General features: G+C 41.7%; 2 protein-coding genes and 1 long non-coding RNA gene across 4 annotated transcripts; 1 reads left to right on the top strand and 2 right to left on the bottom strand.

Annotated features, from left to right (window-relative positions):
- Positions 1 to 23359: 23359 nt before the first annotated feature.
- On the top strand, positions 23360 to 26032 carry LOC129326191 (uncharacterized). Its single transcript, XM_054974357.1, has 2 exons — positions 23360 to 23941; positions 25237 to 26032. The coding sequence occupies exons 1-2, from the start codon at positions 23360 to 23362 to the stop codon at positions 25948 to 25950; spliced, it is 1296 nt and encodes a 431-aa protein (XP_054830332.1). The 3' UTR covers positions 25951 to 26032.
- Positions 26033 to 50808: 24776 nt separating this feature from the next.
- LOC129325741 (uncharacterized) lies at positions 50809 to 60222 on the bottom strand. Its single transcript, XR_008596669.1, has 3 exons — positions 59919 to 60222; positions 59374 to 59602; positions 50809 to 52216 (listed from the first exon to the last, which is right to left on the bottom strand). It is a non-coding gene; the product is annotated as an uncharacterized LOC129325741 (long non-coding RNA).
- Positions 60223 to 61270: 1048 nt separating this feature from the next.
- RBM26 (RNA binding motif protein 26) lies at positions 61271 to 119002 on the bottom strand. Of its 2 annotated transcripts, XM_054973605.1 has the most exons (22): positions 118711 to 119002; positions 104426 to 104544; positions 103572 to 103708; positions 102673 to 102761; positions 102086 to 102303; positions 101643 to 101903; positions 98334 to 98573; positions 95188 to 95325; positions 94499 to 94639; positions 91648 to 91756; positions 89731 to 89890; positions 88474 to 88638; positions 86909 to 87040; positions 85286 to 85357; positions 80178 to 80306; positions 73077 to 73151; positions 71510 to 71683; positions 70916 to 71020; positions 68461 to 68670; positions 67191 to 67277; positions 64441 to 64554; positions 61271 to 62079 (listed from the first exon to the last, which is right to left on the bottom strand). In XM_054973605.1, the coding sequence occupies exons 1-22, from the start codon at positions 118779 to 118781 to the stop codon at positions 61990 to 61992; spliced, it is 3036 nt and encodes a 1011-aa protein (XP_054829580.1). In that variant the 5' UTR covers positions 118782 to 119002; the 3' UTR covers positions 61271 to 61989. The 2 variants fall into 2 exon arrangements, with proteins under 2 accessions (XP_054829580.1, XP_054829581.1); XM_054973606.1 differs by lacking the exon at positions 80178 to 80306.
- Positions 119003 to 144179: the final 25177 nt, after the last annotated feature.

The raw sequence follows: 144179 nt of genomic DNA, 5'->3' as shown, positions 1-144179 counted from the left end.
CTTTTCCTCCGCTCCTTTTCAGTTTGTGAGGCGACAGGCAGGAGATGGGGGGAATGCTTGGCATGCGTGCATCCTCCCAGCCCTCCCGCTCAGTTGCTCTGTGGCATGCGCACCCACCCCCAGCGGCTCATCCAGCGCCTCTGCACCCAAGGCAGTTGCCAGACCTGCCTCCATTGATGCACCGGCACTGACGGGATCCTATCATTCATATGGCTGAACAGTAGGGGGCTAAAAGACAACCCTATTTAACAACTTGCACAAGCAGAATATGGCCAGAGAGCCATCCTTCTGAACTACAGGAAATCTGTGCAGTTGGGTTCTCATATAGTTTATAAATTAACCAAATAATTCTTTTGTCTATCGATGTCTTAGTCAATTTTGGCCAAAGGGACTGAATCAAATACTGCATGGAGTCCATAAATGCTGCATAGAAACAACCGTGGGGGGGGGGAGAAGAATATTTATCTGCGAAATGATACAATACAAGACACTGGCCAAGGACTGGTACACCCCTTCTAAACCCTGCTTGTTGAGGACATAATATAGAATCCATTGCTATCCAGTTTAGAAGCTTATTATAGAGAAAAGCAGCATATGTCTTTCCTCTTGTTGAGAGCAAGCTCGTGGGCTGATAATTTGCAAGATGAGCCTCAGCCTCCTTTTGTATAAAGGGACTATGACTGCAAGCCTCAAGATTGGCAGAGTCATTCCTGAAATGCTGATTTGTGAAAAGAGGGGAGCCAGCAACTTGCTGTACCATGGCAGGATAACCTTCAGAAGGTCTATAGGAATTAAGCCTAGCCCAGATGCCTTACCTGAACTCACTTGTTTGATTAGGAGACCGACTAACTCCAAAGAAACCATGGGACAGGAGATGAAGTCTCCTACCTAGACATTGTAAAGGAGAGGGAATGAAACAAGGTTGTTGCTTCTGGCAGCAGCTGCACGTGCTGGGTAAACATGACAGATGATGTCAGTAGGCCTCTTCCTAAAGTACAGTAAGAACGGTTACTGCTCTGGGATTCTACAGAACACAGATACCTGCTTTTTTATTACCTTCTTTAGCAACTGCCAAATGGAGGAAACACAGATGCTGGTTTATTCTTTGCATTATGCACCCCCCCCCCCTTAATGTTATAAACAGCAGAGCCATATCTCTCTGCTTTCGTCGTGTGGCTTTCCCTTGTCACCGTTTCATCGCTCGTTTCTGTGTGACAGCCCTTCTCGACATCAACTGTGTAAGGTGAATAAAGGGAGACGCAAGTTTCCCCCCATTAGTGGCTCACTGCTGATAGTCGACTGCCATTTGAATTAATCAGCGCATGCTTGGCTGCAGCAAGAAGCAGAGGGGAGACACAAATGTGCAGGTTCGTGCTCCTCATGTAAAATTGTCCTCTCTGCAAGGGATTTCAAATCAGAACCAGACATCTGCAAGGCCACAAAGCTTGAACCAGAGACTTTTGTTCAGAACCCAGACAGGAGAGCAAATCAGCTTTATGTCTTGTCTTTTTAAAACGATTCTCATTCCATCCTTCAGTCCCCTGCAAGCTTTTAAAGTGATATACATCTAAAGCTATGATTGTATGGTTGGTGCAGATTTTTTTAAGAAACAAGTCTTTAACGGTTCTTGCTAACTAGAGGACATGTTCTAGCATATTTTGAAGACCACTCGATAGGGTTGCCAAGTCCAGCTTGAGACATTCCCGGAAATTTAGGGGTGGATCCAGGAAGGGAGGGACCCCAGAGGGGTATAATGATATAGAGTTTATCCTCCAAAGCATATGGAGGTTGACCACCCTACCAATAAGAACCATGTGGAGTCATGATTTGAATCATTGTTGTGGAATAGATGGCTTGGAGAAGTGGTTTAAATCTTCCTCCACATCCAGTTTCCCCAGGCTGTTGTTATTAGCCCTGGAAAGTGCATGGAGCACCTTATTTTGGGCTGTCTTTTCTCGGTTAGTACTGATGGGTTAGTTTCCATGGATGAAGTCACGTGGGGATGGAACGGTTACAGCCCTCTTTTCCTGCATGCTATTTGAAACGGGGCTCTTCCTCTAATGGGATAACTACTTAATTCTGAGGAAGGTTGGAGGAAGGCTCCCAACCTGATCCAAATGTAAAGGCTGGGTTTAAATATTTTAAGTAATAAATAAACTTTGCTCAGTGGAATGGTAAGACAGGGATAGGGTCTACTGCAGGGGTAAGGGGGAGAAAGACTGCCATGATCTCTGCAGCAGGTAGAGGTAATTTGGTGGCATTTACCCTGCATCTTCCATTAGCAGAAAATTTAGTCTGGATCCAACCCTATCTCTGCACTAGGTCTACAGCTCTTTGACATCCCCACGCAGATCCACACAAGGGCAAAATGTGCCAGATATCTTTGGAACCCGGGCAGGTGGAGTGGATTACTACTTCAGTGTTACCACCTAAAAATTGAACACTTTTGCAGTTGATAACACACCTGTACATTTGTCTTATTCCTCCCCAATTCTCAAGAGACTGGTAAAGTTGTCCAACAGGCTAATAAAGTACAAGAAACAGCATGCCAACATCCAAATCGGGGTTAGTTGGAATCCAAATTAGAAGTTACGCTGCAAAAGATGACAACACCTAAAACAGACAGCATCAACTGGTACAAATACTGAAGCAGTAGATCTTAACTAACGGCTGCTGTAAATTTTTTCTGGAGCCAAGTCTTAGTATTCATAGGAAGCACATTTAACGCTGCAAATTGTTTCTCTGAAATGGGCAGGGGGGCGGGGGGGGGACCGTTCGTTTTTAAATGGGAAAGCACATTTTTGTATCTCCCACTGAGACTCTGTTCATACCCCATGCCTTCAAGTTTGGCTTTTATGCAAAGCGTCTTTTGATCTGCAGCTGCTGACACATCCCAAGAAATGATGATCTGGCTTTTTATATCTTCTGCTTCAAATGAGGAACATTCCTGAGCATTAAAGTGAACGGAGCAGCCTCTGGCCACACTGCAAGCTCTCTGCACAGGCTGAAGACCTGTGGAGCTTTGGGTTGCGGCCATTATGTCTAAGGCTGATTGATTTCCAAAGGATAAGCACTTCTGCCAGTGTGAACACCATTCAGGCTGATGCCTAGCTTTCAAACAGCTATATTTTCAGTCCCGCCACTGATTGCTAAGTATTGTCAGAAATAGATAAAATGTGGACAGCGTTTTATCCTACATTTGAATATATGTTGTAGTTTTATGTAGAGTCAGACCTCAGATCTACTGAACATAGTACTGTCTAGTCTTACTGACAGTGGCCCACTGGGGTCTCAGGCAGAGATGCTTCAACAGGAGATTCCAAGGATTGAATTTGGGAGGTGGGGATGGTTCAGTGGGAGAGTCTCTGCTTTGCATGCGGGAAGTCCCAGGTTCGATCCCTGGTATTTTTTTTTTAAAGGACCAGGCAGTAGGTGATGTGAAAGACCTCTACTTGAGATCCTGCCGGTCTGTGTAGACTGTACTGACCTTGATGGACCAATGGCCTAATTCCATATAATCCAAATTCATGTGTGTAAGTTCATGTGTATGAGAATGTGAATGTGGGACCTTCTGCATGCTCCTGCTCTCCAACATGATATGCAGTAAACATCTTCATACTTCTTGGTAGGAGGGTACAAAGGGTAATTTAACCACACAACTACACCTGACACATGGTAAAATTCTTACCACTTCAGCAGAAATATAAAAATAACCAAAGTGTCCAAGAGGAGATTGATTTCTCACTCTACTGGCTTACTGATCTTGGTATGTCAAAGTCAATGGCTGGAGGTACACCAGCCTCTATACAAGAAGAGGCTTCAGGTGGTTACGTGCACATGGAGAAGATCTAATCTTTGGTCATCTGGGTATGACCTCAAACACATGTATAGGGTCTGAGCTGATGAAAATACAAATAGGACACAAAGAGTTACTGGGGTAAATCCTAGCCCTATCCTACCATTCCAAGGCAGTTTATTATTTATTAAAAAATAATTATACCACATCGTCTCCTTTGGCTCAAGTTGGAAGCCTTCCTCCAGTCTACAGAGTCTTCCACCCACTTCCATTAGGAGGGTCACTTAAGCTGAAGGAAGGCTTCCTAGGCTGGAGGAAGGTGACTTTGGAGGGTGGTCGGATCCACCTTGTTATTTCTCCATTGCAAAGTTATCTTGGCACATCTCCCCATCATTGCATGTATCTGATGATCTACATCAGGACTCTAACATGTAACTACAACTAGGTTCGCTGGATGTTGCAGAGTAGGTTTTATATCCCTTAGAAGACCCAGGAAAAGATCATAGAAAGATCTGCTTTTATTTCATAAGCTTTCTCTCTGTGCTCCCTAGCCAACAGCTCCATTTCTGGTGTTCCTCCTAGTCCATGTTCTAAGACAGAACAAAACTTGGTAGGATCCAGCTAAGACATTTTGTTATGTGAACAGAGTTTAAAACCACAGAGAAGTCTTTAGGTATTCAGTTTTACATTACACATGCTTAATTCTTGATCTTTCCACCGAAACTATAGTCTATGCATATTCTTTTTCCCCTATTTCTCTGTGATTTTGGCACAACAAAGCAGGATAAACAAGCTACTATTGGTTGATAAGCTTAGGTTCAGTGAATTTTTCAGATGGTTCTCTGGAAGATGGTTTTTTTTTTCCCTACAGAGGATTCTTTTTAAAAAATCCTCAGTATTCTAATTGTTGATTTTATTGAATCCTTATTCACAATGCTGCAGCTATCTGGATGTGTTATTCATGCTGCAAAACTTAATTAGATACTAAGTAAATGGGTCATTTAGGCCGTTTTCACACTGCTTACCGGCCACGGAACATCACGCCAAGCTCCCAGAATGGCAGCGTCTTCCTGGCATGATTTCGCACGAGAACTGCCTTTCTCGCGTGAAATCACACCAGGAAGACGCTGTCGTTCCGGGAGCTCGGTGCGATGTTCCGTGGCCGTTAAGTAGTGTGAAAACGCCTTAAAAAAATCTTATTCTGATTATTCAGGGAAATGCCAGGCATAAACATGGTCTTTAGAAATATGGCTTCTTTGAGGAAGAAGGAGTACATCAGTTCAGTCTGGATTGGTGCAAAGATGTCTAGTTTACAGAATGGCATTCATGAGAGGCAAAAATATGATAACACTCAAATTGCCGTTTGGCAGATCATCCTATTGAGATGAGCTAAGCTATAGCCCAAGCATGAGATAATATTTTGAGAAAGCTAAGTTCAATTTAGGAGAGAGTCCAAGTGTTTCCACCATAATTATATTCAGACAATACAATAGCTGGAGATGGATAATACCCCATCGTTGGGCAATAGCTCCCAAAAAATATGAGCTGGGAGCAGCAGCAGTAGCAGCCACAGCAACACAAAATACATTGTGAGCCTAACACTATGGCTGTATCCACTAACAAGAGGCTTTTTAATTATACATGGGCTTCCACAAACAAGTTAGTTCAGAGAGCGTTCAATTCACCAAGGCCTCTTTCCCTACACTCAGGGCTCCCGGTTCTAAACAGTTTTGCTGCTATTGAAACAGCTGTGCAATTTCTGATTTAGTCATGGATAGTTTTAATGGCGGCATAAAATGAAAGAAAAAGAAGGGAGGGAGTATTACCCTGCCAGCTTCAAATGGTACAAGCCAGCCAAGCTCGGCGTCTGTAGAGCGCCCGATAGAGTCCACTCCGACTGGCACCTGACAGTTACTGTTATGGATATGGGCAATAACTTCACATCTCGACTCAGGGCCAAGCTACAAGTGACAAATGACACTTGAATGGCAAGTGTATTTCTCCCTGTTCACTTGCCCTCCACCCAATCCACTTGCCGTTCAAGTGTCATTCATCACTTGTAGCTTGGCCCTCAGGTGCACATTCCTTCTTCCCTCCAACGGAGTAACTTAGGGCCAAGCTACAAGTGATGAATGACACTTGAACAGCAAGTGTATTTCTCCCTGTTCACTTGCCCTCCACTCAATCCACTTGCCAGGCAAGTGTCTTTCATCATGTGTAGCTTGGCCCTCAGGGACAGGAAGACAAAGTCACAGTATAGATTGGTAGAGAAGGAACAGATAGGTAGGGACAGATAGGCAGGAGAAAGGGAAAATGTGTGTGATGGGTGGGCAGGATACATAGGCAGTCTCTTGTCTTGAAATCCCCAGCAAGGGTCACCATAGATGAGCTATGACTAGATGGCACTTTCCCCCACCACAAGTGGTTAGAAGTTCAGATTCTTGCTTAGCCCTGAAGCTTTCTAGATGACCTTACTTTTTATTCTATCCTACTTCACAGGCTAGTTGTGACAATACGATCAAGGAGAGGACTATGGTACGTTGTCCTGAACTCCTTGGAAGAAAGGGTCAGAGGGGAATTTAATATATAAATTGGAACAAGATTACAGCAAGAATGGTCAGTGTTCTTGGGAATGTTTGAGAAAAGGGCCACATCATGGACAGAGCAAAGGACAAAACAATGGTTAGTCAAATACACTGCCCCTACACATTTTGCTGATGCTACTTCAGGTGGATCTATAAGAATATCAATAGAAAATATACTATTAAAACAGAGTTAAAACACATTAAAAGACAGTAACTGATCATGTGCAGAGTGTATAAATATATTGTGAACCACAAAACCATGGAAATTTCAAATATGACACAGGAACAATGAAAAGACGGAGACATGGATCTTAAAACAATAGAGCATACAACATTCAAGAACTTTAACAAGTTAGGCACATAAATGCATAACTAACCTGTATAATAGTATCAGGACATTCACACAGCAACAGTTTTTCAGAGAGTGAAGTTCTTTCATTTCATCTGTGAGTTGTCAATTTAAGAATCCACTCAGCCTCTTTTTTAAAAAATAGCACTTTATTACTGTGGCATTCAGATTTGAAAACAGCCCTGCATATAAAATCTGTTGAACCAGGGTTGTGTTCTAAAAAGCGTTGAACCAGGAGGGCACCTGATTGTTTGAGATGGATATTACTTTTGTATTCTGCAATTCTTATTCTCTGTTTCCTCTGGGTTTGTTTGTTTTTAATAGCGTAATTATTTTCTATTGATATTCTTATAGATCCCCTGAACAAGTGTCAGTGAAATACGTAGGGGAAGCATATTTGAATAAAACACTCCTCTTTTCACTGCTCCATCATTTTTGTTCTGTGTTTTTGGGGACTACTCTAGCCCCCACTCAGTGGTCTGGGAGGTAGCATGTGACTCTGCTACCAATGTCACCAATGGACTGAGGTGAGCAGAATTTGCCATGCGACTTGCAAGAGGAGTGTTTGCAGGAGGGAGGACTAGAAACTCTCAGGCTAGATGCTGCCCTCTTGGATACCCAGACCCAACCATTGAAATGTTTGCTTTAAAGTTTTGTGGCTTGTTTTCTAACTGGCCTGGGAATACTGAACTGAGGAGCCTCTCCATTCACACAGGAACTCACTTGCTGATTGCTTCTCCATTTTGTGGGGAAGCATGCAAAATACTTGGAGCAGAAAGCGCAGGACATGCTCTCTCTGGGGGCAATAGCTCCTTCAAAAAGTTCCGGGGCCATTCCAAAACCAGATGGCTCAATTCATTTAGGTCTGGATTACTGCTGCCTGAGGGCCATCACTATGCTTGGCACTTTCCCAATGCCTCAGGTAGATGACCCCTTCAAGAAGCTATCATCATCATCATCATCATCATCATCATCATCATCATCATCTCCTCTAATCTGCCCTCCCCGTGAACGGGCTCAGGGCGGGTTACATCTGAATATAAATACAATTAAAATCACAATAAAAACCATACAATCATAAAACACAGTGAATTTACAGCTTCCAAGATGGCGATCTATATCATCCACCCCTGCCAATGCTGTGGGGGGGGGGGCGAGGGAAGGAGGGAACAACCATTTCAGACATGTTGACCCATATGGAGGAGGGCCAAGATGACTATACAGCCCTCTCCTAACAGGAGACCAGTTCAGAGGCTCACCAGATGGACACAAGACTGGCCTCAACCATATGCCTGGTGGAACATCTCTGTCTTACAGGCCTGCCAAAAGGATAAAAGATCTTGGCAGGACCGGGTATATACAGACAAAGAGTTCCACCACTTTGGGGGTCAGGACTGAGAAGGCCCTGGCTCTGGTTGAGGCCAGTAAAGCCTCCCTGGGGCCAGGAACCGCCAATAGGTGTTTAACAACTGATCTGAGTACTCTTTGGGGTACATACAGCAAGAGGCAGTCCCACAGGTATGCTGGCCCCAGTCCGCTAAGGGCTTTATAGATCAAAACCAGAACCTTGAATCTGATCTGGAATTCCATATGAAGCCAGTATAACTGCTGCAAGTTGGGGGTAATATGTCTCCTATATGGAGTACCAGCTAGGATACACGCAGCAGCATTCTGGACCTGTTGTAGCTTCTGGATCAGGCCCAAGGGAAGCCCTGCATAGAGCAAGTTAAAGTAGTCTAACCTGAAGGTGACCATTGCATGGATCACTGTCATCAGGTCATGGGTCAAAAGGTAGGGGGCAAGCTGCCTGACCTGCCGAAGATGGAAAAAAGCAGACTGGCCAACTGCCGTGACCTGGGCCTCCATTGGCAACGAGGTGTCCAGCATCACCCCTAGGCTCCTGACTGGTAGAACAGGCACAGGTGGTGCCCCATCAAAGGTCAGGAGCTGAATCCCCAACCCCAGTGACCCATGACCCAAGTACAGGACCTCCTTCTTCATGGAATTCAACTTCAGTTGACTCTGCTTCACCCATCAGGATATGGCCTCCAAAGCTCTAACCAGTACCTCCTGGGTCGAGTCAGGCTGGCCATCCATCAGCAGATACAACTGGAGGTGCTTACCTACATTATCACCTTGGATCTTGTCAAAGGTTATTGGCAAATACTTTGGGCTGATGAGGCCAGGACCAAATCTACTTGTAACTTTTTGAGTTCTCTGTACTCCCGCTTGGACTTCAGAACACCCCAGAGAACTTCTAGGGGTTAATCAACCAGGTCCTCAATGGAATAAGCTCTTTTGCCTCCACCTACCAAAATGACATCACCATCTACAGTTTATCTTGGGAACTACACCTAAAACATGTGAATCCTGTTTTGCAATGCCTTCATAAGACTGGGCTCACTGTCAGAGCCCAAAAGTGCCAGTTTGGACTGGAGGAGGTGGCTTATTTGGAATAAAGAATTGGGAGAGGCCAGATTAAACCTGACTTTCCCAATGTAGGAGCTATTGCACAATGGAATTATGTGGAGATTATCTTGCAGGGTTCCACAGAGTGCAATCTTATCTCCCATGTTATTCAACTTTTTTGTAAAGCCTGTAGGAGAAATCAATCATAACTATGGAATTGGATATCACCGATATGTGGATGATACCCAGCTCTATATCTCACTATCCAAATGCCCAGGTGATACAATAGAAGTCCTGAGTTGCTGCCTGTCAGCTGTGGTCAAATGGCTGAAAGCAAACAAATTGAAACTGAACCCAGGCAAGACGGAAGTGATGCTGGTTGGGAAAGAGGAGATCTTGAAGGACATTGTACTTCAGTTTCAGTGGGGTTCAGATGACCCAGGCTGACTTGATAAAGAGTCTAGGGGTTATACTGGACCCAGCACTGCTGCTAGAGAAGCAAGTTAATGCAGCTGCAAAAACAGCCTTCTCCTAACTCTAGCTTGGAAGATGGCCCCTACCTTAACACCGCTGATCTGGCTGCCTGGATCACACTATGGTAACACTGAGACTAGACTACTGTAATGTACTCTACATAGGTATCCCCTCAAAGACAACTTGGAGACTCCAGTTGGTGCATAACATCACAACTCATTTGCTATCAGGAGCTAGGCAGAGCATGCATATTACTCCTGTTAATTAATTATATAATGCAACAGAAGTCTCACATAGAGTTGCTAACCTCCAGGTGCGGCATGGAGGTCTCCTGGAATTACAAATGATCTCAAGACTGCAGAGATAAGTTCCCCAAGAGGAAAAGACAGCTTTTGAGAGTGAACTCTATGGTGTTATATCCTGCTGAGGGTACTCTCCTCTCCAAACCCATTTACTCTCCTCTCCTCAGGCTCCACCTCCAAAAATTCAGGAATTTCCCAACCCAAAGTTGGCAACCCTAGTCTTACAGTAAATTATGACTAAGCAATATCACCTTGCTGAACTATAATGTTATTTTGACTTATGGGCAAAGTATTTGGCTTTAGTTTAGTTTCACTGTCCACACTGGTTCTTATGAGTTTTCTGTCCACAAAAAATCCAGGAAAGGTTTTTCTTTGTTCCTAATAAAGTTCTCCATCATTTTTGTGCTGGGTATTTGTGGAAATATTACAAAACACTTTTAAAATGTTCTGGGTTTGGTTTCTGTAACTCAATACTGAATGTATGAATCCCAAGACTTGGCCTTTGAACCATGCTAAGAATTCTGCCTCTGTTAATAAAATTGGAACTGGTGCCTGGTTTGCTTCATGGCAAGTGAGGCTCATTTGGAGAAAGCAGTCAGATCCAATTAAGAAGATAGTGAGTTACAAAATATAATGTGACTTCTGCCTTCTCTGTTTATTATGTACAGAATGTGCAAAAGTCACTTCTGGGCAATCTTTCCTTTTCACAACATAGTGAAACAGGTTTATTTAAAACCATGACAACCGCCTTTTCCTTTTGTTTTTAGGGAGATTGAAACTGGCCCCACGAAACAATGGGGTGGACCAGAAAACATAGATTTGGGGGTAAGAAGCCCTCCAAAGGAATGTGGAGCCATCCGGCAGGAAATTGCAGGGGAGCTCCAGTGGTAGAAATAAACCAACCAAATTTGCAAAGGAAATCTGCAGTGGCTCTTTTTAATATCTTTCCTTGGCCCCACTTCCTCCGCATAACCCTACCGAGCGAGCTAGGAAGCACTTTCAACAGTCAAGCAAGGCTGTCGCAGCAGTCTCCTGTGTGCATTGTTTCAGTGGCACTCGACGAGCACTGCTTTTAAATGTTTATATTTTATTCAGAAAGCTTAATTGGGAGGTTTTTACAGCTCCTGATTACACTGTGTATAACAAAAGAAAAAAAAGTTTAAAAACTGCTGGCAAATTGCTTACTGGCAAATGATACTCAAACAGCCAGCCAGCCCAGTAGAAAAAGTTCAAAGAGAGGGAATAATAAAGTTTTAATATTCATTGCATTTTTCAGTGACATATAACTTCCGCTTTCTGTTACTTATTCACTAAAGTACTTCCAATGAGTTGCCCTTCTCCAAAATGGTATCGTGGTCACACACACACACATGCACACAAAAGGAGCAAAATGTACGGTTGATACAATTAAGCACAAAAATCCTAAATACGGGTAAAAGCAGTAAAAAGAAAGCAGCAGCTTTTTAAAAGCCCCACCCCACCAACCACAAGATCGTTCCACAGAAGAAAACGATTTTTTCAACTGAAAACGTTCCTGCGGTTGGAATTGCAGATGGACCATGAAGAGCCCTGATAAAGTCAGCTAGAAAATTCCCTCGTGAGCACCACCACAAAACAACAACAACAACAACAACAACAACAAAAACCCTCTACTTGAAAGAACCAGCAAATCTAATCCCTGCAAACTGGAACCATTACAGAGAATGAATGGCTGTTATTGAAAGGAACTGCCCTACATGGCCATTCCCTCCCCTCTCTTCCTAAAACAACACTTGATGTAATGTCATCATTTTGAGAGCATCCCTTTCTTACCATTTACTGCAACTTGAAAGGATAAGCAAACCTGGCCCAGTCTACAGCCCAGTCTGCGTAGCTTTCATGTTGATCTGAAAACCACTCTCGATCAATTGCAGATACTACTACATGGTACAAAATGAAGGCCAAACATCACGTGATTAAATTGGCATGTTGAGTGGATGCATGAATGATGTGTCAGTGATGTGGTTGGTTGTCTGATCATGTACACAAAGACAACCTGGAGAATCGCACCATGCTTATGCGGGGTTGTGTAACGTTTCAGATTTCAGAAGGAAAAATATCTAAATAAAAAATTAATTATGCTGCAGTTTGGGAACTGAACCAATAAAATTGGCCCATGGAGAAGGGATTTGTTTCTAGCTTTGCCAGATAGGCTAGTTTTTCATGCATAGTAGTAGTAGTAGTAGATTTAATTGTATATGGCCAAAGACCGTCACAATACAGAGTTAAGAACAGTAAAAAAAGAAATTTATCATACAAGGACCCGAAAGATGGTGAACTATGCATGGGCAGGGCGAAGCCAGAGGAAACTCTGGTGGAGGTCTGTAGTGGTCCTGACATGCAAATCGGTCATCCAACCTGGGTATAGGGGAGAAAGACTAATCGAACCATCTAGTAGTTGGTTCCTTCCGAAGTTTCACTCGTGGCGCTCGTGACAGCGAGAGACAGTCCCGCAGTTTTATCTGGTAAAGCGATGTCACTGGACTAGTGGTCTTGGGGCCGAAATGATCTCAACCTATTCTCAAACTTTAAATGGGCATAGTGAGAAGGGGCTAGGTATAGGGGGAGCAGCACTCAAACAATCAATCTGAACCACCTACACCTGTCTAAGTAAACTACATCATGTCACACTTCTGATCATAAGACGATCCCAACTATGTGCTTCATCTCAGCAAGTTTGCAGCACGGCAAATTGGAGGTGTGGGGTGGGGAGCTGTCACTGGGTGCCTGGCAAAGCAAGCCTTGCCTGTTTCCCCACATGACAATCTGTTCACAGCTCTAATCCTCCCATATCATGAACATCCCAATGGGCTCACATGAATGGGCTCTAACACATAAGGAAAGTAGTCTGTGGAAGAGAGCCCTCCCCTCATGACCTAACAGGCCAGTGTTTTTCTACTCAATAACGATCACTCTGCAGTTTTATACCATTTCTAGTAAACATTACAGATGGCTGCTTAAGAGGCTTTTAACCTAAGTTTTATGCATCACAAATGAGCTCTAAACACAATGCAATCTCACAAAAGCCGAGTGATAATTAGTAGATAATGCCACTAATGAACTCTGGGTCTTTTGCATAATGCTTTATATTGGCTATACCCCTCTGTCCAACACCACATAAACCAAACTTTTGTTTCTATTATCCCCAGTCCTTATAACCAGAGCAGCCCTAATCATTTCAGCACACACTGAGCTTTGGAGTCATGTCTGTGGACCCTGAGTCTTCAACCCCCAGAACACTATAAACCACCCCAGATAAAATACCAATAATATCACACTGCTCCTTCTCCACCCACCCACCCCCTTGCACCTTTGTACATAAATTTTGTGCAGGAGGTGGAATTTGGGACAAGTATCCACTATTTAGAATATTGGGTATATTGTCCAATATTCAAATAATACTCTGCATAGTTGTACTTCAGTTCCTCTCAAACTTTCATTGGTTATTCTGCTAAATTTCTAACTCACTTTTTATCCCAATCTTGCACTGGAGTGCCATCACTTTGTCAAAAGATCCTTAAAACAGAATGTGGTGGTATGTTCAGGGTTTGGGGGATATTACCTTCTAGAATAGAAGTCAGCAGCTTCCACTGGGACAGGACATGAGAGTCCATTTTCAGAAGCTTAGGACTGCAGGATACATGTCTAGCTGACACCTGTACAGATCATATACAAACCCTGCTCACGTTACAGTGAATGCGGGTACATTCTGCATGTACCAATATACAATGACCAATATACAGTATGACCAATATACGATGGCCAATATACAATGTGAATACACATTGGCTGTATACGAACCAATGTGTATTCACTTTCCAAATGAAACTGAGAACCAGCACCTAGATCAATGCAGGTTTTAAATTAAACTTTCAGCTGAATGTAATGTGAGAATTACTCAACTCATGTATAAAGAAAAAAAATCAAATGTACACTGTACATGTACACTTGTACAGGGATTATAAGACAACAGTGCTTCCTTTTGAAAAGCAGGATGTTTAAGCATTGAAAAACTGCACTAGGGAGTTGTGATAGTAATGTCACTGGATCCAGACAGTTAGTACAGTGCACAACAGGCTTTTGCTATAAACATGAGAACCAGTTTCCCTTGAGTACAACCCAGAAATGAACCCTGTACACTTGAACAAAATGTGGTGCGTATACTCCACGGCATGCCCGCTGCTCCAATTATGTACATCTCTGTTCCCCTCACTTAGGCTGTAAATTATCTATACAAAAGTTCCAATATTAGTTGCATGAGTATGCCAGCCATGATTTGGACATAAAGATGCCATTTGTCTGTATTAAAGGATCAGGACTTAAAATCCCACTAAATTCAGTCAGCCTTGATTTTCCACACATGCTGCTATGACTTGCTGCTGAAATATGGATGGGTTTAAACTAATTACTTTCCAGGAAATAAAGCACAATTTATACCTTCTCAAAAGTTTAGGAATAAACGAGAGCGAAACATTCCCTGTGTACTGACATATTACAATACATGCTTACTGGAGGTAATTGTTTCTTGAGATGATAAAGTGAAGTATTTTGGGAGGAAGCTTAAAATAAAACTCTTTAATTAGTAATCATTATCTCCCAAATAAAAGATTCATTAGAACTAAGTCTTTAAATCAAACTAAAGAATGCTTTTGATCTCTGCTGGGTCTCCAAATGTAAAGTTTAAAATGGAAATTAATGTACTTTGTTCATCCATGAGAATCCGCCTTCCGTTTGTTGCTAATTTAGATGGTGTTCTAAATGATCTGGTGTTTATTTCTAGTATAACTGTTGCAGGTGTTATTTCATTCTGGTGTGTTTTCTTTGCACAGTTTATTAATTTGATTTTTAACAAGTCAAAGCCCATGTGGTAACTGTATACTTTGCTTGCATAGGGAAGGCTTGTGCTGAAAGAGAAGCTCCCAAATTATACAAGAGAGAGTTCTCAAATCTTGCCTTCTTTCTAGAACCTCAAAAATAAAATCGGCTACCAATTTAATTTAATTTAATTTAATTTAATTTAATTTAATTTAATTTATTATATTTATATTCCGCCCTCCCCGCTTTCGCAGGCTCAGGGCGGATAACAAATACAAACATGTTTAAAAACATTCAAAAACATTAAAGTGTTTGGTTATTCAAAAATAAACTGGAAGCCCACGAGGAACCATGGAAAGGGACAACAAAAAATAAAAAATTTCTCCTTCTATCCTCCTCTGACTTTAAATGTGTAGTGGTTTGAGCAGTCCAGTCTCCTCATCTCCCTCCGGTTCACCTCCGCTGACTGGCTCTCGGCTGCCCATAGCATTTCATAACTCCTGGATCATGCTTGGTCCTCATCAAGCTGGCTTCAGTTTCGCTCTTTTTGCTGTCAGCCATGATAAAAGAATGGAGATGGATGCAATGCATAGGTAACATCACCATGTGAGTGTTTTACCTTGTCAAACATGTATACCAGTTTCAGGCATAACTTGAGAAACTGGAGAGGGAGGGAGGCAAGTATCAGCACCAATTACCTGTCTGCTCCAGACTCCCTTCCCTCTGCCCCACAGCTGCAATGAGTAAGTCAGGAGGCACAGACAGGCAACACCACAACCTGTTCCTACCTCGAGTAGGAATAGGTAGGAATAATCTGGCTCCAGGTAGGAACAACCTGTTCTGACTCTTCTGTTACCACTCTCTCCCATGTTCAGAGATCTTTCTCCATTTCTCCATTTCTTGTTTCTGTTTCCCTCTCCTTTCCCATTCCTCTTTGTTTGTATATGTGGTGTTATTTTCACCATTAGTCTCATATATATTAACTCTCTCACACACACATACAAACACACACACAAACATACAGTTAAATTCACATTAGTTGCCTTGAACCTTCAGTATACAGCATGGTAAGAAATAAAGAAATGCTACTCACTCATGCATCCAATGTGTTTGATTCCATTGTACTGTCTGAACAGATCTCATGCATAACCCTTGCAATGACTAATATCCTTGTCTCTAGGAATGAAACAAAATTTTCCTCCATAGAAACAGTAACAGACAAGAGAAGGCAAAAAATTTCCACATACCACAGCGAAATAAGTTCAAAGTGGGGCTCTCTCAGCCCCACCCACCTCACAGGGTGATTGTTGTGGGGATAATAATAAGATACTTTGTAAACCACTCTGAGTGGGCATTAAGTTGTCCTGAAGGGTGGTATGTAAATTGAATGTTGTTGTCGTTATTTAAAGCAAATCATTTAATATAAGACATATTCATGCATTTTTATCCTTTTATTTTTTTTACTCCAAAAATTTCAGCACCATATATGGGTTTCTTTTAAGTAAACTACACTGGGGCTTTCCCAATTTGTATCAGAACCCAAACATGAAGCAGGCTGCACATTAGATTTGATCTTTGGGATGGGATTGGATGTGGTTGTGGATAGAATAGAGTTAATGCCATGGTCAGACCACGCTGTTCTGGAGGCTTGGTTGGGTATGTCAGCCCCCACCCCCCGCCCCCGCAAGGGCAGTGAGCAAATTTATGCTCGCCCATGGAGACGCATGGATCCAATTGGTTTGGTTTCCAGAATGCTCTGCGGGAACCGATGCTCCACGGCAGTTCATTGGATGAGCTGGTGAAGGACTGGCAGGTCAGGCTCTCTGAGGCCATCAATGAAATTGCTCCCCATCGTCCTCTTCGCTCCCGAAATCGCTGAGCCCCTTGGTACACAAAGGAGCTACGGTGACAGAAACGGGAAATAAGACAACTTGAGCACATGTGGCGGCGATCTTGTGACGAGGAAGCAAGAACATCTTATAGGTTGCTTATGAAATCCTATGAGATGACAGTGAAAGCTCTGAAGAGGGAATACTTTGCAGCTTCCATTGCATCAGCTAGCTCATGCCTGGCTAAATTGTTTAATGTGGTGCGTTCCTTGGTCTCCCATTCAGGTGGAGACCATCAAAATTTGAATTCGGTGATAAGCTGTGAGGCTTTTGCGAGTTTTTTTGCTGATAAAATCCTGTCTCTCCGCTACGACTTACTGGCCACAGTTGATACAGTACATGAACTAGAGGCCCCTTGGCCATCTTCGCGGTGGATAGCCAATCATTTCAACCCTCTTTCCGGGTAGGAGGTGGACAGGATTCTGCAGGTGGTGAGGCCTACCACATGCCTTCTGGACCCATATCCGTCGTGGCTGGTAAAAGCCAGTGTCGATGGATTACAGGGTTCCTTGGAAGATATTGTAAACTTGTCCTTGAGCTCTGGAGTTTTTCCCAAGGTGCTAAAGGAGGCTGTGGTGCGGCCCATTTTGAAGAAAGCATCATTGGACCCCGCCAACCTGCTCAACTACTGCCTGGTCTCGAACCTCCCATTTCTAGGTAAGGTGATTGAGCAGGTGACAGAGAAACAACTGCAGTTTCCTGAAGGAGACCTTGGCCCTAGATCCCTTACAGTCCATTTTTTTGCCCAGGACAAGGGTAGAGACAGTGCTGGTCGCCCTCACGGACGTTCTTCGCAGGCATCTGGATTGAGGCGGATTGGTGCTGCTGATTTTATTAGATCTTTCAGCAGCATTCGATTACGACCTTCTGACCCATCGCTTTGTCGATGTAGGAATTCAGGGGACAGCATTACAATGGCTACTCTCCTTTCGCCATGATTGGGGACAGAGGGTGGCGCTGGGGGAGAAGTTATCGTCCCGTAGGCCACTAATATGTGGTGTGCCGCAGGGGGTGATACTCTCCCCATTATTATTTAATATCTATATGTGCCCCCTCGCCCAGTTGGTGCGAAGCTTCGGGCCTGGGTGTCACCAATATGCAGATGACACCTAGCTGTATCTGTTGTTGGATGGCTGGCTTGGATTGGCCCCGGTTGTCCTGGAGCGTGCTTTTGAAGCTGTGGCTGGATGGTTGAGGCAAAGTTGGCTGAAACTAAACCCTGCAAAGACAGAAATCCTGTACTTGAGTCGCGGAAACGTGGATTTGGGACCTCGGCTTCCTATACTCGATTGGGGCAGTGCTTAGGAGCCTGGGGGTGATCCTCGATCCCTCCTTGACAGTGGAGGATCAGATTACTGCGGTTGCCAGGTCTTCTTTTTGTTACTTTCAACAGACCAGGCAGCGTGCCCCTTATCTTTCATCCTGCGACTTGACTACAGTGGTCCAAGCAATAGTCACCTCTAGGCTGGACTACTGTAACACACTCTACGCTGGGCTTCCCCTGAACCTGATCCAGCGGTTACAGCTAGTACAGAATGCGGCGGCACGGGTCATCACCGGAACACTGATATGTGCGCATATAATGCCAGTATTGTGCCAGCTGCACTGGTTGCTGGTGAAGTACCGAATCAGGTTCAAGGTTTTGGTATTAACCTATAAAGCCCTATGCGGACTGGGACTGGCATATCTGCGGGACCACCTCTCCCCATATGAACCCCAGAGGACTCTTCACTCAACCGATAAACATCTATTAAAGATCCCTGGCCCTAGGGAGGCCCGCCTGGCATCGACCAGGGCCAGGGCTTTTTCAGTCCTGGCCCCAGCCTGGTGGAACGCTCTGTCCAATGAGACCAGGGCCCAGCGAGATTTGTTAGCTTTTCGCTGGGCCTGTAAGACGAAGCTGTTCCACCAGGCATATGGTTGATGCGAGGCAGTGCCCCCTAGCCAGGAGAGTCCAGCATATGCCCTCCCTTCCAGTGACACCTTCCATCTCTCACATATTTCCCTGCCAAAATGCTCTGGAGATGGCTAAAAAGGTGGTCGTCCAGATTATGTGCCTCTGTGTCTACATTTATTTATATATGTGTGTGTGTGTGTGTGTGTGTGTGTGTGTGTGTGTGTGTGTGTGTGTATTTTAATCTATGGTATTTAAGGTGTTTATGTTTTTAAGTGGTATAAATTGTGAAATGTGATTTTAAACTTTGTTGTAATCCGCCCTGAGCCTGCTCATGTGGGGAGGGCAGAATATAAGTTAAATATAAATAAATAAATAAATAAATAAATAAATAAATAAATAAGCCTTGCAAAGTAGTCTGCAAGGTACGTTAGGGATGAACGGCCCAGTCACTAAGTGGAGATTTGAACCTTAGTCTCTCAGCACCATTCCGCTTTGGCATTCAGATACTATAACCAGATCCACCCATATTTTCTTGTCAGTAAGTTCCATGGAAATTCATGAGACTGGCACTGACTGCATGCAAGAACAGGGTACCAATCAACCTCAAGTAATGTGAGGCTTAGATTGGGTTATTAAGAAATCCAAAAGTGGATATTTGAGGGAAACCTCTTGAAAAATAAATGCAATCAAGTCCATACTAAAAGCCATCAAAGAATAATATTTTTAAAAAATTAAATGTAAGCTGCCCCAGAAGCATTGGTAATATCACTCACAGACCCACATCAGAGGATGTTCAAGGTTAGTGTTATTTCTGTAAATAAATTCCAGCACTGAGCTGTAAGTGAAGAAATTTACATATATGAATTATGCAGTAATGACAAATTTATTTTCTATTTTTCTTTATGGGGAGGGTGACTTTTTAGAAATGCTGGACCTAATCATAAGTAACAACATACATGGTTGGATATAGCCAGCTTTTCCAGTCAATCTTTCCAAATTCTCCATCTTATTACAGCTTCCTTCCCCAAATGGGTTTTGTCCACACAAGTTGCATGACCCCTAGTATAGCTTTATTGGTTAATGACAACCGCTCCTCTCCAGTAGAAAAGCTGGCTGGATTTGACCCATCATTCTGGAGATTAATACATACTTCCATCCAAAGATGCAACCAGCCAGTATAACCCCTATGGAGTAATTGGTTTAGCCCAGTAGGGTGGAGTCAGTAGCTAGAGCCAGGCTGCTGAGGAGGAGGCTGGTTGCTGGGGAGCTTAATAACTTATATGCTCTTATCACCTTGAATAAGGTAATCAAACGTTGTATGTGATCCATATGACTTAAAGTGGTGTATGTGTATTGTGTTTAGTTGGTGTTACTGGGATTGTACTATTTTTGCAGGGCTGTAATTCCCCAACAAGAGAAGCCTGGGCTACAGTTGCTTCGAATTAGTGAAAAAGGATTCTTATCACTCGGTGGAATCAGACAAGTTGAACTGTTTTACCTTTTCAAAGACATTGTTGGTTTATAATTTCTGTTTGGTTGCACTTATGAGTTTAGTTAAAAAAATAGTTGTATTTTATTAATTGTTAAAAGGGTTTTTTTAAAAAAAAATCTTTCTTAAATTTGTGTGAAAGTTTGCTTCCTAAGCCCCGTAGAACCCATACAAGGAGAAGTTACACCAGCACAAAAGGACTTAGATGAGATTTGGCACAGACGTGAATGTGCATCCAGAAATAATTGCACACAGAAGGGCTATTGTTGCTACATGTGTGTAGGTACAACTCTCTTGCTGGATCAAGGCAACCAACTACAATTTTGAACAATATAAAAGAAGCAAGTAGCTTTTTAAAAATAATACTTTAATATATTTTAATAGTGATAAAGCCTTTCATGTTCAACGAAGAAGCAATTAGGCATTAAACGAAACCAGTTAATAAAAATGAACTCATTGAACAACTTTCATATTTCTATAATAAACTATAATGTCGAATCCTTCTCCTATTCATCCGTTATTTCAAATATTGTATTAATGGTTTGGCATACAGAAAGGCACTGAAGAGATTTGCACTGCTGATTTTTTTTATAAAATCTAGAGCTTAATGTGGAATGGATTATTTGAGAGCAAAAACCTTCATATGATCATTAGAAAAAAATATTATATATGTCACAGCACAATGCTGAGAAACTTAACAGTGTCACATTCAGACTCTTCCCTCATCCCTCATTCCTCTTTCTGCTGATGTCCAAGCAGTGGGAACAGGAAGTGACAGACTGAACATCCCCTAACATATCATCTTACATTGTCAATTCTAATACTTTAGGGAGAAGAAATGAAGCAAATACTATTTTCTGGCAATAGTTAAAGGTTGGTAGTTGTGTTGGTCTGTAGTGGAAGAGCAAGATTCAGAGCAGAACTACAAGTGACAAAAGGCACAGGTTGGACACTTGTCAGCTTCCCTCAAGTTTTGATGGGAAATGTAGGCATCCTAGTCTTGCAGCTTGGCTCTCCGACTGCTGTCCAATGGACTTTTCAACTGTCACTTGTCCAACATTCCGCCAAGCTGCCTACATTTCCCATCAAAACTTGAGGGAAGCTGACAAATGTCCAACCTGTGCCTTTTGTCACTTGTAGTTCCACTCTAAGATCCAGTAGCACCTTAAAGTCCTCACCAACTAGATTTCCAGGGTATGAACTTTAGAGGGTCAGAGCTCTCCATACTCTGCCATTCATTCTTTGACCGATTCAGTGGTATAAACTGTAATAACAGCCCAATTTTTACAATCATTTCACCCATACCAAACAGGAGACCAACAAAAGATGAAGATGAGGGTTTGTGAAAGAACTGGATAAGAGTAACTGAGGAGAACGTTCTGAAACAGGATCTACACACGCAGCATAGTGAAGTGGTAGAGTTCTAATGTAACAAAATGGAGGTGACAGACAGTGAGTCATAGGAAAATTTTGCTCCTTGAAAATAAAGAGACTCTTTTTGGATGGAAAGATGACATGGTGCACAGCTAGCATTGCCAACTCCAGGCTGGGAAATTCCTGGAGATTTGAGAATGGAGCTTGGGGGAGGCGGGGTTTAGAGAGAAGAGGGGCAGTGGGGTATAATGCCACAGAGTCCACCCTCCAAAGTAGCCACTTTCTCCAGGACAGCTGATGGCAGTAGTCTGGTGTTCAGCTGTAATTCCAAAAGTTCTCCAGTTCCCACAGGGAGGTTGGCAGTGCAGTGGATAGAGACTCAGAAAGCACCATAAAGTTCTTAGAATAAATTTTGCCCTCCGTTCAACAGAGCTGAATTAGGCCTTCCTGCATTTAAATAATCAACATAGGAACTGAATCCAAACTTCAAAGTTGCATAAATGTTTACACAATATATCTCAAAAACCCACCACCCTGATATGTCTGGACATAACTTGAAAGAATGATCAAATAGGTACACACATATCCCACTAAGAGACACGCCGTAAGAAAAACAATAGATTATATGATGAATTCTCCTGCTCCTTGGCAGCAACAGGGCACTTGAGATCTCAGTAAATATCGTAGGCCATCCTCCTGATACATCTAATTTTGAAATATTCCTCTTGAATGTCAGAGAGATTGCTCTGAGCAGAGAGACAACAAACACCTCTCCTCGGAGATGACGACAGCACCGAGTTTTAAGTTATAAATGGCAGCTTTCAATACTCCTTCTGAAAACTTTATATCTTTAAAACAGGGAACACATCACAGGTTTTACAATACAGAATCGAAACGCTACACCTGCAGACTCTTAAAATGAAACCCGAAGCAGAGTTACTCTTGCCTAAGCCCACTGAAATCAATGGGCTTAGACTAGAGTAATTCTGCTTAGGATTTCGCTGTTGGTTTTGGATCCCACAACGGTGTGCACACTGTGCTGATGAATAAACACAAGGTTTAAGATGGTTATGGTATTCTTCTTGATCTGTGCCCCTCCTCCACAAGCACTTTGGATGCGACTATTAATACGGAAACCCCTGCTGGGTGATATAGTAATGAAGGGACAGCCATAATAACATCTGGATGTGCAAAAACATAGCACTAGTGGTATGCTCACCCACTTATGCATGAAAGCATTAATCCTTAAAAAAAAACACAACCAGAAGTAAAATAATCATCACCAGCTGTCAAGCTCAGTACTGAATGGAATTCACGAATCAACCAAACAGCAAATCTCAGTTTGCCTACCGCAGCAACTTTTGGGGTTTAAAATGGAATCCTTTAAATCTCATGGATTGAATTCCACACATTATAATAGTAAGCTTAATAATACTTAACCTCTGTTCATCTGATTAGTTTCTGAATTTTGCTGAGCTTTTGGACATTTTGAAAAAAATGTCTCATATATTCTGTATGGGTTTTCTAAGAGGTTGGCTGAATCCACATTACCTTTTTCCCCGCAGTTTTTCCGGATATCTTCCGTTTGCCTCCAATCCGCGATTTTGTCTTTTCCGTTCACATCTCCACCTCCAATCCGCCTTTTCCGCGCGTCCTCGCGGTCACACGCCTGCCCGAAAACCGTTTTTTTGGGCGGGACCTTTTTTCCCCGCCTTTTTTTTTTAAAAAAAACCATTTTCCGTTATAACGGACATGCGTAATAAAGAAACATAACCTATTCGAAACATCAAATGAGCACAGCAACACCATTGGTCCGCGTTTCTTGGCGGGGTTTTTAAAAACGTTATAAAAGGGGAAGTGTATGGGGAAAAACTCTTTGTGGGTTTGAGTGGTTGTTTGGTGTTTTTGGAGTTGGTGTTTTTGCAATCTGTGTTTTTTGAAATGGATCCTATTCTGGCTATCATCGGGCATGTGCTTCTGATTATGATGGCATGCCAGTCTCAGATGCTGCTGGCCTACTGGCGGTACCGTGCCCAAAGGCGCAGGGCTGTTGCTAGATTTTTGTCCAGCAACTCGTTTACCACCTTTGCAATGACGCGTGCACGAAGACGACGGCGCCAGCCCCGACACCAGTGGTTTTTCCTGGCAGAGATGCAGGAACCGAGGCAGCATTGGGTATACCCACGCAGCACGGATTGGTGGGAGAACATCGTGCTGCGACATTGGGATGAGCATCGGTGGATTCGCCGTTTCAGAATGTCCAAGGGCACATTTTTGGAGTTGGTCGCCGCTCTCCGTCCAACGCTTCAGCGAAAGACAACAACCTTCCGCTCCCCGATTTCTGTTGAGCGCAGAGTAGCTGTTGCGATCTGGTGGCTTGCAAGCGGCACGAGTTACCAGGTCACCAGTGACTTGTTCGGACTTGGCAAGTCAACTGTTGCCTCGGCAGTTGTAGAATTCTGCCTTGCCGTCGAGCTCCACCTGCTTTCCCGAACGGTTCTCTTTGGAGACTCTATTACCCAGGTAAGTTGTATAGTGAACTAGCTGAATTTCGTTATGCCGGTCATCCTTAAAAAAAAAAATTCTCTGCTGCCTCTTAAAAACCTTATAAAAACCCTTTTATTCACAGTGCTGCCACCCTCCCCTACGCTTCCACCCCCTGAAAGAAACCATAGGTACACTGGAGTCATGGTTTGCACTGTGTCTCATGCCACATCACTGTAAAACTGGATTAGCAATTCCTACACAAACACATTTGCGGATGACCTTTTAAATTGTGGTGAGCGGCATCACAATAGTGGACATGTGTCTCTGCTATGGCACGTCCACTGCTGCAATGTTAATGCCAGCAGAATTTAGGCAACAAAAATTTTACTTTGTTCCAATTCTCATTAAGTGAAATCCGAACACATCCTCTCTTAGTGCCAGTCACCCACCACATTCAGGTTATGATGGCATAATTGTGATTTTGGACCACTGGGGTCATTGTCTGCACAGCGTGTCATGCCACAGAATAGTGCAACTGGGCGGACAATTCTTTCCCGTGTTCTTTGTGTTAAAAAAAAAAAATTGTTCAGCTTTGTTATTGGCCCCATGGGACTGCAATGGTGTCTCCAGTTGCGCATTGTTAATGCTTGCTATCCCTGGGTCAAAAGTAGACCTCTGTATGGAGACTACATCTTCGATTGCTGTTGACATGACTAAGGCATCAATTTGACAGTGTCTGACGGTTTTTTTTTGGTTCTTCGGTTACAGTTTAATCGAAGCTGCATGATGGAGCAGAGAGAGACCATATCGTTCTCTTTCTGGTTTTGAATGAACAGAATGCAACTTCTATGGTCTTATCCCCCCCAAAAATAAGTTATTCGAATTATGCCACCACGTGAAAAATCCCCTCTCTATTCCTTGGAAACATCTCAATGACATTTGTAGTGGATGTCCCTGGAACAAAGCAAGAAACATTGTTACACAGTAAATGTTCACATTGCTTTCATGTGCCAATCACTGTAACTTTCATGGCAACTGTATTTGAATCATTGGACATGAGAGATAGGAATAGTCAGCAGTGAAATAGATGTGGATTGAGTTACGTAAGGGCTTTGAACACTTCAGAACACATTTAACAATCTGCTACGAACCCATTTGTAATAGTTCCTTCAAGCATCAAGCTATATCAACCCTGGGCATTTTGTTAATTGGACTACTGTGGAATCTTTTCCTTCTATCAGTATTGAAACAACACTTTACCGTGCTTCCAAATTTTTCCCTCAGTTTGGTTAAACAATAGTCTTTGTTCCCCACCCTATCTTTTCAAACAGATAATGGATGGCTTCAGGAGGATGGGGTTTCCTCACTGCGTGGGAGCAGTCGACGGGACACATATCGCCATTTGTGCCCCTGGTGGCCGTCCAGAGCAGTATGGCAACAGGAAAAACTTCTCCTCGATACTGCTCCAGGGGACTGTGGACCACAGAGGAAGGTTTGTGGACGCCGAGGTGGGGTGGAGTGGCAAAAACCATGATGCGTTTGTTTTTGCCCACTCCGCCCTGTGTTCTGCGATGGACTCTGGCGCACTGATCCCCGATAACCACGACATGGTTTTGGATGGGATTAGAATTCCACCTGTGATTTTGGCTGACGGTGCATATCCCATGCGCAGATGGCTCATGAAGCCATACGGCCGAACCGCAACAACGACCGCACAGCGGAATTTTGATCGGCAACTTGCTCGCTGTAGGAACGTGGTGGAAAGGAGCTTCGGTAGATTGAAATCCAGGTGGAGGTGTCTCTCACACAGGCTGCAGATTAGAGAGCAAAATGTCATCTCAGTTGTGACTGCATGTGTGGTGCTCCACAATTTGTGCGAGAGCAAAGGTCACCCGATAGTGGGTGGCGGTGAATGCCCCTCACCGGTGCTGCTGTCCCAACAGGAGGAGCAAGATTACAATGGCAACACCGGGCACCTTGCGGAGGGCAAGATGGTCCGCGATGCCCTTGCCAGACATATCTTGGGAAGGATGGACTCACTCTGAGATTGCTTGTGTGTGTTGGCCAAACGTGAATACCGGAACAACACTCATGTTAACCGGGCTCAAGACAGAAAGAAACACTGTGATTGGGGTTGCAAACATTCTTCTTTCCTCTTGTATGTTAATAAAAATTACTCTACATAAAGTTAGAGAATCTCTCCTAATATTTTTCTTACTTGATTTAGAATATTTAAGTTTAAGCTTTGGAAGGAAAATTGAAATGTGTGGTGTTGTTGATTTGCCTTACAGAATGCGATAATTCCTGTTTGTTTACATGGTTAAGCACAAGGCGGTGTGACAACAGATTAAAAATTGATATTTCCAAATGAACCATCATTTTGGAAATTTCCAAAGTCTCCAACAATGACATTTTCACAGCCAACCATTGCTTAATATGTTTGTCTTTGAAGCATTTGAAAACAACGTTCTAGGATACATCCAAGCACGCAGTCTGGGAAAAAGGGGGAGAAATCGGCTTAGGAATGGCCAGACACATCAAGGAAAGCCACAGCAGCCACTTTGCAGGATGTGCTTTTTAGAACAAACCGAGATCTACTTGAAATAACTCATGGGTTACTGAATTATCTTTGTCATGTTCCAACTCACCCTGAGAACACTGGTTCTTGAAAATCAAAAATGCACAAATCATTGTTAGTCAGAAAGGTGCTTCCCGTCCCATAAATATTTTTTGCAAGCTTAGCTTAAAATAGCAGACTCCGCGATCCATTGGCTAGATGCATCAGTGTACAAACATCTCGGAGGCAATCAAATCATTGATTATCACAGGACATGATTTAGATTTAGATAACATCTTCTCACCTCACATGAGAGAATACATCTTTTCCAGTAATTGTGTTTCTTTCATTTGATCAGGAAAGGGTGACTAGTTTGGAGACACAAACGTAACATGATTGGGGCTCCCCTTTTGGGGGGGGGTTGGGTATCTCCAAGACCTGGCTAACTGTGTTATTAGATATTGGGTTGACACAAGACACATCTTGAGTGAGAATGGGGACAATTTTCACCGTTGTGTATGCCGGTGCGGTTTATTTGGGAACTGTCCTTTGTCTCAGTCAGAGGCCCAACAAGTCATGGAATTGGATATAACTAAGGGAAGACAGGAGGGGGTGGACAAAATTCAGATTGCACATGCCATGACTGATCTAACCAAAAAAGGGGGGGACTGCGGTGTTGAAAGCACGGGACTGAGTGTGTGGGCAACGGTTGAGATCATAGAAACCCAACAATAGCGCAAACACTGCCCATAAGTGTGGTTGAGGCCATGCCAGAAAGAAACCACCATTATCAGCCTGGATCAGAATTCTCATGGAAAAGCCCATCCATGTCGACACACTACTGGTGTGCTCCTGCTGGAGCTGGGCGTGAGTATGGACCATACACCACGTTGGCCTGGATTGATGTGTCCTCTGCAAGTGCTGAAAATGCAGTTTGCAGAAAAACAAAAATGCATGAACGTTATAAGAAGGTGCAAACATTATTTTTTTCATGAAGTGGAAATTTGAAATTGTGGCTATACATTGTTAGGAACACCAAGCAAAAATTTTAATTAACACAACTACAATTATTAAAACTGTGGCAACAACATAACCAAAGACTCATCCTAGGACGACACTGCACAATGTTCAGAGGGTCAGCCTATCTCTAGGTTTGCCAACGCATGACCGTCTGGTGTTGGGGTGCCTGTTAGAGACAGTTAAAACGTCCTGAGACAACTGTTCTGTTTCTTGCGTGACAAATGTTTGCCGGTGTTGACTGGCTAGCATCTCTCCAAGTGCTTTCAATGTTTGGACAGCATCAGTCATCACTGCAATGTTACTTTGCCATGCTCTGGCAAAGTTGTCACTTTCCGACCTTGCTTGCTCCAAAAACTCTCTCTGTAGCCTCCTCTCATCCGACCTCCATTCACACATGACCTCTCTGTCATTCCTCCACTCTGCGAGATGAGCATCATGTTCCTGCCGAGATCGGTTCATCATTTGGTCAGCCACGCCATATAGTGCCGCGTTACGCCTCTTCCTGTTTCTGATCTGGTTTAACCTTGTCCCCGGAGAAAGTTCTGCCAAACATGCGTTCAATCTTCCTAATTGTGTGAAAGATAACTTTTGTCATTGATCCATACACATTAATTCCACTACAGCCATGTATAATCACGAAGCATTACAGAAAGTATTGTGATGGTGGGATGTGCCCCACACTGGCCCCAAGCAAAGAAGGGAATTGGCATGACAGGAGCACTGGTCTTCCATGTGACACAATGGTAACCGAAAACACAAGTTGCAGTTCAGAAAACATCAGTCCATGCATAGATTGCCATGCACACCTGTGGATTGATTACCATTTGCTGTTGGGGATTGTCAAATAAGTATGTCGGAGAGGATCGATTCCAGTGTGCGATCCACAAATTTATGAGGTGATGCGTAACAACCATTTTAAACATTACAGGTGTGTGTTCCGAGATGAGAGACATACCACTGTTTCGAATTAGCAAGTACACAGATCCTTACTTTTCTAACCGATGATGAATTATCCACTCACCATTGTTGTCGCGCAAGCGATGGGCCATTGGCAGGTCAGATTCACTGTCCGCGTCATCCTCAGCACTGGCACTGGTGGGATTGTTCTCTGCAAATCGAAGCGTGTGACATTATGAGTGATTAAAAAGGCTGTTCCTTGGTTAAGTAACGCAGAAAAATCCTGGATGTCCTCCGTTCTCCAGGTTTGTGGCCAGATGGGGTTGTCACCGGATCATGGTATGCAGAAGTTTGGAAATGCAGATGCTATCTCTCTGGGATGACAGCAGAGGGACAAATTGTTTCCATTTCCAAAGTCTCCAATTCAGTTTTCAGTAAAATACGTAAAGGTTCAATGTGGGCACTGTAACACATGGAATGAGATTAACTGCATGCATAAATGGACTCCTGATGTTGTAATAACCTGAATGTCTGCAGGACACGGGTACCGCTGTTCTTGCAAGGACAGCGATCTTGTCTGTGTCTTAACAGTTCTAAAAACACCAAACCATCCACCTTTCACAGCAACATTCAAATAAGTGTGATTCTCAGAAGGGCACTATGAATTTGACAAAACATTTTTTTTAAAAAAAGGAACCATATAGTTTAACATTTTCACGGGGGAATGTACTCAGCTTTGAAATCACACGTGATGGTGACCTGCACTCCTCACTGTAGAAAAGGAAGGGTGACATCTTCATGGGCAGTTATGTGCTTAAACAACATAAACCTTGTCTTGTCTGGATGGGTCATCTCTTTTAAAAAAAGAAATTGAAATATGCCAGCACATGACATCCCCAAATCATTATCACGCTTTTCAGGTGGGGTTTTCACAATAGAATGAAATCTGAAAAATAACCATTAAACAAGAAATACAAATTTGGCCCCCAACAGGCACACTCAATACCCACCCTTGTCTTCCAGTCCATCTATGGTGCGGTCAAGGTCATCATCGGCTACATCCGTGGACGATGTTGAGTTATTTTCTGGAGTCAAGGAAAAAAATATCACATTATTAGCTTTTTACAAAGGTGAGCGTGCGCACAGACAGAAATTGGTTTGTCTCACTTTTATGTTGTCTGGTGTGCACTCACGTTCATACATGGTCGTTGGTGACGAGGTCCTCAAGAGGGCAGAATCCACGGTCACCAAATCGTGAGTAAATAACTCTTCAGATCCCTCCATTATTACATCAGGCCTGTTCAGCTCCTGGCGACCAATACCCAAATTCAAGCTGCGTGCAATTCTTCTTGGCTTCACACTCGCATCACCTCTCAATATACTGTCCAGCTCCCTAAAGTATGGGCAGGTGATTGGTCCATTGCCTGAGGTGGAATTGTGAGCAATCACGCGTTTGTACTCCAAACGCATAGCTTTGGTTTTATTCCGGCATTCCAACGCTGTGCGTTGATGGCCACGGGAGGACATCATCAGTGCGATTTTTTGAAAGCAATCAATGTTTCTGTGGGAGCTCCTGAGGGCTTCTTGAATTTTCTCCTCTCCCCAAAAAGAAAGCAAGTCCAGCACCTCGCGTTCCCTCCATGTTACAGATCTAAATGAAGCTGGTGCGAGGTCTGTCATATTTAAGCAATTGCTCTCAATGCCCCAATCTCCCAAATATCAGATGACAAATGAAGATTATACTTCCCTTCCACCTTTTGACGGAGGCGCAAACAGAATGCTGTGATCCCCAGTCGCTCAGAGGTTGACCTGAACTGTGTTCTCCCGCGGTTTGTTCAATCTATTCCCTGACCATGCGCAAAACAGCCCAACGGCTACCGTTCCTCTCTCCTGCCCTTTTATCTATTTTTATATTTCAATATTCCGTTATATCGAAGTTTTGTTAAAATGGAGGAACGAAAGAAACGTGGCAAACACCGAAGCGTTGTCTGTTCTTTGTGTTGGGGTGGTTGTATTTCTATTTTTTAAACTGTCAGTTCTGCGACCAAACTTTCAAATGTGCAGTTGCCTCAATCCTGCAAAAGCCGTGTTTTGCGACCAAGATGCGGATCCTCAGAGATTAATTCTAGTGTGTATTTTAACAGCGTTTCCCAGTATGTCCTCCTGGTCACTGGTTTTCTTTTTTAAAAAAATTAATTAAAAATTGATACATTTGCGCGGGAAAGCAAGGCAGTCTCCAGAGTTGATTTTCCTCCTTTTTGCAGAAGAACATGTCTCATTGGACAAAATTCAAGCGAGAGACCAATGAACTGTCTGTATTTTCGCGCCTCTTAGTAGCCGTTTTTTGCTCGTGTTAGTTCTCGTTCAATGTTTTTTTTGTAATATCGATCTCACAATACGATGGCCGGACGGGCTAAGGGAGTCTTCTGGACAGATGAAGAGGTGGAGACACTTCTGGACCTCATTGCACGCTCAGGGAAAGCTGAGCGTGTGATGAAGAGCACTCATTTGCCAACCAAGCTAATATTTCACAGGCTTGCAAGGCAAATGAGTGCTCGTGGTTACCAGCGGACCCCCGAGCAGTGTAGGTCCAAATTCAAAAGGGTAAAAGGTGATTTTTATGGGGCGCTGGAAGCTTGGCAGGGGATTCCTCGCCAAAGCGGAAAGCCCCCCTACTTCACCAGTCTCATGCACCTCTGGGATCTCTCCGGAAGACCAAGCTGGCAGACCCGAAGACATGCTGGTAAGTTTTTTTTTTATAATTTGCGTTCTGTAAGTGTGACTTGAAAGCTCTCCCTTTGGCTTTCTCAGGACACAGCGGATTCCCTTGCTTCTGGGAATGTCCTGTTATCTGTCCCTTTAGTTTTGCGAAATAATGTAAGATAGATAGAGTCTTGAGGCGTGCTAGCGTGAATTAGAATGGATTCCACCATTGATTGGTGTTTGAGAGAAGTTGAGAAAGTAAAAAATTCTTAGCTTTCCTAGAAATGTGCATGCAACACAGTCTTTCCCCCCAATATCAATAACATTGGTTCATTTTGTTTTCATTAATAGAAAGGATGACTGTTATGTTTGAGTCTGAGTTGATTCTCTGATGCTTGGCTTGTTTCCTTCTCAGCCATACTTCGTGGAAGAGTTGCGGCTCATCGTGCGGGTGAGGAGGAAGAGGAGGAAGCTCAGGAAATTCCTCCACAGTCACCTGAACAAACCGCCCCAGAGGACACAGAGGTTCCAGGGACACAGCAGCACTCTGGTGAGCCTAGTACTGAAATTTCCACTAAGTGCTGGTCACAAGTCGCACGGGTCAACAATTCAATAGCACGGTGCTCTAATTCGGCACATCAGAACAGATGAAGTGTTGTCCTTTGGCATTCCTTTATTTTCAAGCTTGGTGTTTAATGGTACAGGTTGTGCACGTGCGGGACATTGTGCTGCTTGAACATGCTTTATCCTTAAGTATTTGCTCTGCTGAAATCAAAAATTTACAGTTCCCAACACATGCTCCTAAGCTGCATTGACAATGTGAAAATCAATAACGCTATTTCTTCAAATTTTTAAAGTGCCCTGTTTTTTTCTTTCACAGTTGAAGAAAGCGCCCCGGGAACGTCGGCAGAGGATGCTCCCTCAACTAGTGCTCCAAGAATAACCAAAACCCAACCCAGGAGGAGAAGTGTGGAGGACATTCTCACCGCAATGGAGGCCATGGAAGGAAGACTGGGTGCCTCCAGTAAGTGTTGTTTTGACAGGTGAGATAAACCCTTCACCTGGAAGATGATAATATCTATCCACTTCTCCACCTCTCCACAGTCACCAACTTGCAGGAGAGGATGACCATGGTGGAGGGGCGTCTGAGAAGAGTGGCGCGAAGGGTGTCCACCCTCGAACGCCGTGACCGGCGAACGGACAGAGCAGCAAGCACTTGAACTGTACTTACTTCTGTAAATATTCTTGTATTGCTTGGAATATGTGTAAATAGTTAATAATGGTTCTAACCAATTCATGCAGTAAATGTTAAATTAAAGGAAAATCAATGCGTGCCTTTTGTAAATATTTCCTGTTAACCCCCCCCCCCCCAAAATTATTGTTGGAATATTTCAATTTTGACATATAAACACTTTTGGTACTGTTTCTTGGTCTTTTTTTTTAAAAGTCTCTGGAAAAACTGCCAGGGCAGCAGTCTATATAACAAGCGATCCTGCATCTGAGTGTTGTGCATGTTATTGGGGTCAAACTTTGACAATACCTTTCCATTGCCCCATGGGGAGGGCAAGGAGGTGTTGGGCCAAGTGGAAGAAGGACCAGGAGCCATTCTAATTGGGCCAATTTTTATTCAACATATGCCTCTGCACAGCCTTTACTTGCATACTGGAATTGGGGTTTCTGTATGCTTGCATTTTAAAGAAAGGTTGAAAAATTTAAAGTAAGTCCTGATTTGGTCACCCTGGTAATGTTTTTTTAGGAAAAAATATTTTCTTCAAATCATGCAGCTATTCCTTCAAGACTGAGCATGCGACTCTCAAGTTTGTTTTTCCTTTTTTTATTTTTTTTCCGCATAAAGTTTGGTATAACGATATTACAAAACGTCCAAAGGAAGGTGCTCCACAAATCATCGTTTCGGGGAAAAACCAGTGACCACGCTCATATTGGGCCCCCATCACATCAAAAGAGCAAACGAGGAGGAGAAACGTCTGTGTATGGTGACTTTCAAAACTGACTTTCCTTGAACGATAGGATGCCGTTCCCTTTATCCTTTACCGCGAATGCTCCATTTAACGTTATTTCGATATCATAAAAAGAAAAATGAAAAAAAAACTACACATTATGAAAGGGCCATCGAAAGGACAGTCAATCCCCAGCATTCCATTGACCGTAAAAAAAAATTTTTGACTAGATTCTGCATAGCCTAATGTTTGTAAAACTGCAAGGTCAAAGACAGCAGTTCACAAACCACGAAGTAATGGATGTTTTGAGCAGCCAATCGGAACTCTTGGAACGGCAAGAAAAATGGAGGAGGGAAAGGTTCAAAAACAAAACCCGCGAAAATTGCGGATTGCCCGTTCACGGCCACCGTTAACGTCCCGCGAAAAACCCGTTCCTAAAAAAACGTGGAATATGCGGATGAGATGCGTTTGGGCCAACAGCTTATGTGACCGCGGCTCGGAATTGCGGGGGAAATCCGGGGAAAAAACGGAAGAAAAGGGGTAGTGTGGATTCAGCCGTTGTCTCCCGATCATTTTACAAATTCCACAGACACTCGTGAGGTATTTTGGTACTGTTGGTTGGTAGGTTCCTGCACTAACACAGGTCCCTCTGACTTATTTATTCAAAATACTGATACCCTGCCACCTCATATAAATATCTGTGAGAAAGTAAAATAAAAGAGAATAAAGTAGCTTTATGAGAATGGCAGATAAACAGTACAAAAGTTTATGGGACTGTTTTTAAAGTACAGCGTCAGATTTAAAAAATTAGGATTTTTTTTTTCAAATCCTAAAATGCTACAGCATAGAAACAACATAAAGACTATCTGTAAATGAAGAAATCTCTAAAAGGACTGGGGAAAATGTCTCCAACTTATGCCAAAAGATTCCGAGTTCGGCATTTGGCAAGTTTCTGAAAGGTGAACGTTTAATAAAATCGAAACCACTGCTGAAAGGGTCTCACTTCTGGGGCTTATAACCTAGGCTTGGTGGTGGGGTGACCACAAAACAGTGTATAATATGGGCAAAGGCACCCTTCGGGGACCCCAAGCCCAGAGTCAGCACTTTGAAGTGTGCCGGAAGCAAAAACTTGTCAGATCTGGACCCTTCAGCCCATACCTGCTAAGAGCCTAGTTGCTTCATTTTGAACCAGCTGATACTTCTAAGGAGCTCCCACTGCCAGCTACCAGTCCAAGTGGCAGCAGGAGAAAAACTTTTAAAAAATTCACTGGTGTCAACTGCCTGATGAAGTCACTTCTGGGGAAAACCTGGAAATAAGGATGTTAGCTCTAGGAATTGCTGGAAACAATATAGTTTCTATAGTAAAACCATAGAGTTTCCAGCAATTCCTTCACTTACTGCCATTGCTTTTGGGTTTTCAGTGGAAGTGATACCATTAGAGATGGGCACGAACCGAAATATGAACCAAAGTTCATCACGAATCGGGCTGGTTCATGGTTTGCAAACCAGCTGTTCGTCAGAGCCCATTTCTGACAAAATGCCACAAACTTTAGGCTGGTTCGTTTGGTTCATTTTTTTTTGGTTCATCACTGCAAACAGCCTGGCACCGATCAATCAGTTTCCTAGACAACTGGGGAGGTGGGATTTCTGCAGCCCTGGAAGTGACCTTCTGCTGTTCCGAAAGTGACGTTTTCATGAACCAAAAAAACGGTTTCCAAACTGGGGCAAGTTCGTGAAAGTTTGTGGTTCGTAAAACATGATGAACCATGAACTGCACAGTTCAGTATTTTCCCAGTTCATGCCCATCTCTAGATACCATCATGTTAATGACACTACCTCCCACCATGTCCCCACCCTCCCACCAGTTGCAACCCTACCAGTGAAACAAGATAGATGAGCAGAAGGGTGGTTGATACACATAGACATTTCTCCTTAATAAGGACCCAAAGCAGCTTATATCCTTCTCTTCCATTTGATCCTCAGAACAACCTTGTGAAGCTGGTTAGGCTTAGAGTGATTGACTGGCCCAAGGTCACCCAACAAGCTTCCATGGCAGAGTGGAGATTCAAACCTGCGTCTCCCAGATCCTAATCCCACACTCTAACCACTACATTACACTGTCTTTCACATACCCACTCAGCCATACACTTCATTTGGTAAGCCTGGCTCATCACTCAAGCTATATTCCAATATAAGGAACAAGACAGTGTTAATTTGAGAAGAAGCCTATCATCTCCTTAGCGTCTGTGAAATCGAAAAGAGTCCAGTAGCACCTTTAAGACTAACCAACTTTACTGTAGCATAAGCTTTCGAGAATCACAGTTCTCTTCGTCAGATGTGAGAACTGTGATTCTCGAAAGCTTATGCTACAGTAAAGTTGGTTAGTCTTAAAGGTGCTACTGGACCCTTTTCGATTTTGCTACTACAGACTAACATGGCTAACTCCTGTGGTTTGAAATCCTGGTTTGTAGGCAAGCAGACAAGCCTCACTTCTGCTATTTCATCAGATTCCACAGCAAACTGTAATTCTTGGGAATTTGGAAACTTTCATCATCGGAATCAGGCACAATGGAGGAAAAAGCATAAGAGTTTGAGCACTTGTGAGACACCTTCTTATAATGACCCAACCATTATTTGTTTGTCATGTCCGAGGGCTCTTTCCCCCCCAATCTACCTCACAAAGTTGTTGTAGGGATAACTCTATATGCACTGTATTGAGCTTTCTGGAGCTAGAGACAGAGGTTAATAATATTGTGATAAACAGGCCTTTCTACAACTTCTTTATTGTTTTACTTATTACTGGAAATATACAGCCGATTTTGAATGTCACACTCTATGCAACATCTCTATAATTTTGTTCAGCATTTTGATTACAGCACCACCACCCTCCCATCCTTCCAGTTGCATGTTTGGAATCTAATATTAGACTCTTCTGAGCTTATTGAAAATGCTGCTCTTTTTTGCATCCCAAAGGGTTCTGCTTCCTCCATATTGTGATCCAAAAATATCACTGAACACCTGACGGCTCGTCCCTTTTAGCCACACTTTGCAAAGGTTTGACCACCCAAATGCAGTAAAGCAATAATTAGATAAGGGTAATTTACATCAATACGATAAAGTTGCAAAGAACAATATCCCAAGTAATTGGTCTTGACCAATGTAAATAATGCCCGTCCTTTTTATTTACATTTGGTTTCTCCCATAAACTGCCTACTGGGTTGCAAGGAAGTAAGAGGCCAGCAAAAAACTGAATCCCCATCTATCAGTATTAATCTCACACTTTACTGAGGCGCCATCCATTTATCTTTCCGACACAAATTAGAAATTCAAGAGTTTTAACAAATGAGCCTGCAAATGTAAACTTATTAGGCCATATATTTTTACTACACACTGTGCAGTGCCCTCCACAAAGCTGTCCCTTCAGAGAGTGTTTTTCTATTTTGTGTTATTGATGGCAGCTAACTAATCACATTTTTAATGTTGTCTTTGGGGAGGGCTGTTTGAGTGCATGGGCAAAGTAAACTACCCAGAATAAATCTACCTTATTAAATGGTTGAAATTATGTGTCTTTTACGATAAAGAAACTCTCGAGCATTGTTACATTTGCTAACCTGCTTTTTTTCCTCCCCCCCAGAAATCAAAAAGACTTGGATTAATTAAAATAATACATCAAAAACGGGGGACTGTACAGAACATGTCTGGGTATGAGGGAAGAGACAAGAAAAATTGGTTAATTGGTCTCTTTATCCCTATTCACGTGCCACCTCCGCCGAAATAGCTTCAAGAGTTTCTTTAGAAGCTAGCCTAACCAAACTAAATCTAGCAAGGAGTCAGGCCATCAAACATTTGCTGAAACAATGGATCCGCCACACTGCTTACCATGCAGCATCTCTCGGCTTCACTACACCGGTGTAACTGAAGCTACTCTTAGGGAAAATCTGTAGCTGTACCTTTATATCCTGGACATTCTAATTCTAGATTCAGTGCCATGTAATCATTGATTGAAAGCTACTGACGCATGTGGAATTGCAAAGGAGACATCTTAAATCGTCCAGGTAGCATTCTTGAATCTATTTATATTTGATAAAGCCAAGCCAGTAATTATAGACACATCTATAGATAAAATGGAGGAGAGCAGAACAATGCTGTAAACTGCTTTGGGTCCCCATTAGAGAGAGAAGTGGAGTATAAATACCTTCATAAATAAACACATTACTTTGAGTTTGGTACTAGTTTGTAAAATATGCATTCATGTACACACCCAGCCACACCCTATATCACAAGATCATGAAAGAAAAATATTTTATTTCTATAGTGACAAATACACCATAGTTGTGGCCCACACTGAGACCCAATAAAATCTACCTGACCCATTCCAACCCCCTCTCCCCAAATGCTTGGGCCCTGTTTATCATAAATTACATGTAATATATACAGCAGACCAGGGAAAATGTAGATGTCCTATGATGTTCTTTAGGACGAGTCCTCCAGCCAAATGCCTAAACAGCCTGACCAATGACATCTGTTCCGTATAGTCTCATTAGTCTTAATGTTGACCAAATGATGTAATTTCTCCAGGAGCTTTTATTACTTCCTAAAAGGACTTGTTAAATCATTTTAACCAATGATCTGTAGAAATGCTAATTGGCTTTTTAAAACTCCCTTCCCAGCAGCAAATACAAACTATGGATAAGATCTATAGTATCATCTTAAATATTGACGATATTAAAGGATATCAAAAACTAGGTTGGACTGGGGCTTAGGAAGACAGGAGTCAGGGCTTGCACTCTCAGAGGGTTCAGCCACGGCCTCTCCACTGGACAAAGGTCATAACCACAGGCAAACAAACAAAATTGACCATAAAAGGTCAGGTGGCTCCTTCAGGCCCCCTAATACTTCTGGGTCAGGTTTGCTTATTGTTTTCAGCAATGAGATAGCCTGCTCCACCAAAGGGACAGATTGCCTTCACCCTTTGTTTCAACTGGTCTTCAGTTATCTGGAAATTAGGACAGTTTAATAACTATGTTTTGATTAATATCTATTCATTAAACTAACCTTTAATAAACAAGTAACCATTACAATATTTAATAAACAAGTAACCATTACAATATTTAAAATAAGTTTAATATGAAATGTAAAGGATTTTAACAATTTTTTTTTTAAAAAATCACTGTATTGACTTGCTGTTTCAGTGAAGTGATGGAGCACACGATGTTATCAAGACACGATGGAAGGAAAGCGGTTCTGCGTGGCGGCAGAGCTGTATATTTCAGGAAAATGTACTGGGGGGAAGAAGGCTAAAACCAATTTACACCCATGTTGCTATTTACAATTTAAAGCCATAGGAATCTATTCCTGGACCTCCCAATATCATGTCTGGGTGGGCCTCCTGACTTTGAAATCAAAAACAATTGACCTTGCATCCTTTATAAGACTGTTCAACTGGCAAAATAAGCCCATTTATAAAACCATATTATCTTCCCATCCCAATCCTCCTCTACAGCAACACTGACACCACATCTGCCTTGAAGAGCAGTATCTGTTCACTGATTCCAATATAGGGAATAGCTTTCACACTGGAGGTTTACCTCCCTTCTATCAACTACAGAAATAGAGCAAATCTCCAGCCAAAGGACTCATACTATGTCTTAAGGCAATATTTACAGAACCGCAAAACTAATTCTTTAAGATGGTTGTTGTGGATTTTCTGGGCTGTATAGCCGTGGTCTTGGCATTGTAGTTCCTGACGTTTCGCCAGCAGCTGTGACTGGCATCTTCAGAGGTGTAGCACCAAAAGACAGAGATCTCTCAGTGTCACAGACACTAATTCTTTAAGATTAGGATGGTTTAGACATATTTTCCCCCAAAGAACAGCTCCCCATACATCGTGGCAAATCACTTTCCATACTGGGAGTTTCAATAACAATTTATGATGTGCGTTCAAAGAAAGAAAAAGTTCTAGTGGACTGGCAAATGCCTTTGACATGAGCTTAGAAACTTTTTGGATCACAGCCTATTGTTCATTAGGAGAATGGTCTATAGAAAACTACTGGTCGCTTCCAACTCAAGTATGACAGGGTACCTAAAATCCCTGTAAAGCTGAGCTATACCTTAAGAATCATATAAAAAGTGCCCTTCAAAACCATAGCTTGGAATTCAGGCGGAGGATCGCATGCATGACTGACATTGAAAAGGGATCATTTATCTGAAAAATCTCCTGCATGCTGAATATGTTAGGACTCTTATCTGAATCTTCTCCCCAATATGCCATGATGCCACCCTGCTCAGGGGTTAGATTGGTGGCTGCCCATTCACATGCATTCTCATTGGTGGCTTTTACCTTGTGGAATGGCCTATCTCATGAGGTCAGGGAGGCACTGACACTTTCATCATTCTGCAGTATGTGCCAAACAGAAATATCGAGAGGGGCATTTTAAAGAAGAGATTAGAACTGTAGTAGAATAGGACAGTCCAGGAGGGCAACTTTAAAACAGCATAGGATTGTAATTCACTGCAGAGATTATTGTACCTATCATCTTCTTTTACTGTATTACTCCATACGTAGTAATCCATTTTCTATACTGTTTATATAGTTTATATATTATTTTCTATATTGTTTATAGTATTCCTTGCCTTAGATGTTTGCATTGTTCTCCAGTTCTGTAATCCTAGTCCAATTGCATTATTCCATGATCATTTTGTGCTGTTTGACCGAACTGTTTGATATCCTGTAATCTGCTTCGAGTCCCAGTGAAAGACTAAAAGAATGAATGAATGAATGAATGAATGAATGAATGAATGAATGAATGAATGAATGAATGTTGAGCTGATTTTGGTATGTTTTTAACATGATCTGCTATGTCCCATTGCACATTAATCACAAAATTGACCTGTGAATGAGGTCATGTTGAGTAAATCTCCCCAATGTGTGCCAGAACAGTATCTTCCTTATCATATTACTCTCCTTTCTCTGAACAAGAGGGCATCTCTGTAAGAGGGGTGGGCTAGACATGGTTTCCAGTTGAGTTTGCTTTATTTTATTTTAAAATGCTTTTACCCCAACTTTCTCCTGCAAAGCAGGACCCAAAGTCTCTTATAACCACCATCATACTAAAAGACAGAGGAAAACAATAATTTAAAAACCCCTCTCTCATTGACTTTACAGGCAGGATAGGTCAGAGTCCTTTCCACTGGACATTGACCCAGAACAGAGGACTCCTCCCATCTGATATTTAAATTTATTTACTTTATTTCTTTTGTTTTATTCATTGTTTGACTGATGCACCTGTATGATGGATGCCCCCTTCATTCTCTCACTGTGAGGTAAATTTTCCCACCAAAATTTATTTGCCTGCTTTTGCTGAGCAGCCACAAGTAACATGTTAATCTTTGTGGTTTGAAAGTCTGTTTGTCCCACTGTGACAGTCAGATATAACTTTTGCTTTTTAGCCCAGCCCAGAAACTTGATGGGGAGAAGCAGGAGACCTCTTCCTTTTTGTGGGAAATGGTACTGGAGACTGTATAACATTCAAAAAGAAAATAGCTTTATTTAACAGGCAAGGATTGAATAAGTGTAGTCAGGGAATGGAAGTGCTGAGGTAAAATTTTGCTGGTATTACAAAATACACTTTGAGTAACAGGCAAAATAGTTTCCTTGAAGCTTAGTTTCTTATATTTTTGGTTCTTAACTGTGAGAGGTGTTTTACTTAATACTTGAGTTACAGCAACAATGCTTCTTCACAGAGTTTCCTATGACAACTCATGTTTCCTGGAGTTAGTTTAAAACTGTTTTCCCTCCACAACAGACCTGGGATCTTGCTCAGAGCTAATCTCCCTTTATAAACTGGGCAGGAATGAATCTTTTTCTCATAAGAAGATATAACCCATCTTTCTTTTGGCTTGAAAGAGAGTCCCAGTTCTACAGTGTCTGTGTTTATGTCAAGCGGGCTTCAGCTTCCACTAACACTTATACAAAGAATTCTTAAATAGAATTCTTCTTCAGGACAGTGATGTTACAGTTAAGGCAAAAGTTTCCTTCTCCCTCACTCCTGAGGGTTCCTGTGTGACTTTCCCTGTCAGACTCACACAGAAACTCCCAAATTCAGTTAGAAACCTACTATCAGCCTGAAGGCTGGCTCTAACTGAACAGAGAGGGAGGAGCAGCCTCTCTAGTCCAAGTAAGAGTTAACTGTTTCCCTCCCAGATTTGATTGTTGCACTTAGGAAACCTGCTTTCAAGTGCAGTCTGTCACAACCTGCTCATCACTACATCCTCATTCTGGGGGAAGCAATGTCTGTTTAATTTTTGCCTAACAGAAAAGTTTGCTAACACAGGCATGGGAAAAGATGACAACACTCTAGCACACAAATAAGCAATGTGGGGCCTAAATATTCAAACATTATTTCCACAGTATCATCCAAGGACTCCAAGGCACAGTATCACCAGCATGGTACAGTGGTCAGAGTGTTGGACAAGTATCTGGGAGAACCAAGTTGAAATCTTCACTCTGTCATGGATGCTCATTGGGTAACCTTGGGCCATCAAACATCCTGTAAAACAGAGATGTTCCACCAGGCTTATGGGTAGTGGTTGGGGGCATGGTTGGCCTCTCTGCTGCGGCCTTTTGGTTCACTTGTGTGGGATATATTACAGTGAACCATCACATGCTACTTTTTAGATTGTGGTTTTAACTTTCGTACTGAATTATGAAAATATGTATTTTATCTTTTATTGTGTATTGTTATTTTAATTTATTGTATTACTCTATAATGCTCTGAGCTCTAGGGATAAAAGAGAGGAAAGGAGAATTATATAAGCCACGTAGAGTCCCCATTGGGGAGAAAAGTGGGGTATAAATACAGAAAAAATATGAATGCATGAGAATTTATTTGGGTAATCCTAATCACTGCTTTCCCAAACTATATCTAAAAACACATCATTTACAGCTGTGCATAGGACTTTACAGTCTTTGGTCAAAGCATGAATTCCATAGAAGTGCCTAATGTGTAGCACAAACATAAATAAGAGATTTCAGCTATGTGCATGGTTTTGAGGTCTCTGGGGTACAGTTCTCACTTATTCTGCTTCCCTAGCCCTGTATGTATTTTAAGAAAACTGAAGTGATTACTGAGAACTTGAATGTATTGATAATTCAGAAATGTTGGCAAATCTTTTTGGAAAAATGCTTGCATTAACACAGTTTGCAAGAGTTAAGTTTGGACTGCTCTTAATCATGGTCAATTCTACTAAAAGTCCAGTTTTTTGATCCTGGTTTAATCCTCTAACATAGGTGTTACAAATGCTTGTTTCTTGCCTTAGGTTGAATCTAGATTTATACAAGCAGAAGGCATTCACAGAAATGGATTATATAACTAGCAAATACTACTGATAGTACCAATCTAAACAAGAAGCTGAATATCCTTTGATAGTCATTAACCATGACATAGATCCAGAGCCGTGTTAGTCTGTAGTAGCAAAATAGAAAAGAGTCCAGTAGTACCTTTAAGACTAACCAACTTTACTGTAGCATAAGCTTTCGAGAACCACAGTTCTCTGATGAAGAGAACTGTGGTTCTCGAAAGCTTATGCTACAGTAAAGTTGGTTAATCTTAAAGGTGCTACTGGACTCTTTTCTATTAACCGTGATAGGTATTTAAGACTTAAATTATATTATTGCATATGTTTTGGTCAGTAGTATGTCCATTGTACAAACACACTGACACATACCATTATCCAGATTTGTGGCATTTCCATCGCAGAGTTACACACTGCCTTTGACACTAGCAAGAGATTGCTTCAAACCTGCAGCTGGTATAACACTCAGAGACATCAGAACAGATTGCAGACTTGAAATGTAGCACTTCCAGACAATGTTTATTAGTGTTGGGAGCTCTGGAATGGAATAATGAGCATTATTCCAAATCACGGCTGCATCGTGCAACTACATGAAGTGAAAATGAAAAGCATCATTCATTGGTGGCAATGCTTCTGATTTTCCTGTTTTGGAAACAAGTGATGTTGTGCAGTATCGAAGAAGAACCATCAGATTCTTGCCTAGATTTCTAGGGTATGAGCTTTCAAGAGGCAGAGCTTACTTTATCAGATAGGAGCAGTGGAAAAGGGAATCCAGGCAGAGAGTGGGATCCAGGTTTTATCACTTCTCCTTCTATCAAAAATAAAACCCCAGCTTCACCAGCAAACCTCTAGCTGAAGATGTACTACAAACTCAGTAACAAAGAAAAATTTCCTGTCAGCCTGGTAAACATCATAACTGACTCTGCTAACTGCCTTTTCACTCCCCATCCTGACACCCCCCGAAAAGCTCTAATCTGAATGGTTCTTTCAGATACAATTCTGTGATCATTGCTTCGTCACAGGGATGCTACTATTTTTAAAAGGTGTTTCCAAGAAATTAACTAAATTTACCTCACATTCTCTGCCTGATCACTTACACCAAGGTACTATGGTCATGTGCTGTGGAAAGGGGTAGAGCTAGACAGCGTTTGCCACAGAAACATCCTTTCCCGGGATCTCTTCCCCCACATACACACTCATTCTCCTGTAACCCCCCCCCCCCCGAGTCCCAAGGGCCAGGTTCAATGTCTAGAGATACGTTTACAAATTCAAAAAGTAAATCCAATTTATTCAAATATAACAGAACACAACTATGAAAACATTCCCAAAGTTATCAATACTGGATCAGTAACCAGTGACCCCAGAGCAGAGTCCTACTCACAATCCACTTGGTAGAGTGCACAGACAATTCTGTGGGTTTGGCCAGAGGCTATGCCTGGAACAGTGTCCCAAATAGCTAGAAGGCCTTGCAACAGCAGGACTCTTTTTGTGAAGATGCTGTATGAATCCTGGAGCTTGTTTGTCACCCTAGGAGTAGTTCCCCTTTCCTCCTAGCAAGACAAAGTGGGGCAGCTCTGTACTAGGGTGCTGGTCTCAAGTAGTCAACTAAGAGTTCAGCTGCCAGCAATTCCTGTTGTTTTTTCTTGATTCTTCAGCTCTTCTCAACTACTGCTGTTCTCCCAAGAAGAAAGGTTCAACTTTTCCAGCTAGCAGTTTCAGCTCTATGACTTTCTTAGAACCAAAGCTTGGAAATAAGCTTTGCCTTCCAAAGAGCAGTAGCTTCAGCACTTCTCTCTCCCAGTCTTTTCAGCTAGCCTAGCCCTGCATTATACCACTTCTCCTAGCCATGGCGACCTTTTTCAAACACATGCCCCATGAAGTACACCTCAGTTATCTGCTAGTCCTGTCTGCTAGTATAGTCTATCCATATATTTGCAGTCTATTAATCAGACTCAGATCCTAGGCCCCAAACCCTTTTTCAAGTACAGGCTTACACTCCTTTCCACCTAGGGTTACCAGCTCCAAGTTGGGAAATTCCTGGAGATCTAGGGGGTGAAACCTGGAGAAAGAGGGGTTTGGGGAGGGAAAGGACCTTGGCATGGAATAATTCCATAGAGTCCACCCCGCAAAAGTAGCCATTTTCTCCAGGTGGCCTGGAGACCAGTTGTAATCCCAGGGGATCTCCAGCTACTACCTGGAGACTGGCAACCCTATTTCCACCTGCCCCCTTCAGCCCCGGCACAAGTGAGGGTTTTAAGTAGCTGCCACCACTCTGGTCCTAGAGCTGTACTGGAGAGGGCCCACAGCACCATCCCTGCCCCCCACATAATTCTATTTCAATGTAGGTTTACCTTAATGTTTGACCAAAGAGGAAGTATGAAGAATTCATACAGAGGGAAGGAGAAACAGTTCATTAAACAACTACTTTAATATTTAAGTAAATTAAGAGAAAAATCATAAAAACGGGGCAGAATTCAACAGGGGCTATATAGGAAAAAAACTGACAGGAAGGAAGCCAGCTGGAAAAGAACAAAGCTGTTTCACTTAGTTCCTATTACTATGTCAATGCCTTTTCTCAGTAGGCCAGACTCACTATGGGGTGTGATAATCAATTCCCTCTAAAAGAAGCCTCACTACTGCTCAACTTCAGACAATAAACACCCTCCTTCGGGTGTAGGGGCTTATATGCTCTGTTAAGAGTTTTGCTTCCTTGACAGTGATTGGTGCCTGCTTTCCCTCCAGTTTCATTAAGGGCGATGCTAAGGCCTGTATGTGAGGGAAGGGCTGTCTTGAGGCCTACAGGCTGCTCCACTCCCTAGCCTATCATGACACCATGACAACAATAAAGTTGTACAAACAAAAGAAAAGGGGAGGGGGGAGAGCAGAAACCTGATTTCTGATAGGCAATCACTTTGCCAGCCTCCACATGGTTTATAGCAAATCAAGCCACATGAAAGTGGATGCTTCCTAGTTCCAATAGACAGAGAATGAGCAAGCATGGGGAGTAACAGTTATTTGCCCAGGTAGACAGGGGAAATGAGACAAATCCCTGTTCAGTCACAAAGGTACTAATGGAAGCGGGGGAAAGGATGGTTGTTAATCAAATGTCAATAGATGTCTAATACTTGGATAAAAGGAGGGTGTACATTTGAGACCTAAGGGGATAGCACAAAATAGTTTCCCACTAATATTTATTCAAAAATTAAATGAATCAACTTGTGTCAGCTTTGTACAAACATTCCATCAAACAATTCCACGGCTTTGGCAAGACACATCATGGAATCCTTGAGAAGAAAACTTGGGATCATAAATGATTATAAATCATAAAGCTAAATTAGTTCCTTTCAGGAACCAAAATCATGCCATCTGGGGAGAGAATTTATATCTAAATTCTCATTTTTCAGATTGAAACACTAAATAACATCTAGGGTTGCCAGATGGGGTCCAGACTAATTCTGGACCTTGGTGAGAGGTGTGGGAGGGAACTTACTTTTTTTTGGAAACAGCATGTACATGATCCCAGGATGGCATGATGACATCACTACAGGAAGCCATGTCATCACACCATCCTGCACTTCCAGGTGCCACTTCTGGGTGGCACCACGCATTGCAGGAGGCCGCCTGGGTGCCCAGGCTGCTGGCAGCTCCACACAGCCGCAAGAGACCACCTGGGCAGCTGGCTGTTCTCTGGGGCTGCGTGTGAAGCCACAGGAGACTGCCTAGGTTGCTGGCTACTCTTAGGCGAAGCCGCACAGCTGTAGGCCTCTGGATGCCCTGGGCTGCTGACCACTCACCTGAGCCGTGTTGCGCAGCTGGTGGAGAGAGGGGAGGGACCAGGTGTCTAGTTTAGGGGAACATTTCCCTCAGACAGTCCCCCCAAAAACACTGGACTGTCCCCCAAAATACCGGACAGTCCTCCAAAATACTGGACAGTCTGGGTGAAAACTGGGCACCTGACAACCCTAATAGCATATCAATGGGTGAATTATGAACTTAAAAGTTTCTGTAGCCACAGGTTATTCCATCTCTCTTATAATTAGATCTTGTTTCCTAAACACAAGTTCTAGTGCTGATGGGGTTGCTTGCCCCCCAGAGAGGGCAGGGGATCCCCCCACTCCCAGCCTCCCTCCCTCACCTGGCCAACAGAGGGAAAGGTGGGGGAATGGGTCCCTGAGGCATGCTCCCAGCACGACCATGTTATTCCCAGGAGTTATGTCATTGTGCAGGTCCTGAGAGTGCTTCTGTTAATATGAGTCCCAAACAGGCTGATTCTTTTAAGAATCCACTTGTGAAGTGCGGAAGCACTCCCACGACCTGCATGATGATGTCATCATGCCATGCGAGAAAGTTGAGTGCTGGGTCTTCCCCCCACTGCCAGGAGAGTAAGGGGACCTGGCAACCCTAAGCACTGGTTGGAAAAGAACTGGTTTCTAAACCTCCCAGAATGCCTTGTACTATTAATAAGAATACTTGTTTTATAATCATACATTTAACGATTGTTTTATACACATTGCTTTGAATATTTATTTTTATTTGCTTTATTTATACCTCCCCTTTCTCCCCAGTAGAGACTCAAAGAGCTTACATTGTTCTCCTCCCCTCCATCAAGTAAAAACAGAGTCGATTGGGATGGGATGCCATCCCACTTCAGGTGGATCTAAACGCATCTCATGACCTTTGCAATGAATGAAAATTATCCCAAATGGCACAGGTTGCAATACTGCAGAAAGTCACACCTCTCTGGGGGAGGCTAGCCGTATATATTCTAGCTTTAGTTACGTAAAAGAGGAAGAAGCTGTCGCTATGCCGGCCTCCTGTGGCTGCATGTGAATGGCCAGCTTAGCAGGGGCCCCCAGCAGTGGCTGGTGCGGGGATGTCATTTCCCATGGTGATGTCCTCATGCCAGTCGGGAGTATTTTAAAAAAAGGTAAGTGTCCTCCCCCTCTCCCCAGGGTCTGGTATTGTTCTGGACCCCATTTGGCAACCTAACTTCATTTATGATGGTAATGATTGATAAATGGGATTAATGATTTCGAAGTGTGAATTAGAGGTAGGCACAAATCGGAATACAAAGCAAAATTTGGAACGAACTGGGCCGGTTCATGGTTTGTGAAAACAGTGTTTGTGGGGCCACGTTTTCCACAACTTTTTGGCCCGGTTTTTCAGATTTATGAGCAGTTCGTGAAGCCAGACAGGCTGGCGCCGATCAATTGATTCCCTAGGCAACATAGGCCTGGAATGTCTGCAGACCTTTTGTTGCCCTTGGAAACCTCAGTCTTAGCCCACCTAACCTTGATAGGCAGGTCTCCCTTTCAACCGTGAAGCTCCCATTCTGTTATATGGGAGCCAAGAGCAGGGGGGAGATGGGCCTTCTGTAGCCATGGAAAAACCAATCTCATCCCTCCAAACCCTGTTAGGCAGGTCTGACTGCCAACCACAGACCTCCTGTTCTGCTCTATGTGAGCATTTGTTATATAACCAGAGGAGTTAGCCGTGTTAGTCTGTAGTAGCAAAATCAAAAAGAGTCCAGTAGCACCTTTAAGACTAACCAATTTTATTGTAGCATAAGCTTTTGAGAATCAAGTTCTCTTTGTTAGATGCATGATTCGTCATTCTATTGATTCTATCCTCCATTCTATTTTTTAATCCAATAAAAATTTTTTGAAAAAAAAAATTAAGAGGGTGGCTGGAGGAGAGCCTGCTGAAAACTCCCTGCAAGTTGGGTTCTCTAAGTCTGAAGGGGGCTCTTCTGGGCTCCGATGAACCATGAACTGGTTCATGAACCGGGTCAAGTTCATGGTTCGTGAAACAGAACAGAACCTCAAACCTCATGGTTCGGGTTTTTTTGGTTTGTGCCCATCTCTAGTGTGAATACTTTATCCAGGCTTGTTAGCATACAGTTTACTTAGTAGTTATTTGTGTAAAGTGGATCAATGGACCACAGGACTATTTTGAATCAAAACCATCCTCTCTCTGTTTCCTCTGTTCTCGATTTGACCATTGTCAAGTTTTTACTGAAAAGCAACCTCCCAACCAGACAGCCTACAAGGTCAGTCCTACTTGCATCCAGCAGTATAGAAGCTTGTTCTTTTACAGCATACTCAGGGCACAGCGACACATATATGCTGATTTGTGTTGTTTTAATATCCATTGTAGTCCAGATCAGAGACTGACTGGTATAGACTTTATGGATATGGGGCATATGTGGTCAGATGGTAAGAGGTCATCAGCGGGTGGGTTTTGTTTTTTTGCTAGAGATTCCCTCACTTGGCAGATTGGCTTATGGTCCTCTGTATTATATTGCTATCTTATGCACATAATAGAATGTAAAACAACCACCAATAACGTACAGGAATTTGAGAGATTTCTGAAATTTGCAGCACTGTTTTGACAAAAAAGAACATCCATTTTGGAAACAGAAGCCAGAAATATGAAGTGGTCTGCAGCATTTACAAAGCAATAAGATATGTAAGAATGTGAACCTACAACAAAGCCATTGCATTCAAATCCGAACATCAACTAAAAAGTAATTTAAAGGGGAAAAAATAAATATGCTGCCATCATAATAAAAATTGCACAGGTTGGGGGGGGGGGGGGCTGATGACAATCTATAAAAAGCCTGTACCAGCACACAACTGCAAAATCAATTTAAGGGGATGTGACTGCAGTTGTCTTACCAGGTTTTTAATTATGTGTTTGTTTGCCATGCTGGCCTAATTTAGTCAAGTAGATGAGCCAACATTAAAAGCTGGTAGGAGAGGTAAGTAATCCCCCGGGCGGGCAGCTTGTGCAGACAGTTTAAAAGGTACACGGTACAGTAACATAAAGCCAAGGCACATTTGAGAAGGGGTTTCTGCATGATAAACAGCGAAAAGCCAGCAAATCAAATTTTTCACAATTAGTTGAACAACAACTGTGACAGGTTCAGCGCTTAGCGTTTTCATTTGTGTGCTCAAATTTGGTTATCCGTCCTCTTTTATGCAAATGTGATGTGACAGCGGAAGCTGGGAGCAGTCAAGCAGGCCGATCACTCACAACAGGAGCTGGAACCATACAGCTGAGAGGCCGGGATTCAGTGGACTGAGGGCTGATGGAGAAGTGACAGGAGAAGCACCAGAAATCTTGGGCACTCATTTAAAACTTCTCTGTGAGGACCTCCAAAACCTAAATTATAATCTTTAACATGGTACCATGACACGTCACCAAACAAAATTGGCAGCAATGAGTATCAGTTGGGTGTAGGTTTAATTAAACCTAATGCATTTGCTCTTCATTAGGAAGTACCAAAAAGCTGTCTTTGAATTAACTGGGTTATGCTATCTAAGAGAGAGTGTGATTTATTCTGGAAAGGTGTTTAAGGGAGGGAGTAGTAAGGAAGAGAAAGGAAAGAACAGAAGGCGCACAGAAAAATAAAGAAAAACTTGCTAGCCGAAGAGTTATTAGCCTATAACTCCTGAAACAATACACCTTACTGCTTAACTCATTCCCACCACGTGCAAACAAATGGTTCAGCAATGGAAAGAAGTGGTCTATAAATCTTATGGTACTCCACAGGATACAATTATTAAAATGACTGATTAAGCTGGAAAGGATACTTGCAGCTTGAACCTAAAAATATCTGTTTGCAAGTCCCACTGAATCTTGTTAAATAGTATAGGTTTTACCATGAAAAGGAAACGTAAGTTGAGCATAGCTCCACTTAAAAAAGCAGTTTCAACAGCCACTGTCTCACCTGTTTTTGTCCATGTAGGTTCTGTGACCCCCATTAGCATAACCTTTGGGGGCTATCAAGGGGGAACCCCTCCTCCCTTATTCACCAGAGGAAAAGTGGTTTAGATCCACCACACTGAGATTATGAAATGCAAATCCCGAATATGTTTACTCAGTGCAATGGTACCTAAATGTACTTAGGATGGTACCCCTCACTCAATGTCTTGAAAAGGTTATTCCAAAGCTATCCTCCAAGTTTCCACAAATGACTAAAAATTAGAACAGCTGAACACCTACTTAATTAAATCCTTTAAACGGCTTTTCATCTTTCAGAGAGTCCAGGGAGCAATTCCAAAGAACCCAAATTAATATACTTTTAAGATTTTCTAAAAATTGGGCAAATTGATTGGCAACAACAATTCATCAAGTTGCCTTCAGTCCTGGCTGACATTCCAACTAATTGCATTTATAACAGTTTCTGAAGTCTTTCTTACCTTCTATACCTGACCAAAAGCTACTGATGACAATTGGAGCAAAAGCTGCTATTCAAAAAGATACCAGCCTTTGGTATTTTGATACTCCTTTGAAAGAAACAGAATATGGAAAGAAACCCATTGGTTTCACTGGAGTCTAAAGTTGTGACAAAAATAAACTGGAATCTTAAAGACTAAGTTAAGATAAAATACACAGCTTTTGAGGAAAATATTTATTATTAAATGTAAAAAGACATTTTAAAGAATGTATGTATAGACGTTGGCCATTTCTGGAGACCACTTAAGCAATATAACAAGTCAGCAATACAACAAAGATTTTTAAAAACCACAGCGTTTGTATGTGCAGATGGAATTCTTCTTAAACAGTTAGAATTGAAGATTTTCAAAATAAGACCCAAGGCAAAAAGCTTTCCCATTACTAGGAGGAGGATTTCTTGGCAACAACTGCATCCCATCCCTTTTCAAAGGACCTCCAAATGGATTTTAGCTTCACAAATGTTCTGAGAGATGAAGATTAACTCCAGATCATCCAGTGATTCTAGAAGCACATTACAAGGCATGCATGGGGCTGCAAAAGGAAAGGATAAGAAGGCAATACTTCTTCCACAAGTGGCGCTCAAGTGGTCCTTTGGATTCAATCCATTGCAATTGCTTAAAAAGGTACATACCTATACCAGCCATTATAAATACACAGCTAAAATGTTGTTCTGCTGCTCAGATAAGATGGAATATAAATTAACACCAAAATATTTTTAATATACTTACATTGCAAATTTTAAGATTAGTTAATTTTTTTAAATTTTAGATGCTAGAATAGAGTCAAGCTGCTGTGTGAATTAAGATTAGCAAACCTGTGCTGTATTCTTAGATCATTATTAAGAATTAATTTAAAACACATGACAATCAAGGATGAACTTCAGGAAGCTTCACTGCAAGATAAAAGGGCATTTCTGCTTTCTAGAGCTGAGCTTACCCAAAGATTCTTACAGATTTATCTTTTCCTCAGCATGAACGGTTATTTAAAGTTATGTGATAGGACAAGCAAAGTTGTGGGGCAATTTTTATCAATGTTCTTATATGGTTATGTTCCGTCTTTCGTGCTTGCTTGCTTGGTAAATCAAATGCTATCTGCTCCCTTCAAGCTGGAGAAATGGCTCTTCCTCTGATAATTAAAATGAATAAAAACAGCTGCTTACAATAAACTTTATTGTAATTTTTTGCTAGACGAGTGCTGTATCGGTGGTATTAGTTGTGTCAATAGTGTTATAGCGACACCTACAGATGGAAGATCAGTAATACCAATTTAATAAAGAAATGACAACATTTTTCTACCAAGAGAAGCTATTATAAAGATATACAACATATTATCTTTTTATGTTTTACTTTTATTATTTTTATTTTGTAAGCTGCCTTGGGCTTTCCTGGAGGGACAGCCTAAAAATGTTTAATAAATGAATACTGTATCCTAATTTACGTAAACAACCAAAAACCGTAATATTGATTGTGTAAACTCACCTATTCATTTTGTGAAAAATGGGAGATTTTTGAAAAGTAGCAAATACGCAATCGACCATATTGTTCTAAATTGTTTCTTCAAGTTTATCAAGCAGCTACAATTCTGTTAAGAGTACAGAGAAAAGAAATTTTAGTTCTTAAAAATGGGTTACTTACTTATAGCTGTTATACTTTGAGTAGTCACCTGTGTATTTGCAGATGAACTTTGCACCTGCACAGAAATATTATTTGAGAAGTTATAGAGCTAGCTTTTTGATGCAAAAACTTGCATTTAATTGTTGTCTTCTTGGATGGTATCAATGCTTCAATGCCTATGGCACAGAAATCCATCTTCAAGCACTGCCAAAGTTGTGGGGATAATTTCCCATTGTCAGATGGGTCCTACTGCTGTCCCTTTTGCTGACAAGAGCATCACAGGTGGAAGTCTGTATTCATTGCTAAAAATTCATTAAGCAGGTGCAATCATAACCACCCTCCCATCTGCACATAAAAATTAGCTCTAAGAGACAAAGGGATCTGCTGCAGCCTAGTGGTTAAATGGTTGAGTTGCAAATTGGCACTCTGTTGGTTTGAATCCCACTACTGCCATGACCTGGCAGGTGGCCTTGGGTAAGCCACTGCTCTCAGCCTCAGCTCCCCAGCTGTATTGTAGGGATAATACCCTGACTTTTTCACCGCTCTGAGTTGGGCACTAATCTGTATTGAAAAATAAAAAAAACTTTCAAAAAAAATTAATCTGTCTAGAAGAGCAATATATAAGCTCAGTTATTAAAGGATTTTACCAGAGGCACTCACCGTGGCAGACAAAAGGTAATTATATAGCATTTTTTTCAATATTTAGAAAAATGGGGGGGGGGGAGACCCTACTTCTGGGAGGCTAAGGATCTCACAAGAAGGTTCCTAATCAGTAAAGTTGGACAAAAGAGTAGGAAAACATGCACAGTCTAAATTGCATCACTGAGGGGAGGGTTTTTTTTGTGTCTTAAAGCTAGGTTCTACACGTTTCTGATATGTAGCTCTCCACACATGCAAAGCCTACCAGCATGATGCACGGAGACCACAAAGTAACTTGAGTTATCAGCACATTTTCCTGACAGAGTCAGATTTCCATTCAGTATCCGAAAGACTTCTGTGACTGCGCAACTGACCACCAAGGCTTATCAGCTGCTTTCTTTTCACCTTCTCCTTCTCCCATCTTGAAAGAGAAAACTGAATCTACCATTGCCCATAATACTAAAAGTTGTTAATCTAACTAATCAGTGTAAGAGTGTAAATTATCAACAAAGTATTCTCTGATGGTGACAAAATTTGAGGGAAGAAATGTTGCAGGCTGTGTTGTAAGCAAAAAAACAAAACCGTTCATAAAATCTTGTATATCACATAGCTAAAAATATACATACGCCTTGTAATTAGAAGAATGTTGCAACTGATTAATGCAGCATGTAGACCTAGTTGAAGTAGTAGCCACAACTGATTGAAAAAAACGGAGAAGATGCAGGCTCATTTCATTCATCAATGGAAAAGTTCAAGAACTACGGCCATGCCACTGATAATGTCTGTAAGAGGAACCACATGTGCCGGACAGGGATGTTTAGGAAGCAGCTCCCAAACCATTCTGCTAAATTGGGCCTAATTTACCATTTCCACACCACAAGGCTGATACAAAGCTGTGGTAACTTCATGAGGACACAACAAAAAGAAAATATGCTTGGATTTCTTTAGTTTGGTAACTACTTGTTGCCTCTTAAAAAATGATACAACTACCAATGCCTACTGGAATTTGATTTAATGTATGAATTTTATATTAAATTATATGAATAAAATATTCCATTATCCAAAAAATGTAAAAATAGTTTGCTGCTATATCCATTACACAGGGAATTCCCATTATTTTCTTTCCTGTATCTTGCACCACCTTCCCATACCTGCCATGCCAGGTTTCAATGTGTTGAATGCAAATCATTCTCTGAAAAAAAGAAAAACTGGCTGCTTACCTGCACTGGGTATCTTCAAGTGGTTATCTATGCATATGGGTTCTACACTCACAAAGAAGTAGCTGTGGACTATCCTAGACCTCTGGCTAAAGAACTAGAATTCAAATTCCCTCTCTTGAGCTTCTCCATGCCTGACCTGAAAGGGCAAGTGCCTTTCCAATCAATTCCTTCTGGTTGACACTAGAGATGGACATAAACTGAAATATGAACCAAAATTTGTCACGAACCTAGCCGGTTTGTGGTTCACAAACCAGCAGTTCGTCAAAGCCCATTTCTGCCGAACTGGGAAGAACTTTAGGCTGGTTCATTTTCGGCTCACCACTGCAGACAGCCTGGCGCCGATTAATCAGTTTCCTAGGCAACCGGATATGAGCTTTCTGCAGCAGAGGTGTGCACCCAGCCGCTTTTCAGCTGATGGAAGGGGGATCCCCCATGAGCTGAAAAAAATGCCCGCGTTTGAAAGGAGCAGCAGTTCTCTTGCATGCAAGAAAAGTGTTGCTGCTTTCAAATTCCGGCTGGAACTTTAAAGTGTTTCAGTATCTGTTCAGCTTCCCATGTTTGCAGAAGTTTGCTTATTCCCTGCTGGCTTTAAAAGCCAGGAAAGGGCTAAATGAGCAGTCACACAGTACACTCCCCACTGTTGTTGCTCTCCTCTTGACTATGAGGAGCTCCTAGTGGCAACTAGACATGGGCACAAGCCGGGGAAAAATGAACAGGGAGGTTCGTACAGTTTCACGAACCATGAACTTTCATGAACTTGCCCCGGTTCCTGAATCGGTTCGTGTGGTTCATGAAAACGTCACTTCCGGGGCAGCAGAAGGTCTGCAGAATAGGGGTGTGAGCTTCTGGTTTCCCCCTTTAGATGCCAGCCACTTTTCAGCTGATGGGAAGGGAATCCCCATCAGCTGAAAAAAAAAGCTGCCAGCTGTTCTACTTCCCATGTTTGCAAAAGTTTGCTTATTCCCTGCTGGCTTTAAAAGCCAGGAAACGGCTAAGTGGCTGGTTTTCCCTTCCTCCTCTGGGGTATGCACACACTCTCTCTCCTTTTTTCCCCCAAAGGCAAGAAAGTATAGCAATGTTGTAACATTGTAGGATTGCAACATTGTAACATTACTGCACTTTCCTCCTGGCTTTAAAAGCCAGGAAAGGATTAAATAGCTGCTTTTCCCTCCCTCCAAGGCATGTTTCAGGCTTTGCAAGGGGGGAGGGGAACCAAGTGTTTTGCACAGCCCTTTGGAAACAAAGTGGCAGGGAAGCTGATGCCCCCCAAATCTGGAACTGTCACACTGGATGCCAAAAGAGAGAACTTTACAAGAATGAGGGGACTACTCAGAAGGAAACCGAAATGGATACTCGATAATCCCTCAAGGGTGCTTTTAAGCTATTTAAAACCAGACTCATCAAGTCCCTCATGGAATGCATACCTCAGGTTAGGAAACGTACCACCAAGTCTAAAAGAATGCCTGCATGGTTAATGATCCAAGGACCCTCCCCTCCAAAAAAACTTTTAAAAGCAACAAGGTTTTGTTTAAAAAGTAGGTGGTTTACCCAAATGGAACAAACAGAAAGGCGCCTAGGCTCTGACGAAAGAAAAGCAAGTTGACAGTGAGACTAGCAAAATGTGTGAGAAGTGGATTGCTAAAAATCTGCTTGAGTAGGATGGGGAAACGGCACACAACAAGTAATTTAATTTTGTTATTCACTGATAGTCGATATAGTGGTGGCCTCTAGCATAGATGGCTTTAAAGGATAATTGGACAAATTCATGTAGGATTAGCCCATCAATGACTACTAGATATGGTGACTACAGGGAATCTCCATATTCAAAGGTAGTAAACTGAGCGAACTGGCAACATCAAGAGTAGGGCTGGGTCAATATGCTCTGTTTGTTGGCTCTCCAAAGCAATTGAATGGCTATTGTGTAAAAGAGGATGCTGGACTAAATGGACCACTGATCTGGTCCCACAAGGCTCTTCTTACTTCCAGACCATAATGCACACTGTTCTCAAGATACTGATACAAGCATATCGATATTTCAGAAACACTGAACTAAATTATACAATTATTCTGAGGAAGATTGTAGGAACAGCTAACCTTTTTCTAATGTGGTCTTGAAAAAGAAAACTTCTGTGATATTTAAAGAAGACTGTTTTAAGACACAATGTTAAAAAGACAATGTTTAAAGACAGCCACAGAACGCAGTTTCTTTTTATCTCTGAATTTTGGCAAAAATCTGTTACCCTATAACTAAAAAAAAAAAAAATGAAAATCCAGAGTTCTAAAACAAAGTAAGAGAAAGACAAATGAACACTGCTGTTTTTTGCTTTCATGTCCACATTTTCTTTTCCTTTCAAATTAGAAGTGATTGGTTGGCACTTCATTCATTGTTTTCATTTATTCTCCCATTGGGCAGAAAAGTCTTGCTTTTGCTGAGGAGTCATCATTCGCATAACTCCAAACTAGTGATCAATCTGGGTAATGCTTAAATTTATTGGAAACTTGAGATGAATGTCTCCATTCCTTAATTCATTTCATACAAACATCAAGAATGTAAAAAATATTTCCTATGGCTAATGTAGAAAAAACAGGAAAGTTTTTTGTACTGTGAAAGGACAGCATTTGGAGCAGCAAGTTAAAAAGGAAGGACGGGACTGCAACCATCTGGATATTACAGGAAGTGAATACATGACAAAACAAAACAGAACCATCTCAGAAGATCAATGCACAGCTGCGGAACCTCTCCCTGTAGTATTAACTATTTCCCTCTGACATGCTCTGTTGCTTCTACGTTCTTTACACATGCACCTTCTTCAGCAGTTATATGTATGAAGGGCAGACAAAGATAACAGAACTTATTGTAGAGAATTCAAGCTTGCTAAAAGGCATCCTAATCAGTATAACCAACTACATTTTTTTTCAGAAAAAATGGCAAGGAGAGAATGTTGTGTTAGCAAAACGCAAGTACCTAACAATCACAAGCTCTTGCTGACATTCGAAACAGTGTAGATTGAACTTTTAAGTTACAGGTTTTAAATGAGGCCTTTGTAAAAGTGTGTATATTTTGCATACAGACACATAAACAGTCATACATTAGATCTGAGAAGCCCAAGAGAAAAGGAAATTCTGAATAGAAGCAGAGAAGTACAAGAAAATTAGTTTGGTTCTTAGTTATGTAGACGGAGTGCCCTCTAGCCTCCAAAAGAAAAAGTGTACACATGGAATTATAAGCCCTAAAATGTTTTTGCTTCATTCTCAGATGTGGCTGAAAAGTCTTGCTTTAGTTGTAAGAAAAAAAGGAAGGGTTTTTTTTCCTTACCAATGCAAGCAGACGCAAAACTGGGAACCCTCAACATCAGAGGTTCCAGCATCCTACAGAAATATGTTAACAAGTGACAAAGTGTTCCATCAGGTATAACCCTAGAGGCAAAGTTCATTTAAAACAATCACATGGACCAAGTGTCAGATTCACCCACACAAATGTTACTGTTCAAGAACACTACAGCTGGTTCAAAATTTGAAATTGCTAATCATGTTCACATCTGATTTGTTCATAAGTTTTGAAAAAGAAGCTCTTCCTGATTTAAAACGATTTCCCAACATCAAGGAACAAATACATATATAAATATATATATATAAAGCTGGAAGTATCCAGCTTTAGTAAGTGAAGAAAAACAGGTGCTGCAAATCAGATATATTGCGGCACTGCTGCTTATTCCGGAGATGTAGTATCCATCCATCCATCCATCCATCCATCCATCCATCCATCCATCCATCCATCCATCCATCCATCCATCCATCCATCCACATATTTCATCACCGAAATAAGCAGCAGTGCCACAATTTATCTGATTTGAAGCACCTGTTTTTCTTCACTTACTAAAGTTGGACACTTCCAGTGCCTTTTACATAGCAATAGGCTTAGAAATAAAGGGGAGGCCTTTTCATCTTAGCTACGGTTAACTGAAAGCTAATTATCAGCCCAAAATATCCCTACTGTTATGCTACCTTTTCTTCAAGGAGTATAGAGTTCACCCTTCCCTTATTATTCTCCTATAACTTGCATTTCTCAAATAACAGAATTTTATCAAAGCTCAGGAAATTTATTCTGCAAACACTTGTTTAGAAGCATAGGAATTTGCTTGTAGTTAACTCATTCTACTCATTTTCAGTATGTAAAGTTTACATTAACAAGTAAAGTGCAAGTGTCAAATTTGCATGTCCCCTTCTCCCAAAACATGTTCCAATTGTCTTAAAGGTTACTTTTTTAATTTCTCCCTTCAAAAAAGGTCAAACACATGGGGGGGGGGGAGAGAATGACCACCATGCTGACAAATTGATCAACTACAAAGTCTGGGAAAAACAAGTAACAAACACAGAAAATTATTAGAGGGGGTGAAAAACTAGCAGTATATTCAGAATAGGCAATTCACATAAAATAAATTTACAGAAATGCAAACAATAGGAAATATTAGCACAAAGATTTCAAAAAAATGGCTTCAGAGGACAATTTTAAATAAAGGAATTGTGCCAGGAATAGAACATACATAGGATATGTTGTAACTTGAAACATGATGTAGCATAAGAAACACAAAGCCTCTGTTGATGCTCTCTGGTTATGTATTCTATTTAGGCACAACCCTAGAGAAACTTTGTCCCTTGCTTTTGATATTTACAATAATGCAGCCATTTAAAAGTGACAAAAGCAAGAGCTATAGCCAAAAGTAGGCAACACACGGCCCTGCAACACCTGTGAATAGCCTATCGGCTTTCAGTCGGGAAATGTGGGCTCCTAATTCTTCCTGCATGGCAGACTAACTTGCCTGTGTAAGATGGTAAATTTGCATGGCTTTACATAATCAGACGCCAACATTCTTTTCTAAGTTCAAAATCTGTTTCCAGCCCAAGATTTTAAAGAGGGATGAGTCGTGACGATATAATCATTTTGAGCCAGATGTACAAAAGCTTTTGTCCATCACAGGCTACAACTCCCAGAAAGGAGATTAGATTCAACCCACAACTCACTCTCTGAATTACACTATGCCCATGCCAAAGAGGCAAGTTTGCAATGGCCCTCTCGTTCCATAAACATGTTGCTTGGACCCAAAAATAGAGTACATATAATACCATCACAGGAACCACCACTTTAATTTTAACTGACTTGGAGGACATTCAAGAACTTTTCAAAAATGAAACTTTTTATTCCGGTCTCTCCAGAAAGACTGCTTGATATTTAGTAGTCTAAGTTTAATATAGAAAGAAAAAATACCTTTGGTCATCCCGCTTTCAAGTGGCAAAGCACTATGCAGAACTCCAATAATATTTTTCATTTTTGCAGCAGTTTTTGAAGTGTCATTTTGCAGTGAAAGGTGATCCAGTTATTGGATGATATAAGTAGGAGCCACATAGTAAACTTCCATAGCCACAAGAAGTCTTTCCACTTTTCCATCGTTGCTTAGAGATCAAAGTCTGGTAAAATCTTTATGGCGACGGGTTTTCTGAGGGATAGAAAGACAATATGGCAAATCTATGTTGCTATTTTAATGAGATGGTTCAACAAAGAAAATCCTGTGCTATTGCCTCATTTGTGCCATAGTTCTTGCCAAAGTAATTCAGCTAAAATTGGGCCAGAAGACAATTATATATGGGGTGAATTCAGATGATTACATACCAAGTAGCAACTCACGGCAGTATGTGGAGAACCACTCAGTAAATCAGTCACCTCTAGAGAATGGAGAAAGGGATCAGGAGAATTTGGCCACACTTCCCGCCTTTCCAAATTTTTGAACATGGATGGGGGTGCAAAAAAATTACCTTCACCACTTGGCTTGATGCAAACGACAGTTGGCGTCTTACAGGATTCATATTATAGAAGTCATCACTCCATAAATGGTACTTTCCTACTGTTCCGTGGTAACAGTATAAAATGTGGGCTATTACTTGCCACATGCCACATTGTTTTAAGGTCATAGATCATAAGCCCTATAAAAACAAGGCATCAGGAGAAAATCTTATTTGGAAATTTGAACTTCAGTCTCCACTATATGATACTCTAAATGCAAACATTTTCCAATGAAGTATGTACCAATATACCTTCCAAACAGCCTACAGCATCAAAACTAAAGAATAACAACAGAGAGGGGCATAAATTGACAGCTGTGCTGGGAACTTACAAGCTTCCTGATTTATTTCCTATCCACTTCCTTTAAATAAAAGAATAAGGTACTGTGAAAACAATTGCTCAGCAGGTGATTATATATAAAGAATTATACGCATAGTTCATAAGTATATGAGCAGCAACCAATCCTATATTTAACTGCTCTAATGAATCTAGATTCATTTAGAGTCCGACAGCAGCTGGAACAAATAGCTCTCTCTTGGATCCGAGGCCTTGCAGACATAAAGTAGAATGGTACTTTTATATAGTTTTAAAGACACAAACTTACACGCAAGAATGTCCCCTCCCCTCCCACTCTAAAGAGGGAGAACCACAGCTAACACTACAGAATCAGTCCCTGTAGGAAAAGAAAATGCAAACTGAGAGCATAATTCACGAGGACGCTGCATGGCTCCACCTCCCCGACAAATGTTAAAATTATGGAAAAGATGTATACAGAGTTACAAAAAGATAGATACATTAAAATATTTTGTAAAAATGGAGCTGCATGAAAGTTGGAATCAACTGCCTCTGGGCTCTCCTCACTAGGATAGGCTCCATCCCAAGGCTTTCCATCTCAGCATTTCTAAAGTGGCCTGCCTAATTTCTGCATGTGCCTGGTTTTCCCGGTTCTCACTGCTGCCCTTCTTCCCTTACGCCTATTAGACAGCAGGCCATTTGGGCAGCGCCCTCTCTAGCTTCTTTCTTGGTACATTTGATTGGAAAGAAATTAATACTTACCAGTTTCTCCACTCATTTTGCTATACTTCTTTAACCCACTGGGGCTTTGTCAGGTAGTGAAGCAAATCATCTTCAGTTGGCCAAATCCAAGAGGGGTGGTGTCATTCTTGAAGCAACAGCTCTCATTGAAACAGCCTTGTTTGGAAGTTAGGTAGCTTAACGAGTGTTTCAGCACATAGTACATATGCAATGTGAGCATATGGCTTCATTTTTTAACGTTTTATTGTTTATGAAAAGTGATAGTGATTCAGCTCTTTTTCTGAATATGGGGGGGTGGGGGGGTCACCACTTGGAATGGTCTCATTCTTTTTAAATTTTTTTTTCTCCATTATCATGGGCCATAGTAGCACTTCGTTATTGCTTTTTTTCTTTCTTTTTTTTTTTGGAAGACCATTCCAATTTTTATTTTTTTAAACATCTTAAAGTGATAAGGAGAGATATATGCAAAGCAGTCGTACACAGTATCATTAAAACTTATACGTAAAATACGTACACAAATCCAACAAAAGGCCAGTACATAGTAAAGCCTAAGCATACTACTATGCAATCTTATGAATACATAACTTTAGAGAGACTTCAGTTTAGTACTGTTATCTATCATTTCTGAAAACATTCACAAAGATCTTAAATGCAAGTTTTCATTCCAGACTTGGAATAAAACAAAAGAAAATCTATGATATAACAACTCTTGGTCATTTTGTTGAGTGACCAATTTTTTTAAATTACAAAGAACCCAAAGAATTCTGTAATGTTTCAGTAGAAGTAATAAAAACATTGCATATGTTCCTAATATGATGTCTTTAGCAATCATTTACCGAAATGTAAATGTGAACATCAATCACTCAATATACAGGATCAGCTGCTTATGACTTATCTGAGAATCCAACTTCATCAGTTTTACCCAAACTCCTCGTAGTACAAATATGCAAAAGTACATTAGGAAATGCTAATGCAACATGGGTACAGTCCTAGCATCAATCAGCTGAATCATCTTCTCCATGAACGAGATTCATTGTCATCGTCATCTTCGTCATCGTCTTGAAGCAGTGAGTCGTCGACCAAAGACTCCTCCTGAAACTATACAAAAAAATGCCCAGTAAGAGCATGTGACTGTGAAGCAGAAAACACAAACCCCACTAAAATAAGAGAGGTTGCATTTCGGCTCTTGAAAACTGTGTGTAAACTGCTACTGCAATTTGCAAGAATGGAAGACATGAGAACCAGGAAAAATCGAAATACTAATATTGCCTACCAACAATATTTATTTCATTCTCTAAAAACAACAAAAGGAAGCAGACCAAGAGATATATATTTGGGGTGGTAATTCAATTATTTCTTTCAACCTGTCATGGTGCCATAAATTTGAAAAACCTATTAAACACCTATTTAATACTTAAATAACATAAGGACCAAATTAAACACAAAATGTCTCTCATGGGCCAGAATGTATGTATCAAGATAAAAGACATCCTATGATACTGACAAGTCCTCCTCCAGCCAAGAGTTGGAAGTTGTATCTTTTGTGCTCTGCAAACTCATAGTAGGAAGGCAATCAAATGTATCTCATTTTTGTCTCTGTCCTGACTGTTGCAAAATCATTATTGCCATTTTCTGAACAGCTTGTATCTTGTTGCAGACTTTCAGAACAAATATTATCCTAGAAATCTCTTTGAGTATCGATTTCTAAAAGCCCCTTCTTCTTCAGGAGCAAGAACCGACTGATTAATATCAATTTTCTACCCATCTTCCTTCAGCTTTCTGAATAGGGAGGACAGAACCTGAGTAAATAAGCAAACAGACCTCCTGAGTTGTACTATAACAAAGTATTCCTAATCACAAATAGTAACTCCAAGAATTTCTTTAAATAAAAGGTAACTGTTCAGCAATTAACACTCTCCTACTACTTCAATGCTAGAGATAATCAATTCTGGGTGGGAAGTTACAAAAGTAATTTTCATAAATGAAATATGCATTTACTAGGAGGTGCTTACACAAAGGTCAAAGCTAGAGACCATAAATAACAGAAAATGTCCTGACACTAGAACAGCAACTCTGACAAAATTTATGGTGAAAGCAATGGAGGTTCTCACTCATAATTTACTCTACAGCTGATACATCTAGGACCTGGTGATTACAAATATTCTATTTCAATACTTCTGGGTGATTATGCTAGAAGCAGTAGTGAACTTTTTCTCTTAGGAAAAGCTGACATTTAAAGAAATGTAAAATGCTTGAGGGAACTTTGATTGGAAATCCATAAATCAATAAAAGAAGAGGGGACTAGTTCAGTAACAGAAGAAGAAAATGAAAATTAATGTAACCTGGCTAGAAAGTCCAACACAAGTTAAGGTGGGAAACAGGATAAAAGTATTGAGAAACTTTTTAAAAACCATCAGTGACTAAAGAAAGGATTTTGAAAATATTGGTCTATCTTGTGTTAAAATTGTGTTTAAAATTAAGATGACAAGTTCAGAGAAATTTAAGGATTCCTTAATGTTGCCACATATTAAACATACAAAAGCAAGGGTCAGCTCAAAGATGACCACGGCAAGTGTTACACCTGAAATGTAAAGAAGATTAAAAACCCACAAATAAGTGTACAGCAAGATCTACACATCAGCTGAAGGCTTGAAGACCAACCTGTGAGTTGGCTGTTTTCAAGAGGACTAGTTTGGTCTCAGATGGACTGTGAAGTCCTCTGCTCAGCCATGAAGCTCCCTTGGTGGACACACCTATCTTTGTCTGACCTCACAGAGTTACTGTGAGGATAAAAGGAACACCCCTGGAGCTATCTGAAAAAGGGGCACAGCACAGACGTGATCAATTCAGCACAAATGCAGAGGCTGGAGGCTGGAAATAGGATGTAAGGATCCAAACATCTGAATAAAAATGAAACTATTAAGAGGTACTGCTGCACATCATCTGCTGCAGTACTCCAGAACTAACTGTTAAGATCAAAACAGAAATATAGTCCTCCCAAATGAGGCTATGTTGACTTTTCAAAATAATGAACCAGAAGATTTCCTTTCCTGCTAAAGAGCGGGCTGGGATGCACCATATACGCAGGAAACAAAGCAGCAGATTTTGTTTCTACTAGTATTTCCTATATTGGCGCTTTCATGAAATACGGCGTCTCACCTTGATTTGTAACTAGACATTTTTCCCTTCAAAGATTGTACATGAAACTCAACTACCAGCTGTAAGAATCTTGACCCTTCTACCTATTCAACCATGGGTTATGTTTTAAGTTTATTATTCACAGTACTTTCCTGATAAATGTCAGTGTCCTAAGCTTTCTGTCATCAAAGAGTAAAACAAATCCCTCAGAGGTAAGGAAAGAATATGAACTGACAAACCATATTGTTGTGACGAGACATCAAACTCATTCGAACAAGTGATAGGAGGAGTTCATGAACAGGTTTTGAAAGAGAGACTTACTTCTTCCTCATCTGGTTCTGTCTCGTCTGTTTCCACAGCGGACATATTTGTGACTGGCTTGTTCCATGCCAACTTAAGGTCCTGCCCTTTGAACCGAGCTCCGTGGACAGCGGCCTGAAGAGAATAATAGGCTCTGTGAACAGTCTTTTAGAAGGAAAGCATTCTGGGATAAGCAGCCCAAGACCACTGACACTAAGGCTACCACCTAGATAGCGTGGTAGGTTTTCTCACTGGGGAACAGATCCAATGATGTTACTATGAAACAGGAAATACTTCTTTACTCAACATGTAATTAAATTGTGAAATCTACTGCCAGTGAAGGAAGTAATGGCCATTAGCATAGATAGCTTTAAAAGGAAGTTAGACAGATTCATGGAGAAAAGGTCCATTCATGGCTACTAGCCACAGTGACTGAAGGAAGACTCCATCTACATAAATAGCAAACCTCTGAATACCAGTGCTGGGGGGCAGATTAGGGGAGGGCTTTGGTCTCTGAGGCCTGTTTGTTTGGCCCACCAAGGCCACTGTGCGAACAGTACAATGGACTAGATGGGCTGCAGGCCGGATCCAGCTGGCTCCACTTAGTTCTTAACGGTCAGGATTATTTCTGTGCACCCAGGGGTGGCCTTGTAATTCTAGAACAACGTTTCCCCATGTCACAAGGAGTTTCTTTTCATTTCTCAAACTGAAGAACCCAGCATGCAGATCTGCCGCTCAAAAGCGGAGGGGGGGGGGATCCACTGGGCATGCAGAAGTCCTCGGGCACACTTTTAGTGGCTCAGTGGATTCTAGTTCTAGTTTTGCAATGCAAGTCCTTCTCCATGGCTCATTAGAACGTTGCCAAGACTTTTGTTTTAAAGAAACATGAACATACCTTATACAGTTTTAATGTGTCGAAGAAATGGAAGTCTTACTGGTTACAAACATGCATATCCATTCTAAAGGTTTTTTGAAGCATCATGTGCTAAGAATGCACAATGCACCCAAACCACATGAATTGAACAAGTTCTGAATTACTTGGAAATGCAGGTAACCCGCTATTCTGGACAACCAGTTGTTACTGAACAATGATCTCATTGGTGTTTTGCTTTTGAAATACTGATTATTTTAAATCTTCATACATTATTTCTAATAGCCAAAACAAGGAATCCTGAAAATAAAGAGCTGATATGGAAAAAAAAATTAAACTTAGTGAATATAACTTATTCTGCTGAAAAATGGTCTGTTTGCTTCAAAGACTTGGTAATTGAAATGTAAAAAAAAAATTAACCTATGGGATATTCATGCCTCCTTAAGTACCAGATGCATTAAGTGGCTGCTTTGGAAATAGTATGTTCAAATTAAAGTAACATGAACTAGCATAAATCAGCGTTAGCAACATTCCGAAATAACTGCCACAGTCACAAAAGATTTATAGTACAATCTGAAAGTACAGCATAATGTGAAATGTGGAAACAATTACATGTTCAATGACATCTGAACATGAATTGTGTGATATTAAAGTCCCCAGGTATAAATTTTAAATCTGTACATATAAATTTATGATAAATTTTAAAAGATTCCACACCTATTAAAATGCAGCTCAGCAGGGGGTTTTTTTGGTCCATAGTCTCATCACAATGTCACACAACTGGAATTTTTAAGAATGCTTATGTGTGACATTTGGGTTCAGAAATAACTTGTAATCTTTGAAAGAAATTACTGCTACATAAAAATGCAATGTTTTATGACCAGGGAATCCTCCTCTCCTTTCCTTCCTAAAAAGTACATGACCATAAACCTTTTTCGTTCAAGGCAGTAAAATATTAGCTACCAATCCTTCAAAGACAGCTTTCCAAAAGCTATAGCTGTTTTACAGATCAATCTTTATGGCCAATTACAAATTTAAATTATAACTAATTTACCAACAACTGGAAACCTATAGATTTGAGTTGTAATTCTGAACTTTAAAAAAGTTTCAGTTTATTACTTAAAGATCTTTTATTTTAAAAATTGTCTCCATCACTGCATGAAACACACAACTTACAGGCATAGCATAGGATCTCTCTTCAGGTATTCAAGCATTTAAAATTCTACCCCTGTGGTCCAAATCTATCTAACTCATCAATTTCTGGAGAATTCTGCATAAAACCTTGTTTCACAATTTAAACAGTGAGCTACTATTAACAAGTAATTGTGGTTTACCACTGTGAAATGGTGTATCTTTTGACAAGAGATTCCAATTTTACATACTAAATTCATAAAGAGCAAACAATGCGACAAAGAATCCATGCCTTAGTTCTTTCTAGAACAGATTATTTTCATAATTCACCTTTTCATTCTTACACTTCATTTAAAACCTGAACTAAGCTGCAGAGAGCTTCAGTGGATTAAAAATTGCTGCAATGGTAATTACTACTACTACTACTACTAATCCAGGAATTAATTATTCCAAGCGCCTAGACATTAAAAAGCTAAAGAAATGTGGAAAGCCACTTTTCTCTCAAAGCTCTTTCTGGCAGACAATCCCCCCCACACCACTATTCCTAAACTGGTATGCAGAAAGAGGCACTCTTTCAACACACTCACATTATTTAAGGTGTTTGGTTTTCATTATTTAATTCCATAACCTAAATAGAATCTATCTATGTGTTGAAGCAAAGCATCTATAATTAACTTAAGAGTAGGGATACAGTAGTTTTAATACTTAAACTCAGTTAAATTCTTCTAAAATGAATACACATCTGAAAAAGGGAGAAGGATATACTTACTACTTCAGCTTCTACTCTGGTCTTGAAAGTAATCACTGCATGAAGAGATGAGTCATCTATCTGGCAGTCTTCAATTTCACCATATTGCTTTTTAAGAGGAGGAAAATCATCAACTAGTTGAAATATTTCTCTGCCATGAAATGTCTATAACAGTTCTGGACTGATGGACTTAATGACTCCGAGTATACTATACTATTGTAAGATTGGGGGGATGGGGGGAGAGACAAAAGCTCCAAAATGGACTAAAAGCGGAAGTACTAGGGATATGAAAGTTCAGCCAAAAGAGAGCCAATTTTCAAACAATTATGGCACAATACTTGATTTATACCATTTGAAATAACAGCTCAAGAATTTCTTCCATTAGCTGTGCTTGAAGTTTGACCAGAGACTCTGCCTGACCTGGACTTTGGATAAAAGGAAGCTAACACAGATTACAAAGGGCCGCTTTACATTTTACTCAGGGAAGCTAAACTGTGAAGGAAAAACCAAGCATTCTCTCTTTTGTGAATGCACCGACACACACAGGATTCCTAAACCATTTAACTGCAGCAAATAACATCTAAAACATCTTCCCAAACACTGTTCTATATGAAGGAGAAACCATGCAAAACACACCCATGAGTTGTATCACTTTGAATAATCACTGCTAGAGATGAGCACGAACCAGGAAAAAAATGAACTGTGCAGTTTGTGGTTCGTCATGTTTCACAAACCACGAACTTTCATGAACTTGCCCCAGTTTGTGAACTGGCTTGTTTGGTTCATAAAAACATCACTTCAGGGTCAGCAAATTGCCACTTCAGGGTCAGCAAATCATCACTTCCGGGCCAGCAGAAGGTCTGCAGAAAGCCCATCCGCCGTTGCTTAGGAAATTGATTGATTGCCGCCAGGCTGTCTGCAGTGACGAACCGAAAAACAAACCAAACAAACCAGCCTAAAGTTCATGGTGGTTCGTCAGAAATGGGCTCTGATGAACCACCATTTTGCAAACCACGAACCAGCCTGGTTTGTGTCAAACTTTGGTTTGTATTTCGGTTCGTACCAATCTTTAATCACTGCTTTGCTATATATATATAGTGCCGATATATGTGTAGTGCCGATATATATATCGGCATTTGTAAAACCTAAAGCATTTGCAGATGTTCAAGATGAAAACTGAATTTACATCCGTTTGGCTGCGTATTCTGTTTTCACTGATCACAACTATTCTGTGACAGGTCAGATGGCCAACACATACCCTACTGAAATCAGAACTAACATTTCTACATACCGCAAAGTGAGGAAGGAGATCTTCTCGATCATTCTCTGTAAAAGCAGAGATTTCAAGTGCCCTTGGACGGTGATCCACCACAGCATGAACAGGAACCCCTCTTCCTCGGCCACGGCCTCGCACTCCCCTACCTCTGCCACGTGATACACCCCGACCTCGAGTATGAATTCCTCTACCACGACCTGAAGAAAGAATTCCTCGTTTCGCAGCCTAGCACATAACAAGAATGAGCATTTATATATCACTTTAAAGTGCTTTGGATACATTGGGCTGCATGCAAAGAATGGCAAATAGAAGGCAGCTAAGCTTCTACTTATGCAAGTGGTCATGCAATGTCAGTTAAAGTATATCTTTAGGTTGAGTTACGTGACCCTCCAGTGTGAAGTGTAAAAACTGTACTTCCAAGAGTGGAAGGGGGATTTGATTTGAAGAAGGGCACTTTTGAATCCAGCCAAAGTTTTGAAGTGCTTATAATATTTTCATATTACAGACTGAAAGTTGAGGTGGACTTATTTGTGTAGTGCCATTGAATAAGTTCAAGGCAAAGGTGTTTCAAACAGGGACTTCCTGATGGCAGATGAGCTACTAATCAGAAATGACACTTCGGTGAGAAATGTATCTAAAGTTTTTTCTCAGAGTAATTTCTCACTGAAGTGTCACAGTATGAGAGCAAGTAGCCACCAGCATTACAGGAATACTGACAAGCTGACAGTGAAGGAATTTTTTAAAAACGTACCACAAGGGGGAGGGGGAGGAGGTAGGTATCGCCAAAATACCTATCTCAAAGCTTATTCAAGATAAGCAGTTGAAACCTACGATTGGAGCTTAAGCAAAAGTTCCATCAATGGATGAGTGCCTTTTAGTAAATTGTTTGGTAACCACTATGCTTTCAGATCAACTGCCTAATTTACGAAAACCTGATTACAAATTACAGAAGTCCCCCGCAAAATTCAACCAATTTTTATAAGCATGACTTGCATGACCTGGCTCTAAATAAAGATTTGTGAATTGACTTGAAATGCCTAGCTAAATTGCAAGGTTTTCTGTTGTAAAAGACAAGAAAAAAGCATGACCTATTGGATACATCCAAACAACCCATTAGCTGACACTGATGAGTGCACCAAGAACTCTCAATACTTCCCCCAGGGGGAGGACAGAATGAGAATGATGGCTGCCCCTATCAGCAGGACAGCAACAAAAAAAAAAAACCCTTTGCAAAGTACTGAAACCAAAGCATGGAGAGGACTGTATAAGAAAAGAGGCCACACTTGAAATTCACCTAAACCTCGTATCACACTCCCTATACACAACCACTAACTATATAAGACACCTCATTTTCTTGACACCGCTTGTCCTCAGAGACTTTTAAACATTTCACTAGTCTGTCTCTCCATATTATATAATCATTTCCCCCTAGAATCTGCTAATGGGCAACCATTTGTATTTTGGTTAGGAGATGGTTCATATATGCCTCATTTTAGAAATCCTGTATTCATGAGGATACAGCATAATGTCAGCCATACCAGGGAATAGATGAAAAGCTGCTTGAACTCTTTGTATACACTTACTGCAACTTGTTTCCAAAAAACTGAATCTGTTTTCCATTTCCTATTCCTTGGAACAGTATGGCAGCTACTGCGACAGCCCTATAATCAGATTTGCTATAGGCAAAACACCTAACAGGGCAGCAAATGTCAAAGTATGAAGTTGGATAGAGTAAGGTCGCTTTGAAAGAGATCAAATGTAAGCAGTATTAATGAAGTCGGCATTAGTTTGTACTTGTCTTCATTAAGTTCTTAAACAGAAAACCAGACTTTCACCCCAGGTAAAAGAAATAGAAAAGTTATTTATAAAACTCAATTGTGTGCTTTAAAGAAAGCTAGATAACTATTTTGGATGAGATGACCCTCTAACGTGCACTTACAGTAACTCGTTTTAGTTAATATGCAATCTGAATATGCTCATGAACTGTAACAGACAGCAAATGTTTGAAAAAGGACATCCAATGAGTGTGGTTACCAGTTCTAAATACCAACAGCACCATCTATGGGACACATCTTTAAAACACATTCTTCTCACGACTAGAAAATGTGAAAGGAATGAATATTTCTCTTTTTAAGACAAGACAGCCTCCCATCTCTCTTAAAGCAATTTCTGTATATATAGATATTCCAGAGATGTTAACCATGTTAGTCTGCTCTGTTCAAAATAGTGTGTCTTGTGGCACCTTAAAAACTAACACGTTTATTGTGGCATAAGTTATTGTAAGCCAGAGCAGAATCCACTTTTATTTATTTATCTTCTTTATAGTCTGCAAATCAACACAATCAGTGGCTGGGGCATTGAGCAACACACGTGCGTATTAGTAATATATTATGCAGTTGAACTCCGATTTAAGTTTTTTAAAATGCATTAGAAAATTTTGTAACTTCAGTAAGTTTTCAAAGAAACTTACCTCAAGCTGCAGTTCTGTGTACTTTCTTCTTAGTTCAGTGACTTCTTCCCCAGCCTGCATCTTCTTGTGTAAGTCCAGTTCAGTGTCCAGCAATTCTTTTTGCATCTGAGGAATTACTGGAGCAACTTAGTATGCATTTCTCAACTCAAATGAAAGAACATTTGATTAAACAACCATATCCCATCAGCATGGTCAAAAACTGGGCATGACGGGAATCGAGAAATAAAAGTCCATATTTGACTACAGACCAAGAAAAGCCCGTTGGATGAAACAGCTGCCACTTTTTACAAACTAATTACAGACCCCCATCCCCCAACCAGAAAAAAAAGGATGAATAAAAGACTCCTTGTCTATGTTTAAACAGGTACAAATTCAAGCAATAGCCTCAGAATACCCTTTGATACTGACAGCCAGGGAAAACAAACCATCAAATTGCTCTTCTCTTGTGGGGATGTTCAAAACTAACATTACTTTTAGATCACAGAAGTTGTCATGATACAAATATGAGAAATACGTTCATTCTAAAACTAATATTAGAATAATATAAAGAAAAGATATGATTAAAGGAAAGTGAAGAAAAGAAGATCAGAATACCTGTGTCTTTGTTTTCAAGTTTTTTAGAGGAGTGTTTGTAGGGGCAGAGGAGACCCCTTTCAATTCATCCTGTAATTTGCTGATGCTGTTGGTCAAAGTCTCCAGAGTTTTCATGATTTCCGACTTGTCCTCTGACTTCCTATTTTTATTCTTCTCCAGTTTTGAGATCAGCATCTATTGAGATTACAACCATTACTCCACAGGAATCATCTGCTGGGGTGCTGTTTCTCAACCTTGTTCATAAAAAGTTTTTTTTTTCTTCAGTTATGTTAAGCGCACGTAAACATATTTTTGAGCACCTGAGTTTCAAAACATTCCTTCTACCAGTGACAAGGAAAAGTTGAAAAATATCCAACTAGTTCAGACATGTACCCACTGAAAACAGGTGACATGGGAAAGGAAAGGAAAACGAGAGGTCACAGGATGTCACTGCATACAATAAGCTTAAGACAGGGATTTAGAACTCTCTACTACAAAATCATACCACTCGCTTTTGAAATATTCCCACAGAATTTTTAAACTGTCAGTTCAATCATGCAGATATATTGCACTAGAGGAGGCATTTCCCTCCAGCATAAGTCTCTTTTGTCCAGGGAAGGCCCTTTCCACCAGAGGAGAACACCACTGTTAGTGCAACAGATTGACAGGATTCAGCCGTGTGTTTTTTCCTTCCTTTTTGAGAAAGCCTGGGAAAGAAGGGTTGGAGGACACATCAAAATGTCCAGCAGAATTGAGAGAGTGCGGAGTCAGCTTGAGAAATGATGCTATAATCTGATTTAAGACTGTTTACTGTTGATAGTTTTTAAGAGCCAGTGTGGTGGAGTGGCTGAGGTGTCAGACTAGGATCTGGGAGAGCCAGGTTTGAACCCCTACTCACTCTGCCACAGAAACTGGCTGGATGACCTTAGTCCAGTAGGCACACACTATTAGCCTCACCTACCTCACAAGGCTGTTGTGAGGATAAAATAGAGGAGAGGAAAACAATGTAAACTGCTTTGGGTCCCCCACTGGGCAGAAAGGTAGGGTATACATGATTTCAAATTATTAAAGCAAAGGCAGTATCAACCTTGTAATGAGACCAATAAAGTAGCTAGGAATAAAATTAAGAATTTTAATTCTTAATTTTATTAAAAATTTGGGATCATTTCCCTAAATTTTGTTAAACTGTTAATCTTCTCGTGTGCATGTAAAGTGCTGTCAAGTCACAATTGACTTATGGTGACCCCAGCAAGGGGCTTGCCAGGTAACTATGAAACAGAGGTTTGCCATTGCCTTCCTCTGCAATCTTACTTGGTGGTCTCCCATCCAAGTACCGATCTTGCTTAGCTTCTGAGATATGACTCAATCAGGCAAGTCAAAAATCACTCCCAAACACAAATCTGATGAATTGTTTTTAGATCTCCTAAAAGTATGTTTCCTATAAGCATGTTAAATATAAGAAAATATCTTATCTGAGACTTAGCAGCTTTAATACAGAATTTTGTTATGACAGCTGTAATGCTTCAACATATGACACAGCATGGCTGTTTTTCAGGAGTGGTCCAATCAGAGAACATACGTACATTACCTTTTGTGTTTCAATGTGTTTTTCTAAGATCTCTTGCTTTTTCTTCCTCACATCTTGCTGAAGTCTTAGTGCCTCCTGTAAATATATACAAAAAGTAACACCTCTATGTTACTAGAGCAACACCAACCATACCAGCTACTAAACCTAATTGTCTAAGTGCACAGATTTTAAAGTTAAGACTCCTATTAACTGTGCCTTCTCTCATAACTTGGGGTAACTGTTATGCACTGAGAACAAACCAATAATGTGGGGGAAATGGATTAACTGGATTATAGGCCCTTTGAATAATTTGAGGAAGGAGGTCTTCCCTTCTGTTATTTACAATCAACTCAAAAATTGAACCAAAACAATATACAGCTGCAGATTGATCACATCATTTAACAAATAGTATTTTGATACTTGTACTGTCTTTTTGGACACTGTGTATGTCTTAAGGAATTTTGTCATCATACTAAGCACAAAGACAATAATTATATATCAACTGTTAAAAAATGTTCAGAAGCATCTCAAGACACTCTATCCAAGGAGAAAAGTTGCAATATCTGTCCCATTATTATCTTAAACTGATTCCACAGGATCACATTTATGCACTCTGGCAGAGGAATGTGGTATTGGTGCTGTGAAGACTCTAATATATCACCTGCTTATACATTATGGAAAATTTTCTTTTATAGTGTAACATGATGCATAGTTCTGTACATTCATTTTCTCTTATGCTAGACACACTGCCAGACTATTTCCTATATTTTGGGATCACAAAGATGTACAAACATGATTAAATCATATCTTTCTTGTAGTTTAGAAACAAGCTACTATCACAAATATACAAAATATACTATCACAAATATACAAAATTTAATTTCTGATTTACAGGTATTAGAGCTTTTAATGAAGACATATTTACTGTTGAGTAAGGTAACATAAATCATTTGAAATTTTTAGACTACTTCACTGAATTATTATATAGTGTCTCCCCTTTCCATCTGATCAGTTTCCCCCAACCCTTATTAACGGATTGGAAGCTTTAGTTCTATTATGTTGATATAATACTGGCTTGTCACATTTTCTAAAAAAAAGCGTATGTAATTACAAATAACGGTTTGAATCCTAGCCACAACAACATGGAGAATCAGCTTTCCCTGCTACTCCTGCCCTATACACTTGCATCCCCCACAGTAGTCGCTTGTGAAAGTCAATGGACCCTTGGAAATGGAGTGTGCAGCATTGGGGAAAGGGGCACTGAAACTACACAACAGGTGTAGTGTGTGAAAATCAGACCTCTTTATGAAAATGAAAGTGCTTTCTGCTTGGACTAAGGCTCTGACTGAAGCCAATAAATTTATTAAAAATGGACTGAGGAAAGTTTTATTAATTTGAAGCTGAATTTCACAATGATAAATTGTCTCCATTTCCTAACTTTTGTTGCTTCTAAAGTGAAAGTAACAAAAACAGCTTGAAAGAAAGCCTGCTATATCCTATATACAGTCCCCTTCACCCTCACTTGCAAAAATACACATTAGGGAAACAAATGTTATCGTAACTTTTAAGGATCTCTTACATAGCTATTTCCTTACTCCAGACAAGCCATATGCCCCTAAAAAATTCCTAAAACAATGAACCACTTGCTCTACTCCCTTGATCCCCCCCAAGCCAAATTACAGATATCTCAAAATTAAAGAAGTGAACCATCCACAAAAGTATCAACAATGATTAGATTTCATTATCCAATATAAATAAACTGTTAAAAATTATTTGCCTAGAACTAAGTAGAATTTTACCTCACAATTTTAACATGGAAGGCATACTTGGAAACTAAAGCAATTCTTCATCTGTTCCAACAAATATAGGTAAATATATGTTAATATGGGTCTTGTGTGAATTTTTTTTAAGTGTGTGATTTTCACACACTAAAGAAATAATGAATCCTGAGATCTATGGGGCTGCCACTTTCATCAATTTACTCTTAAAACTAGTGGGAAATGGAACATGCACCAGTTAAAGTCTTAGGGATCCAAATATTTTATGTATCACTGAATATTATTTTAATTTGAGGATTTATCAGTGGTTGCTTTTTTGGATAATGCTATCAAGTCTAATTGCAGAAACAATAAAATCTGATCTGAACCCAAATGAGAAAACTTGGGGAAATGCCTGATAAATCATTCTGACATTTTACAATGAGCTCCGATCTGACCACCAGATTCCTAAGGGACAGATCTGGGGTTTGAAAGCAGATTAATAATACAAATTCACAAACTCTTTTAAAAGAGACCTACAGAAATTTTCATCTACTGTACTATTTCTAGAACAACACACTGAAAGTTCCCAAAGGTGCAGTGTGCTACCTACTTTACATCATCCACACAGTAACTAAGCATAAAACTGAAAAGAAAGGCCTTGCAGGATGAGAGGTGCAAATAATCCAGTATGAGAAGTTCAAAGTTCATATATCTGAACAAATCAATAAACTTGGAAAATAAACTAGACAGCATAAGAGGTGATAAGGATGTTATGACCCTTTCCTTCTCTTGGGTAGATTTTGCCTTTAATCTTTCTCGTACATCCTCTGGGTAGATTGCTGCCACCAGGATTATTATATTCCAAGATATTTTATTTACATTTCCCCTTTAGTAACGTGCCCAAGCATCAGGCTCCTTCGTGGTACTATGTGGCCCTGAGGATAGGAATGGGATATAGGAATGACAGCTACTCAGGGATAGTAAAAAAAACAAAAACAAAATAAACTTTTATTTTTATAAGAAGTGTATCGGTTTCATATTATTTCTCAAGCTTGATGGTTTCAAAGAGTGTTATTGGTTCTGAAAATTTCTTTTCACAGACACAGTCACACAGATCTTCTCGCAGGCTTCCCACACAGCTTGCTTGCTTCAGATATCAACCTCTCACTCAAATACGCATAGACTCTCTCAGGCGCACACACAGTTTGCCTGCTAAAACCAGACTCAATATTTTTCTCAGAAATGCTTAAACATGCTAAGGCTGCACACGGCTTGCTTCTCTTGCCCTGACTGAATCTTTTCTCTCCCTCATAACTAAAAACTGCATTCACTCCGCCCACACTCTCAGTCATCAATCAATCATATCACTCACCTATCCCTCTTTCACCCCCACACCATCTGAACCACACCACGCATTTAAAAAGACACTTAAAATCATTACAGTTGAATTATCATACTGTGACATCTCAGACAGTGTACAATTCAAAATGATTACTAAATAATTTTCCAAGATGATTAAAGAGAATGGTAGAAGTGAAATATAGAAAGAATAGCATATTCCATACTAATAGCTCTACTACAGCTATTGCTGAAATTGGGAGATGTGCAGCATTTGGGAGGAAAAAAGGAAGAGACTGAAGTCAACACAACTACTGTTGACATCAGCTGAAATGTACAACCTCCTATTACATAAACTAGCAGAAAGACAAAATAATAGCACTTATTCACAAGTTTATACCTTTGCCTCAAGTTTAACATAAGCTGTAGAATGATAGTGCAGATTTAAAGCAATGCCAGAAGCAGACAAAAACAGTGAAAACATGAAAAGGCATTCCTATTTCATCCAGCGCTTAACATCACAAGGGGCAGCAACTGCTGTATTTCTGGCTAACAAGATGTGATCCAATACAAGGTAAGAAGGAATGTTATACCCAGCATAAACTTGAACACTAAGCCATGTCACAAAGTTTCCTCAGCTCTGATAATGCAGTTAATATAAAGTCTTCTCCCACATCCCAGAAATTTTACAATTCCCACATGGAGAGATTCCTTTGAACTTTAAACCTTGTGAAAGACTCCTCCAAATGATTAAGTTTCCCTCCAGTCAAAATGTATTTAGCAAGCCTAAGAAAGCTGGGCTACACACTGGATGCTGGCTGAAATATGAATTTGACTAAGATGCAGGATGGGTAAGCTATGCAGTAATGGTAGAAAGTGATCAGAATTACAAACAAAAATCCGTAAGAATTAGCTCATAAAGAGGACATCTCCTAATAAACCTTACCAACAGCATTCTTCATCTGAAGCTGCTGAAAACTGGATCAGACAATTAAAAATCATGCTATTATTGAAGTTCTTCAGGAACTTTCTTCCAACTGTACACTGATGAGAAGGCATTTTTCATTGGATAACAAAAGTTAAAAAAGACCATTCTAACAAGAATGTCTGCTGTACAAATACAATATTACAGTAATGCATACTGAATTTTATTTACTAAAAAAAATTCAGGAGAATGCTGTGCAGAGCTCAACAATGCTACTTGAAACTAAATTATTTGTATTTTCCTGGATTCACCCCACACAGCTAGGGTTATTAAAACCAAATCTTTTTCTCTTCTGTTCTTAATGTTTGTTATATGTGTTTTGTATACTTTATGAATTTTTGTTTTGTTTGGATTTAACTCACTCCATGTGGAGGACTGGCCCCATGGGAGGCAGGCTAACAGGTAGATATGAGATTTTAGACCCTACAAAGATCTACAGGATTCACTGTGCATCTAAGTGGACAGGTGGCCCTACAAGGATCCTAGAGTAGGGTAAAAGTCTCTTGGGATTCTCCCACCCCAGCCTGTCATATCATCTCGTCACTGTCAGCTGTTGTAAAAGTACAAGGGAGAAACAGAAAAAACAAAAACATTTTACACGCATCTGAACCATATGACCATCTGATTTTGAAGCATGCTGCAGAAGTGCGTATTTAGCAATGCTTTTGGCTGCCCTTTTAAAAAGCTCTTTTTTTGTCATGACTGTTGGCTCGTCTTCTTCTGGTCCTCCAATTAGGCCATTTGTACATTTATTTATTCCTTTATGTTCATCTGTTTCATCTATATTCCGATCTTTTCATCACTTTCACCGGAAAGATTCTCTATCTTCAATTCTTGTTGCTTTCCTCTGAATGCCCAGCTTTTCTACATTACCCCAGGAGATGAGACTGTTGGTCACACGATCCAAATGAGGGTCAAGCATTGTAAGATTGCTGAATTTTATCCAGAGATATTACAGATATAGTAGTATTAGCCTGAAGCAACTCAACAGCAAGGCTACATCACATTTTTTTTTAAACTTCCATACTTAAGTGTTAACATTCAGAAGTTTTGAGCTCACTATGATTTATATTCTGTTTTAACCAATCAAATGCATTTTCAATTGATTACAGATACAATCCATAAAGGCAATTTTCATATATCAATACACGATACTGGAAGTCAAGCAGTCAGAGACCCCAACTGTGGTTAAGATATGGGGACTGCCACATAAATCATATCCTCCTTTGCCCTATTTCAGCTTTTTTGCATACATTTCCCTTTCTTCTCCACATTTTTGAAGTCAGCCACAGTGCTGTTATATCTGCATTAAGATTTTTGCTAACCATAAACAGATCAAATGCAAGTTGGCTAGCCCTCTTCTTTCCACAGATGCAAGCTGTGATTTAGAAGTAACCACTGCTGGCAAACCACTTGGTGGTGGCATAATATTGCCTCATAGTTAGCTCCAAAAGCAGGAAACAAGAGAATTTTTGAACTGGTCAGAGGGAAGATGCTTGCAAAACTGCAGGTGACTTCCAAACTCTTAACCACGGACAGGAGATCAGGAGCATTATGTATGTACCAGACCTGAACCAATGTGACAAATGCATTCTTCATCAAAGTTATCACTTCACCCAAAAATCATAACTGTTATTTCAATTATAGGTGAAATGGATTACCTAGGAAAGTATTACCTATTAGAGATGGGCACGAAACGGGAAAAAGAACAAACGCCGAGTTTCATGGTTTGTCATGTTCCATGAACCATGAACTTTCATGAAATTGTCCCATTTCATGAAACGATTCATTAGTTTCATGATTCGTCGGATCCTGAGGCCCTACAACAGACCCTTCATACTCAGAGATGCCAAACTCGCAGGGAGACTTCAGCAGGCCCTCCTTCAGACACCCTCCAAGTTTGGTGAAGCAGCCAAGCTACAAATGATGAATTACACGTGCTGGATCTGTGCAAGTTTACCTGGGAACTGTAGTCATAGAGTACTTCCCCTCTCTGTTTCCCTTCTCTGTTTTTTAAAATGTGATGGTGGAGAAACAGCAGCGGCGACAGCCTCAGCAGCTCCTTCTGCCACTACTCCCTGCTTTCCAGCTTCAGGATCCCTTCCCTGACTTTCTCCCTGCCATCCTCCTGCTGCTCTGACATGCCTTCCAGTCCCACCCCCAAGCTCCCCAGAGCAGATCCTGAGCGGATCCGTTCTGCTCGGCTTTTCCTTCAAGAACTTGGAGGCGAGGGGAGGGCATGCCAGAGCAGCAGGAGGACAGGAGGACGGGAAGGAAAAATCAGCAAACAGAGCCTGAAGAGAAGAAAACCTGAGCAAATCCACTCGTCTTTTCTTCCAGTAGCGGCAGAAAGCTCTCTTCAAGGTCTCTTTGCTGACTTTTCCCTCCCATCCTCCTGCTTTCAGGTTGGCAGGGAGAGCTACCTATCAAGGTTATGCGGGCTACGATTGGAGGTTCCATGGCAACAAAAGGTCTGCAGACATTCCGGGCCTATATTGCCTAGGGAATCAATGGATCAGCGCCAGCCTGTCTGGCATCATGAAACATTCACGATGAATCGAACAAATAGGCCCAAAAGTTATGGATTTCATGAAAAATGCAGCTCCCCGAAACATTTTTGTAATTCATGAATTGGCCCGATTCATCATGAAATTTTATACGTATTTCGATTCATGCTCATGTTTTATTACTTATCAAGCTTTCACTCTCCGTCATGAAACCACCGAAGCAAGAATTTATTCAAACAATATGAAAGAATAGCAATTTTCTCTCTTTGATAGCAAGGGGAAAATAACTCCACCCTCCCTGCCCAAAAACCCCTAATGAAATCAGTTTTAGATTTATCCTATACAGGATATGAACTTCAGTAAAACAACTCAAGCTGTGACTAGTAAAAGATTTTTTATAACACTAAACACAATCATTTTGATGAAAAGCAAATTGGCTCTTTGAAATTTAAACATATTACAAATCTCGACTAGATATCACAAACTTCTAAATAATTATTGCTATTTTAAGAAGAAGCAGAGTTAAATTTACCTGTTTTTTCTTCTGTGCCTCACTAGTATCTAGCACGGAAGTGTTTATAACAGGCAACATTTTCTGAGCTGCCTTCAAAGCAGCTGGGTTATACACTGTTTTTGTCAAGCCGGTAGAAGTAGACAAAACCTACAGAAGGAAACCATTTTATTGTGCTAATAAATCGACTTCAAAAAAGGAAAGATTCAAACAATACAGACTTTTCTCCAAGACAAACGCTTGTTGCTATGCTTCTGAAAACTCCCAACAGGAGAAGAAAAAAAAAACATGATCAACTAACTGAAGAATTAGTTGTCTAACATGTCAACTAACTGAAGACTCGTTGTCTAACATGTAACCAAGTAACACAAATTGTAATTATTGGAGGTACAGATGAATAAGTATAATTAAGTCCAATGTTCTGTACAATGATCCAAATCCAAAAGTATGAAGTAAGCACTGAGGGGTAACTGCGACGGGAGGCCAGCAGAGTAAGCCCGTTTCAAGTCTTCTTCTCAGCAGTTACTTTAACACAAGGATGAAATACAAGTGCAAGCAGGCATTTCACATTTACTTCTCCATTAACAGCAATCGTCCTCCATTTTGAGCGTTACATGTTAAGACAACGAGTTTGTCAATTTCAGGCATTAGCACTTTGTAAAATTATTGAGTTTAGCACTTGGCACTTTGTTCTTTGCCATTGGCGTATGAATTCTTGCACTTGGCACTTTGCATTTGCCATTATACTTCTTGTGAGATGCTTTGCCTTTTGTATGTATCCAAGCTATAATGTATGTATAGTTTATGAGACCCCTGAGAGATTGTTACACCACTAAATGATATTTGGAATATATTTCTTAAGTGACTGCTTAAAAATTCTTCAGTTAGTTGATCATGGTTTTTTTTCCCCTCTTGGGTAGCTGCTTTTACTGTGATACTCTCCTTTCCACATTTATTATGCTTCTGAAGACGGCAAGAACATGCACATCCTATGCAGAACATGTGCTTATACTGACTCTAAGAACAGCCTACTAGAACATAAAGGCGCATGCTGTGCCAAAACAGTAGAAACTGGAACCTGAGCTCTACAGACCTATGCATGTGGCCTCCCTAATTTGTATGTCACTGAGAAAGAATCAGGAAGTAAACAGTATCATTTGTCAAGGCACAGATTTGGGGTTCCTATACCCTCCTTTATCTTTGGCTAAATTTAGTAGAGGTAAGTGATATGGTTTGCAAATTCAGAGAGTATAGATGGAGTGAGCCAGACAGATCATTAAAATGAGCAAGCTAAGCCATGTGCAACATGGGAAGATGGTACTCATTCAAAGTCGCTGTGAAAACTGATCAACATGTCATTAGATAAGACACTGAAGATAAGGTACTCTGTTGGCTAAGGGTTGGACATTTGATCAACCAAAAAAGTTTTGGACAACTGACTGCCAAACATTATCCACTGCTTTTAACTTTATTGAAATAAAAATACTTTAATCATTAGCAAATCTGAAACTTTTTTCAAATTTACAAAACCAAATTGGTTAACTGTTATTTATTAAAATATTTATGCCCCACCTTTCCCATAGTGCAAGGTCACTTACTGTGAAACAACAACATTAGCTTCTTAACAATACTGTAATTAATTGTAACAATTTTAGGTAGAGGCTTCTATAAATTTAAATGACTAAGTGATTCTTTGTTTTATCCTGTCATATCACTATCAATCTACTTTTAAAAACACAGAAAGAAAGGAAACAGCAACTACATCAAAACAGAGTTATGCTAAGTAGGAAGCAGACCAGTTCTTCAGTTGAGAAGTCTGTAGCTATTGAACAAATGGAAAAAAATGATCTTTCCATTTTTTTCTGATGGCCTTTTCTACATTTTCCAAGGAGAAAATAATTTGGGAAAGCACTGAAGAAAATTCCTATTAAATATTTTCTTCTAGAATGACTGAAATACTTTTAAAAAAGAAGTTTTGTGCAGGATACAGATTTTAATGTAAGAATAGACAGCATGAGATAATTTCTGTGTATACTAGGTACTATAGAAACGGTACTGATTTTTAAGGATATATTTATTGTATTGTCGAAGGCTTTCACGGCCGGAGAACGATGGTTGTTGGGGGTTTTCCGGACTGTATTGCCGTGGTCTTGGCATTGTAGTTCCTGACGTTTCGCCAGCAGCTGTGGCTGGCATCTTCAGAGGTGTAGCACCAAAAGACAGAGATCTCTCAGTGTCACAGTGTGGAAAAGATGTAGGTCATTTGTATCTACTCAGGAGGGGTGGGGTTGAGCTGAGTCATTCTGTAAGAGTTTCCCAGGGTGTGGAATGCTAATGGCGGGAGGCTTCACTGTATCCTGAGGAGGTTCTTTTGCATATGGATTGGTGCTTGATGTGCTAATCTTCTCTGCAGGGCTATTGTCGGGTGTGGAGTGTTTTGTTGGCCTGGTGTTTTTCAGAACTGGAGCCCATGCTCTGTTCATTCTTAAGGTTTCTTCTTTCCTGTTGAAGTTTTGCTTATGCTTGTGAATTTCAATGGCTTCCCTGTGCAGTCTGACAGGGAAGCCATTGAAATTCACAAGCATAAGCAAAACTTCAACAGGAAAGAAGAAACCTTAAGAATGAACAGAGCATGGGCTCCAGTTCTGAAAAACACCAGGCCAACAAAACACTCCACACCCGACAATAGCCCTGCAGAGAAGATTAGCACATCAAGCACCAATCCATATGCAAAAGAACCTCCTCAGGATACAGTGAAGCCTCCCGCCATTAGCATTCCACACCCTGGGAAACTCTTACAGAATGACTCAGCTCAACCCCACCCCTCCTTAGATACAAATGACCTACATCTTTTCCACACTGTGACACTGAGAGATCTCTGTCTTTTGGTGCTACACCTCTGAAGATGCCAGCCACAGCTGCTGGCGAAACGTCAGGAACTACAATGCCAAGACCACGGCAATACAGTCCGGAAAACCCCCAACAACCATCGATATATTTATTGTTTATATGCAACTAATTGTACGCATAATAACTTATACTGTAACATGTATGATAATGATACTACTGAATCATTCCACGTTTTCTATTATTATAACATTTAACTCGATATTCAGAGATGCTGTCAATCTTAGGGTGACTGTATGGGATTGTTTCTGTTCGATTAACACACTTTCTTTTGTTTACTGTAAAATTTGTGTTTTCTATTTTCAAATCTTCGTTTTTCCTACATCTCAGATAGCAAAAGCTAAGATACATGTGCTAAAGCAGTATACAGTGCAGGAGTTTGCAGCTTTTTTGTTAATACTGGGTGTACTTGTAAATTTGCTTGTAGAAAACACAGCCACTTGTACTTTTAAAATTTTGTAAATATGCCAAATTGCACCATTTTCTGTGTGTTATAAAAGTGTGATAAAAACACTGCACACATTTTAAATTTATGCAAGACTGGGGTTTCCACTGTTTAAAACATCTGGACAGATCTCTAACAGATATAACAGGTGAACAGTAGAAGAACCTTTGCTATGCTGCTCAGTCTGCTCTTGACTGCTGCAGGATTATAGGGCAAGCCCCTCACATTTCTGCATGTGATGATAAAGGATCAATCCCTCAATGAAATAAAAAGAGAGGCTGATGGTTTCATGGACCAAATAAGATGTGGGAAATTGACTAGTGCATCAAACCTATTTTGCTTACGCTACCCCACAAAATTCTAGCAAAATTCTAGATCATCTTATTTATGCTAGTAAATATTTAACTAGAGGGCTAGAAAGTTCTCCATTGATGAACAGAAACTCCCAAGAGATTACAGTTCCTCTAAAGAAGCCCCTAGTGTGTTTGGGGGCGGGGGGGGGGAGATATCTTATTTTGTTTCATTGCCAGCCCCTAAATATTCAAAATCTTGATTGCCATTTAATATACATATCTTTCAACATTTGCCAGGTTCCAAACAGTTATTTTAGGCACCCCTGAGAGCTTAGACATGTACTGCAGGATTACTGATTCTTTCCTTTTGAGCAACAAATCCTGAATGCCAGATCACAAATCTCTACTTATTTGTCAGCTTCAAGATAGGCTTGGCATGCAACAAGTAATGTTGCTGCTCAAGAAACAAACGTAAAGCTTTCTCAGGCATGCAAGTCATAAAGGATTTTTCTGGACGCAATCCATTCCTTGTAGACATTTGGTGAATCAGGGAAGCAAAGGTTATGAGTGTCATTCTATACCCAATCCAGAACATGTGAGGTTGACATGGCCAAACCAGAAATGCTTTAAGGTATTTTCCATATACCTGGACTCACAACACCCAGGCCACTCATGCATACTAATCTAATAGGCAGTGTCATCCATTAAAGAAAGCATCGTGCAAAACTTAGCATCTTAAAGAGGCTGCATCTACTCCAGGCGGCTTGTCAGAGTTTCACTGAGGGCCAAACAAAATGACGCTGCATCCCCAAGACTGTCAGAGGGGCACAGTGGACTCATAGACATGGCATCATATACTCTGGCCCTAAGTAGAACAGAAACATGCATAACAGGCTAGCCCCAAATGATGATCTTATGAAGTGTCACTGCCAGTCCGAGCTGAACGGATGTGGGTCACACATCTGAGCAAGCAAGCAAGGCAAAATGGAGCACGGCTGTCTCCTGCCAAGAATGGAATAAAGCCAGAGGCACGCTAAAGCAGTTCCAACTGTGGAGAGGGCCGTGGCTCAAAAACTCTGACCTCTCCAGTTAAAGGATCTCAGGCAGAGGAAAGCACCTATCCCAACACTGAGAAAACTCAAGTAAGGAATCCTCCATGTGCCATAGGTGATTTCTTGTATTACAATTTTGGCTGCACTTTGTAAGCCCACCACCCAAGCTCAGGGTAGCATTGCTAATGCTAACCTGATCAGGTAAAATCATGCCCAAGCCATCCTGCTCTGGGTTTCAAGCAGCTGTCTCACAAATGCAGCAAACTTTGTCAGCAGTAACACAGATGGGTCCGATTAATTTCAGTCAACTATTTTAAGACAGCGTGCAAGTGCTTTGCTTACACAGTATTGAAAAAAGGATATACAAAGCTCCACTGCAACATGCTCACAAAGCAGGAGTTATACAAATGTCTGCTGATCAGTATTTCCTACCTTTTCAGTGGTGGGAGTAGGTGGCTTCGGCACAAATCCTAGTCTCTCCTTCACAGATAGTTTTGTTACATTCTAGGAAAAAACATGGAGAATTCAAGAATCAAGAAAGTGTGTTTTTAACAAAGCACATTGTATTTGTAACTGCACAATTTAAAGGAAGCTATGAAAAACCAGCATTTTGTTAAACCATCTGAAAATACAGGGAGGGTCAGACTGACTGTGCCCCATGAATGTGTTCGTTGGACGGACAAAAGATCAGAACAAATGGGAAGCGAGGAATGAAGGCAGTGTCAGAGAGAAGATCAGACAGTTCCCCGGCTTAATTTGCTCTGACAAGTTTTGACTACTTTCCAAACTGGCATCCCTGAGGCTGCCTATGCTGGGCACCACCCAAATTCTGGAGTTCCGTTCTTAAAGGGGCAGATCCCTCCATCTGCAGCTTCGCTCTCCCTCGATTATCGTTCTATTAGTTCTGGGCGGATGCACTGTCTCTGATGGGCATAGCAAGGAGACTGGGAACAGCTCTCAGTGGTGAGAACGAGGTTCATTCTGAAGGTGTCAGCTCAGTGGGCTCTCCCTTACTGAGACTTGGATTGGTATGTATTCCAGAGTCCTGTGGCTGGAATCTGTACAGTTTGCCCCACCAGACATCCCTGTCCCCGTTCCGCAAGTTTGGGTCCAGGTATCTGCAGGAGGCCATGACAGCAAGAGCAAGAAAATTACCCGCTGATATCACACTTCATATCAGAGGACGCTGCCAGAGGAGGAGAGACATGCAAAGCTGGACGTGCCTTATTGCAAGTTCAGGAAACACAAGTACAAACCTCCTCGAGAATCTACATGGAACTTAGTTGCACTTTTTGTGTCCTGACTCCCAGCAGGAAACACTTAAGCGTAACAAAATACTACAAAAAGTGATGAGCGGGTTTCACAAATGCTAGTTTAGGGACCAGCCATTATTTGTGGTCACTAAGCCATCTTCTCTTTTTATCCTCCAACTTGTACAAAAGGATTTGTTGTTGTCAGCAGGAGACTTAAAAAAAAATTATCTTAGTCAACCCCCGTCCCCAGTGCAAAGTGAGGGAAGTCCCCTCACGTTCCCTCTGATTTCTAATACAAATCTAGAGGGGGGAGGGGATTCTGTACCAAGACAAGTGGGGGAAAGGCATTTGTCACTCATTACTATGCACATGGATGGTTTAGTCTTAAGCCTGCAGCAAATCACTGTTATTATCAATTCTTCCATGGGGCTGAAGAAGAAACTGTTGTTTTGATGCACCAGAAATCAGGTCTTATAAATTCAAGCAAACCTTTTTACTAAAGTTTTTTGTGAAAATTTTAACAGTGATTTACTGACACTGTTTACACTGGACTGCATTTGATGCCTCCTTTCCATGGGCATTAAAGTGCAAGAGAGGCAATTTTGGTCACTTCCTCACTCTGCAGCTGCCCATTTATGTAGTTTTGCCCCCGCCCCCCAGCACTGACTCTTCAGTCCTCTCATAGGAGGCTGCTGTAGGAAGGGGGGGGGGGTCTTTCTCTGCATAAAATCTAAAATAAAAGCAAAATGGGGGTTCAGATTTACAGACAACTAATATTTGAAGAAATAAATATTATAGCCACCTGAACAGGTTCTGTGCTGGCACTCTGAGGTTCTGCAGGCTCCATGTTACTGACGGGTAATGGACCTAGTCGCTCCTTGACTGACTGCTTCACAACAGGCAAGATGGGCTGCTGGGCTAAAGGCTGTATAACCTTAAAAAGGAAATCAGAGTGTCATAGCTGTATTTCAACACTTTGACACCAAGACGTACCAGTCGCAGATGCCCTCTCTCTTATGAATGAGTGGATTAAGGAGCTAAATCACTCAAATTTTGCCAAAGCAAGGGGATGCAGCCTCCTCTTTTGCTGCTGCAATCTGCCATCTTCCCCAGAACTGCAGATTCTGGGGTGAGGTGTCAATCGACCTTCGAGTATCACATGAATCAGGCAGCTCACCAACTGCTGTCAAATAACTCGTATCCAATAGAAGACCCAGGAAAAGACTGCAAAAAGATCTGCTCTAGGATTTTTTTTTAGCTTTTACTTTATTGGATTTCTCTCTGCGCTGCTTGGCCAACAGTTTCATTTCCGGGGTTCTTCCTGGCTCATGTTTTGATTTTGCAGCAGGATACACGTAATTTCTCAGAAGTAGCTCTCATCAAAGAATGGATGCTGACCTCAGGCCAACTCAAACACTGTCATATAATCCACATACATGTGATGGTTTTGAGTAAGGATGGCCAGTTTCTGAACCCTCAGGAGCCGCTTCACTCTCCAGACACACTGCTCTGGCGACCAATGTTGGATTTGCCACATACACAAAAATATATGAGTCGTACACTTTGAAGACTGTTTCTTAAATAATAAAGCAAATATTTTAACATATGATTAGAATCTGATAGAGCGGGGTGGGGTGAATAAAATTGCCTCAGAGGCCGTAAGACGTAAGTCTATAAAAACAACAACAGCAACATTCAATTTATATACCGCCCTTCAGGACAACTTAATCCCCCCTCAGAGCGGTTTACAAAGTATGCTATTATTATCCCCACAACAGACACCCTGTGAAGTGGGTGGTGCTGACAGAGCTCCAAGAAGCTGTGGCTGACCCAAGGTCACCCAGCAGGCTTCAAGTGGAGGACTGGGGAATCAAACCCAGTTCTCCAGATGAGAGTCCTGTCACTCTTAACCACTACACCACACTGACTCCTACAAAGTTTCCGATCTATAAATGCACCTTATAGGTGAAAACCAAACTGACAGATACAGGAATTACCAGTAAAGGATATAAATTCTAATTTAATTTCCTATCATCAAAATTCAGTATCTATGTAACCCAAATACTTAATTTTGATGTAATAAATTAAAGGAGGTGGAAAAGAAGTTATTGAATTTGACCTTGGTTCTTAGAGGTTCCTGCAGTGATGCATCCTGATAAACCAACTGCAGCAGCAACGTAATCTCCTACTTGGGACCCAAGATTATACAGCAGAGTTTTAGTCTAAGGATGGTATTTAATTCTCATCACAACTGATCAAGGCAGGACAGCAGAACACATTCTGCTCATCTTCTAGTAATTTCTAGCACTAAGGCTTCTTAAAAAATGCAACAGAACATTCAAACAAGCCAGCTTTCTACTCCTTTACCTTCTGCACTGCAGTTGGCATTGGTGGAGAACTGCCTTCTCTATGCCAGTAAACTTTAATAAACCGATTATTCAATACTGCTTCTGTGCTCGATATTGCTTTCTTTGCTTCTTCATGGGTGGCAAACTGAATGAGAGCACCTTCTGGATCTCCCTGGTAGGCAACCTACAAAGTCAAAGAAAAATCAAACACAAGCCTAGCCATTCCTCCTAAGATGTGCTCAACTATGCAGCATAAATAAAAGAACATCAACTTGTAAGGGAATAGCCAGGAGTACAGAGGTGCTTGGTGCCTTGGAGAAGCTACACCGTAAAATTTCATCTTCGACTCGGTCATTGGCTCCTAGGAGTGAGGCATTCAAAAATCAATATGGTTCATGCCCCAAGATGCTTACATGCTACCACTTAATCATACTTTTAACCCTTCAAGAAGTTGGGGAAAAGGGAAGCAGAAATGAAGGGGACTGAGAATAAAGAAATTCTAGTCACAGGCCACTTGGAACACCAGCTCAGAAAGCTGAAAATGATAATATTGCTTATTTTGAAGTTAGAAATAAATGTCCCCCCCCCTTCACCCACTATTTAACTGCGGTATGAAAGATGGGAGGGTTTTTGAAAAGACAAATTTTCAACCAACAGGTTAAATGGATTATCCCTCCCGTCAATTTGGGATAAAAGACCGTCTATAAATACAGTCCGTACACAGACTGATTCCCTTTCTCCACCCCCATGCTCCTGCAGGATTGTAAGATTCTTCACATTAAAAGGTGGCAACGGGGGTCCATCTTAAGGAGACAGAGATGACAATGGTGCCAAGGAAGGAGGCAACTCAGGAACCACACACAGGGTAAATGTAAAAAACAACCACCACCAACAGAAGGCGGCTATATTAAGGTTAAAAACAGAATAAATCTAAAGACGGTGAGTCTTGCTTATTACAGAGCAATATCTAGGTCCGATGGCACCTTAAAAACCAAGCAGATTTCCAAAGTATTAGCTTTCAAGAGTCAACGCTCCCTTCACTGGATATCTATATCAGATACTAGTATATGACAAAGGGATCTCTGACTCTCAAAAGCTCGTATCTGGGGAATCTACTTGGTCTTTAAGGTGCTATTGGACCCGGATCTTGCTCTTCGACTGGAGACCAACACAATTACCCACCTGAAACTTGCTTATTATAAATCACTCTCACAATTTCAAGTTCTCACCGGAGAAGCAATGTTAATCATGAAAAGTAGTCAGAAGCGTCACCTACCTGCAAATTTACTAAATTCCCAAATTTGCTGAAGTGCTCGTTGAGTTTGCTGATGTTGTTCAGTTCTGGAGGAACTTTCCTCAATTCAAGTTTGGTGTTTTCATTCCCAAATTGCACCTTCTTCTGAAAAGCTGGACTGTTCGTTCTGTTGAAGTTTTGCCTGCCAACACATTGATCGGATGATTGTCTTTGAGCTACAAATAGTATATTACTTTGCAAAGCAACAGTTAAAATGTCCAGAATACAGAGACAAGGAAGTATGGAACTATAACAAATATTTTCAAGCAGAGTGGAGATGGAATGAGCATACAGTCATACCAAATAACACCAAGAACAATAACCAACTAGTGAGTAAATGCCAACAGAAAATACCTCAATAGCTGTGATAAAGGCATGCATGTAACATCTATGTAAACAAACATTCTGCCAAGCAACATCCTTGTAGTACCTCCTTTTGAGAAAAAAAGTGAGCTCAGATGCTATGTATATTGTGCTCCTCTAGATTATAGCTTTGGCCTATTTAATTTTTCTAATTTTTTTAAAGTATGTATTTCAGCAGATTGTAGGTACATAGACGCAGAAGTCTTTCAAGTCATAAATATCCTTAATTCCTAATTCCATGATTAGCATTTTAAATGTTAGTGAAGCTTAATTACCTCATAAGGCAAACCAATTTTTTAAAATCCGGATTGGTGAGATTAGAGAATTCCAGATTTATCTGTCCCTTACACCCTATGGGGTTAAACTATCTGAGTGGCTGGGGGGAGGGGCATTTTTCAAGTAAGCTGCATCAAATTTGCAGGGAACCTACTTCTTCCTGTCCACTAAAGATCCTCCAAGTTTCAGGAAGATTGGACCTCAGAGATCAATTCTATGGGCCCCTGAAAAAACCGCCCCCAGCCACTCTCCATTGTCTCCTATGAGGGAAACATTTCTAAGGTTTTCCAGGCAAAGAGAAACCTTAAGCAAAGGCAACTCCTGGAAAAGCCGGTCCCAATGCAAGCTGAACCAGCAAAGCCCAACAGAACCAAACTGCAATTAGGGAACCAATGTCAAACCAGAGAATCCTTCCCAAACTGAAGCAATGGAATTTACGAGGCAGCTAGTGGTGGTTTGAAGGGCTCTCTTGGACCTTGTGGGGATGGGAATCCACTCTGCCTGCTGCCTTCCACGCTGCTGCCTGCCAGCCTTGGGCCGCTCTCCTGCCACGGACCTTGCCTCCACTTTGCACTACTGCCTTCTTGCTTACTATGGCACAAAACCGGCAAGGAACCGGACAGGAGGCAGCAGGCGGAAAGGCTGGGGGAGGAGACTGGCAACATGGGGAGCCATGAGGGCACAGGCCAAGCGAGATGGTCGTGCCTTCCCTCCTCTGAGGGGGAACTCTAGAGAAGACAAGGAATCGATCCCTTCAGAGTCCAGCTTTTTGGATCTGATTCAGGGTTCTCCAATGTGATTCAGCATAGCCAGATTTATGCCAAATCCACATAAATCCGGCTATTCAGGCAGTTTATGAACCCCAGAGAACACACTCCTACTGATAAGCCTCTCACAATTAAAATCATTAATATTTTCTCAAGAATAAAGATGGTGTATGAAAGTGTGTCATCCCCCCATCTTGAAAGGTACCAGCAATTACAAGGCCTATTCCATAAATATAACTTGCTATCCATTAAAAAAATGTTGACTATTATGGTGACCATTCAAGATACAACGCACAAACACAAATCTACAATGAAAACATACTCCCCCACTGTGGGATACTGTGGTGAGGATAAGGGAACACCCCAAAAACAGAAGAAAAGATTTTAAAAGCCTGGCATGTGTGGAAGGTTTGAGCGCAGGAAGAACAAGCAAATTTTAAATCACATTAACACAGTTAAGGCATTATTAAACAGTCCAGCAGCAGCGACTCACTTGTCAAACCAATTCTTCTTTGCTGAAACTCCATCGCCTGCACCAATAGTTCTTTTTCGGGACTCAGAATCTACCACTATCCTCATGCTACTTTTATTTGGAGGTTTTTCTGTGCGTGGAAGAAAAGAGCACACTGATTAATTTTTAAAGGATGTTTGTCTGTGCATTTTATATTAGGAGTTTCTCTCCTTATTACCATCAGCTGACTTACTGCATTTTCGGAACACTCTAAGTGCTGTACGTCTTCAAACCCAAGGTCCCTTCGGTTCAGCATCGGTCTCCAACAGCTACCAAAACCAGATGCTTCAAAAAGAAGCGCAAAAAACCCCACAGGGCAACTACAGAATACACTGCCCAGAAAGCAAAATTTCTTTTCAACTCTAGATATTTAGCAGATGGCTTATGACTTGAAGCCTGAGAGTGGTTCCTTTGATATTTTCCAATATTTTTTTGAGGAAAACACAGGCGGGGGGGGGGGGTGTCACAGAAGCCCCAATTCAGATGAAGCATTCAAAATTTTACAGGAGTCTATGCAATACCCTTAAGTAACCACCACATTTAGAATTTCTGACTTTGTACACAGAGAATTACTACTACATATCAAATGGTTAGTGAAGAACAACTGAGGCTGTGCACATAAGGATCCACACTGATAGGACTATTACATTAAAGGTCATCCCAACATCGTACTGCAACCACATATAACAGGCAAGCAGTCCCTCTATATTGATTGTTTAAGTGGGCAGCCTGATTAGAAAAGGATTCTTTTAGTGAAGATCTACTGAAGTTCATGAACTCCATCAAAAGTAAGCGATGGTCTGTCCCTTTTAGCCAATGTGACATGTTAGCATGACATTGTGGGTGCTTCTGTAACGAAATAATGGGGATAACACCTATGCAGAGATGCCAAAGAATAATATTAAAGCAAACAGTGAGACCAGTCTAGCCTCAGTTGCCACAGCAGACAATACGAGGTCGAAAAAAGACAAGTTCATTGATCAGTTATGTTCTGTTTCTGAAGAGGATATGCTTGACACTTCTCGACTACAAAGTACCTTCTTGCATCAGTAAATAGCTAGGCTATACCCAAGACATATTCTCAAAACATGCAATTGAAGATCTGGGTTTTTTAAAAAATCCTGCCTTTTGTTATCAAAAGAATTCTAACAGCATCTTAGAAATTACTAGGGGTATGCACTGGAAAAGATTTGGGTTTCCCACTTCGGGTTTATCCAAAGTGGGAAAACAGTCCAGAACACCTCTAAACCCGAAGCGGCAAGCCGCTTCGGTATGCGCCGTAAAAAATCGGAGCATACAGAAGATCAAAGCAGGAGTTGTCACTGGCTTTTTCACCCAATGGGAGGGAGGAAAAGGGAGTTCCCTCTTCCCCCATCCCATTGGATGAAAAAGCCAGCCTGTAAACTTTCAAAGCTCAAAGTAGCCCTGAAAAGCGCTGCTCTGAGCTTTGAAAAACTCCACGTCGGCTTTTCCACTCAATGGGATGAAAAAGCCAGTGTGGGTACTTTCAAAGCTCAGAGCAGCATTTTACGCTGGCTTTTTCACCCAACAGGAGGGAGGAAAAGGGAGCTCCCTTTTCCTCCTTCCCATTGGATGAAAAAGCCAGCATGAAGTTTTTCAACGCTCAGAGCAGCATTTTTCAGCACTGCTCTGAGGTTTGTATGTTTTCAGGCTGGCTTTTTCATCCAATGGGAAGGAGGGAGCTCCCTCTTCCTCCCTCCCATTGGGTGAAAAAGCCAGCGTGGCCAGGAAGCTAATCCCAGGGGAAGGATGCTCCTTTGCCCACCACTTCGCAGCGACAGAGAAAAGAACATTTAAATGCCCTTTCCCTGTTGCTGCAAAGCGGCAGGGAAAGGGCATTCCCCCCCCCCGCCCCGGATCAGCTGCCTGCCAGGTAGCTGATCCAAGGGAAAGGACGCTCCTTTGCCCGCTGCTTCGCGGCAACAGGGAAAGAGCATTTCCTTCCCCCCTTTGATCAGCTGCTTGGTGGGGATTTCCCCGCCAAACAACTGATTCTGGGGTTTAAATGCCCATTTCCCTGCCGCTTCACATGGTAAGGGGCATTTAAATCCCTTGCCCGAAGCTTTCCAAAGTGATATGAATTGCTTCAGGAAGCTTTGATTAGGGATTCCGAATTGGGCCCCAGCAATTCAGAAATCCCAAATCTTTGCAAATTGGATCGATTTGGGTATTTTACCCGAATTGGAAACACGAATTGCACACCCCTAGAAATTACACAAAATGACAGAATCAGCATAAATTACCAATATATAACCAGTGCAGACATACTAAAAGAGCACAACATTACTAAAACAGCATTTAGATAAGACCTTCAGAATGGCTTCTGAAATAAGCATTTCAGCCAGGTGTCTGTAAATTATTACACACTTTCTTTCACAGCCCCTCTGGAGTGGCAGTTCCACAAAATGATGTACCACCCTGAAACAAAGTCTGCTCATCATCAACGGGTTGCATCCTACCACTCTGTTCAGCTAACAGAATGCATGCTCTTCCAACACAAGCAGACTTCTGCTAGTATGAGTTCTTCCAGTGGTGGAAAAGCCTCTTGTGTTAGAGGAAGGCTCCTTGCACCAGAGGAGCATACCATAATTAGCAGAATAAAATGGAAGGATACATCATAGTTTCTTTTACAGGAGTTCTACACAGTCATTAGGCAACAGAACCTGGCAAGGATCTGGCTCCCAGCTTACCAACATGGCAACGAATAAGTTTTAACATCAGCTTTTTTCTGATATGGGAATAATCCTCTATTTATTACTTGTTTTTAAAGCAGGAAAGTTCAAGACCGCAATGAAGGTAGCTTTCACCATACCTCTTGGTGGTAGGTCCATATCACCTGATGTAAGTCCTATCAAATTTGGTCTTTGGGCATGCACTCGGTGTCTATACATGGGTCTTGAAGTGCTGGTTATACTTGGTGCTTCAGGATTATAGCCATCTGTGTCATAAGATTCTGATAATAAAGAAACCAGCTAGTCAGTCTAAAATGAACAGAATTCTACAATAATCCCAAACTCAAGCTAATTATATGCTTAGATGCAAACAGAACAACTATGTAATTCTTTCTCAATACTCATAAATCGAAACCAACTGTTGATCTATAACAAAATATTCTTTTCCCTATGGAAAAATCTGGGTCTAGGTCAATAGAATGCTTATAAGAAACATGACATTAGCCAAACATATTTTTCCATTGTGTGTTTGGAACTTCTGAGTTTCAAAAAGGAAGTCTGCCATGGAAAGATGGCTGTTTGAGAAAATAATATCTGATCATCAAATCATATCCCACTAGGCTCACAGAACTAGTTCCATGGTAGTTTTGACCCTAGCTTGACTGTGAAAATAACGGTTACATTCAAAAGCTATCCTATACTATGATATAAAATTCACAATTCTTGCCAATAAAGGCTTACATCATACAGTAAGCTGTGTTACATTCTAAAATTCTATGCAATAATCAAAGGCTTCATTACATTGGGAGTAATTAAGCCAATACTGCACCTGTGAAGAGAGATGGTGGAGCAGGGGGTGGCTGGTGATGAATACCCGTTGTTACAACCGTAGGAACAGAACTGGTTGCAGAATTTGGGGGAGCATCCATACCAGAGGGCTGTAAAGGTGGAAGGGGAGGCGGTGGTCCTGTCAAACAAAAATAATGAATCACTAAGAAGGACGAGGCAACCCAATACACACACACACACACACCACAAAACTTAATACTGTTAGATCCTGTACGTAACTGTGCTCTGGGTCTTCAGAAACGGTCTGTAACGCAGCACAGAGTGGAAGATTTCATCAGTATGCTTTCAATTTCTGCATTCACCAGTTTACATTTGAGGCATGAAAATTGCATTTATTGTATCTCTAATCAGAAGGGAAGCATCTACTTGTTTAACATCAGCTCAGCACAACATAGTATATTGATGCATTTTCTGTGTCCAGTAACAGATGCTGCTACTCAACCATAATACAAGCAGAACAAGCTAAATTCATGTCTCTAGCTTTAAGTACAACTACACTTTTTCCAGTGATTTTAGCCCATTCTTACTGACACACGATCAACACACTTTACTTGGCAAATGTATTTGCAAATCAGCTAAAATTTTTGCCTAAAAGTGGACAAACTTAATAGTAATGCACTCCACATGGCTGAAAGAAACTAGCCCCATTAGGAAGTGCTGGGCTTTCAAATACCTGAAGAAAATTTTCATAAGATCAAGGCCAGGGACTATCAGGCCTTTTTTCATTTGGCCTATCCTTCTGAGGATAAGCACATATCCACTTCAGAATAAGTAGACTGCATGGGTTACAAAGGGAGATTAAGATTTCTGTGTAGAGCCTCAGAATAACTATAACAACATTCGATTTATATATAATAACATTCAATTTATATACTGCCCTTCAGGACAACTTAATGCCCACTCAGGGCGGTTTAAAGTATGCTATTATTTATCCCCACAACAAACACCCTGTGAGGTGAGTGGGGCTGAGAGAACTCCAGAGAGCTGTGACTAGCACAAGGTCACCCAGCTGGCTTCAAGTGGAGGAGTGGGGAATCAAACCCGGCTCTCCAGATTAGGGTCCTGCTCTTAACCACTACACTAAACTAGGAAGGTCCAGCTAACAGGGTGGTGTTTTGCCAAATATTTTGCAAAATGGCAATGGTTCTTTTAGGACTTGGAAGCAATAAGTGCATTAACTGTAGTTTGTTAGACCATAAATTTATATCTTTTCTTCAAACTGGGGACTTAAAGTGGCTTAGAAAAAACATTCTCTCCCCCCCTTCTCCATTCTCTCACAACAACAGACCTGTGAGGTAGCCCAGGCTGAGAGTCTCTAACAGGCCCAAGGTCACCCAGTGAGCTTCTATAGTAGAAGTAGGGATTTGAAACCAGGTCTCCCTGGGTCTTAGTCCAAGACTCTATCCACTATGCCACAACAGCTCTCAAAACTTAAGCTGGCTTATTAACATACCAACAAATAAACAAAAGGAAATGATGCTTACAACCTGCCATGACACCCTGGAATACAAACAGTGGGTTGTAGCAAGCAGTTGCTTCCCGCTCCAGGGAACCAGTCAACAGAGTTCTCTCTGATCCCTGCTCAACCTCTGACTGCCTTCTCCCCCTATGCTGAGACTATCTTAGACTTATATGCAATAGGAAGTCTTGCACCTGTGTTCTTAATCAGCCACTGCTAACCTTGGAAGGGCTAACGTATCACAGGCCTTCCCAATATTGGCTGATTAACACTTTGACTACCTCTTCTCCTATGCCTATTAAAGGCATACACTCCAAAAATGAAGGAGAAAAGCAAACAAATCATGGCATTTGGGTCAGAAAGATGAGTTATGAACAGAGGAGAACTGTGCTGCACCACCTAACCCTCAAAGCAATCTTCCTCATTTCCATCAAATGTGGGGCTTGCAAGTTCCCTCACCAACCAATCCACTCCAAGGGAACAGATGCTGTGACCTATGCGGAGGGAGAAGCAACAGTGGCGGTTTCCTATCGCTCCTTCCAGCTCCTCCCTGGTATCAACAAAAGGCCAATACAGTAAGACTCAATTCAGATAAAACTGAACTGATAGTGGGTCACAACTCAGAAAACAGGCAGATGTCCTATCTTACTTGGAGTCAATCTTCCCCTAAAGATGCAAAACTGCAGCCTGGGGAGTTCCTTGGCCAGCCCTGCTATGTGATTCTTATGTAGTGTGGGCCCAGGTTTTGCCTTTTCCCAGCTTTACTTAGTATAACCTCTCTCTGAATATCAAATTTTACTTGTCAGAATTCATACCTTGATGATTTCTATAGTTTAGATTGCTGAAATGAACTCCATACACATCTGCCCTGAAAGACTATCCAGAAACTAGAGCCATTTCAAAATGCAGTGGCTGGAATTTGAAGGCAAGCAGGCCATAGTGACCATGTAACATTGTCCTAAAAAGTCTAACTCTGGTTGCCATTTACTTCCCAGCACAATTCAAGGTGCAAGCTTTGACTTTAAAGTACTACATGGTCTGGTCCTTGTACCTCTGAAGATGTACCTCCTCATCAAAAACTTCACAGAGAAAACTTGTGAGATGCATCATGCTGCTACTTAAAGATCCATGGCCTCCATGGCAGCAGCCCCTCAACTGGAGAACTCTCTGCCCAGAAGGCTGCCTATCTTCCTTCCTGTTCTTTCAGAAAGCAGTTAAAAGCACTTTTATTTCAGAGAGCTTTAAGTTGAGCTTTATTTTAATCTATAGTAGTACTGGACTTGAATCCTGCCTCGGGTATTTATGAGGGCTAATATTTTTTAAAGGTTGGTTTACATTATTGTTTATTATCGCTTTATCAATTTGTCGCTGCAGCTTTGTTATGAACAGTATATAAACTTAATGATCGTTAGCTTCCCAGACAGCTACTACTTGCCTGCAAGAGTTGTAAAGAGTTCTGAAGTCCTACTGGGTGAACAAAACTCAAGCACTCTTAAGACATTGTACATTACAAACAAACTGAAGAATATCTGTAGACAGTCACAGAATAAGACAGACTTGGGGCCTTTGTACACATCGTAGAATTTCAATATACAACAGTAAAATATTATTTATGCACAGTACAGTTATTTTTATTGTTTCTATTAATTTAAAGAGATACATCCTACCAGTAACAGGTGGAAGGCTGGGTGGTAAAGGGCCTGGAGGTGGAACCGGAGGTCTAAGATTTACAGGAGGAGGAGTAAGAATAGGAGGTGGTGGAGGAAGTCCTGGCGGAGGTGGTCCTTCAACAACCGGGGGCTGTGCTGGAAAAGGCAGTATGCCTGGAAGATTCACATCCTCTACAACTACAGGGTCACTTCCATGATCAAAAGGACACATGTCTCCTCTCATACAGAAACCCTTTTCTGAAAAACAAAATGGTGCCATGAGAACCCGCTGTAACTGCAGCAAGACAAGTTAATACTCTCCTTCCTCGTTTATTTACAAGTTTACTGGATTTGAATTGGAAACTCCAACCTAGGCCGCTTCCACATGCTCCAATTTTGGGGGGTTTCCCCTGTACCAAAGCCACGTCTTCCCAATCTGCTTTGAGAACTCACCTTCCACATGCATCATCCTCATGTGTGTTTTGTGGGTGTTTGTCACAGGGGGAAAAAGGTCCCAAAACAGAAAACACGTTCTTTATCTGCACCTCGTCACAAATGACATTGGTGCATTCCCGCTCAACATTCCCTTTTTTTTTTTTTGAGCGCATGTGGGATTGTGCTATACCGTAGTCCTGTCTTTCAGCTTCTGTAGAAACTGGGCATGTGTAGTACTCCTCCTCTAACGCTGGCTTCCCGCTCAAAGTTTTAAAAGCCAAAGTGTTTAATAAATATGCAAACAGTAGAGTAGTGGAATCATACGATTCAATATCCCACTATATAAAAGGCAAACTGTATTCCCCACCACTCAGCCCTTATCCCTGTAGAGGCGCAGTGCGCAGGAATAAGAAGTTAGTCGTGGCTGCGAAGCCCTCCCAAAGTCCCACAGCAGCAGTGGCGGGGCTCCCTGCCGCCTCCATGGGGCCTTAGGAGGGCCGTGCACAAATCAAGCGGCATCTGAGGGGTTGGAGGAGGAGGAAGCCCCCGCTCTCTTCCCCAATCCCCCCCTTGACTGATGCCATTGGGGGGGGGGAAGCGCTGCTAGGGCCCATTGTATTTTCCCAAACAATGGGCCTTTTTGATAGTCTGAAATAAAATCAGAAATGGCATTCCATTCTCAGTGCTGATCCTAGACTGATACTCTGATCACTGAGTGATCCAACGTAGCAACCACTGCAGTATGATTCCCTTTGCATACAGATATCTTAATAGCGCAAAGGCCATTAAAAAGGGGGGGGGGGGATTATACAATTGCACATGCAAGCCAGATGCATGTGTGGGAGAGGTAACGGTGAGAGGAGGGGTTGGAGATTTGTAGGAGGGTCTCACAAAAAATGCTTAAAAACCAGGATCACCATGACCTGTTCGTGCATGAGAAACAATGATGTGTGTAATGAGTGAGATAACCCGCCAAAGTTCCATTGGCAGGCCGCCTCATTAAGGACGTGTGGAAGTGACTCTATTATAAAAAGGCAATCATTCTTTCCCTATACCTTTTAGCACTTCAATTTAAAGCTCAAAATATTGATTTCATAGATTTCAATTGAGAATAGAGACCTCTGAATAATAAACTAAGTGTTCATGTTTAATTTCCCAAGTACAGTGAAGCTACTATAAAAGATATCCAAGAATATACTATCCAAAACACCCACAGATACCAATTCTTGAGCCCAACCCACTGATAATTACTTGTTTCAGAAATATTTTCCCTTCCCATTCTGTTTGGCACTTCTTCCTTCCTTTCAGGGCTGCAACTAAATCAGGACTTCTGCTGCTGCTAATTCTTTTTTAACAAATGCTGCCTAAAAAGTTACCACAAAACTATTCATTAAACTGTTTCCCCAATGTCTTCTGCCTGTAAGACCAAGTTCAAAGCTCTGAAAAGCAAACGCTACAATTCATAACTCTGAAAATGTTAGAAAAATGCATGGGAACTGGCTACTGAAGGTTTACAAGCCAAGCAAGGCCTTGAGACAAAATCTTCATGTTCTTTTATGCCTTCCTTCCACACTTCTCCCACTCCCATTTCTTGTTACTCGTAGCTTCATCTCCAGTACACCAATTCATTATTATCCACCACTGTATTACAATTAGCAATACAATTTTCACTTCTAGGCACTCCGGTATAACAGCAAATGATGTTTTGTAGTATGTGAATAAGCCTGGGAGGATCCATGGGCTCATAAGCAACCGTGTAATTTTACTTCTGAGGCTTCAGCAAACCATGGTTAGCTGCTATATCCAAACTGCCGAAAACATGGCTAGCCCTCTGCCTGGGAACCAGGGCTTGAATTCTATGACACAATTCCCCCTGTGCTTCTCTTCTACCACTCTGGAGGTTATCCTCTGCTACAGCGCTTGCTTCCTCTGATGCTAGCACTTCAAGTTACACAAGGCCAATGTTCTTCAAAGACCCTTGAGCAAACAGAAGTGCTACCAGTGAAGGAAGCAAGTGCCACAGTGACAGACAGCCTCCGCAGTAGCAGGAGAGAAGCACAAGAACAATCCAAGCCCAGGCTCCTAGAAGTTATTTAATTAATCCATACAATTAATCCATGCTGTTGATTGAGGATAAAACTGGATCAGGAAAAGACATTCATCCTTTTCTTAAGGGGCATACAGCCCCATCCAATGAGCCATCTTACAGTCTGGGAACATTCCTGGATTCCTCGCTGACTCTTGATAGGTGACAGAAGTGACCAGGAATGCTTTTTATCTGTTTTGGATGGTTTGTCAGTACCAGCTGTTCCTGGAGGAGGAGGATCTGGTCACAGTCACGTGAGCCTTGAAGATGGTCCCAAAGCTTCAACAGGTGAAGAATTGCAGCACCCAGAATATTAATTGTGACTTGTTGCCGCTTTGTACAGCACTACTGGCTCAATATAAAGTGTTTTTGTCATTTAACATCCTAAATGCCTTCATTTCAAAGGACCTCTATCTGTGCATACGTGCCCATATCAGGAGATTGTTTTGCTGTGGGAACCCACAACTACAGTGGTATAATCTGGTGGGCCTGTATGACAGCCTTCTTTGTGGTTACCACTAGTTTTTGGAACTCCTTCCCCCAGGAACTACACATGTCCCTCTCACTACAGCACTTACAGTTTTGTTCACATAACAGCAAACCACCTGGTTACATAGGAAGGAATTCTGTACTAAGGCAGAATTGATTTTGATCAGTTGATTTTGTAAGTAACAAAACAGAAAAGGTTAAAAGCAGAAAATGTTGCCATTTCAACTAGGACAGGATACTGAAATAGAGTGAACAAAGCTGTGACACTCTGTGTTAGCCTGAAACGGGAATGCTGAGATTTCATCCTTGAGGCTTACCATCATAGTCTCTGCAGCGCTTCTTTGGCAGCGGAGGTCTTCCATAGGAATTGTGGTCCATCTGTTCTTCATGAAACTCTGACCAACTTTCAGTAGTATTATTTCCATGATGAGCAGGAGCAATAACTGTTATAGTGCTACTTAATGTAGGGACAGGGTAGTGACCAGATGAAATGTTTGTTACAGAAGAAACAGGAGTATAGTTGTTTTCCAGTGGCTCTGTTCTGTCCAAGTCATATTTGGGCTTCCCCAGATCCCTTTCTGCAATAAAATATTTTTGGAGAAAAGGTACATAGTTATGGGGCGAACAAGCTGAACAACTTTTTCTAAAAACATAATTCATGGCTAGCATATCAAGAATGTGATGAAAATGTGAGACAGGCAGATAGAGATATCTTTGTTTTTAAGTACTGTAAGTCTGCGAAATGAAGATTCCCAATTACCTCTGCTTCTTGTTCTACTTCTGCTGCGACTCCTGCTCCTGTCTCTATCTCGATCCCGCAACCTTTCCTTGCTCCAGCTTCGACTGCGACTCCTGCTATAGCTCCGACTCCGGCCTCTTCTTCTGTTGTAGCGGTCTCTATAGGACTCTCTTCGGGGAGGATTCCGATCATATTCTCTTTTGCGGGAACGCTCGTCTTTCTTTCTTTCATCCCTGCTTCTAAATATTTTGGGTTAATTGTTATACAAACAGAAATAAGTGCTCAATCCAAGCTGACGTTGGAAAAGTACAGAAATCATGATGTAACTACATTTTAACAATAACAACAACATTTTAACAATAACAACAAAATAAAGATTGTGTTCCCCCAAAATCTAACCGTATATACTCTGCTTGTTCATCTGTATCTTTGTATCTTAACTATTACTTCTGAATGCATAGTTAATTGTTTGAAATTACTGACTTTAATACATTTGTCATAATTATTGTAGAAAATATATTAAAGGAATGTCAAAGCTTTTCAAAAATCTGAATCCTGTATCTGTCTCTATTGATAGAACCAGTGCAAGAATGAGGATAAATAGCTACCTAGTCTCTCGGTACCGTGAACTCGACTGAGGGGGACTATGATTTAACCTTCGGGAAAACTTCTTCTCTCGCTCTTCTTCCTTAATTACCTTGAAAATAAAGGATGAAAATTAAACTTGGGTTTACAATACAGGAAATTTCTTCAATCCCTGAGCTATCCATCATCTCTTTCCTTGTCTTTCTCAGACTCGCTTTGCTATAATCATTATTGTCATGCAATAATACCAGAAAATTGAGAAATCTGTCAGTGAGCCCATGTCACACTTTTGCTTTGCTCTTGCTACTAGCTCACCATACTGCTCTTGAATCATTGAACATTAGTTCCTCATAATGTCAACCTGCCAGTAACTTACACAGCATAAGTCGATGTGATCAGTATGACAAGACATCTAATAAGCAATGTACTTGGACTAAGAATACAGAAATCTGAACAAGCATAGGATATTAGATATAGAATGCACCTACAATGCAAAAAACATGGTATTACATCCATTGAAAACAATTCAGTGACAGCAGTATAACACATACAACAAAGAGATAATATATTTTATACACAGAGGTATAGTCCATAGTCCCTTTCCCTTTATAAAGTGCCTTCCTGAACCATTCTGGTATGTTATCCCTTTTCTGTATCTCTGGGTTTCATTTCCTATTTAATATGCTAACAAGATCCACCACACCAATTTTCCACAAGCAACCTGTCAAGATATCTGAAATGAGCTATGACTCATGAAAGCTCACACTGAAATAAACGCCATGAGATTTTTGTTTTATATTGCTACAACAGACCATAACGGATACCCCTTTGCATGGCCATTTTTAGTCAACTGACATTTAGATACAGTATATTAAAAGGACCAAGCAAATAACAAAAGCCAAAGAGCAGGCATCAATACTACCTCCTCCTTTTTTGTCTCTTTTTCTTGATGCTGAAAGAAGTCCGATTTCAGGCTTCCTGATGATGGCTGTTCTGGTGGAGGTAGATAGCTCTTTGTATTCACAGCATCAAAAAGTTTTTCTACAAATATTTGGGTCTCTAAAATATTCACCAAAAGGTACACAAATTAGCATTTGAGGAACAATTCTAGTTTAGTGCAGTCTGGATTCTAAGATCACTTTCACATCAGCTGCACAACTGGCCTGCATGCAACAAGTAGAACTGTGCAGAAAGAAGGGCAAATGGCACTCACTGCACTGAGCCTACCACCTCCCACCATTATCATGGTGCCATTGCAGGTACCAGTCCCAAGTATTTAAGGGTCAGAAAGGCAGTATGGATAGCACCATGCACTATGAAAACAGCTACTGAACAAAACTCAAGTAACGTTCTCAGCCACACCAACAACAAAGCAGTCACACTCGAGTCATCTTTTTAAACAGCTGGACTGGGCTAGCTTCAATTATCACAGGAAGCTAACAGAGGGGGCACAGTATGAAAGGGAGGCAATAAGTACACACTCCATAAATGTTTCTCCACTTATAGTAATCTAAGGGCTGCACAAGAAATATTACATGAAAGCATTCAAGAAAGAAGCTCACAGGGAAAGATAGTTCGGCAACAGCATTATCTGTAATGTTTTAAGTGCACAACACTTATATTTCTATGCGACACTAACAGTGCCAGGTTGTACCTTGTATTCTACTTAATGTTCAATCCAAGTAGTAAAATCAAATGCACTGAATCCTGAACTGTGAGAATTCAGAAACACTTTTAAAATTCAACTCAATAGGGCTGGCATTTGCAAGATCTTACCCTTTTGAAGAAACACATCCAGCTGATCAACACACAATGCCTTCAGTTCCTTCTCACTTTTATCCTTCTTCACCAAAGCAAGAACATACTTAGCTAGTGCTGACGGATCGGCATCACATCTATAAATGAAAAGACACAAAGATATCTGTCAGGGAGCAAGGTGTCTTCAAGATGATGAAATATGACTGGCATAATCTACAGCTCAGCTCCCCTGGAAGATTTCTGCATGCGCTAGGGGGTCGTTGCAAAGGTGTGAAAAAATCATTATGCCAAGTTAAACACAGCACAGGCCACAACACTTTTCTAGTCCTTATAAGATGTAGGGAGGAAAACATTAGATACTGCACAAGATCTTGCACAAGCAGAACTGTACTAAGCCTGTTCAGGTTTCCTTTTGAGCATCACTGGTTCCATTCCTCTATCTTTTGGCATTTGATGTTACATATATTCAAGTTCCAATTTGCAATTCACAAGCCAGTTCCTTATTTTCATCTTAGTCAAACTTTAGAACACATTTTGGTAGGGATCCAAAATCTACTCCCCACCACTAAAACTGAGCAGCACAGGCCACTGAACAGCAACTGCAATGGTACAACACATCCCAATATGTTCGGCTTTACTTCCTGCCCCAAGCTTTCACAACATACCATCCCCAATGGCAAAAATGACACTTTTCTAATTATGCTGAGTTGGATTCTTTGGGTTTGTTCCACTAACAGATGCCCCCCGATGCGAAGTGAAGGCAACCTGTGCCAGAGGAAGGTGCTTCCTTTAGCAGAACAAATCCATATGATGCAACCCACTATTGAGTGATACTGGTCTCCTTAGAATTCACTGATATCCATGGCAGCTGTCTTCTGTGATTTTTGGAGTGGATCCAATCAAACATTCTTTGAAAGTTTTCATTCTGTGGTAGAACCAACGTATCCTCAAATGTTTTAGAACACTTGACTAGAAACCAATGCAACCTCAGAATTTTGTTGACCTTAGTCTGTTTTGTTGTACGTGTGGCTTCTACTAATTATACTGCCTTATTCTTTTACCTATACATGAAAATATAGCATTTTGAAGCCCTAATAAGATATATCTCAATTTGGTGTATGTCATTTACTGAGTTTATAAAGTGTGCCAGCTAAACATAAATGAAATGGATAGCACAAAAACAAAAAAGATGAAATGCTGAGAGAGGAAGGAATGTTAAAGTTCATTAAAACAGAGAAGGCAGTGCATTTGCAGAGAGAAAAACTAGGAACGTTTCTTCCAGCTAATTCCACTATCTCATTCCAGTCACCTGGAGAATTATTTTAGTGTTGTGGAAATGGAAGGGGTGAACTGGGGTGTGTGTGTGTGAATAAGGCTTGCTTGGGGCACCATCTGTTTTATAACTTGAAATCAACAAGCTAGATTTGGGTAAGCCAGAACTGTGCATTAATAAAAGATAGGGCTCCAACAGTTTATTTAGCACAGAGATCTCCAACATGGTCCCTGTGGGTGATATGACACTCACGGGTGTATTTCCTGGTATTCACTCACTCACCACTCCCTCCACAACCAGGCCTGAGAGGTGTGGAGTGATGTGCAATAACTATCGGTCAGTACTACCAGGCAGCAACACAGACAACATTAGGGTTGCATTAAAGGCTTTTGGGAAGACGGACAAGGGAAGAGATTGGAGAATAAGTCATTGCCTGGGTCCCTCTGAACTGTTAGGTGCACTACCTGGGGCTTTCCTTCCCCTCACCTGGCTGCCTCCTCACTCAGCTCATTGCTGCCCACTAGTTTTCTTGCACCAAGATCAAGAGTACTTCCCCCTACTCTTTCTCCCCTCACTTTGCTCTGCTGCCCTGGCAGGGTGGAGTCACTCCCCCCCCATCTGCTGCCATGTTTCCTTCACCAAAGGAAGTGGCTCTAAAGTGGCTCCAGCCCTCCCTTGCTTGCAGACACACCCTTGCCTGCCCCAAACCTCAAGCTTCTACAAGGTCTTCTAGGGAGGGAGTCCTACCTCCCATTGGGAAAGGGAAAGGGAAATGTAGAGTATTGCTGGCTTTCCTCTCATTGCTCTTTTCCATCCCATAATTATTGTTCTTTCTCTTTGCTAAGGTTGGGGGGGGGGAGCAGCTTTTAACATGTGGCCATTGCATGTGACTGCTAAACTGCCTAGTTGCCAAACATACATAAAATGTTAAGGGTTGTTATGAGACTCTTTCGTTGGTGTGTGGCCCCTACTGAAAAGCAAGAAAAAGAAGTTGGAGAGGTACATAGAAGCACTAAGGTTTGCTGCAATGTGTACTGATTTTGCAAGGGGAATGCACTCACAGGAGGTATTTTGTGACTGTCCCTGCTGCAGGACAGCCATTTTTTGGCATCCGCTTTCTCAAAATTCCAGAAGCGCTCACTGGCTCAACAAGATATAGTTCTCTTATGACTAGAAAAATCAGACACTTTGCTTACTTAATCAAACAGTCTTAATCACAAAGCATGGACATTATTAGACTTCATATATAGATATAAAAAGCACAGGGTTACTAAAAATGTAGGACAGATAGCCTATGTTTTACAGAAATTGTGAGGTTTTAAAGAACCAAAGGTTATTATGAATTCAACCTATTTGTAGTATTCAGGCAACCACAGACTGAGGAACTACAAACTGTTTAAGGTGGGCTAAAGGCAGTAATATCTTCACGTGAGATCCAATGGAAACTGGACTTTTTCTTTGTGAAATATCTGCCCAGTAACAAACAGACCTGAAGGGTTTTTTGTTTTGTTTTTAGGTACTCTTATTAGATCGGGTCAGGTGCCCCTTCTGTAAGAGGCACGTTTAAATTGGCCGAAGAGAAGGTTCATCTATTCAAATGACTGCATGTTCTTTGAAGATTAAAAATTAAACTTTGCACCATTTTAATTATCTCTCATCAACCATGTCCTACCAGAAGCAGCAGCACATTACTAGCATTAATTACTCGCCCAGAGGTCAGGGTAATGTTTAACACAGGATAAGTGCTTTCTATTCCAAAAACAGAACCTTACCACAACTTTTTAAAAGTACTGGTGAGTTGCTGAGTGAAAGAATGTTTCTGCTGTAGAATTAAAATACACCCTAAAGTGTGTAAATCATTACTGAAAGGGGTTGTACACGGAAATGCTCAGTTGTTTATATCAAACCAACTTTTACACGTCTGCTAGATTTTTTAAAAAAAGAAATAAATACAAATTGTTATTATTTATTTATTTATTTATTTATATTTTTGATTTATATTCCACCCTCCCCGCGCAAACAGGCTCAGGGCGGATTACAGTATGACAAAAAACATTTACCGTATAAATTATGTTAAAACAGCTTACATGACAATATAAAACAACACAGTATAAAAATAATATAAAATAGCACTCAGTAACAGGGTTCACCACCTGAGCTACCATTTAAAATGTAAAAAAGCTAGACGGTGGATGCATCTGATTGGGAAGAGATCTGACCTCCTCTGTTTGGCCGGTGGCGGCCAAGCCCAGCCTCAACCATACGCCTGGCGGAACATCTCTGTCTTACAGGCCTGGTGAAAGGGTAACAAATCCTGTTGGGCCCTGGTGTCATCCAACAGAGAGTTCCACCAGGTTGGAGCCAGGACCGAAAAGGCTCTGGCTCTGGTTGAGGCTAGGCGGGCCTCCCTGGGACCAGGGACCACCAACAGTTGCGTATTTCCTGATCGTAACATGCTCTGGGGCACATATAGAGAGAGATGGTCCCACAGATACACTGGTCCCAGTCCCTATAGTGCTTTATAGGTTAACACCCAAATCTTAAACCTGATTCGGTACTCTACTGGTAGCCAATGCTGCTGGCGCAGTACCAGTGTTATGTGCGCACCATTTAGCACTCTGGTGATGACACACACCACTGCATTTTGAACCAGCTGTAATCAGCAGATCAGACCCAAGGGAAGCCCAGCATAGAACACATTACAGTAATCCAGCCTAAAGGTGACCGTTGCTTGAATCACTGTAGTTAAATTGTGGGTCGAGAGATATGGGGGCAAGCTGCCTGGTCTGTCGCAGATGGGGGAAAAAAGACCTGGCAACCTCTGCAACCTGAGCCTCCATTTTCAAGGAGGCATCTAAGATCACCCCCCAAACTCCTGACCTTCAGAATCAGTGTGAGTAACGCCCCATCGAGGGCTGGAAGCTGGGGTCCCGAATCCACACACCCGTGACTCAAGTACAGGACCTCCGTCTTCGTGGGGTTTAATTTCAGCCGACTCTGCTTCAACCATCCAGTCACAGCTTCAAAGGCACACTCCAGAATATCTGGGGCCGAGTCAGGCCGTCCGTCCATCAACAGATACAATTGGGTGTCATCAGCATACTGATGACACCCAAGTCCAAAACGTCACACCAGCTGGGCGAGGGGGCGCATATAGATATTAAACAATAATGGGGAGAGTATTGCCCCACACACCAGTGTGTGGGTGGCAAGACAACAACTTGCACACCACACACCAGTGGGTGGCAAGACAACAACTTCTCCCCCAGCATCACCCTCTGTCCTCGACTGTGGAGAAAAGAGACAAGCCATTGCAGGGCCATCCCTCAAATCCCCACACTGGCGAGGCGGTGGATCAAAAGATCATGGTCAACCGTATCAAACACTGCTGACACATCTAATAATATCAGTAGTGCCAATCTGCCCCGATCCAGGTGTCTGTGAAGATTGTTTGTGAGGACGACCAACAGTGTCTCCATCCCACGTTCTGGGCGGAAACCCGACTGGAAAGGATCCAGGGCCAAGGTATCCTTCAGGAAACCCTGCAGTTGCTCCTCCACCACCCGCTCAATCACCTTACCCAGAAATGGGAGGTTCAAGACAAGGTGGTAACTGACCAGGTCAGCAGGGTTCAACTATGGTTTCTTTAGAAGAGGACTCACCACGGCCTCCTTTAGCGCCCCGGGGAAAACCCCAGAGCTCAGGGACAAGTTGGCAATGGCCTCCAAAGGATCCCATAGTCCATCAGCACTAGCTTTCACCAGCCATGACGGACACGGGTCCAGGAGGAACGTGGTAGGTCTCACTGCTCGCAGGGTCCTGTCAACCTCCTCCCCAGAGAGTGGGTTGAAATGATCCAATAATCAGCCCAGAAGACATCCAAGGGGCCTCTAGTTAATGTACTGTGTCAATCGTGGCTGGTAAGTCGTGGTGGAGAGACAAGATTTTATTGGCAAAGAAGCTCGCAAAAGCCTCACAGCTAATGTCCAAATTCAAATTTTGCCGGCCTCCCTCTGACAGGGAGACCAGCAATCATACAACATTGAACAACATTGCTGGGCATGAGCTGGCTGACGCAATGGAGGCTATATAGAATTCCTTCTTCACAGCCTTCACTGCCACCTCATAGGATTTCATAAACAGCCTATAAGATGTTATTGCCTCCTCATCCCGAGTTCACCACCACACACGCTCTAGCCGTCTTAGCTCCCATTTCTTCCGACATAGCTCCTCTGTATACCAGGGAGCTTGCTGGACACGTGGGTGAAGAGGGTGACGGGATGCGATACTGTCAATGGCTTCAGAGAGTCGGACTTGCCAGTCCTCCACCAGCTCATTCAACGAACCGCCATGGAGCACTGGTTCCCGCAGAGCATTCTGGAATCCAGTCGGATCCATAAGTCTCCGTGGGCGAGCCTTCAGGACTGAATGATCTGACCATGGCACCAGCTCTACCGCATCCCGAATCACATTTATCCCTATTCCAATGATCAAATCCAGCGTGCACTCTACTTTAAGTGTGGGAGCCAATACAAACTGGGAAAGTCCCAGTGCTGCCATGACTGACACCTGGTCCGCAGCCTGCGTAGAGATGACATCATCAACATGGACATTGAAGTCCCCCAGCACTATCAGCCTTGGGTACTTCAAGGCCCACCCCGCTACCACCTCTAACAGGTGCAACAGGGTATCTGCCGGTGGGCTGGGTGGTCGGCACACCAAACAGATAGCCAAACTTTCCTCAGCACTCCACACTAGGCCTACACAATCAATGCTAGAGATCTCAGGGGCAGGGAGCAGCCTGAAGGAGAAAGCCTCTTGAGTAAGAAGTGCCACCCATCCCCCCTGGCCACTCATTCGAGACTGATGGAGGACCGAGTACCCTGGGGGGGATCAGTTCTCTCAGGGCAACCGTTTCACCTTCCCTCACCCAGTCTCAGTCATGCATACCAGATCCACGTTGGCTACTGCAAAAACATTTTGCAGAGCGTTAGTCTTATTATTTATGGACCTGACACTGCACAACATCAGTGTCAAAGGAGGGGTAATTTTCCTAGCTCCAATACCAGAGTCTCTCGAGATGGGACATAGGAGGGCACCGAGCCTTCCCATATCTTCGTGATCTCACTTTTACCCACATCCCACCCCCATATCTCCCTCGTCCCCAGAGAACTGGGATCCCTGGCCCTCTCCCGGCCACCCTCCCTGCATCCACCATCATTCCACAGCAGCATCTCACCCACAACCAAAAATAACACCAACTCCACTTTGATGTATTCTATATGGAACGGCCACAATTTTCTCTGCACCATATAAATAAGCAACTCATAAATCCGAGGGCACATTCATTTCCCATAATCCAAATTTTCTAAATTCCCAGATTAATACAATCTACCCAATGACCCCGCCCCGTCTCAATCCAAATGATCCTCAGTTCTAATATTGATCATTTAACTTATGATTCTCTAATTTGTAGCGACTAACCCCCCCTTTTTTTAATTTAGTAACTCTAAAAGAGTTCCCGTTAAAGATTCCCTATTTTAAGGCCACAATTAATACCCAACGGGGCAGTACAATCAATAATCAACTAACTTCTGGGAACAATGTCAACCAATTCAGAAATCAGCCAGATTCCTAATCAATCAAATCCCTCCTCTATTTATTTATTAGCATATTAGTAACAGGTGCTAATGCATCAACTATATTATGCATCGTGTACACTGACCTGGCTAAACTCATGTCACATGGCTCAGAAGGAACAACAAATGGGCGATTCCCTTCACTTTATTTTCAGAAAGTAAATACTCTGGTTCAAAAGTGCCTCTCCAAAATCCCAAGGATGTAGGCCTGGGAGAGACTGCCGCCACCAAGGACAGAGTTGTTGCCACTTGCTTTGCCCCTCCCCTTTCAGTCTCCAGATGCTTAAAGGGAAGCTGTCTCTTGGACGGAAGTATCTGGGGAAAGAGAGCTGCCGTCAAAGGCAGAGCTCTTCTGAGCCACCCCTTCTGTATGGCAGGTAGATTTGCTGTTAAGTAACGTGTGGTCTTGGGTGGCTTTCTGTTGACAATGTAAGCTGCCATGAGTCTGCTCTTAAGCAGAGAAAAGTGAGTTAAAAGAATGCAAATAAATGCCAATTAAGGAAAATGCTATAGGATACAGAAGGATCAGCAGCTGAACGTCCTCCTGAAAGCAATCATTATAGCTTTGAGGATAGCTCTGAGGAATGCAGAGGCCTCTAAAGTACAGGTTGCAAACCCTGAGGCCTTTATAAATCAAGGTGTCCAGTCAGCTGTAGCAGATGCATCTCTTCTTTGACATACGCCCCAGCTTCTCTCTCACAAATGCTGTACAAGGATTCCCCCCTTGTTGCTGCAGGCACCTCCTTCAAAGGCTGTATGTGTGAGAGAAGCCATCTTTTCTTTCCTCCCCAAGGACTGAAGGAGGGGGGGGGTCTCTTGGTTGCACTGGGGCAAAGGTGGCAGTTCACACTTGCTGTAATAATGCAGCCACTCCACTGGCTGACCATTAACTACTGAGTTCAATTCAAGGTACCAGCAGTCACATAAAAAACCCTTCATGTCCTTGGATCCTCAAATCTGCAGGACCTCCTCTCTGCCTACGCTCCACAACGACCTTGCTCAACTGAATAGGGCTTTCTAGAGAGGCCACCCAGCAAATGGGCAAGATCAACAACTGCCAACACCTGTGCATCCTCTGTAGAGAACTCCACCCTATGGAACGGCCTGCCTGAGGAGGTTAGGAAGAGTTCCACTCTCCTGGCTTTCCACAAACCATGTAAAACTGAATCATTCAGGAGGGCTTTTTTACATGGATAAGAAGGCTAGATTGTAAACACAATGGTACAGAAAGAAGCTTGGATAAAGGGATACGGATAAAGTGATACTACTTCTAAGTGTTCCTTGTTGCAGTATGTTTTTATTTTGCTCTTACTCCATTTTATTTCTACTTACATAATACCACTTCTTGCATTATTCATCATGTCACGTTTAATACTTATGCCTTGTTTCAGATTTCTGCTTTCCTGGTTCTATTGCACTGTTTTGTTAGATGCCTCCTTGTCCTACTAACTGTACTGACTTACATTATGTAATCCACCTTGAGTCGCAGTAAGAAATTAAAAAAAAAAATCTCCTGTGCAACTGAGGCACCAAGTTCTGTGTGGGTCATGGCCATTCTGTCTTTCCCAGTGCTGCTGATTGTGAAGCACAGTAGAGCGTCTGGGAAGATGCAGGCTGCTCATATTATAGTTGCACTTTCAGCAGTCTCATAGGAGGTGAAAGGAATGCAGAGACCAAAAACTGCTTCCAGGACGGGTGGGCAGGCACAATGCTTGTTCCATCACACAGTGCCACAGGCAGATCTAACATCTCTGGCCCAAAAGTGTATGCCAGAGGGGGAAAGGGGTGGGGGCAGCGTGTATATCTAATGGTGAGAGTGTCAGACTATAAATGAGGAGACCCCCATTCAGCCATGTCGATTCGCTATTACAGACAACACAAGTTGTGTCTGAGGTTCCTACTCTATGTCCTGTGTAACTGTCACATGTGAGTTGCAGGTTCCTCTCAGTTCCTGCATGCATGAATTCTGATCACAACTGTGGAATGCTCAGACAAGAGGCTTAAGCCTTCTCCTCTGTATGGTCTTCCCAACCAGCAACAGGGCTCAGGGTGAGCTCTTTGGCCTGCAGGGGAAACCTGTAGTCAGTTTCAGGTCAAGAATATGGCAGGTGGGTGGGATGCTGAAGCCTGTTCTCCACACATGCCACAGCCATGATTCAAACTGGGCACCACGTGGAAGGGAGGTGAGGAGAATTTGCATCTCAGATGTGACAGTTACACAGGGTGAGGACCCCAGACCCAACCAATGTTCCCCTTAATGTAGGCAACCTTGAACCAGTTGGCCTCTGTCAATCTAGCCTAGGCATAGGGTTTCTATGGAGATAAAATGGGTAAGGGTTAATATGCAATAAAATTAAAATAAGAAAAACTGCCTGTAATGGAGTCATATGGCTTTTCATGTTGAATGGTCAGCCGGTGTGTTTCACTGGCCACTGCTGGGTCAGCCAGCTGCAAAAGCTGAGCTGCACAACTTGCTGGCCTTCGTGAGTGAGGATAGAAGTGATGGCTCCCCCCCTCCCCATCATGAAAGAGAGACCATGTGAACATTTCTACACTATTGCATGGGAAGCTGGGCTCTGGGTGCAACACAGGCAGAATCTCTGTTTTAACATTTCTCAAGATTTTCTGTATGATGTATGTTTCCTTTGGCAAATAAGCAGGCAAACCTAGAAAACTACTGGTGAGGATACAGTGTATCAACTCAAAAGTCTACTTATAGTTACTTAGGAGTAAGCACTGAATTCTGGGATTTCTGGGATTTGATTTTCAATAAACACATATAGGGCCATGATGCTAAGAATGCCTGCTTTAGCTAAATAGAGCAAGGGAGGGGGACAGAAGACAGACTGCTGTATATATATACAATATAACAGGATTTTGCATTGTCAAATTGAATAGCAAGGTACTGGATGGAATTGACCACCGAGGAAATAAGTGACCATAATGAAGCAACAGATGTTAAGCATATACAGAGTGTCATCTTATCACCAGTGAGTAATCACAATAGCCTGCACTCAGCGAATGACACCTATTATCCCGCCCTATTATCCTCTTTCCTTAAATTCCCAAAGGTGGAAATTCTTTTAGATGCTGATGGTACATTGCAACACAACTGGACTTAATAGCTGGTTGTTCAGATATAATGAATGATCATTAAACCAAGAGACAATGTGTACTAATACAATGCATACTTTGTACCCTTTGAAACAGTTAACATCAGAACGTTCCCACACAGTATTTCTGCACTGTGCGCAACTGTATTTATTTAGGAGATCTGTATCTATGTCATATCTTGTAGAGGTGTTGTGAATCTACTCAAATGTAGCATAATGTAACATATAACCATAGCATCATTAAGCAATGGTTATATGTGGTTATTAAGCGACTCTTTACAGTCTGGACAGTTAATACTGTTCCTCTTCCCAAAATCTAATGGGTTTCAAAACTAAAAATGTGGGGAGAAAATGTAACTACACTTCTCTCTCAGCTTCTCAAATTCTCTCAAACTCCTTAGCAAGAACAAATATATACACAGAGAAACTCTAATAAGCTATTTACATGCAGTGCTTCCAGTTCTTTATTAGCTCATCAGCAACAAATTTTTCTTATGCTGATAATCTGTAAAACTACTCTTTAGTAGAGATGGGCATGAACTGAAAAACAAACCAAAATTTGTGACAAATGTCAATCAGTTTCCTAGGCATCAGGGGATGGACTTCCTGCAGACCTTCTGCTGACCCGGAAGTGACCTTCTGCTGACCCGGAAGTGGCATTTTCACAAACCAAAATGAACCGATTTGTGAACCGGAGGAGGTTCGTGAAAGTTTGTGGTTCATGAAACGTGACAAACCACAAACTGCATGGTTCTTTTTTTTCTGGTTCATGCCCATCTCTACTCTTTAGACATCCCATTTCACAAGCCAAATGAATGGGGAAAAATTATGCATCTCAGTTCCCAATGACAGTCTGTCAGTTTACTAGTTTTCAGTCATACAGACTCTTCAGTTTTGTTTTAATTTCACTGATGTAATATTAAATAAACAAAGTGTAAACTGCAGACGATTACGAAAAGCCAGCAGTTTGCAATCATTGGGTAGTTCTTATGCTGTTCCTTAATATCACAATACATGAAAACTTTTCTTTGGAATGCCTCATCTGTATCCGTTACTTACAATGAAAGTACATACTTCAAGTATTAATAACTATATGCTAATGAAACCACTACAAGGCAGAAGAAAAGCAGCCACCACGGAACCAAAAAGAAAAAAGTCTTTGAGTTCTCTACCCTCAAACATATTTGCCATAAAACAAAAAATACAAAAATAATCATAAGAAAGGAAATACATTTAAATCTCCATGCTTAAATTTCCTTTCATAATAGAAAGTTACAACAAAATCCCAGCTATTTAGCACAGAATATTTTCCATTTTAATGAGCCTATGCTTTTGTGCTCTCTGTATAATCCAAATGTTCCAACAGCCATTTCCTACAAGCTGAGTTGGGGGGGGGGAGCACCTTGTACTAAAAAGATGGTGCCAACTGAAGAAAAGCTCTCTTACTCAGAATATTCTGAAAAGAATTTGAAAAAATCAAGCCAAAACAACAAGCTTGTGAGACATAAATACAATTAAAAACTCTAGAGAGCACTGCAGTGAAAACAACACTCTTAACAACACTGTTAAGTGTTTGCCCAATGTGCTGAATGAACAGTCTCTCCAGGGATACCTGTAATCTGGGAGCACGGGCATATTTATAGGAAAACAGGGAGAAGACTGTTTACTTAGAATAAGAAATCAAATCTTGGTTTTAACACTCAATCGTTAGAAGATTGGCTGACTTTGTATTCTCAAAATGCACCCTGATAAAAAGGTGAGCAGTTTCAAGGAAGCGATATTACAGTAACTTCCTTGAAAAGGGATTCATCATAACAGTATAATTTTCACCAACTCTTATATTTACTTATTGAGGGGTTTTTTGTCCTGCTCTTAGGGCAATCAAGAAATTTATTGTAAGAATTTATTTCCCTCAATATAATTTCACAGTCCAAGGGTTGTTCAAACCTTATGACCTATGAAATACAATCAGAAAACCATTACATGTTCAGTATTTTAGTAATTCTGATTAATTCTTTGGGTAAAAGAAAAAAATGGCAAGCTGCATATACTTAAGAACTCAAATACTTTTTGCTTTTACAGTTGTTGTTAAAGTCTTCTTATTGTAATGCAACAGCACATGATGCTTAATATTAAGATGGCCATATAAACATACAATCACATACAAGAAAGCCTCTTTCGGTATTCATGTTCTGACGCAGTTAAATGTAAAACAGTTCCAATACAAAGTATTTTCCTCCACATTGCTTTTTTACCGGTGGCAAGTTAAAAGGTGAAAACTATCCTCTCTTCACCGGTGCAATTTTGACTACTCCAGCACCATATTTTGCCACAAGATGGTTCCCTTCATTTCAGTTACCAGAGCAAACAAAACATTCCAAGTACTTTAAATTGAGGATAATCCACAACAACAGGTGAACGTAACAACCCCACCCCAAGTCAAAGCAAGCTTCACACTCAAGCTTTGCTGTCTGTCCTGCATACACAAAGCAACAAAGAAAAAAGCAAGCAGTATCACTGGGTTCTTAGATAAGCTATTGCTGATTCTTCTCAGAATTCCAAGCAGGCAAGAATTCATCTGCAGCTGACCTTTTGAAAAATTACTTTTCCTACTTTTAATTTCCTGGTCACAGTCATCTTTACATAAACCGAAGCACACAGTGTAGGAACAGCAGCACAGAGATGACTATCCTTGTAAAACAGCCTCTATGGAAACTAACAGGATCTTCATGTCACCCAAATAATCATGATCACTATAGTATACAAAAACTTCACAAGTGATACGTACATGCTATAAAGTTTTAGCACTCCTATAAACAGAAACCACTGAACACAAATATTTAAACACTCATACCTATCAAAACTTGTGAGGGAGCCTTTGAAAACATGGATTATGCATATATATTTAAGAACCTTGGCTAGCAAATATCTTCCTAAATAAGGTACAAACTTCAAGGGGTGGGGCTCAGCGGCAGAGCATCTGCTTGGCATACAGGTTCAGTCCCCAGCATCATCAGTTTAAACAATCGAGTAATACATGATGTGAAAGACTTCTGCCTGAGACCCTGGAGAGTTGCTGCCAGTCTGAGTAGACAATATTGACCTTGATGACCAAGGGTCTGATTCAGTATAAGGCAGGTTCAAACATCCATATATCCAAGAAAGAACATACCACACTTTTTAAGGCCAGGCAGCTGCATTGATCTGCAATAGAACATCAGGATTTGAGTTCAGCAGCATCACAGAGATCAATAGGATTTGCAAGGTATAAGCTTTCCAGAGTCAAAACTCCTTTGTTCATACAAGGAGGATATCCCTGAACTAGGATATAAAGGCTCCAGGATAACCAGTCCTCCCTGTATCTGATGAAACGAGCTTTGACTTTCAAAAGCTTATACCCTGAAAAACTTGTCTACCTCTAAGGAGCTACTGGACCCAAATCCTGCTGTTCCACTCTTTTTAGGATGTGGTATCCTACTGTCATCCTACTTTTTAGGATGTGGCCCTACTGTCAGAGAGGGAGGAAATATTCCAGGGGTCCTGGAAGCTATACACGTCATGTCATTTTAATATCTATATATATAGTAATAACTGCACTTATATTCCACTCTTCTAGACAGATTAGTACCCAACTCAGAGCAGTGAACAAAGTCTGTGTTATTATTATCTCTGCAATACAGCTGGGGAGCTGGGGCTTAGAAGAGTCCCGGTGGTGTGGGAAGGTGGGGGCAGAAAAAACTCTTGTCATGGTGTCCATAGTGGTTTTCAACAACTCTTTGAATGGCATAGATCTCACAGCAGGGTAAACTTGGGTGGCTTTGGGGTAGAACATCTATCTACATATAAAAAGTTATGTTCAATCCCTGGCCTCCCCAGTTAATAGGAGATCTTAAAGATCTGTTTCTGCTAGTCAAGAGAAGACAACACTTCCCTCCACATACCAGTGGCCTGACTCTATCGTATGTTCCATATGTATTAGGGATGTACTCCAACCAGAGGCCCGAATGCTCCACCATGCAGCTGGAAACTTTTTTTAAAAAATCCCTGCACAAAGAAAGCTAGATCTCCAGGACAAAGGCTGCCCTTGAAGCCCTCGATGCACGAAACCTGCACTGCTAGCGTGTACATCCGAAGCCTAAAGCGGGGGGGGGGGGCTTCCGTTTCTATCCCCGGCCACACGTATACAAGGCACGGGTTGCCTACTGCGCATCGGGAAGGGAGACGTGTCCATCCCTTGCGTGCACCGAAGCAGGAAAGGAGGAGGCGGGGGTTACTCACATGGGCTCCAAGGTTTTGCTGAGCCAGGATTTCAGCGCCTCGAAGTTTTCTATGATCATTTTAACCACCATCCAGAGCGGCCCGAGCCCCGCCTCCCCCAGGCAGCAATGGCAGAGGCGGCGGCAGCCGGGGCCCGGGAAGCGGCGGGGACGGCACTGGGGACTGCGGACGGCTCCGAAGCGGGCAGCGCAGCTCGGACCGGCCGAGGCGGCGACCTTTCCACCCTTCTCCTCCCGCCCCCTACGGCCTAAGCTAGCGGCCGCCTGTCTCCGAGGCTTCTCCGCCTCCTCCCCTCTCCCGCACCGCCGCCAGAACAACTAAGATGGCGGCAAGGAAATGTCGCGAGGTTTGAAGAAACCTCGCGGAGAAAGGGGCGGGAAGGAATGGCAGTGGAGGCGTAGCGCTCCGTCTCCTCAGAAAGCGGCGCGCCTGAGGCCGGGGAGGGAGGAGGGGCGAGAGGAAGAAAAGGGGGTGGAGGTTTGTTTTTTATTTTTCCTCCGTTGAAAAGTCGGAATAAAGTGACATCCCGCATTTGCCACTTTGGGTGTCTCTAGTCTCCGTCCTTTTCTACCTCCTTGTGGTTCCGAAATGTCTTCTGAGCCGCCATTCCCATTGAACGCTGCTCAGCTCCTTCGGCAGCTTTACTTGGGAGTGAGTCCCAGTGAGTCCCGCGACCATCACGCGGAATTAATTCCGCGGATTTCAATAGGGTGAACTGCGAAAGACTGAGCAAAGAATTGAGATTTCATACGCTGGACAGGAATCACCTCTTTTAGCAGGAAGCTCTGACTGGCTCTCCCCCTGAAAATGTTGTGGTCTCTTAAGATGCCACCGGACTCAAATCCTGCTGTTTTGGCAAAACTCCCAGTCCGTTACAGATGTTAACTAGTTTCGCAAAATTCATAGCCGCCCCCACCTTTAATGCTTCCTTCATAAAAGATCTGTAGATGCATGAAAAGTTATGCTGAAATAAACGATTGCTATTTTTTTTAGATACTGTTAGGCTCCAGTTTATCTTAAGCAAGTTGAAGGTGGGAAAGGTCTTAATTCAATTTAAAATTAATCTTGTATAACTTAAAAATCAGCTAGCCCAGTTGATCAACAATTCTGCACACATATACTTAGGAATCAGCCTGTCTAAACTCAATGGGGTTCTTTTCTGAGAAGACGGAAATAGGCTTGGGCTCTTAAAAAATTGTTACTGTTAATGACTAGGTTTCTAAAAAGTGTAGGAGCTAGTTGTTAGGACTGAAGTCCTCAATGCGCTTTTCATGGCATCCAGCACAGCGAGATGTTTAGAGAGATGTAACTTAAATACCATTTTTAATGAGTGTGTGTTGGGGGGGGGGGCAATATAGCAGAAATGTGATCATATTCCCTCCTCAGTTTGTTCACACAAATAATTTGTATATACATTACACATTATTAACCCAAAGAAACCAGTGCTTCTGCCCTCATGATTTCTAACATAAAAGAATTGCCGCTCCATGGAAGTGGATGGACTACAAATCTCATGTGAGTGTGATTGGTTGTGTCTAGTTGTGTGCCACGTTCAAATTCCAGTCTTTGGAATTTGTTGGGTGGTTCTGTCTTTGGCGTTGGCTTAAAATCTTGGAAGGAGCCAAGGCCAAATAATTTTAATGTTTCTTAAGGATTGTAGATATCCCTTAAATGGGCCTAGCAAATGGCTTAGAGAGATGACTCTTTCCTCTTAGCTGAAGGGAGGGGACAGATGGGTACCTTGTGAAAAGAGACAGGCACTGAAATTCTGCAGGAAACGAGGGAGAAACTAACAGCTGAACTTAAAGCAAATACTACAGAAATGGCCTAAGTCCCCTGGTAGGTACCCTTCTCTTTTCCCAGAAAAAAAACCCTGGTGAAAACCAAGGTGGACTCTGAAGAGCTTCAGGAGAATCTCTCTAGAATGAATGAGTGAGCAACAACATGGCAAATGAAGTTCAGTGTTGGTAAGAGCAGGATGATGTATGTTGGAACAAAAAATCCTAACAATGTATGCTGATGGAGTCTGAACTGGCCAGTACTGAAACTGAAAGAAGCCTTGTGGCTGTACAGGAAAGCATGATGAAAATGCCAGCTCAGTGTATAGCAGCAGCGAAAAAGGCAAACTCCATGCTGGGGATTATTAGGAAAGGAATTGAGATTAAAATGGCCAGTATTGTATAATGCCCTTTTATAGAGCACGTTGCAGCCTCATTTGGAATCCTGTGTATAGTTCTGGTTGCTATATTTCAAAAAGGATATTGCAGAGCTGAAAAAAGTACAGAAGAAATGAGTACCAAGATGGATAAGGGCCTGGAGTGCCTTTACTTTAAAGAAAGGCTGAAGAGTTTGATACTTATCAGTTTGGGGAAAAGATAACGGGGGAACATGATAAAGGTTTATAATATGTATGACTTGAGGAAATGGATAAAGAGCTTTTTCTTTACCATAATACTATCTCTACCACAGTACTAGAAATCAGGGGCATCCAATTAAGTTGATGGGTAATAGGTTCAGGAGAAAGTAAAGGAAATACTTTTTAACTCAATGAATAATTAAATTGCGGAACTCACTGCCAATGGATATAGTGATGACCAGACGGGTAGATGGCTTTTAAAGAGGGATTAGATAGATTCATGGCTACTAGCCTTGAATAAAGGGCAGTGTACCAAGATAGCAAATCTCTGGATACCAGTTCTAGGAGGCAGCATAAATGGAAGGCCTTGGCTTCTATGACCTGTTTGTTGGCCTTCCAGGGAAACTCGTTGGCTGCTGTGTGAAATGGGATGCTGGAGTAGATGGACCAGTGGTCTGCTGCAGCAAGGCTCTTCTTATGTTTTACAATATTCAAAGTGGTTTTATGATAGTCGATCACAATTTATCCTACCCTTCCTCCAAGGTGACACGTGATTCTTTCCTGCTCCATTTTTATTCTTAGAACCCATGAGGTTCTAGTCTAGCTCTACTCCTCCTTAACAGCTGAGTCAGATGAGTCTGTGCAAGACCTGAATAGGCGCTGGAGATGGTGATGATATGGGTGAGGGGGAGTCATTGGAAGCTCAGTTCAGACAAGACTGAGGTATATTGGTCAGTAGAGATGGGCACGGAACGAAAAAGACCCCAAACCGCTCGGTTTGTGGTTCGTTAATTTCCACAGAACAGGAACTTAATGAACTCACCCAATTTCTGAACCGGTTTGGGGTTCAGGGGGGCTAGGATGACCCCCTTCATGCTCAGAGAGCCCAAACTCTCAGGGAGTTTTCAGTAGGCTCTCCTCCAGCCACCCTCCAAGTTTCATGAAGATTGCAATACGGATATCCGAGTTATAGAGCCCCAAAGCTGGTGCCCCCAGGAAAGTCTGGTTCGTTAAAAGTCTGGTGTATATGTGTGAAAAGCTAAGACTAGGAGGGGGGGGGAGAAAGGGAAAAAGCACCCTTCTCCCAAACACCTCCCCAGTCCCCAGTCAGTAAGAAAACCAAGAAAGCAAGAGAAAAGAAAAGAGGCATTTCAGCCCCCTTTCCAGCAGCCAGAAGTGCAGGCGAAAGATCCAAGTTCCAATCCCAATCCCAACACCACAGCCAGCCACCAAGCTCTCCTCCCTCTCCCGTATTTATGGGGAAAGCCAAGAGATTGAACGACACAGGAGCACTCTGGTTGGCAGAAAAACCTGCTTAACATGGTTTGGAAGGAAGAGATTGGTGTTACCATGGCTGCTGAAGGCCCATCTCAGTTGCCTTGGAGATTCTAACCCTCCCCCCGCTTTTCCTGGCTGGATAGGCCAGAGTGGGAGCTCTCAAGTTGGCAGGGACAGCTGCCAATCAAGCCTGGAGACCTCAGATTGGGAGCAAGCTAAAGACTGCCACTGTTGCCTAGGCAAGGGAGTATTTGGTGCCAAAAGTGTCCAAACCGGCAATGGAACGGTAAGAGAAGTTTGTTTGGTTCAGAAAAATGCGGTCCCACAGAATGCGTGCTTCTTTGACTACAAACCAGCCGTTCCATATGGAATTTTGTTCCATAGTTTGTTTTGTGCCCATCTCTACTGGTCAGTGACAAAGCTGCTTGAGGACTGAAGAGACAGCCTGTCCTGGAGGGGTTTGCAGTCCCTCTGAAGGAACAAGTTTGTAGTTTGGAGGTAGTACTGGATCCTGGCCTTTGGATCTCTTTGGGGGTACATAGTGCTGTTTTATCAGCTACGGCTGTTACTCAAAAAGCATGTTCTGGCCACAATGATCCATACTCCGATTACATCCATGTTGGATTACTGTAATGTGCTTTACTTGGAGCTGTTTTTGAAAATGGTCCAGAAACTTCAGCTCATCCAAAATGCACTAGCCAGGCTATTCTAAGTGACAGATTACAGGGATGTATCAATCCAGTGCTGAAAGAGCTGCGCCAGCTGCCCATTTGTTTCCAGACCCCACTTCAAAGCACTGTTTATTACTTGTAAAGCTCTAACTGGCTTGGGGCCAGGGTACCTTGAAGGACCACCTCCTCCCATATTGTCTAGCCTGTACAGAAACTGAAGATTTTGCTGTCATGTGATCTAGCCATATTTATCTATGGAGTTATAAATTACTTATAAAATACTTGACGCATGGCTTGTAGGCTGTTAAGTTGCAGGGAAAGGAAAGGATTGTCTAGCCTGCCAGTTGAGATCTACTTCACAAGCCCTATTCTCTGTGTCCCTGCCTTCAGAGGAGAGGCAGGGAGCAGCCAGAGACAGGACTTTTTCAGTAATGGCACCTCGCCTGTGGAAAGTCCTCCCCTTTGAAGTTCACCTGGTGCCTATTTTGATTTCTTTTAGGCACCAATATTTCTATTCACCCAGACTTTTAACTAAAAGATTGATTTTCATTGTGGTCTGATTTTATGATCTGTGTTTTATGTTGGGTTGGCTTTTAATTTATATCTTTCAATGTTTTGCTTTTATTTTGTAAGCTGCCTCTGGCAGGTTTTTAGAAAGGTAGCATAAAAATGTTCTAAATAAATAAATAAAATACACTACATGTAATTCTGGGAGTTCCATGAACAGAGGTCCTGAGGTTCCTCCACTCCCCACCACCTTGAAAAGTCAGGTGGCAGGCAGGGGCCCAATCCAGTCCTATGTCTGATCTATCAAGGAAACTCTCTGGAAGGCTTGTTATTCATTGAACACATAACAAAAGCAAAAATCCATTTTTAAACTGTTAATTACCAAATGGCAAAGCAAACCTTCATAATTGCAGAATAAGAGTGTTTTGCAACTCTTCTGAAAGGGTAAAAGAGATGAGCTGATTTCACAAAACAGAAGGTATCACAAGAAAGGTACCCCTGTTCTTTCTTACCCACAGGATCAATATAATTACCAGCAGGTTTGCTGCTCCAACCTCAGGTGTTGTATAAACCTAAACTCAGACCTATATTAAAAATTAACCTAGAAAACCCAGGCCTCAACATGAGGGGTGGGGGGAGGTAACACCTTGGGGAAGGTGTGATTGAGGCAGGGAAAGTAAAGTGCCCACTTCCACAATGCTTTTCTGAACAAAATGGCCCTCTCCAGAAGCTGTTCGTTACAAATTGTGCCTGTTGCAACTTGATTACTCAAATGCATGTGCAGCATACAGTTAACCCCTAGTGTACAGATGAAACATTTAGCGAGCAGAGTATGGAAGAAAGTTGCTCTATTACTGAGATTACAGCGTCTTTGTATCTATCATGTGTAGGGTTGCCACCTCCAAGTTGGGAAATTCCTGGAGATCTGGGGGGTGAAACCTGGAGAAACCTGGAGAGAGTGGGGTTTGGGGAGGGAAAGGACCTTGGCATGGCATAATTCCATAGAGTTCCCCCCCCCCCAAAGTAGTCATTTTCTCCAGGTGAACTGATCTCTGTGGCCTGGAGACCAGTTGTAATTCCAGGAGATCTTCAGCCACTACCTGGAGGCTGGCAACCCTAATCATATGTCCAGCACAATAACAACAACAGCACTTGTGTATCGCTCTTCTAGACAGACTAGTGCCCCACGTATAGTGGTGAACAAACTCAGTGTTATTATTATTATCCTCACAATACAGCTGTGGAGTTGGGGTTCAGAGGAATGGCTTAACCACGGCTACCTACTGAGCTCATGGCAAGAATGGGATTTGAACTAACAGAGTGCTAATTGGCAGTCCAGCTATTTAACCACTATGCCAATGGGGGAAAGAGTTAAATCTCTCACTCCTCTAACAAAGGCCCCTTCCCAAGACTATTTTTCTTTATGAAAGGAGGAGAGGGTTCCAGAAGTGCATTTTTAGAAGGGTATTATGAATAATTTTTACAGGTTAAGGGTCCATGAACAATCATGGGGGTGGGGAAGACATACAGTGGAGAATCCCCCTACAAGTGCCATAGTGAGAGACTGCTGAACGCCAATGCTGTTAAGGTTATCATTAATAAGTCTGTATACTTGAACAAAATATTATTGTTTGGTATTAGGAACAACTGCAGTGGCTACGTTAGTCAAAGGTGAAACCACTTAAGTCATATGATTTATGTCCATAGAGAAGGGGGGCGAAATCCTACATACCGAGGATAGATGTGAGCTGACAACCGCGAGGTGAAATTCTCCATGTTCATGGAATACAGACTGGTCCATAGCAACGCATTCAAACTCTTAACTGTTTAAACCATTGTTTGTAGAATGCCGTGACAGTGCATGGAACTTGACATCGGGATGGGCTGTGGAGATCCAGGAGTGGCTGAGATGTGAAGACTGGGTTTGACACGATCCATCTGTGGCTGGGTTCTGTTTCTCTATGAAAATGGAAACAAGAGGAATTTCCCCATCTAATATAAGATACAGGCAAAATGGACTGCAGGTACTACATTTTTCTGATTCCAATAAATATCCTAAGGTTAACCATAACCATCTTTGAGTTAAAATAACAAGAGTCAAGGGAACAGATTAGAGCCTATAAAACACTAAATCGTTTTCTTCAAGTTAGGTGAAAAGGAATCACTGATTTAGTGGAAATGTGAAAACATTTTGTGTCAGTTTTCAGATCAAGCAGCTCAGATGGCAGTCTCAAATTCAAGACCGATCATTTTTCATTCTGAAACTCAGAATCTTGATAATGGGAATCTACAGAGATTTGTGGCTCTGTTGGAACTCCTGTTATTTAAGTAGAGATCTTGGTGACAACATTCCTCCTTGGGCATAAAAGGCATTGTTTTCACATTTGGAATGCACATATTTGAATCTTTTCTCAAGTATTCAGTTTCACATTTTAACAAATTTCCTTTCAACATCAGATCCTTCTGGGTTGACCTACAGCTGTCAAAATGAGGCTTTGCAGTGTATGAATTTCCTGTCATCTTCACTACTCCCATCTAGACATGGGCACGAACAGCATTATGAACGGAAAAACCCCACGAACAGCCCGTTTATCTATTTGCAAACAAGCCATTCATGAGGCCCCATTCTAAACGAACAAGTGGCCTGGTTCGTTGCCTTCGTCAGCCATTAGTCAAGCCAGACAGTCTGGCACCTGCAATCAATTCCCTTAGCAACCGGAGGCAGGGACTGAACTCTGTCTGAACTCCTGACTTTAACCCTTCAAAGTACTTCCAGCAGAGAGTCCCGTTTTTGCCGCTGTGAAGAGAAAATAACAGCCAAGGGGGAGACCCATGGATCATGCCTTTCCCGGGGTGCAATCTCTCTGAAACTTGGGGGGTCTTCAGAGGACAGTGAGGACTATGTCCCCTGCAAATTTGGTGGGTATTGGACATTGGGAAGGTCAGTTGGCAACCTCTCAAACTAGCTGCCTGCAGACACTGCTGTTTTTGCCAGGACAAGGCCCTTTAAACTATCAGCCAGCAGGCGGGGGGGGGGGTGGATCACCTGCCAGCTGATAGTTTAAAGGGATCTTTAAAGGGCTAGGCAAGTGGGTTTGAGGGGAGGGGGCTAAGTAGGGGAGTTTGAGGTGGGGGTGGTTCTAGCCCCCACGAACAATGAACAACGAACATGTTTGGGAACAGTTCATGTTCATTCATGTTCGTTGTTCATGGATGGCAACGAACGACAAACAGGGTGTTCATTTTTTTTCCGTTCATGCCCATGTCTACTCCCATCACTGCTTGACTTTAGTGTGATATTTATTGTTGTCTCCCATTCTCTCCTTGTGGCCTGGTCAGCAACTTGTTTTACAAGAGGGTAACTTTGAGGTAGTATGTGACAGGTCAAGAAACTTTCTCAGTTGCCAGAGTGGAGTTTCTGGCCAATTATATAGCCAGAAAAGTCTATCACCCACACACATCTTTGGGCCAGATAGTTCCTGAAGATACTGGATTTGCAGTGCAATCCTAAGAAGAGTTGCTCCAGTCTACGCCCCTTCAAATCAATGGGATTAGACTAGAGTAACTTTCCTTAGGACTGCACTGTTAGTTTAGGAGCCATGACTAGCTTCATCTCTACTGCAAAGAGGAAAAAATAATCAAGCATAAAATTCCCTCACAATAAATCCAAAGCTAATTTTAAAAATATAACTACGGCAAGCTTATTTTCTTGCTGCTGTCATTAAACAGTGTCCTTAGTGAGAAGGTGTCTGAAGCAGTGAGGGGTGGCTCACGAAAGCTCATACACTGCCACAGATGTTGTTAGTCTTAGAGGTGCTACTGGACTCTTGCTCTTTTCTACTGCTTAGTGAGACGCGTTCTCAGGATCATGTTTGTTGAAGTAATGGCCCTCTCTGTCACGGTTATGATAAAGGATGCATTTTCCCTACAATTTAATTCAAGATGTAGAGTAGTAATTTTGATGTTATTGACTGTGATTATTAACTGAGGTATCATAACATTTTCTCTCTTTTTTGTAAGTGCATGTGCTCATTGCTTCAGGCCCTCAGTGTAATGTTAATGTGTGTGTTATTTGTTGTCAAGTCACTTCTGACTTATGGTGATCCTATGAATTAATGAATACCAAAACATCCTATAATTGGCAGGTCTTGCAAACTGAAGGCTGTGCCTTCCTTTATTGAGTCAATCCATCTCACACTGGGCCTTCCTCTTTTCCTACTGCCTTCAACTTTTCCTGGCATTATTGTCTTTTCCAGTGAGTCTTGTCTTCTCACAATGTGACTAAACTAAAATTGCCTCCAAGTCTCTCTACACGAGACATCTGACACGTGAAGAACACATGTTGGGAGATGCAATGTTAGCTGGGAAGGGTAGTTTAAAAAGACAGAGCCAGCGCAGAGCAAAGGGTTTGCTATACACTGGAGCTATGTGAAGGGGCTGTGAAATGCCAGAAGAGAAACTTCAGTCCATTATAACCTCTCCAGCTCCAAGCCCGGCTTTGGAAGGCAGCTCCAGCCCATTTCCATTCCTCGCTGCCCTCTGGTTGCGATCCCATACAGTTTTAGGCTGGAGAGGTGAAACTGACGGAGCCTTTGGAGAGGCAAAGCTGAAATTAACAAACCCTCTGAGGAGCAATCTCCACCAGCTCTGTCTTTTAAAACTTTCTTTCCCAGATAACATTGCATCTCCCTAAACTTAACAAACATGCGCCAAGGCATCTCGTGTAGAGAGACTCAGTTTATGGAGTTTCTTTTCTCAGTTGCTCTTACAATCCCACCAGAGGGAGCTCAAACATTGTTTGTTGTTCTGACTCTGAGCTCTCCCTTATCTGTATTCCTTGTCCTGTATGTTTGTCTTAAAGAACGAAATGTCTTTTCCCTTAGTAAAGGAATAAGCTCAGACATTAACAAAAGGGCGAGGTTGAAATTTCTCTGGCTTTTTGAAAAAAAACAATGTACATTTTCTTATATGAAATAAGTATGTATGAATAGTGCTTAAGAAAAATGAATAAAAACACTGCACAGAATTATGAATAACTTCTTACTAGAGAATATGTCATATTCATCTGAAATCATCTAAAACACAGAAATATGTGTATTGAATATTTAGAAAGCTGTGTAATGTCTGTATCAGCAGCGGTAGTAATAGTAAAGACAAGATCAACATACTAAAATATATTTACATTCTTCTAGTGTCCTTCCAGACTTCATTCTTGATATATTATGTCCTCTACCTACCACTTCCTGCTCCTTTCCAATTTATTCCTCAGGGCTACTCAGGGTGTGGGCAGGAAGGCCATTTGGCAGTGCCGTGCTATGAAATTCCTTGAGATTTTGATGGTGGAGTGGGGTTTAGGAGAGCAGAGACCTCAACAGGGTATATGGTACCATAGCAGGGAACTGATTTCTTTTGCCTGGAGATCAATTGTAATTCTGGGAGATCTCCAGCCACCACCTGGAGGTTGACCTCCCAAGGGTACTCAAAAAAGGCTAGAAAAACGCATGTTAAAGAAAAAAATATTCAAATTTTTGTCTCGGTCTTTTTGTGGTTTTCTCTGTGTGTTGTATGTATGTATTATAGCAAAATGTCTTGAAAGCTAGAAATGGCTCAGCCTCCCAGGCCAGTCTGGGCCTCTGACATGGCCTGTTATACTCAATTGGTCAAATTTCATGTGTTGTTAAGATTTTATATCCAGCTTTTTCTTTTTTTCATTTTCATTACTGGATCTTTCTAAAATAAGACAGGGGTATGTGACAGTTTTAAGTTCCAATGATGTCCAAATACTTTGTAAGGAAGATCCTACAGCTTCAATTTCAGCAGTAAAATAAGGGACAAAACATGCTTGATATTGGGAGATTCACAACCAGATCTTCCTTGTGTTTTTCAGGTGTTTATGACCTGATCTGGGTCAGGTTTCACAGAGAGAGTTAAGGGATTTAATTCTTCCACAACAACATAATTTGCCTATCAAAACTGACTCTAGGGTGTCACACTGAGCCTGCCAACTGGCGGAAGGGGTGGGAGCAGGGACACAAGGGGGTACGCAAGATGTAGGCAACATCACTATGTCACTCCTGAGTAAAACTTGGACATCTAAACCCACTGAAATCAATGGGCTTGCAGCCAGCATACTGTAGTGATTAGTAGGAGGAACAGGGGGATGGAGAAAGGCATGCGACATTACATCTGGTGAAAACTGGATGTAATGTCATTACATCAGGGCTGATACTCTACAATTTGCCCTAAACTCTTTGAATAAACCATAGAATCTTGGGTGAATCCTAGAGTGTCACCCCCTAACATAAAGAAGTCACTTCTAGTTTCTGCTGGAAATGATGTAGCGTGACATAATCACCCTACCACCATCCCCCCCCCTCATTTTTCTCCCTTGGAAGCAGTGGTGGGAAACGGAGGGAAGCTGTTGGTTTGCATAGTGGCTACAGTGTTGGCCTAGAATCTGAGAGACCTCGCTTTGGATCACACCTCTGCCATGGAATCTTGCTAGGTGATCTGGGGCCAGCTACACACTCCCAGCCTAACCTACCTTGTTTTGAGGATAAAATGGAGGAAAGGAATGCAGTGTAAGCAACTTTTTATATATCTATTCAGTTTACACTGAATAGAAGGCCTTTCTTTTGTCATTTCTCATTGCAAAGACTAATGATGATTGAAAAGTCTGTTGCACTGTAAATCTGAAATCAGAACCACTTGGTTAGATGGGCCTAAATAAGCAGTCCAGATAAAAATAGAAATAAGCACCGCCTGACTGAGGGTTTCTCTGAGGAGATGATATAGTCTATAAATACACAAAGATACATGCAGATTAGGCTAATCTTGAAAAGAAGATGCCTGGCTGAAAGAACAACACGGTGACTCCGAAGCAGTGAGATTCCTTCAAAAATGTCCCAGTTGAACTGCAACTTTGTTATGAAATTGATACAATATCATGTTGTTGTTATCCAAATTGGTTAATGCCTTTCTAGGAGCCTTGCCAATAAATCTACAAAATCTGCTAGTTTACAAAAAGCTTTACTACATTATCGGCGCCCACATGCCAGCTTAGTAAATGTTGGCACATTATTGCCGAAACAAAAAAGGGAAAAGATCCTATCTTCTTCCAATGCACAAGATTTCTGGTCTAATTTACTAAAGGAAGAGGCTGTTCCTACAGTGTTACCTACAGCAAGCATATGTACACTTATTTATTTAATATCAGCACAGCAACCTTTATTGGCATAAATAATACAGACAAAACAGGAGAAATGTTGTGGAATAAATTCATAGGGCAGCACAATCGGGTCCCCAGACAGCAAAATTATCTCAGGATACAGCACAGTCATAGGGGGCTTTATAAAATGTTACCCTTGACTTCCACACATAAGCCAGGAATTCAGCAATGGATAGAGTTATTGCTGGACTCTTGTCAGCTAAGAGAAATTTTAGATCCTTATCCAAAAAATCCCTCTGCACAGGAAAAAGAGGACGAAGTATTTAATAAAATATTTATACTCTGCTTTTCTCTCTGATGCAGACTCAAAGTGGCTTACAATTTTCCCTGCTCCATTTTTATGCACCTGGGAATCAGGGCAAATTAGGTTTCAGATACACGTGTCAGTAAGTGGGCAAGATTCATGAACACGTATGTATGACATTTACACATTATGTGTTTGATGCAGGAAATCCCAGTTTAACCATGGTGTGTTCCCATAGTAGTCATATTGTGTGGATTTGCCCTAAACTGCCAGTTTAATGCCACTATGATTGATTAACATACCTGCTTCTTGTATCTATGTACCAATTAGATTAAATTTCTGTGTCACATTAGTTCGGTTACGATGACATTCTACATCTTTCTACTAACTACCTAAACCACCGATTTGATTCTGCTCTCAGAAGTGCCTGCCTTTTGACAAACTTCATCCTTCCACACGTTGTATTTGCTTTCAAGAGATAGAGCCCTAAGGCAGACAGATACCTCTATTGGGGGTGGAGGGGGGGGGAATGCATGTTTCTTTTGAAGCCCTTTTTATTTCTAACTCACAGCAAGGTGCAAAGTTATGTGAGCACTTGAGAAAGGACTGATTACCATTATTCATTTCCTGCTTTAGTCCAAAGACATGTACAAAGTGTCTCAGGATTTATTGTCGCATGTTAGAAGAGAGTCATTAAGGATCAAAAGATGAAGCCTGACTGAAAGTCTAATTCATTATCAGAGCCATGTGTTTCTTTTGCTAATGAGTTGTGTGAAAAAGTGTGCAGCAGATATAATGAGGTCAACATACAATCTCGTATTTTACAGAGGTGGATTGGCAGCTGGCTCAAAAAGCTTAACCAGTAGGCAATCCTAAAGGCAAAATGACCCATGGTATTGGGGATGCCTGACTAGGTACCTAGACACATAACGTAGCCCAAACACTGTGTATAGGGGGGGATCTGATACAAATTAGACCCATGGCCCATAGAAAGTGGAGGGTTTAAATCTCCTCCATTCCCACTCGCTTATCAAAATTACCCCACCCTTATCAAAATTACCCCACCCTCGATTGCTTTTTGCCCCATTAAAGAAAAAAAAGTGTGCACATGGTGTCTGTCTTTTCTCCTACCAGGACTAAAAGCAGCCAGGAAAATGTATGTGGGAGGTTACCCCCTCCTTTCTAACCTTTCCCCCCCTGGTCTATGTTTCTCCTGCAGTCAGTGGATGCTTTTGTGGCTAAATTATATGCAGGGAGCTCTGATCTCAGATTTTCAATGTTGCATGTAGTTTGGTCATAAGAAACTCTTCAGACCAGAAGTTTGTACAAGGCAGAAGAAAAGAAATGTCTTCTTCTCTAGGCCTATTCACAGAAAATTTATGGTGAGGGTAGGGCTGCCAACCACCAGGTGGGAGCTGGAGATCTCCTGGAATTACAACTGTTCTTTAGACCACAGAGATCAGTTCCTCTGAAGGAACTGGTTGCTTTGGAAGATGGACTCTATGACATCATATCTTGTTAAGGTCAATCTCTTGCACAAACCCCACACTCCTTAGGCTCCACCTAAGTCCCTCCATTCCTTAATTTCCAGGACTTTCCCAACCCAGAGTTGGCAACCTTAGAGAGGGTGCATGAGTACACTGAACAGAGTCTAGAATTGCCAGATCTTCATCACCCTAAAGCCTGGCTGTTTCTCCACGTCTTAAATATAGCGACTCACTCACGGAACACTGGCAGTTCCTTTTGTGCGATTTCTGATGTCACTGTTTCCAAAACAGAGGCAGGCAGTTATGATACTGTTTTTGGCCATTTAATCTTTAAGAAGATGCAAAAATGTGCTGGAAAAGCTGAGAGGTGGGTAAGGTAGCAATTAATCAGCATCTTCAGCTGCAATCTGGGACCATTATACCTGAACGGCTCGCCTGATATGATCCCCCATGAAATCTGTGTTCATCTTGAGGCTTACTGGTGGTGCCCAGCTCCTGAGTGGCTTATGTTTCTTCCATCAGGTCGAGGGCTTGCTCTGTGGTGGCCCCATCCTGGTAGAATGCTCTGTCTGACAATATGTGTGAGGCAGAAATATTTCAGCAAGCCTTTAACCAGCCATGATTAATATCGAATCTTTGTCACCTAGTTGCTTTTTTTTACTACAGGCTGTATTTCGGGGATCATCTAATTGCAGTGTTATGATTTTAGTTTTAACATATAATATTTATTGTCATTTTAACTGTTTTTGTTTTTAATTATTTAATAGTTTTTTAAATTGTTTTCAATTGTTGTAAACCATTTCGGGCTTCATTTGAGGGAGCGGCGGTAAAACAATCTAATGAATAATTAAAAAATCCTAAACATTTACAGGTCAGTAATTCCTATTGAATTCAATTAGACTTGCTTCTGAGGAGACCAGGATTAGGACTGTACTGTTCATTACTAAAATGGGGGATCCCTAAGTTATACCTGTTGCGATCTACCAACCAAGAAAATCTCCCCTACTACCTGTTAGATAGATTTGGGGCCCTAATCCCAGTTTTTTTGAGAGGAGGGGGAAGGCAGGAGTTTGACAGTAGTTACTTATTGGTGAGTAAAAGGCATCACGCACACACTCATAAGCATGGGCAACTTACACAAGGTGGTGAACAAGCTGAGTGAAAATAGGCATTTGTTTTTTCTGCTCTCCCCTCCCCGCCCGCCGCCGCCCACCATGGTTCCAGCTTAGGGTTGCCAGCCTCCAGGTAGTGGTTGGAGATCTCCCAGAATTACAACCGGTCTCCAGGCCACAGAGATCAGTTCACCTGGAGAAAATGACTACTTTGGGGGGTGGACTCTATGGAATTATGCCATGCCAAGGTCCTTTCCCTCCTCAAACCCCACTCTCTCCAGGTTTCTCCAGGTTTCACACCCCCCCCCCCCCAGATCTCCAGGAATTTCCCAACTTGGAGCTGGCAACCCTATTCCAGCTACAGTTGAAACAAATCTCCCACTGCAAACAGAGAGCCAATCCCAGAATAATATCTCGCTCTAGTTTTCTGTCCAATGTTCTCTCATCATTTAGATATTCAAGGGGACAAGAAGGATCCAGAAAAAGGTGATTTAGGCCTTCTAGGCTTGTACATGCAAATAATTATGTATACTGCTGGGTATGTGCTGGGGAGTTGTTTGCTTTCTCTTTATAGTTAAGGTCTACCTTGTGGTTTTCTAGACCCTTAAGATTGTTACTCATAGTACTCAAAAATGTGTGGGTGGACTTGAGTCTTAGAAGAGTGGAAAGATAAGATATAATTGGTAATATCTATGTCTGTTTCATGCAGAATCAAACTCAAATGAGAGAATATTACATACAATAATGACAAGGAAAAATTATATCCCATGCCTTTGGAATAGTTTAAGGAACTGCATGGATGGATTTGATACCATATATGGCATAGGTGTTTTAGTTTCTTACTTTTAGGGAATGTTGATTCTCACTGATATGAATATATTTTTGTTATAATTATTTTGTGGCATACTTTGGGGAGATTTTGCACACAAGTTCATCTATTGTAATAGCCGAACTCCCCCAGTCTGATCTAGCATTAATCTGCAACAATTGAAGACATTGGGAGTGTGGGCAGGGTCTAATCCATTCAGTTAGGGTCTAATCCACTCTCCAAACCTGTCATTTCCTCCAGGGGAACAGATCATTGTAGCCTGGAGATTTTTATAATTCTGGGAGAACCCCAGGCTCCACCTGTAGGGTGGTAACCGTAAATGATAAAGTCACTGTATCCAAGCAGGAGCCTAGAAGACTTTGTAAAGTCCCAGTTCTTCTGGGCATCTTTTCAGCCCACTTTGGCCACCTACTGATTTCAAACATATATCCATAAGTGGATCTTGGCAAAGATCCATGTTTTAAAAATCTCATTTAGTCAAGTTTCCCAATAATTCTAATTTTCTGTCTTCCAGATCTTGTTGTTCTTCCAGGCACATGTAAAATAAGTGTGCCAGAACCACTTGGAGTTGCTAATCTTCTTTGAGGACAGATGTGTATTATTCTGTATAGACACGACATTCCCGTAAGAGATAGGAGTTATCCCTGAGAATACAGCGTTGTCTTTTATTAGTTGTCCTTGAGTTTGCCTTAATCTTCTTGTTCCTAAACAAAACTGTTTTCCTTTGGAGACAGAATTTTGCTGACTTTACATTGTCTCATTCACACAGGCTGAGTATTAATTTATTTGCCATCGATGGCATATGCCATGTACTGCCTTGGTTTGTACCAACTTTTGAAGCACTGTTACCCTGCAGAAGAAATCTCAGTACAAAGCTATTTCGTTCTCTCTAAGATTATTTGGGACAGATTAGGAAATGCCTTTTATCTTAGCTTTTGTCTTGCTCTTCATCTTTGTCAGTGCTTTTAAACTTATGTTTTCAATCTTATTGTGTGTTTACAATATAGATATCTTTTGCTTTGAATATCTCACCAGAGATGCAATTAACAAATTTCCTACAACTGCTATTTCTTTCTCGAGGCTTAGAGCAGGAGATGGAAGGTACCACTTCCGGCACTTTTTTTTTTTTTACTGATGCTCTACTCAGGCTACAGTTGTGGGGTTGCCAACCTCCAGATGGGGCCTGGAGATCTCTTGGAATTACAAGTGGTCACCAGATAACAGTTCCACTGGAGAAAATGGCAGCTTTGGAAGGAGGACTGTATTGCATTATACTCCACTGAGGTCCTTCCCTTTCTCAGATGCCACCGTCTCCAAATTCCATCCCATATCTCCAGGAATTTCTCATCCCAGAGTTGGCTACCTTAGTACTGGCTGGCTCACACCAGGTTACTTTCTCTCCTGTTCCCACCTAGTTTGTATCCCATTATGGCAATACCTTTTTTTCAAGTTCCCTCCCCCAGTAAATAAGGTCATTATGTGTGACGGACACTTCTCTGGCTGAATGCACAACTGTTTCGAAAGAAATTAAGCCTGCCCTCAGAAGTACAAGGGAGAGAAGTGTGTGCACTGTAAACAGATCCGGTATACTATGAAACATTTTTCAAGGGTCCAATACAGAACAAGGTGTTACTAAGAAAGTCTTTGAAGGATTGCATTGGAAGTGCAAGGGAGCAGGTGTGCATTCATGCAAACAGGAACAGTTTGGCATAAAACTGAAGAAACCTGTTTTTTCTGTTTACTTGAAAACTGTCTGTGTGGACATCAAGGACAGATTTGACCGGTAATCAGATGCCCACCCAGCTGTCTGCTGTCAACCAAAGAGCTCTGCTAGATCAGAGGGTGTTCAATTTGCCCTTTCATATAATCCCAATGTGGGGATCCTTGAAAGTGGATATTCTTCCCTTAAGGAACGTCCAGGCTTAAGTCAGGCTTTCTGTACGTCGTCTGTAAGGTTTTAAAAATTCTGTTTGCTTTTAAAAAAAACAAATCCAATTTATGGACGTAATTTAAGAATATAGCAGGAAATTAACTGCACTGTATGCATGGCCATTTAGAGCATAGCTGCAAAGCTTGTATTTTCATACAATTAATATAATAGAAGCTGCACTCTGCTTTCAGCTGCAGTAGATGTGCTGTTAGAAGTAATTAAAGAAATCTTATGCATATTTACTCAAGTCTGTCTCACTGCATTCAGTGGAAAGTCCTGCATAAACATGCATAGTGTTGTCACATGATTAATCGAATTGGGATTGCCAGGCCCCCTCAAGCTCCCAGCGGGGGATCGGGGCCTGGCTCTTACTTCTGTCCTGCCTGGGGGTGTGCGTGCGCAAAGTGCGCATGCGGTCCCACAAAGCGCAATGATGTCACTTCCAGGAAGTGATGTTATTATGCTGCGCACGCCCCCCTAGCACACCCATACTCTAGAGGGGCTCACGTTGGGGGCTGCTGTGGAGTGCAGGAATGCTCCTGCACTCCACAGCGGCCCAAAACACCCCCGCGGATCAGGCCCGTTTAAGGCGCTGCGGAGCACAGGAGCGCTCCTGCACTCTGCAGCGCCTCAAAACAGCCCCATTTTGGCCTGGATTGGGCCCATTTTGAGTCGCTGTGGAGCATGGGAGCGCTCCTGCATGCCACAGTGTCCCAAAACGGGCCCGATCTGCACCAAAATGGGCCCAATTCGCAGGAGTGCGCAGCTCCGCAGAGGAGCGCGCATGGAGGGTGCACCCCCCCCTGCTGGCCAGGTAAGTGGGGGCAGGGTGTGGAGGGCGAGGGCGGGGGATCCCCCACCCCCACCAGAGGTCTGGCACCCCTAAATCGAATGCATTGCAATCAATACCTTTTTTTAAATTGTTTGCTTGTTTACTTCATTTATATCCCCCTTTTTCCCCAACGGGGACTCAAAGCAGCTTACATTGTTCCCCTCTCCTCCATTTGATCCTCACAACAACCTTGTGAGGTATGTTAGGCAGAAAGTGTATGTTAATCTACTGATATTGATACAGAAGATTAATTAATACATAATTCTGCTGCATGTATAAACCAGGTCTAAGAGAATGCCTGCTACTTATATTACAAATAATTATATTACTTATATTAAAAATAATTAGCAGTTTTTAAAGAGGGCACTTGGAAGCTTCTCTATGTACCCCTGAGGGACACAACATGGCCTTCAGGATTTGGAATTTAATTTCTTATGTTCAGTATTTATTATATTTTTAGCTAGCTATCAGGTTGGACATCCTAACCTATCAGATTACGTGCTGTCTGTAATATATTCTTGTAATATGTTCCTGTAATATTTCAAAATACAGTTTTGCTAACCTGGTGTATCTAGCTTGTTTGTCAAGAAACTCTAACAACTTCTTGCATGCAGTGATGTATGCACATGGACATAAAACAAGTCTCCTCAAACGTATTTTGTCAGTCCGATCTTGTCAGATATTGGAAGCTAAGCAGAGTCAGTGCTTGGACGTGGGACCACCAAGGAAGACTCTGCAGAGGGAGGCACTGGCAAACCACCTCTGATTCTCACTTGCCTTGAAAGCCCCTTGCTGGGTTCACCATAAGTCGATTGCAACTCGGCAGCGCACACATTCCTAGTGTTTAGAAAACTATGAGAAGAATTTTAACAAAACCAAGATGGGCATTTCGAAACAAGTTTTCTTTTATCCGCATAAAGCTTAGGCAAACCACGTTGTTGTTAGTAACATGTCATCCTCTCTGTGATGTGGAGGATGGGGCAGGAAGATGTCTCGAAACAGCAAAGTGTGCCTAAACATTATAGACAAGAGAAGAGAGCAGAAGGAAGCCCTGTGGTGGCCCTCCAGGTCACCTGGTTGGCCAATGTGTGTGAAACAGGATGCAGACAGTGTGGAATAAGGATGAAAGGATCATACTAGGATCTCTGAGACCTTGGGCCAGTCATGCTCTCTCAGCCTAATGCCTCTCACAGGATTTTTGTGAAGATAAAATTGATGATGAGGACCAGTGTGGTGTATTGGCTAGAGTGATGGACTAGGATCTGGGCGACCCAAATTCGATTCCCTGCTCTGTCATAGAAGCTTGCTGGGTGATTCTGGGCTAGTCACAAAAACTCACCCTAACTCATTTCACAGGAGCAAGATTTGGGCCCAGTAACACCTTAAAAATAAACTACATTTCCAGGGTATGAGCTTTCAGAAGTCAGAATTCCCTTCATCAGACTCCTCCACAAGTGGTGTTGTGAGGCACAAAGTGTCCCTCTTGGTTGTGGCTGTGGTAGCACAGGGAGTGTCAGTCCTTGGCAGGTAGAATCCCTAAGTTCTCCACAGCAAACACGCAGGTGTACTGGTTGAAGTAACTTTATTAAAGGTCCATCAAGTTTAAGGTGCTCAGACAACTGAATTGGCAGAAGTGACATGGATAGGGTCAGTAGTGTTAGTTTATAGGGAAGGTTCCTGCCATCAGGATAGCGACCATTAAAGTTTGGGCGCGAAGGGGGATGAAGAGGAGAAGCTAGGTTTAGGCTAGACAGAACAAAGAATGAAATCATCCCAGTTTCCAAGAAGGATACATTTCAAGCTGGCTACAGCCAGCCTTCAAGGACACTTGCTGGAGGCAGCAGGGAAAGAGAAAGTAAATACTGCAAGATAATCTACTGCCTTAACATCAATAAGAAACTTCTCATGCCCTCAGAGGACCAGCACATAACTCAGAATACATTCATGGCAGATATGCAGACAGGCATATATGACAGTAAGAGCCTGCTCCCTGGTTTCCAGGATTCTGGTGCCTGGCTATCTCTGCCTGTCTCCTTTCTCCTAATAATATTATTATTTAAAACATATGCTTATCTCTATTGCTTTTGGGATGCCTTTGAACATATCTACTTGCTTTTTCCTTTTTATGCATACACACATTTTCTTATGTTTTTATTTTACCTTTGTCAGAGCTGAAAAGGGGCCTCAAAGGTTAATTTAGTAAAGACTTTCTATTATGTAAACTAAGAAGGAAAACATACTGCCAAGTTGCAAATGACTTACGGAAACCCCATCCATGGAGCATTCCAGGCAAGAGGTGAGCGGAGGTGGCTTGTCATTGCTTTCCTCAGCATACCAACCCTGGACTTGCTTGGAGTTCCCTCATCCAAGTACTGACCATGGCCAACCTTGATCAGCTCCCAAGCTCTGACGAACCTGATGTAAGCTGGGATATTCAGGATACTATTATGTAAACTAACCAGGGCTTTTTTTCAGCTGGAACGCGGTGGATCGGAGTTCCAGAACCTCTTGGAAATGGCCCCGCCCCCTGATCTCCAGACAGAGGGGAGTTTAGATTGCCCTCTGTGCCACTCAGTGCAGAGGGCAATCTAAACCCCCCTCTGTCTGGAGATCAGGGGGTGGGGCCACCAGCCATGTGACCATTTTCTCTGAGGGCAACCCACTGAGTTCCACCACCTCTTTTCCCAGAAAAAAAGCCCTGAAACTAACCATCCAGTTTATTACAACACAGACAGTGTGAGCTTCTTTATTATCATTTGGTCCACATGGAAGACTATAAAGAAAAGAATAGGTAATCAAATCAGTAGAATGTCTTTAGTACAGGGAGAAATTAAGTCCGCTGTCCCTTTCTTCTCGCAGCTTGAACTGTTGAGTCTTGCAGGAGATAATGCTGCCATGGCATTAAACGCTTCTCCTACTGATTTATGCAGAAAGGGCAACCATGAATAGTAGGATAGGCCAGTTTTTTTTTCTGATCACTTGGTAACTTAGGGGCAATGTCAAGCTGCATTAAGATCCCAAATGAAATAAATATATTATTGTCTGACTGTATTTGTGTTGGTGACCTTGTTGCGTTTTTATGCCATATTGGCATTTTGTTAGCCATTGTGCATCTCTGAGGAAAGGGAGGGTATTAATATTTAAATAAATAGACAGGATAATGGCAGCCATACAACGTCCTTATAGTTGTTGTAGATTTTCCGGGCTGTATGGCCGTGGTCTTGGCATTGTAGTTCCTGATGTTTTGCCAGCAGCTGTGACTGGCATCTTTAGAGGTGTAGCACTGAAAGACAGAGATCTCTCAGTGTCAATGTGTGGAGAAGATGTTAGCAGGTAATTTATATATAATTTTAAATTAGCATATCAACTACCAATCCGTATGCAAAATAACCTCCTCAGGATACAGTGAAGCTTCCCCCCATTAGCATTCCACACCCTGGGAAACTCTTACAGGATGACTCAGCCCAAACCCACTTTCTTGAGTAGATATTAATTGCCTGCTAACATCTTCTCCACTCATTGACACTGAGAGATCTCTGTCTTTCAGTGCTACACCTCTGAAGATGCCAGTCACAGCTGCTGGCGAAATGTCAGGAACTACAATATCAAGACCACAGCCATACAGCCCAGAAAGTCTATAACAACTAACGTTCTCTAGCCATGAAAGCCTTCAGCAATATAAGGTCCTTATAATTTTCCCATTGGTTCAGCATATGGGGAAAGCATCAATTTGTAATCACAGCTGCATAATATTTAGCAAGTATTGTGATTTCACAGTTCTCATGGTTGGGCATGGACTTTGTGAGTAGACAGAGAGATTGCTGTTGAGTTTTTGATATGATATGCCATCAGATCCTGTTTAGACATTTTCAGAACTTATTAATCCAATAGATAGCTTTCCATCAAGTATTAGTACAATCTCCACCAGTATAACACTGCTGGAGAGATCCTATATAATTTCAAAATGAGATTTTGTCTATATGCTGATTACATCCTGGAGTAGGTCTGGAATACTTACAGAAACCATCGGCTGAGTCTTGCTTTAGTATTTGGAAGCTGCAATTGTGTGGAGGAGGAATAAAAGAATCAGACGGACTCAATCAACAAAATAATAATGCTAGTGGGAGATGCAGAGGAGTAGATTTTGTGAGAGAGCTGTGCAAGCCAGAAAGGATCAGGCACACGGTCTGCAAATGATTTTATACTCAACACTTCTTTTTATTTATTTGTTATTTATAGTCCATCTTTCTGTCTGAGACCCAAGGCAGATTATACAATGTAAGTCAATAAGATCAACTGCTGGGGCATTCAATAAACAATACAATAACATATGGATTACAGAAATTTGAAAACAAGCATAAATCCAAATACAGAGATTGCTGAAACAAAATATAATTAATTTGACATAACATATTAAAGGAAGCAGAAACTACCCAGGAGGAGCATATCTATATCAACAGACAGCACCCAGTAGTATAGTCTACAGTCCCTGCCTCTTTACCAAAGGATCTCTCTGAGCCATTTTTAAAGCACAGATCTATTATCAGAGTAAAAAGGCCTCCAGAAAAATTCAGTTTTGTACAGTTTGTGGAAAGCTGGGAGTGTGAGATAGCTTCAGGCAGGCCATTCCATAAGTCTAGGGCCATCAAAGAGAACACACACGTACAGGCAGCTTTAGGATATAAATCTGCATTTAAGGCCAGCAGTATTTCTTATTATCTTCATCTGATACACTAACCATTATTTTTCTTAGAAAACAAAGGATCAGGCCATGTTTACCCAAAACATGGACCTGTCTCAAGAAAACTGGTCCTGTGAGTAGCTGCCTTTCTCTAACCCTCTAGTAATGAGAAATCATACTCACATTGTATGTTTCTGTGCCTTCCTGCCTGCAGCAGTCAATAATAAGCAATGAAAGCAGGAAAACTCGTGATGTGGTTATGTCCATTACCACATTATTGGGGGAAGAGAGAGGAAGGATTCAAACAGAAGCCTGAGGTTTTTGGTAGAAGCCTCAAAAGTCAGTCCCCCTCTCATTCAAGCTTTTGCTATCTCTATGATTGACTCTATATGACCTCAGTTTTGTAATTAAAGAATCTAATAAAAACCATACAAAAGCAGAACAACTGCCATGTGCATGTTAGTAAACCCACAAAGGAGAACAGAAGACTGCAAGAAAAGTGGGCACAGGAGGAGCAAAATATATCGAGTCATCAAAAGCAACCCTAAAAGGTGTTGCCTTTCTGGATACCAACACCAGAGCAAAGGAATGAGGTGAACTTTCCTTACAGCAGTAGTTTTCAGCTATGCGTATCTTACACCCCACTCTATCAAAGAACTTGGATCCCACTATGATAGAAACAAAAACCCCACTTTCTCCAAGAAGGACATTTATATGTTTATAGGCATTCTGTTATTAATACTAGCATGCCACAAGGTCACAAATGGATAATCGGTGCAGGTAGAGTCAGCAGGAGATGGCACATCACACTTGCAGGTGGACATGGGGAGTAAAGGAGAGTGAATTCTTAATAATCGTTATTAAAATCCTGCATCCCATCTAGAGTACTTCTGCATGCCACCAGCTGAGAGCTGCTGCCTCAGAGAGAATCTCCACGCTATTGCTGATAAGACCCTGCGAGCCAGTTTGGAGCGCCGGGACTCTAATCCGGAGAACCGGGTTTGATTCCTCCCTCCTCCACTTGAAGCCAGCTGGGCGACCTTGGGTCAGTCACAGCTTCTTGGAGCTCTCTCAGCCCCGCTCACCTCACAGGGTGGATTGTTGTGGGGATAATAATGACATACTTTGTAAGCCGCTCTGAGTTGGTGTTAAGTTGTCCTGAAGCTTAAAAATTCCAGCATGAGTGGAAATTCCATTAAATAACAGATTTTCATTTTCTGTTCAGGGAGAATGGGAGGCCTCACTATAGAATATATTGTGTTTTCTAATAGTTTAAAAATTATTTTCTCATAAACGTTTCATAGCCTAATAAAAAGGAAATAACTCTTTCCTATCCCCAGTCCGCCACCTGCAAAAAACCAAAAAACCCCTCTCCTTCCAGACGACATCATTACTCAGTAGGGATTGACTTTTCATACCTCACGCTATGACTCAATATTGTTAAGGCCAGCAACTTACCATGATTGTAAACAATTTGAGGAAACAACAGCACCTACGTTATAAATAAGAACGAAGTGAATATGCCTGTTGGCCTTGAACAAAGCAAATGTGTGGGAAGACAGAGTGGGTGGCAAGAGAACTTTTCTCTTCAGAGGTGACCTGACTTCATTTTCCACTGCCTCCTACCTTATACAGTCACACAGTATGGCAAAGTGTGTATAAAATGGTAACAGCATGCATGAGAAAAGACCTCTGTTGCTATGGTATTTTAGGCAATTGTAAACAACAAGCCCTCAAGATGCAGAAGAGGACTAAGTCTAGGAACCCCTTAAAAGTAGAGCTGGCATATAAATAACTCCCACTTCCCAAGCATTAACATTTTGTCAGACCCCTAAAAATACGGCTGCCAAGAGGGGGTGGAGCAGAGGGTAAGGGTAAAACATTCTGAGGGCCCCCGGAAGCGTTGCATGATTCTGGTGTGGGAGAGTAACTGTACACCTGTTCTAATCCAGCTCTTTTGAATGAGAGGAGGAACCCAAGTGCAGGCTGAACGATGGCCCAGAGGGAATGGGTTGGATCGTACCAGCTTTTATAGTGGTGAAAGAAGGTGGACAGTCCCCATTCCGCTACCCAAAAGGTTATGTCGGGGATTGTGAGACATGCATGACCAAAAGCCATGTGAGCCATGGGCTGTGACAAGAAGGGGAATTGGAAAAGAATGAATGGAAAAGCTAGAAGGATCCAACCCAATCTGTCTGGGAGTCTGAGGTTCTTCTGAGTCTGCCGTACCAGGACTCCCATACCAGGAAGAACTGGGATTCAGCCTCTTAGCCAGTTCAGCTATCCAGTTCAGATTTGCCCTTGCTTGTGGCTC

This window comes from Eublepharis macularius, chromosome 3 (genome assembly GCF_028583425.1).
Source record: "Eublepharis macularius isolate TG4126 chromosome 3, MPM_Emac_v1.0, whole genome shotgun sequence".
Classification (NCBI taxonomy): Eukaryota; Metazoa; Chordata; class Lepidosauria; order Squamata; family Eublepharidae; genus Eublepharis; species Eublepharis macularius.
This window is presented reverse-complemented; position numbering and strand designations above follow the sequence as displayed.

Coding starts and splice junctions, on each gene's coding strand:
- LOC129326191 (XM_054974357.1), top strand. CDS start 23,360: ATGGATCCTATTCTGGCTATCATCGGGCATGTGCTTCTGATTATGATG. Junction 23,942..25,236: donor TTGGAGACTCTATTACCCAG/GTAAGTTGTATA, acceptor CTTTTCAAACAG/ATAATGGATGGCTTCAGGAG.
- RBM26 (XM_054973605.1), bottom strand. CDS start 118,781: ATGGTGGTTAAAATGATCATAGAAAACTTCGAGGCGCTGAAATCCTGG. Junction 95,326..98,333: donor CAGCCTTCCACCTGTTACTG/GTAGGATGTATC, acceptor TTTGTTTGACAG/GACCACCGCCTCCCCTTCCA. Junction 88,639..89,730: donor GGAATTTAGTAAATTTGCAG/GTAGGTGACGCT, acceptor TTGACTTTGTAG/GTTGCCTACCAGGGAGATCC.